The sequence below is a fragment of the Lygodium microphyllum genome, chromosome 21, assembly GCF_053477565.2.
Source record: "Lygodium microphyllum isolate KBCC chromosome 21, Lygodium_microphyllum_v1.1.10, whole genome shotgun sequence".
NCBI lineage: Eukaryota > Viridiplantae > Streptophyta > Polypodiopsida > Schizaeales > Lygodiaceae > Lygodium > Lygodium microphyllum.
In genome coordinates, this window is record NC_141155.1 from 105,368,557 (window position 1) to 105,512,735 (window position 144,179).

The 144,179-nt window shown below is 40.7% G+C and overlaps 2 protein-coding genes and 1 pseudogene across 3 annotated transcripts in view; 2 read left to right on the top strand and 1 right to left on the bottom strand.

The window, feature by feature from the left end:
* The first annotated feature begins 29,530 nt into the window (after nt 1-29,530).
* Nucleotides 29,531-101,191, top strand: LOC148018381 (dnaJ protein P58IPK homolog B-like). Its single transcript, XM_087662011.1, has 10 exons — nt 29,531-29,840; nt 57,278-57,358; nt 89,969-90,134; nt 90,726-90,924; nt 96,809-96,969; nt 97,375-97,468; nt 97,557-97,769; nt 98,554-98,634; nt 99,749-99,967; nt 100,600-101,191. Exons 1-10 carry the CDS (start codon nt 29,759-29,761, stop codon nt 100,768-100,770), a joined length of 1,467 nt encoding a protein of 488 aa, XP_087518137.1. The 5' UTR covers nt 29,531-29,758; the 3' UTR covers nt 100,771-101,191.
* A 14,856-nt stretch (nt 101,192-116,047) lies between these two features.
* The window catches only part of LOC148018382 (uncharacterized), a 65,381-nt gene continuing 37,249 nt past the window's right edge, over nt 116,048-144,179 (bottom strand). Inside the window, exons 3-6 of one of the 2 annotated variants that reach the window (XM_087662263.1) lie at nt 117,467-117,501; nt 117,278-117,358; nt 116,751-116,836; nt 116,048-116,657 (exon numbers count right to left, since the gene is read on the bottom strand). In XM_087662263.1, the coding sequence (XP_087518389.1) occupies nt 116,561-116,657; nt 116,751-116,836; nt 117,278-117,358; nt 117,467-117,501 (299 nt within the window). In that variant the 3' untranslated portion in view covers nt 116,048-116,560. The remainder of the gene's footprint in view (nt 116,658-116,750; nt 116,837-117,277; nt 117,359-117,466; nt 117,502-144,179) is intronic. The other variant, XM_087662262.1, reaches the window with a different exon arrangement.
* On the top strand, nt 130,671-132,619 carry LOC148018383 (uncharacterized; annotated as a pseudogene).

Consider the following 144,179-nt stretch of genomic DNA (forward strand, 5'->3'; position numbering starts at 1 on the left):
TTTATTGCAAAGCTAGGTCTCTCTTCTTTGAATCTTTCTTCTTCTTGAATAAGAAGAGATTTGAGGTGTTCAAGTGAAGAAAATTTTTCCCTCATAGCAATGGAAGTGACAAAGTGCTTATATTGTTTCTTCACACCATGAAGAATGACCTGCAAGATCTCTTCTTCTTTGATAGCCTTCAAATTCGCCTAGACTACAATGCATGAGGGTAAGAATGTGAGTCTACTACAAACTCTTTGTTGCTTACTTTTTGGCTTGCTTGGGATAGTAAGGAGAGAGTAGATGGCTTCAAGGATGGAATACAAGCAGACTGTCTGAGAGATACTTTAGTCCAAGAGCATTGAAGCGCTTGAAATGATAGGCTTTTTTGTCTAAGATGATGTGTGTAGCCTCATATTTTGGTTCCATTGTTGGGACATGAATGGAATCAATTACTTTAAGATGGTCACATTCCCACCATGTGGTGGAATAAGAGGCTTGACTTGTTGAGATTGGGATTGAGGGGTAAAAAATGGATTGAACAACTTTGCACAAGCCTACCCGAACTCCACATGGCTAGAGCAAAGTCAATTAGGGTGGGAGCTTGGAATTGAGAGAATTGATTTGAGATTGTGGGAGTAGATTATCGTAGATAGAAGTCAACCATTCATTAAAAACCTTATGAAAACACTCTCTAATCATTTCTAGGAGGAGAGATTCGAATTACTTTGGTTGATGATTGTTATGAAGTTTAGTTATGCCTAACATTTAATCATTGTTGAGATAATATCAATCATGTTTAGGAAGATATTAGAGCAAAATTTTGGGCTTAGGACACTAGATTAGTTCTCTAGATAAATTGTCACGTTGGTCACATTTGAATGTTACTTACTCAAATGCAACTCACTTGAGTGTTGGGAGCATTTGAATGGAAGAAGGACCATTTGTAGGAAAGTTGATAAGGAGAGAGATAAATCTTTTCCAAATACAACATTTAAGAGATTTAATGCATATTGAGAGGGAAAAAAATATTGGAATGACTCATCTATTAAATAAAGTTGATGACCCCACCATAAAAATGTTGTTAAAAGGAATAATATTGATGACCCATTAGAGATATCACCATGAGAGAGAGAGAGAGAGAGAGAGAGAGAGAGAAAGGACTTGACTACCATTAAATTCATAGTCACTTGGGGTTTGTGTGACAAAAAGATAGATTGTTCAAATTCACACTCAAATTCACTCTTGAATTCGCATTTGGATCCTTGCATTCAAATGCACGCTTGGATACATATTTAGATGCTAATACTTAGATTTACTTGGCTTCACATTTAAAAGCAATATCTGGATTCAAAATCGAGTACTACTTCAAAAGTAGCACTTGATTCATGTAAGTCAGGACTCCGATTTAGATTCTAATGGAGTATTCAGATGAATGTTCAGTTGATAATGTTTGGATGCTAATGCTTGGATGGCCATACTTAGAGCACTTGGACATCAATGTTTAGGTCTACATTGAGAATTAGACATTTGGATTGACACTAGAAATGACATTCAAATGCATATTTGGATCCACACTTGAATATAAGAACTCAAATGCATGTCTAGATTTGCATTCAAATGCTAACACTCGAATTGGCACACTTAGATGAGCACTAGAAGGCCAACATTTGGATTCATTCTCTGAGCCAAACACTCAAATCCACAGTTGAATTCAAACTGTTGGCTTCTAGCATTTAGAGGATAACATTTGAATTCACATTTGGATGTCGACACTTAGATTCACACTTGGGTTCATATTTGAAAGTAACACTTGGATCCCATTCGAAAGTAGCACTCATGTTCACATTCAAATTCAATTCTCATGCTAGCATTCAAATGAACATCTAGATGCACAATCAATTCCACATTTGGAAGTAGCACCATCTAGATTCTCAATATAACACTCAAATTCACGTTAAAAAGCTAGCAAAAAAAGTGCACTTGAAAGTGACCCAAGTTGTGTCATTGACTAGTGCATTCAAATGGCAACAACAATTGAGTGGAAAATTAACCTCCTTCCTAGTCAAGTCAAATAAAGAAGGGGGCTTCACTCTTGAGCATAGTGGAGAGAAGGGAAGGTGCACTCATAATTCTAGCCTTCAAGTGAGAGAAGGAAAGAGGTTGTTGTAGAGAGGTAGGCCTCAACAAGAGAAGAGGCAAGATGAGAGGAGAGAGGTGTCAAGTGCACCATGGCATGTGAGTGGAGTAGAGTATTCCCATCTTAGCATTCTTCTATGGCTGGATAATTGTGGTACTACCCATGGATTTGATTAAGTGGGTTCTTTAGTACTATGGTGAACAACTACCTTCTATTTAACATCTAGAGTTTTGAATGACCATACACCCTGCATAATGGAACATAGACACTTCCACGACCATGCACCTTACACCATGGGACATGGGCCCTTCCACATCATGGAACATGGACACTTCTACCAAACTGGAGCACAAGGCCCCAAGAGGCCAAAGGTTTGGTAGGAGCTATAGCACTCGTGGACACATTGACATTTGTTATGTAAGCATAAGCTCTCCTCTTGTCAAGATAGCCATGTAAGAAGGTACTCCTAGGAGGATCATCCCTCATGAGAGTACTTGATGAGCACCCGGGGGTGTAGGAGACTTGTGTGCCTTGAATGGCTTGAGCTTACTATCCTATCTGAGAGATTGGCATACCATTGCTATAATGTGGGCCTGTGGATCAAGCCAGATGTGCAAGAATCCTCAATATCTATCCCTTGATAGAGGTGAGAGTGCGGGTTGCAGCCAAGCTGGATGAATAGCGCGGCCTGCAGTTCTACGAGCCCGACGTCACGGTAATTGTGATGCTTGGTTGGCCAGCTCATGGGGGCTGTTAGTTGGCGCTGGCGGTACGTGGCAGGATGATTTCGATGACGTGTGGCAAGACGGCTGGCGGTGCTAACTGGGATCATGACAAGACCACCACATTTGAAGGCACGACGCACGTTCAAAAGCTTAGCTTTCAAATGCTTCAAGAAAACCATCCGAATGTTTTTCTTCAATACTTCATCACGACCTACTCGATCGGCTGTCAAAGGTCAGTTATTCTTCTGTCACGGCGGCAAGTTTATCACGTCAATAATTGTTATTGTCACCATCGTTCTGGCACACCAATTTTTTCACCTCGATTATATGATTGTCATAAGGTGTGAATTGACATTTCTTGTGAGTGACATATGTCATGTGTGACTCGGGTGAATATGATGATGAGAGTAAATAAACAATGAAGCACATGCCTTGTGATCGATTAACTATCACGTACACTAGGTTGATCTTTGACATGACTTTGCACAATGATTTGTGACTTAATGTCCCAAAAATGATGCAATAACCTACAGTGATACTTTAGTTTAATAGCAAGGCACAAGGCCAAAGGCAAACGGGTCACCCTCCCCTCCCCCCTAAAATCGAGCTCTCAAGCAAATGAGTGTAGCTCAGTCCTCATCTTGAATACTAGACTAACTCAACTACTACACTCATACCACCAACTCAAGCCTGAATCCCTAAATAATTACACCCTAAATAATCGCCCATGCCACCTCTTGCCCTCCGCATTCAGCCTTAAGATCCATGACACTCAACCCTTGTAGCCTAGTGTTTCCCCTTTCAAGCTATATACCTCACCCCATCCTCATTCAAGGATACTTAAACCTAAACATATACACCCATGTCTTGTGAACCTTCATTGAATGACTAGGTGTTAAGATTTAGATGTGCATACGTCACGCTTAGCCTTGCTTAAGAATTTGGAGCATTAGGCTAACAAGTACAACACCCTTGCCAAAGTCTAAAGACTAAGCTCTAGTTACTCGAGGTGACAAACATGAGTGCATTGGGACCAATATGTGAGAAATGCGGGATCTAGAGCATGGCTATGGCGGCTTGTAGGCATAGAGTGAACTCATGATGGAGAAGACAAGGACACTGTTTGTTACACAAGTGAATTAGGTTCCAAGATGGAAGCTTGGACTCATAAACACAATCTTGTGTATGACTGACAATGACAAGACACTTAACTGAAAGTACAAGGCATCATGACATTGTATTCATTCTACATGAAAAGTGGTAGTCAAGTACAATGCTTATATAGTTGTTGGATGGGTAGCAATCTTCCCTCTCTGTGCATATGGGATTACTGCAGCCTGCATGTCCTAAGCCTAGACTGCCTCATACAAAGAGGCTACATTAGGTGTGATTGCAAATATCTCAACACCCCTCCTCAATCACAACTAGAAAAGGCACAAAGTGTGTAGAGGCTGTAATGAGAACCACCTGCAAAGTGTGGGCATACCATAGACATGGCAAAACACCAGAGGCTGTCGCAAAAAAGGCTAAGTGTGGGTACCATAAACATGGTGGACATCCAGAGGCTGTAACAGGGGCCTCACAACGTGTACAGGGACTGTAATGCCAAGTTACATGAGGAGTTTACAAAGCTTATGATAAAGACATTTGGGCTAGACATTACAAGGCTAAAGAAGTCAATAAAAAATTGGGTCAAGTACCGGCAGGTCCTTGCAGTTTTCAGCATTACTTTTGACATATATATTCAATTTATTGTAGGTCTTCTTGTCGGAGTAGTTCAGCTTGCCCTTTTTGATCATGTACTTGCTGTTCACTTTGCTTGCTGCTTCAGAGTCTTCATGATTTTTCTGCTTCTTCTTCTTCTTCTTTTTCTCTTTGATCTTTCCTTCATGGTCATCATTTTCATGGACTTTGCTTGCATTAGTCATCTGGTTCTTGTCTTTAAGGTCCCCCTCAAGCAAAGGTACAATCTTTGAGATAGCGTAAATGTCTTCAAACTTTTGCACTTTCATGTCTTCAAGGTCTTCAAATGGATGCACTGATGGCATTTGGATATAGTCAGCTCCTTGTCTTCTTGTAGGGAGAGTAACATCTTCTATGTAGTGTATTTTGGCAAGGAGAATTGTATCACTTTTCATAACAAGCATCTTCATAAAGGAATTCATTTTGGTCATTCCCATAACTGAGAATGAGCTTCAAATTTTGAGTTTGCACCGCAGAAGAGTTACACTTTAATGTGTCAATAGACACAAGAAGACTAGTGTTTATCAGCACTGAATGAGTATCAAAAAGATACTATCTTGAAGCTTGGTGTTGAAACTGAGTTTGATTTCTTAATTCCCTTACTGATTTGAATTGGAAACTGAGTAGATCAGAGTGAATTAAAACTGCAGAGGGTTGGTTGAGCCCAAAGGAGTGAGAAATTGAAGAATTTTATGAGCTTGAGTTAAAAAGCTATGGAGGACTATTAGGGTTTGAGGTGTAGGCGACTGATTTTTTCGATAATTCAGCAGCTATGATGGATCATTCTGTCGCATATTTGATGGAGATGAAGCTTAGGAGTCCTTCTTCAAATGCCCTATGCCCAGAGGTGGAATCGCAGCGCACAGACAGAGATCCAACCGTACGAACTGATACATGCGCAAAATTTCCAGCGAGCTCAAATTCACGCAATGCTGGGCTCAATGATGGGTAATCTTGGACTGTGATGTACCAAGAAGCTTCGCCATGAGTAGAGGAATGTTTTTCTAGAAGGAATCGTGGGATGAAATGGCTTGTAGTGTGAGATCCAGGGGCTCAATCAGAGCTATGTGCTGTTTGGCTATGGCTGCCACAAGCTTGGCTGAAGATGAAGTTGAGAAAAGAAGTCATATACTGACACTGAGCTAGATGGAGGTTCAGAAGAATCAAGAGAGGCTGGAGAAGCAATGCCATGCCCAATTGGGCTCTGATACCATGTGAGAAATGCGGGATCTAGAGCATGGCTATGGCAGCTTGTAGGCATAGAGTGAACTCATGATGGAGAAGACAAGGACACTGTTTGTTACACAAGTGAATCAGGTTCCAAGATGGAAGCTTGGACTCATAAACACAATCTTGTGTATGACTGACAATGACAAGACACTTAACTGAAAGTACAAGGCATCATGACATTGTATTCATTCTACATGAAAAGTGGTAGTCGAGTACAATGCTTATATAGTTGTTGGATGGGTAGCAATCTTCCCTCTCTGTGCATATGGGATTACTGCAGGCTGCATGTCCTAAGCCTAGACTGCCTCATACAAAGAGGCTACATTAGGTGTGATTGCAAATATCTCAACACAATATCGGTGAGTTTAGCCAATTCTCAAAGTCAACAAAAGAATGCTAACTCAACTGGGAAGTGAGAGCAATGACTAATTTGTGCCTCTACTACAAGTCTACTACTAAGACCCTTTAGCTCTCATCTCGGACTCAATAACATTTTATTCATTGCAAGAGTGTTGCAGTAATCTAGAAGCATCCATGTGACTTACAAGGATTGCTCCATAACTAGGGATAGCATTAAGCACTCTGCCCAATGTGCTTGTCCTAAATTTGAGGGATATTGTTCATTTGTGCACTACACACTCGATTGGCAAAGCAAGATCAGGTAGAGAGCAAGAGTGTGACTAGGGCTTGAAGTGCATGTGGAGGGTTGAAATCGAGCATCCAAGTAGACCAATTAAGGACACAACCCTCGAGAACTAAAAGGAGGGACAATGCCAATGAAGCAAACCCATAATGTCAACTTGGAAGACTGCCACGAGTCTAGGAGCTCCAAGTGGGTAAATGTGAGCCTCATGTTTTCATTACACCATTTACGCCCTAGAATCTGTAAGTCCACATATGTGCAAGGCGAGAAAGGAGCCACATCTTCTGCCAATGCCCGACTAGTAACATTGCATCACCCACACCAATGTTTGTGGGAATACTCAATCAATTGCTTATACCTTCTCCCACTAGAAGATTAGCTAGGTTAGTCGAGAAAGAGCATATGCACCTATCTACTCATATAGGAGAGCACCAACTATCAAACCTTCCCAAGAAAATACCAAAGTCCCCATGTGGCTTTAAGACTTAGGGTAACTTGGGGCTCCAATGTAGGGTGTGCATACATCAGAATAAGACCGTCCTAAGCAAATTGCCAGACCTGGCCCTCTCGATCAAGTAAAAGGGAGAACAATTACAAAGGGAGATAGGGTGATTACTCACAAATCCTAGGATGGAGATAGACAACACCCAATAAGTTGTGCCTAGAAAAGAATCGGAAACCCATATTTCCAATCCACATCAACAATGGTCATTTTTGCATTCTACATTAGCTCATGTGCATCTTTGATAAGATCTTAAAGTTGCGCATTAATAATGTATATAAAATGAAAGCTCCTTCCGAATGCCAAGTGGTTACTATGGAAAAAATTAAGGAGTTATTGAATCCCATTGGTTTTCATGGAGTCAAGGTTAATATCCAAAAAGACCAAAAGGCATCATGGAAAACTCATGATGTAACCTAGATATGAGTGGATAAAGGCCATAATACCAACATTAAGAATACTTGTGCTAAGGTTTAGCATTTCTTTGACAAGCCTATGCCCATAATGTTGAAGGATTTGTTAGCACTTTACTGAATCTATTAGAAACAAAACACGAGCTTGCAATAGTGAAAGATGGTAGAGTAGTAATGCAACAAATAAACATGTTGCATGGCACAACAACACATGATACCAAGGCTCGATACTTTGACCAAGTGACAAGATAGAGACCTAGAATAAGCAAAACAAAAATTTGAGCAGATAGAGCAAACCATTGAGAACATCTATATCCTAGGAGACAAATTGGTAAAAAGAAAAAGAACTAGAGTCATAGAAAGGCTAATGCAAATTCAACAAATGAGTTTCACTCAAATCCTAATAGAAGTCACAAACCCTTATGAAGATGACATAGTTGACGAGCCTAAGACGAAGCTTCAAATTGCCAAAGAAGCTCTCATAACTAGTATTCGATCAATAATGCCTCAACCAAAGTATACGTTTGCCACTCGTATCCAACAATTGAGCGATGAGGAATACTTCGATGATGATATCAAAAGGGTGGGGTTTATTAGCTATAAAGAGCAATTGTTGTCACCTTTAGCAAGGGATGTAGATGTTAGTAGTCATGTGTATCTTGTGTGGTTATCTCCCTCTTTTTCCCTCTTTTTCACCTATATATAGGTAGCCTACCGTCGTACTTTCACTATCCATTATTATCCATCATTGATCCTTCATGATTACCTAGCCCTCCTCATTCTCTCATCCCTTGGCTACCATTTGGCGCCCACATTGATGCGTAGAGCTATATTGGGGCAGATTGTTGCAGCCTTGTACCTTCCGCCCATTGCACTCACATTGTTTCTTCTCTCTTTTGTGTTCTCTTTGTCTCATTCTTCTCTTACGTTCACTTCCATCTTTCTGTTGTTTACTCTCACATGATACCAGAGCCACACGTAGGAGCCAGAGATCTCTAAGAGGAGTGTGATGTCTACAATAAAACTTATCACTTGTCATACCCACGTGCTCCAGACCTTGTGCTTAGAGTCAAACAAGGCAAGGCAGCCTGTTTCTAGCTCCTTATTAGGCTATATTTACCAAGGCAAATTTATGTTTTGCCATTGGGCAGGGTCTACCATGCTAGGTGAACCATTACTGCATCTGAGTGGTGTCAAACATGCTAGGTACCCATTCTATTAGTTGGGTGATACCAAAACAGACCTACATTTTTTGCAGGCAACCCTTGGTACATGTGCTACAGAAGCAAGCCCTATATCACCTCTGTTTTTGTGCAGGCAGCCCTTGGCACACTTGCTATAGGAAGAGTCCCTACATTGTCTATGTTTCTTGTAGACACCCCCCCTGAATATGCATTTTGCTACTAGGCAGCCTCCTTTCTGCTAGGCGGTAGCCTTTAAGACTCGGCAATAGCTCTTCTCAGTTAGGTAGCACTATTTTCTATCGGATGGATTGTTTATAGGTGGACAACATCTTTTCTCTACTAAATTTAAACTGGCTAATCTTTTTTTACTAGGGCAACTTATTTTCAGTGCTAATGTTTTCCTCTCCATTTACTACTCCCTCTCTTTGCTCGATATTGTGTGTTCCCTTTGGCATCAGATACTCCCTATCTACCTTGCCCGATCAATTTTCTTTTATATTGTGATTCAATGGACCTCAATTATCTCGATGACACCTCTTATTGGTTGTCTTTATTCCATTAGCAACAACTTTTGTTGTTTTCTTGCAAGTACTTTATTGAAGGACATCTATGGCCAATGTGTATGCTATCGGGGATCATGTGATTTGGGATCATTCAAACAAACCACCATCTTATTACTCTTCTATGGTATATTCTTTCCAAGCTTCTAGTCCCTAAGTGGCATTGATAGCATCTTATTACTCTTTTTTGGTATATTCTTTCAAGGATTCTAGTCCCTAATTGGCATTGATAGCATCTCCTATGTAGATGCCAATCCTATCCTCTCTCTCTACATCCAACAAGTTTGATGGGACAAACTATCCTCTATGATTGTGCGGCATGGAGTACCTCCTCGATGACTATCACCTTGACCTACCATGGATCGTCATGATGATGTGACCATGGATTTAGCAACTTTATGGTATGTTGGGGGTAAAGCGCCTCTGCCTAGCCGCCCGTGTATTACTACATTGATAGTACCCACCACTGCACATTGCAGGTGGCGAGCGCCCGTCACAGTCACTTATTCTTTATTCTTTTAGTGACACTTTGAATAAAGGAAGGCACAGCCACACATTGTGGTTGTTGGAGTTCCCACTTTTGAGTCTCTCTCTCTCTTGGCTCTTGCCCTCCATCCGCCATAGCTCTCACCGCCAAGCTTCTTCTTCCAAGGTTCCACTTCCCTTTCAACCGATATCAAAGCAAAGGCATTGAAAGCCTAGATTTGAAGAGCTTCAACCCAAGCTTCAATGGCAGCCATGGCACCTTCATTTGCAGGTATGTTTTGATCTCCCGCCTCCTCCTCAAGCTTTTAGATGACCTTCATCGGCTTCTTCTCGGGCTGCATTGGAACCCCTTGGAGGTGCCAAGTTCCCCCGAGGCCTGTTGAAGACCCCCCAGCAAACAGCTAGCACAATTTTTGGCGCATTTTTAGGGAGTTGGGCTGACATGCTCCCGGCATTTCCCTGCTCTTCCTCAGCTTCCCAGCACTCTTGGCAACCTTCCCGAGCATTGTTCGACTCCCCGACATCAGTGCTTGGTTCCCGATGATTGATTCGAGTGCTTTCCCCTTTAGCCCTTTGCTATATACATAGTCCCAGGACTGTCAAAACAGGGCAACACTTGACATTTATTGTTTGATGCTTCTTGGCATTGCCCGTTTGATGCCTATTGATGCCCTGTGATGCCCAGATGTTATGGGATGCTATGTCTATGCTTTGGGACTAATTTGGAGCAAATCTGAGCACCGTTTGAGCTTCATTTAATTGTAAATTGCTTACTGTAATACAGTGGGTTGAAGCTCATTTACTTGGTGTATACATTGGTTCATGGATACAGGGTGCTTAATACTGGAGGTTTGAATGATCATACCGATGTATTTGGAGGTGGTCAATTGCTTCTTCTTGGTTCCAGAATGCTTTTGAGCTTGGAATAGGGAGCTCCGTCTTGGTTGTTATCACTAGGGTTTTATCTATTTTTTACCTATATATAGGTAGCCGGCCCTTTCATTATCCATTATCCATCATTGATCCTTGATGTGATTAGCCAACCCTCCTCATTCTCTCGTCCCCCTACTAACCATCTACATCCCACATTGACACATAGAGCTACGAATTGGGGCTGACTGTTGCAGCAAAGGCTCTAGTTTTGTAACTTAAAAGCACACACGTGCACTGCACCTAGGGGTCTTCAAGTTGGGTACATCTAGTGACCTCAATTGGTAGGCTCGATATCTAACCCTCTAGCCCCTCTCTCCCCCTCACATATAATTCAGAGTCAAGGGCAAGACGACCCCATATATTGGCAGATCTATCACCCTAAATGTCACTACATCACACTGGATAAACAATCTCACATTGGTAGGATCCTCAAGTTTGGAACATACTTAGGAAGCCTTGGAGACCCAACTCCCAATCGCATACCCACCCATCCACCCTCACAATTAGGTACTCTCTTTTATAGGTGCATAAACTTTCTTGCATGTGCACCATGCACTATTGTGATGAACTACCAAGCTCAACACATACTTCATCAAGAAAACAAACTCTTACCCTCTTCCACATTTCCACCTAGGTTCTAGGCATTCCACCAAAGTGCCCTCCATGGCCAAGCGTTCAAAAGTGAAAAAGGACTCTAAATGACCAAAAACTATAAATATCTAAAATGCACTAGAAATTGTAAGTTCACATGGGCAACTAAATTTAATGATTAGGAATATCTAGAATCTGATATTTTTCAAGCATTGGGCTCACTCCCATGGAATTTGTACTTTGAAATTGCACACACATAAAAGTAACATGAGGGAATGAGTTAATGGGATTTGATAAGACATGGCTAATCGGTTAATAATCCTAGAGTAGCATGTAAAAATATTGATTGATAGTGAGGATCCTATAGTAAAAAGGCCTAGCTATGTATAAAAGATCCTACAAATATTTAAGATGGAAATTTTAATCAAAAGATCATTTCTCTAATTGCAAACTCCAATAAGCTTATATTGCTTATCGAATCACCTATGCACTCAAAATTTACATGAATATGTCACCTACTTCTCCAGAACCATTGAGAGATAGTGGGCCATTTTTTCTCTTTGGTATGCATTTTGCTTACTTGCTTTCTTTTGTCTACCATGACCATGGACACACACACACACACACACACACACACACATCAATCTGGTAATTAAATTTAATGACTAAGAACCCCCATAATAAAATCTTTTTTGATCATCATATTGACTCTCATGAAATTTGTACTTTCAACTTTTGCACATATAAAAGTGATACGAGTGACTAAGTGAATGGGATTGGATTAGACACACTTGTAACATGTAAAAAGATTGACTAGCTGTGGGCATCCAAGAGTAAAGATGCTATGTCCATGTGTAAAAGAGTTACATGTGCACTCAAAACTTGCATGAATATGTTGCCTACTTCTCTAAAGCCATTGAGAGATAGTGATTTGCTTCTTCTCTTTATATATATATATACAGAGAGAGAGAGAGAGAGCTAATAATGGCTTGGAGGAATGAGTGTAGGTAAGTGCAAGTACATTCTTGTGCATAAAGTTAATTGCATGAGGAGCATGGAGATTGGGGGAACACCAATGACAAAATTCTTAGAGCTTGGGAGCTCATCTACCACTTCTAGACTACATAGGATGAGTTATTTTACTTTTTACTATTGATTTCTTGGGATTTCCAAAGTGGAGTTTAGACATTCTCATTACGGTACTATACAATTCCATAGCAGGGATATGTGTGGGGTGAGAGACTGTATTGTAATGGCTTGTAGAGAGTGCATTAATCAATATGCACCAATTTGGCTAGACTCTAGATCTGCCATAATGTGGGTGTAAGCCTACACAAGCCCACAAGCTTACCAAGGCTCCAATAGCACTAAGGCGATGGAAATCCCACATGTAGTAGTTGACCTCTCTCTTCTCTTTCTCTCTTTTTGTCTCTCTCTCCATTCACAAAAATACAAAGAAATAAAATTAATTAAAAAAGAAGAGTAGATCATGACATTAGATCGCATATACTCTCCCACCCATACACACAGAGGTCTCTCCTCAATGTAGGTATCTCAAATGCACGATAAATAATTTTTAGAAGGTTAATGAATCAAATAATGAGGGGCCTTACTAAATTAATTTGCTGGTATTCACCATGAACATTAGAATAATAAGAAATATACAATTGATACCCAAGCAAAAACCCACCAAATAAATATCTTAGTTAAGTGACTAATACCCACCATGCCTCCAAACGTGAGGAAAGTTAGCATAAACAATACAACTTAGCCATAATGATCAATAATCAGGAATACTCAAATACATTTTAACTAAGGAAATATGCACACTCCAAACCATGTGAACACGTATATCGACTAATCAATGTGCATTTGATGGTATCAACTAGTAGGGATAAAGACACATGTGCCTACACCACCTTGTATTTACATCACACACTGTAACTATATACCTATACACTACAGGTGGTGCATACCCATAATTGTCACTTTATTCTTCATTCTTTTAGTGGCTATTGAGCAAGGGAAGGCCAATCACACATTATGACTATTGGAGTTCCTACTCTCTCTCTCTCTCTCTCTCTCTCTCTCTCTCTCTCTCTCTCTCTCTCTCTCCATGCACCATAGCTCCTACTTTGCTCTTGCTTTTGCTTATGTGCTTCCACTTGGGCTCTACCTTTCAATTGGTATCAGAGAAGGCATTTGAGGTGCTCCTTCATTATTAACCCCAACACGAAGAAAGCAAAAGGAAATTAAAAAAAGACGCAGAGCAAAGGCAGAAAAAAGGTATCCCGATAGAAGAAAGAAGAAAAGAAAAGGCCAAAAGCATAGGGGCAACCTTAAAAAGCCCAAGGCAAATGCAAAAGGGGAAAGGTGCACTTTAAAATACAAAGGCGTACCCTGAAATCTTGTAAAGGAGTGCCAGGCGGTGGAAAATCCGGAAAGCTAAAACAGAAGATAAAGACAAAGGCCAAGGCAGAGAGAAATGGAAGACAAAGGTGCAGAAGGAAAAGCGCAAGTCAAAACTTTTGTAAAAGAGTGCAAGCGCATCATGGTTTAATTCAAGGAGCTCCGGGCTCTTACCCGTGCAATTTGTAAATGTGGATGGGCAGTGGAAAGGAAGATAGGAAGATAGAAGGACAATGGGAAAAAGGGCCTAGGCTACGGCCAGCCATGTAAAAAATGGGAAAAGGGGATGACCGCCCAAAAGGGATTTAGGGTTTAGTATATAAAGTTGAAAAGTAAATGGAAAGCTCATTCTTGTGTGTGGCCAAAAGTGGCTCTCTTCTTCTTCTTCTTCTTCTTGCTTGCTTGAGCTTGTGCTTGAGAGAGGGAGTGTGAGAGTGTGAGGGAGTGAGTGTGTGAGGGTGAGGGACTAAGAACGAGAAGCTCTCCATCTTCTCCTCTCTTCTTCTCTTCTCTTGTCTTACTCGCGGCGATGGAGCTTTAGGATGGAGCTTGCTTGAAGCTTGCACTTGGATCGTGGAGCTACTGGAGTGCGCGAGAGAGGAGGTAACTCGAATAGCATGGAGGTAAGCTCACTACACCCGTAGATATGGATGATGTGTCGGCTAGGTAAGAGGTAGCCATTAGTGCTCGGCTTGGAACGCTTGAAACAATAAGTGGTCCGTGGGTCTTGGTGGTTGAGCGAAAACTCCCACAGTTTGGTTCCTTTGCCAGAACCAACGGATTCAAGCCTTGAGTGCTTGCGCACTTCGAATCGAGCATCGAAGTAAGGGTTTTCCCCAAACCGGTACTTGAGATAGGTAGGAAGTGAGGGGGTTGAAGATGGTATTCGATCTCCTTGGCAAGTAGGTTTTTTGCTTTTTTGAGATTTATGTTGTGAGATGGAGTAGTGTAGGTATTTACTTTGCGATTTGGATGCATTAGAGTAGGAGAAAACAAAGAAAAACAAAGAAAATAAGCATTAGGGTTTACTGTTGCAAAACAGGGCAAAAACACGGCAAAAATCATACAAAAAATGGAAAAAAGCTCGCTTGTGATGCCTAGGATCGGCAAGTGAGTGATTGGGGGCATCAATACCATACCCGGGAAGGGGTATAAGGGCCAAGAGTGGCAAGAAAGGCCACATTGTGCATTGCAAGGTTTTAGGAGAGCACGGGAGAAGAGGAAAGCTTCATGAGTGGATCCTCTTCGATCTTGTCACCCGAGAGATATTTGTCTAGCCCAAGTAATTCTACACCTTTCCCTACATGAGTAATATGGATTTGGAGCTACTTGACTAGGGGGAAGGCCTCCAATGCTCGACACGGCATATTTCGTGGGTACGGTGAAAAAAAACGCGCCGTGCTCGGTGTGTCCGAGTGATGGCGATTCTGGGCCGAGTCCCAGATCGACCCTCGGACCACTCGACTCGGCCCTCCTGACCACTTGACTCGGCCCTCAGCCACTTGGTCCTCAGACCATTCGGCCACTACCACTCTGACACCCACCGGTCGGCCCGTCCGAATTGCACACTCGGACTAACTTGGAATTCGGCCCTCGGCCCTTCTGACTCGGCCTCGGCCCACTCGGCCCTCGAACATCTAGGTTCGGATTGGCCGAATTTGGCATTCGGACAGTTACATACGGCCCCTTCTATTCGGCCCTCGAACGGTCCGAATTGGGCATTCGGCCCCTGTAATTCGGATCTGTTGGGCCGAATTCAGATTTCCTCAAATTTTTACCTGAAGACGGTAAAATTGACCAAGAGACCACATAGAGTCGAAACCCTATCACAGGTCGATCACCAGGTTGAGTCTTAGAGCAAGTGGTTCAAAATTTGGCTATAAACGGTCTCTCAGATTGCGTATGGCATTTACTGTAACAGCCCTGCGGGCCAGGGGGACTGCCCCCCCCCGAACCCCTGCAAAGGGGGCTCTACCCCCTCCGCACCTCCCCCAAGTAGGTTGGAGAGAAAACGCATGCCATAACAGGTCCTCCAAATTAGACCCTAGTGTAGCAATGGCTCTACACGAACATGGATTCTCACTGACAAAAGAGCAACCAAAAGCCCATACCCGAACTGAGAGAAACATAGACCCTAGAACCTCAATGGGCCAATCTAGCCAACAAGGGCAAAAAAACCAAAGCCAAACCAATAGTATGCTATAAGTGTCACCAGCCGGGGCATCTCGCAGCAAATTGTCATTCAAAGAAGCCACCAACACATATCAACTATCTTGGAGCCATGGACGAAGATGAGCATGAGGATATGCCTGATTTCACTGAAGATGAGGATGATCCTACTACTACTTACGACACTTTACCAGGTATGCCTACTCCACATTCATTATTGACTATGAAATGTATAGTGCATGGAAAGGAAAGAATTATCTTGCATGATGACGGTAGTACTCATGACTTTATTTCAGCAAAATTGGTAAAGGAATTGAAATTACAGACTGTACCTGCGCATTATCGCATAAAAGCTGCATTTTTAGGCACTAGGTACAATGGCACACAAGAAGTACAAGATTTAGAGATTCAAATTGGTTCATATATTGAAAGAAGAAATTTCTTAGTTGTCCCATTACAGTCAAGCGACATTATTTTAGGAATGCCTTGGAGACACCAGCATAAACCAAATATAGATTATTCCACGCACACAATGAATATTAATTTTCAAGGAAAATCTATTACATTATATGGTATGCATGCATCTAATATTTTTCCACTGCTTTCGCATACTCAAGCAAAACGTGCATTACGCAAGAGTACTAAATCATATCTCATTTGGGTGAATGAATTGCACGCAAAGGAAAATCATATGCACCCTAGGCATAAGGAATTTCTTGCATATTTTAAGGACTGTTTTGCAGAAGACCTACCAGCAGGTTTACCACCTTCACGTCCAGAAGACCATAAGATTGATTTAATCCCTGGCAAACAACCACCTTGCAAAGCACCATATAGGCACAATCAAATAGAGCAAAAAGAAATCCAGAGTCAAGTTGAAGAATTACTAAATAGAGGTTTAATTCGACCTAGCAGTTCTCCATTTGGTGCACCTGTACTCTTAGTCAAGAAAAAGAATAATACTTATCGTATGTGTATTGACTACCGAGCATTAAATAAGATCACTGTAAAGAATAGGTATCCTATACCTAGAGTTGATGACCTTATGGACAAACTGCAAGGATCTTCTATATTTAGCAAAATTGACCTTAAGTCTGGATATCATTAGCTGAGGCTAGATAAATCTGACATATTTAAGACTGCATTCAAAACACAGTTTGGCCATTACGAATTCTTAGTCATGCCATTTGGATTGACTAATGCACTTGCTACTTTCAGTAGAATGATGAACCGTATCTTTCTGAAATATCAGTATTGTGTGATTGTTTTCTTTGATGATATTTTGGTGTTTAGTCAAAGTGAAAAAGAGCATTATGAGCATTTATCATTAGTTTTTCAATTACTGAAAGAAAATCAATTGTTTGCAAATCCTGAAAAGAGTGAATTCTTTAAGACAGAAATTGAGTATTTAGGTCATATTGTATCAAAAGAAGGGATTTAAGTTGATCCTAAGAAAATTGATGCAATATTGCATTGGCCTGTTCTTAAGAATGTGCATGAATTACGCTCATTCCTTGATCTTGCTAGTTTCTATAGGAAGTTTGTACGTAATTTTTCATTACTTGCTTTACCATTAACCAAACTTCTTAAGAAAGGAATTGTTTATCAATGGACTGAAACTCAGCAGAAATCCTTTGACTTACTGAAACGTGCATTAACCAATGCCCCTGTTCTACAATTGCCTGACTTTAATAGACCATTCTTTCTAGTTGTGACCGATGCTAGCGGATCAGGAATATGAGCCGTACTAATGCAAGACAATCATCCAATAGCATATTCTAGTTCTAAGCTGAAACCCTCTGAGCTGAAATATTCCACTTATGACAAAGAACTATTAGCAGTTGTACAAGCATTAAAACAGTGGAAACACTATTTAATGGGTTCAGAATTCATGATAAAGACCGACCAGCAAAGCATTAGACATCTACTTAGCCAACCCCAAATTTCTGACCGTCATATCAAATGGGCTTCCTTTATTCAAAGTTTTCATCCTATCATTCAATACCAACCTGGAAAAGAAAATGTAGTTGCTGATGCATTGAGTAGAAGACCTGCAATTCATAACATTTCTATCATATCTTTTGATTCTTTGATTGCTATCAAAGATACATATCACCAGGATATTACTTTTCATTCTGATTGGCAAAAATTAGTTCAAAATAATTTCATTCCTGTTGATTCATTGTCATATAATGATGGATTTATGTTTTTTGAAAAGAGACTGTGTGTTACTATTCCATTCCGATCTTTTGTTTTGAATGAAATTCATTGTCCCCCATATCAAGGTCATAGAGGTATCATATCTACATTACGCATGTTAACTGAAGATTTTTATTGGCCGCATATGGATGCAGATGTATCTAATTTCGTTTCTGAATGTTTGATTTGTCAAAGAATAAAGAGATATCATGGTAAACAATATGGATTACTAATGCCTTTGTCTATTCCATCTAAACCTTGGGAACATATTTCTATGGATGTCATTACTAGTTTACCAAATACTAAATCTAACCATGACATGATTTGGACAATTGTAGATAGATTTAGTAAGCAAGCATATTTTATTCCATGTAAGAAAACTTTAACAGCATCACAAGCAGCACAGTTATTTTTGAAAACTATTTTTACTAACCATGGATTGCCAAAAGTGATTATTTCAGATCGTGATTCTAGATTTTATAACAATTTTTGGATTACACTGTTTGCAAATCTAGGCACAAAGATTGATTTCACATCTGCATTTCATCCAGAAACAAATGGACAAACAGAAGCCACAAATAGCACCATTCTAGATCTTTTATGTGCATATACTATCTCTAAATCTCTGACATGGGACACTCATTTGCATTTATTACAGTTTGCATATAACAATACACCGCACACATCTACAAAGAAAACACCTTTTGAAGTCATTTATGGATATAGATTATCTACACCTGTTGCATCTTTGTCTAATAAAATTCAGAGTGCTGATGATATTGCTACTATGCATAATAGTATTTTTGATGAGGTTAAGGATATGATTGCTAAAGCCCAACAATCATATACCAAACAAGCTAACAAGAAAAGACAAGCTATGAATTTCAAAGTTGATGATTATATTTGGCTCAGAATAGAAAAGCGTAGACTGCAAAGTGTAGATAGACATCCAGTTGTCAAATTAGCTCCTAGATTCTATGGACCATTTAGAATCATTCATAAGATTAATGATAATGCATTCAAGTTAGAATTACCATCTCATTGGAAAATTCACAATACATTTCACATTAGTTTATTGAGACCATTTAGAGGCCAATTACCTATCCACCCTGTTTATGAAAACCCACCTTTACTAGAAGAAGAGACTGAAATACTTGAACCAGAAGCCATCATAGACACTGACTACATGACCACTAGAACTGGCCGAAGGTATTCTAGATATCTAGTAAAATTTAAGAACCATCCTGTAGAGGAAGCACAATGGATGCACGCTAGAGACTTAAATGCTTTCCCCACTCTGTTAGCTCCACATTGAGCTAATAGCAATTGAGGTCAATTGCTATCCCACCCCGGGGGTATGATGCCAGGAGGCATATTCCATGGTGGATTCCATGAGGTTTTACGGTGGATTCCGTAAACTTAGATGACCGGGGCTCATACACAAAGAGGATTCTTTGTGCGAGAAGTTGATGGGGACGCCTGTCCTTTTCGGGCGTTTCATTAATTTAGTGTGTACGTGGGTGATTCCATAGCGGGTGATTCCGCAAAATGCATATTAAATTAATAAACGTTTATGAGTTTAGAGTGCGCACTCGTAATAAATTAAGGTTAGGATTTATTTCTAACCAGTTGATTTATTTATGTAGCTGAAGACTGCTAGGTATTCACTTTTGTCGGTTTAATTGTATTATTTTACTAACGATTGTGAATGCTTCAGTTGATGTGTAGAGATAGCAGCAGTGGCGGAGGAAAGCATTGGAGTCTAGCGAGTATTCGACCTTTGGATTATATTTTGATAAGCGCCACGCCTATATTTTGTTATGTCTATTGAGACATCGATTATTGATTATTATTTTGTATGCGCCTATGCGCATGGATATGTTATTTCTATTTGGACATTGAGATTGGGCGTGCCAGACTCTATGGGCACCGTCCATTAGCTTTACTTTCCTATTTTTGTAGAAAGCAAACTCAAAAGCTAAAAGCTTGTCATATTTTTGTAAATTGGGCTATTATTGAGCATGAAGATGGAAATATACATAAAATACATGCTTTGTGAAGCGCTCACACAAGGCATGGGGGGAGATTGAACCCAATTGGTCTCTTGCTTCTTGTCGTTCATGCTTTTACATTGTTTTTTGTGCAAAAAGGTAGAGTTCATTGTTCTTGGGGACCTTCCGGGATTCACTACGTGAGCATACTGCGACCGATCTGTGCACCAATTTCGTATGCTTTGAACACCGGTACTTACCTATGTCAGTAGTTTTGTCAATGATGTAGATGCTTTTGGGATGTATAGATTATTGACACTTTGAGTTCGTGAAAGTCATTTGTACCGATTGTGTGTGCTTAGTCACTACCGGTTGCATTATTTATATCTCGATTGCTACTTGGATATCCTTGGTAGTGGGAGATTTTTTTCTTAGCTATTTTGTCACAATTGGATTGATATATATTGTTGTCTTTATTTCAACATTACTTTAATTACAATTTTCAACATTGTCTTAGTTAAAGAGCAAACATTATAGTTTGAGAGTCTATTGCTTGCAATTAGTGAACATCTCTATGCTTTTGTATTCCCTCCTATTTTGCCCTTGTTTGGTTGAGTTTTGGGGAGTGATGTGTAGTCATTTATAGTAGCTCATTTTCTTGGATTTTGCACTTCTACATTGTCATTATGGCTAGCCTTTTGAATGATAGTGCTATTTTCAATATTGAAAAGCTTAACGACACAAATTTCACCGATTGGAAGATGTAGATATGGCAGCTATTGTTTCAAAAGAAGCAAGTTAGGACTTTGAAAACCAAGAGTATAAAGCCCAAAGGCATGGATCAAGATGATTGGGATGAGTTGAATGAACTATATAAATCCACCCTTATATTGTCATTGTCTAAACAAGTTTATTTCAATGTTGTGGCACCCAAGGATAGTGTCTGGCAATTATGGGGAAAGATATGTAATCTTTGTGACAAGCAAAGTCATGCTTCATAGGTGTATAGGTAGAAACAACTAATGGACCTTTGTGTATGAAGGAAGGAACTAGTGTGCCTGCACATTTGAATGAATTTTATTTGATTTTCAGCCAGTTTACTTCACAGGGCATTGAGTTCAAGGATAATCTTTCTCCGTTATTCGTGTTTGTTATCTACTTCTCGAGTCATGTGACACTTTTTGTACTTCCATGTGTGCTAATATGTCTAAGGATGTCTTGAAACTAAGGGTGCTTTACTCATAGAGGAGATAATAGAAATAATGTAGATACAACCTATACTTCTCATGCATTGACTATTATTAGGGACAAACATGATGGTAAGAGTGATAATGACTAGAACAATAGAGATCCATAGAGATCTTAGTCTCACAAGCTTTCTCGTAGTAAGTCACGTGGTCATAAGTCGCAGCGCCATAAAGTGCATGATGATAAGCACAAAGAGAAAGGCAAAGGCCAAGTGTAGGAAAAGTCTGATGATCGCATCATTGTCCTTAGTAAGTCCAGTGTAAAGATTGAAGCAATAAAGTGCAACCTAAGTCAAATGATGAGTATATCTTAACAACTTCCTCTCTTCGTGCTTCTCAATTGATAAATACTTCATCTACATATTCTCAACATTGGTTGTTTGATTCTAGGGCTTCCTTCCATGTTCATGCATTGAGATTGGTTCTAATCTTATTGGAGCATGGCAAGTTCTGTGACTTGGAAAATGACTTGGCATTTGATATTATTAGCATTGGGGATGTATTGTTATAGTTTCTTTTAGGTAGCTCTTTTACTTTGCATAATGTATGTCATGTACCGACTTTGACTGAAAGCCTTTTATCTACTAGATAGTTAGATGACGCGTGCTATTGTGTATCTTTTGGTGATTTCGCATGGAATTATACCATGGGAATCTTGTTTTTGCTCAAGGTGCCAAGGCTAGTAACTTCTATCATTTATTTGTATTTGGATCCCTTGACCATGTTTTGGCTAAGACTGATATACTACATATATCTTTATGATATCGTCACCTTGGGCACATGTCCTTAAAGGGAATGAAAATTTACTAGTTTGTAATATCTTCTCCCTCTTGATTACAAATGTTTTGATTCTTGTGACCATTGTCTTTATGGAAAGAAAACACATAATTCTCATAAGATGTCTAGCATTACCTGCATGGGTGAGCCTCTAGCTCTTATGCATTCTAATGTATGTGGTCTTATACCCTGTTAATTCATTGGGTAGCACAATGTATTTTGTTATATTCATTGATGATTATTCACATATAAGGTCTAAGCACATCCTATTAAATAGAAATCAAATGTCTTATCTACCTTCCAATGTTGGCTTACTCTTGTTAAGAACTAGTCTGGGTATAGGCTAAAATGCCCAAGGTTTGACAATGGAGCTAAGTATGTTTCTAAGGATTTTGAGTAGTTTTGTGATGAGAGAGGTATTAAGCATCAGTTGACCACCTCCTACACCCCACCCTAGAATGGTATTATTAAGGGCATGAATAGGCCCATTCAGGAGAGTCCAAAGTATGCTTAGTTATGTGGGATTACCACAACATTTTTGGGTTGAGGTAGTTATTATTGTTGTACATTTTATAAATAAATCCCTATGCACCACTATTGACTACCGGGTTGTAGAGGAGGTATGGCTTGGAAAACCTCCCTCATATGTGCATCTTAGAGTCTTTGGAATTGAGGTTTTCTACCATGTACCCAAGCACAAATGCAATAAGCTTGATCCCAAGTTAGTGAATATATCTTTCTTGGCTATGGGGATGTAGGTGAGATGGGCTATCATCCATGGGATCAGTAGACTCAAAAGGTTATCCACAACCATGATGTTGTTTTCCATAAGGAAAAGATGCATAAGTAGGTAATTAAGATACGCAAGGCGACCTTTTAGGAGGAGCCTCCTGTTACCATATAGCCAGCTAGAGACGGGGGAGTTGATGCTCTAGTGCCCCATGACCATGATGTTAAATAGAATGTACATGCCCCATAATCGGTTTTGCTACTCTTTACTAGAGATAGATATCAACCTAATCAATTTATACACTCCATAGACTTTGTTATGGTGACAAATTCTGGTGAACCTCTTACTTATGAGAAGATTGTGCATAGAGGTGATAGTCACTCTTGGGAGAGGGCCACGTAGTCAAAGTTTTATTTACTATAGAAAAACCATATATGGAATTTAGTTCCAACAATGGAAGACATACATTGTTGTGTAAGTGGGTGTACAAGTTGAAGAGTACCCTTAGGTGCCCCAAGCCAAGATATAATGCCAGATTGGTTGTTAAGGGTTTTAAGTAGGAGTATGTTTTAATTTTGATGAGGTATTTTCTCTTGTAGTTAAGATGACTGCGGTTGGTGTTAGCCTTGGTTGCTCAATTAGATTTGGATTTCTATTAGATAGATGTTAAGATAGCTTTTTTTCATGGGGGTTTGCATTAGGATGTCTACATGTAGTAGCCTGAGGGCTTTATTAAAAAGGGTAAGGAACAACTGGTATGCAAGTTGAGAAAGAGTCTTTATAGTCTTAAGAAAGCACCCAGGGAATGGTACCATCAGTTTGATGCTTTCATGCATTCATATGGATACACTCGCAATGATATGGATCTGTGTCTTTATACGAAGAAGACTGTGACCATGCACTTGTACATTGCAGGTGGCGAGTGCCCATCGCTGTCACTTTATTCTTCATTCTTTTAGTGGCTATTGATAAGGGAAGATAAGCAGTGTGACTATTGAAGTTCCCACATATGGTGTCTCTATAATGCTCTCTTACTTGATCTGCCATAGCTCTTACTTCCACTCAGGCTCTACCTTTCGTCAACCGTGCTAGTTGAATTATCTACACATACACATTGATCAATACCAATGGCCAAAAAGTATAAATATCCCAATCAACATACCACTCAAGGAAACCATGCAAGGTACTCACTATTATGATGGTGACAAGAACTTGGTAAGGATAAGGATTATCGCCTCACAACTTACAAGGAATTAAGTCGAAGAAAAAGAATAAGTTGTTATTGCAAGATGAGAAATTAGAACAATATACTTCTCGATACAAGATTGATACAATGGTGTTTACAACAAGGCTACATCCTTGATACAAGACGATATCTTGATAAAAGACTAGATCAAATACAAGTCAAGACAAGACTAGATCAAATAGAAGACAAGACAAGATGTGGCTTGGACTAGAACTACAGAGGACTTACTATGCAAGAGCCTCACAACTGGCATTGGCAAGACTGAAGGGCTTGTAGCCCAAGACCCTCATTTATACTAGAGGTGAGGAGGTTAAGGAGAAGCTTCTAGATGATGACATCATTATGGCATATGCAAGCAATGGTAATGTAAGGGTTGATGCATGCATTGTTTTACCTTCCAAACAATCTTCTAGGACCTAGAATCTTATAGAACTTTCTTAAATCTTCTAGAAACTACATTTCTTGGAGTCCATCACATATCCACCCCCACTCCCCACTCCCCATCCCCTCCCCCCTTTTAGCAACAAGTTGATGAAACTCCTTTACTTTGGCATGTGCTCAGTGAAGGTGGGAGACTACGTCCCATGTTTGCTCACTAGCATCACAGCCCTTCCAATGAACAAGGTATTCATGCCTTCTAAGAGAGATTCTAGAATCAAGGATAGTCTTGACTTTATACTTTGGGTGACCTTCACTTTCAATAGGCAGTGGTGGTTGTGAGTTTCTTCCCCTTATTGAGGATGCTTGACAATGCTATAAGACTAAGCCATGGAATAATAGGTGAATTCTCATGGATTGTGGTAATTGGAGACAATAAATGACTATATTCACTTGGCCAATAATCTTGAACGGCCCAAGTTTTTGATAATCTATCTTCTAGAAAGGGCAACAAAAACATAAATCTTGCTATAAAAGCCAAACTCAATCTTTGATATTGTAAGTTGGATGTTGCATCTATTGTCAATCGGCATTGAATTTATAACTGTCCAAAACTTGTTGAATATGCGACTTTAATTCCCTATGGATATTTGACAAGTGTTCAACTAGATTCATAACTGCTAGATTCTTTATTGGGTGACTTATATAAATGTCAATTTTAGGGTATCATTCGTAGTTGGCAAAGAATGGAGTTTGTCTAGTAGAGGTATGGCTAGCATTATTGTAGGCAAATTTAGCCAAGGAAAGTAAATCCACCTAATTATCTTGATGTTAATGATTATTTCAGGGATATTGTTTTAAGACTTGATTTGCTCTCTTTATTTTCCTGTTACTTTGAGGATGGTTGGTCACGTTGGTTTGAATATATAGGAGCTTGATGAGACTTCTCCAAAAAATTGACACAAACTATGGTCCTTGATCTGAAATAATGTCATCTGGTAGCCCATAATAATGGTAGATATGTTCAAGGAAAAGTTATGTTGTGCCTTTTCCAATAACTATCTTTTGGGTGGGGATAAAGTGTACCTTCTGGTAACCCATGATAAGAGTAGACATGTTTAAGGAAAGGCTATGCCTTTGTTAGACTTCTATCTTGTGAGTGTGGAATAATGTGTGCCATCTTAGTAAATCTATCAATCACCAAAAAAGAATGGAATCAAACTCCTTTGAGGAAGGTAGATTGATGATGAAGTCCAATGATACAAATGACCAAGGGTGATTAGAAATAGGCAAGGTGTGGAGCAACCCATGAGGTCGATGGAAAGGGACTTTGGCTCTATTACATATACCACATGCGTTTACAAATTCTTTGAGTAATTTTCACAATTGAGGGCACTAATCATCTCGAGAGATGAGCTCTATTGTTTTAGTGACCTCACAATGTCTTGTTGTTGGAAGGTCACACCTTGTTTCAAGTATATGTAGCTGAAGTGAGCCATATCGTATCTACACTAACCCTTGATAATAAAGCAATCCTTTAACTTTTCAAAAGGCTTCAACACTTGTACACCCTTCTTGAATTTTTTTCTTGTGATATTTTGGGCAAAGCGGTCCTTGGAAATTTCTTTCTTGACTTGCAAGAGGAAGGTCAGATCTTATAAATATTTGCTTGTTGGTTGCCAAGTAATGTAGAGCTTCATACGTGTAGCTTCTTTCAGGATAATGTTGAACAATATGCCTAGGTCCTCCATAATACAAACACAATCCAAGAGCACATTATCATTGCTTCTCTTTGGCTGGCAATGTCTTGAATTAAGCTAAATCGATGTGCATAGGCTTGATATTGGTTTTTCATTTCCTTAGGAGGTCATTGATATCATGGTATCGAGGCAGAATAAAGCTTGGTCACACATCTCTTAAAGTTTCTCAAATGGCCGATTCGCATATTCTATTGCTTGAGAAATGAAGTCACTCAATGTGTGAACCTTTGGCATTGTCAAAAAAGATATTTCACATCATCATTCAATCTCGAACAAAATTGGCTAATACAATAATCCTCATGCCAACTCAAATCACAAGTGAGTTAGTGGATTTCAAATACACAAACTGATGTGGGTCCAGATCCTTGATGTAAACTTCTTATTTTGATCTCAACAACTCTAGCTCTATTAGTATGTTTGAAGGTAATTGAGAATTCTTTAAAAAAAGCCATTATAATTATAAAGTAGAGAAGATTTCTTCTCTTATATGGGTGCAAACCAAGAGGGGTTGCACCTGAGAGGAGTGTGCCGATAAGCCCCACTTGAGAAGTATCATTATGATAGCGGTTAAGTTGCATGTGGATGAGCAATCGCACCTACTACAAAAAACGTCTAAATTTTGATATTGTTTCATTAAACTTGGCTCCTTCCTCTAACTACAAGGGAAATAATGGCTAACCCCAAAGCTTGGGGTTTCTTTACTTGTAATCATGTATTACTCTTATAAATTTCTTCAAATTGACCTTGAATATTTTGCAAGGTGATGATAACACTTTCCATCATTGTATATACATAACTAGGCAATATCAAAATATGGAGTCCCGCCAAACTATTATGAGGGCAATAAGAACTTGGCAAGGATAAGGATTGTCACCTCATGAAATTACTTGAAGAAGAAAAATAAATTGATTCTTTATTGCAAGATAAGAAATTACAACAATATACTTTTTGATACAATGGTGTATATAACAAGGCTAGATCCCAAATAGAAACAACGTCTTAATACAATACTAGATCAAATATAAAAAAAGAGTAGAATTGTAGATACATAGCTTGATACAATGGTGTATATAACAAGGCTAGATCCCAAATAGAAACAACGTCTTAATACAAGACTAGATCAAATATAAAAAAAGAGTAGAATCGTAGATACATAGCTTGAATTGGAGCTAGAGAGGACTTACATTGCAAGAGCCTCACAACTGGCATTGGCAAGAGTGAAGGGCTTGTAGCCCAAGAGCCCCAATTATACTAGAGTTGTGGAGGCTAAAAAGAAGCTTCTAGATGATGACATCATTGATGATAGAGACAAACAATGAAATAAGCAATGCTAATGCAAGCAGTCTTCTAGAACTTTCCAAAGAATCCTTTAGAACCTTTGAAAGAATCTTATACAACCTTAGAATATTCTCGAACTACATTTCTTGGTCTCCATCACATTATCCTCTCCTTTACTGACAAGTTTTACGAGGAGCCACGAGATTTCTTGGTAAGACTATTGGCTTCAATGGATGTCGTTGATGAAACTTCTTTACTTTAGTAGGTGCTTAGTGAAAGTGGGAGGCTAGTTGCCATGTTTGCTCATTAGCATCATAGCCCTTCTAAATAGAACCATTTAATGCACTCATTCTGTTGTGTACGTGCTTCTTGTATGAAAATTGTCCCTTGAGTTGTCAAAATTGTTTACAAGTATTTTGCTGAAACAAAACATTATTAGGCTTTCTTTATTTTAAAAATATTTCAATTTCTTTTATTGGTGCACAAATCTAATACTAGACACGAGCGTAGTAAATGTCGAAAGGTCCCCAAGAACAAAGAACTCTAAAAACCTTCATAATTTCAAGTACAAAGCAAAAGGAAATTTGCACGACATGAGACCAAAGAGACAAATTGGGTGCAATCTCCCCCCATGCCTTCCATGAGCACTTCACAAGGCCTGTATTTATTGATTTATTTATCTTCAAGCTAAAAAATAGCCCACTTTACAAATAACATGCTTTTGTTAGGAGAAAAAACTAGAAAAATCTAAAGAAGTATCCAAGAGGGAAAAAGAGGAAATAAGGCTGAAATAACAAAAGGAGGAGGAGCGTCTCAAGAAATAAGAGGAAGACATAGCCTTAGCCATTAGGAGATCAGTTGGGAGAAACCCTCAAGAATCAAAGAGATGATGTGTAGAGCAAGCAGTGGTGGCGTTGGGTAGCACTGGGCGATGGCATGAATCCAAATGCCTAGAAGAATTACTATTTTTGATGGGTGCGTGCCTTGTTACTAAAGGCATGGCGCCAATATTTATTTAAGCACGCTTATTTATTAAAACACTTGACAAAACATTTATTATTTTGTATACGCATAGGCGCTCGGTTAAATATTTCATAATTTGATATTTGTATTTGGGCATTACTTGACTTTTGGTCGCCCAAACACTTTACTTTCTATTTAGGCAAACCCAAACGTGAAATATGCCTCCTGGCATCATTTCTTTTACAATAAGGATTAGCTCAATCTCTACTTGAGAACTTGAAAAATATGATTGAAGATTTGATATCAATGGCTACTTTTTATGAGCATTATGTTTACAACGTAAGGTCAAATTAATACAATGTGCATTTACACTTCAAGGCTCATGCAACTCCCTTAACACCATACTCAACAATTTGGTCTTCATAAGAATGTCCACCCTCAGTTACCAAGTTGGAAGGAACTATTATATAAGCTCTTTATATATTAATATTTGAATGTGCCTCATTATTGCCTAAGAGGTCCTTCGCAAACCCTCTTGATAATTTGAGTTGATGGAACTTGGCATTAGGGCCATTAGTGCTTTGGTTTGAAAAACAAGCTACACGAGATGATTGTTCATATTCTCAATGAGTGTTCACAAAAAGGTTGAGGTGTAAGGTCTAAGGGGCCAATACATTTGCGGCCCTTGAAAGCAATATAAACCTACTTTTATAACCTAGATGGACAATTTTTGTGAGGTTTCTTTGCATTGGATTGGAGGAAAATGTGGATGTGAGCTTGTGATTGTTGTTACTAATTTTGCCCTGCTTTGGCCTGGCATCATCATTGGGAAACTTTCTAAGAGGGCAAAAGTTTGGTGGCACCTATTGACCGCTCTACCCTAGTGCCAAGCATGGAGAAAAACATTTAAATTTTGGAGTGGAGATTTGTAGAATGGGTAAAGATAAATCAATATTAATTAAGACTTTACGAAACATTATTCAAGTCTTTGGAAAAGACCCACAAAATTCAAAGTTGAGGGTTTTTAAAAGAAAAAGAAAAAGAAAAATATGATTCCCAAAAGTGTGTTTTGTGAACATGTGCCTAGAAGTGGCGTTTCTACATAAAAATGGGATACATAGAAGTCCGATTAGTCCGTCAAAAGAATTGTCTACGTGGCGAGCAGGCCGACGGTGATTGGCTAGAGTCGGCCAGAGTGGCTTAAAGTGACGTGGTAGGCTGCCAGTGTGGACACACCATAGACAAAGGGACCACTGTCTGACAAAGCCTCACAATCGCAGCGCAGCAGAAGAAGAAGGAGAAGAAGAAGAAGAAGAAGAAGTAGTAGTAGTAGCTGCAGAGGACGACAACCACGACGACGAAAAAGAAGGCGGTAGCAGCAGAAGAAAAGGACTCTTACGGCCACAATCGCCCAGTCAAATTTTTAAAGCCATTTTGCTCCGCCATCCATCCCGGCCCTGAATCGCAACAGCAGTGGCTCACATGACGCGCTTCCTCCGCCTTCTTTTCCGCCTCTTCGTGGCCTTCCTACTACACAGCGTCCCGAGCGTGACTTCTGACGCAGGTATTTCTTCCTTTCGCTTCTCAATTTTGTCGAATTTAGCGTCAGTTTCTCCGAGGATTAGTACCATTGATCTGCATCATGCACCTTCTTAATCCCTTAATTGTGGCGCTTTAACGGCTCCGATCTTCAAGGATATACCTCATGCGGTCTTTGAGAAAGAAAGAAGAAAAAATAGAATGGCGCAGTACATGCTATCTTTTGGCGTCTCTATAATGCAAACGAGGTTCTCCTTTGCCAATCACAGAAAAGTTCCATGAACTACCATATCTTTCATTTGAAGTATCATTTTAAATGTTGGCGTCTCTATAATGCAAACGCGGTTCTCCTTTGCCAATCACAGAAAAGTTCCATAAACTACCATATCTTTCATTTTAAGTATCATTTTAAATGTGTGCGTAGCCTCACAAATATAGCCAATTTTGCATGATTAGACCTTTGTGAGATCTGGCAATTAAACGCTGTAGTTGCTTTATGAGTGCTGCCTATTTCTCTACAATGGACCTACATACTGTTATATGTCACTTCTGTAATGGTACAAGATTCCTTCTCCAGTCAATTTTGCTCTTTTTTTTTTTGAGGTTGAAGCAATTGGCTTTGTCTCAGCCAAATGAGGGATCACTCATGAGTCATTTGAGATCTTAGAGAGTTATTGCAATTAGACTCAGCACCTTGTCAGTCACAACTTCATTGAACATTCCTGGAGGCTGGAGGCTGGCAATCTAGGTGTATTTGGGGCATCATTTCCTTGACATCAAGTCAGTTGTGAGCTTTCCATTAGGCCAGCTTGGTGCTTTTCCAATGAGAGGCTTACATTCCTTTTGTTGTCCGTGGATAGATCCTTTACATTACCTTCGAAGGATGGGACCTTTAAATCAACTGCAAACATGAGCAATCGATTCAAGTCACTTCTCCACCTAAATCATCTCATCGGTTGAAGTTGTGGAATTTTTGTGCTGTGGTGGATGCAATGCCCTTGAATTTTTGAGCTTGGTGAAGGATTATCCATTTTGGAATCACATAGCTCCATTAGGCTATTCCCCTTAGCTTGACTGATTGGCCATGGTTCCTTTTACTGTATGCCATGTTCAATAGCAACCAACCTGCCCCTAAACAACCATCCTTGACCAACTCGCATACCACCTAGGTTACCACCCTTAGGTTCCTTACGCTAGTTAGGCTACCTTCCTTTGGGTTAAGTTAGGCTTGTCCTTCCTTAGTTTAGCTAGAATCTTTAGGCTACTTCAGTGAGGCCCATAGGTTATATGTTCTTCGACTAAGGCCTCTTTTAGGCTACAATATGTTAAGCTAGGCTAGTTCCTTTGTAGGCTAAGCTCTTCTTAGCCCTTTCATTCTTCTTCCACTATGTACTCTTTGTTCTTTTACTGCGCATGCTCTTTCATAGATTCATTTAGCTCAAGCTAAGTACCAAAAGCATCTTAGTACGGAGCATTGGTATGCAAAGTTCTAGTTTCTCCTTTGGTATCACATGCTGGGTTTTGTATTTCGATTATGGACAAACACTTTGGGGATCTACTGGTCTTGGTTGGGTTAGTGGCATGGATTTTCAGTCCTTGCCTTGGTCCTCTGCCTCTTTCCCTTCTCTTGAGTGCCTTGTTCTCTAGTTAGGTTCTTGTGAGGTGCAGGTTGGTTGATGAAATCTGATGGCAAGATGTGTTAAAGGGGAACTTCTATGTTGATGGCAATGATCTAGGTGATAACACTATGGTAGGTGATGATGCTGTTTCTTGATTCCATGCGGTTGAGCTTTACCCTTGGATCCTTGAGAAGGACCTTATGGGGTTTGGCTAGGGATTTAGTGATATATTCCAACCACAGGTTTATATCTTGATTAACCAAAACCCCTACCATAATATCCTCCATTAACCATTTCGGTATCCTTGTTGGAATGGTCATGGCTTTGTTGTAGGTGAACAGGTGATGGAACATGTGTTGTGACCCTAACTCTTATCATGTCAGATACCACGGCAATTGCCTTTACTCATTGGTCTTCCTGTTGGGGTGCTTTCTCCTTCTCCTTCGATTCCCTCTCCATTGGGTTCTTCTTGTCATGGTGGATTGCTCCCTTGGTGGTTGTGCCTTCGCACTTTTGACTAGCATTGGAACCTCTTTTTTGTCTTTAACATCGACATCCCTTCCTTGTCACATCTACCCTTGCATTGCATTCATTTTCATCATGATGAAGGGCACATGGGCAAGTGAACAATTCTCCTATTAGGGCATTGTCCAAATGGTGTTTTGTTGCATGAGCATGCTCCTTTATGCATTACCCCTTTGCATTTGCTTTGTGTGCATATGTTGGGAATTTGGAATAGATGTAATCCATGCATTGTGTAGCATGTTTCCCTTTTACCTTGTGTAGCAAAGGATTAGAGCTCCATAGCTACTAAGAATGAGGTGGAGATAGAGAACTTGATAAGAATGGGGATGGTTCTTTTTAGAAATGGGACATCGATAACCAGGTGAATTTAAGTATTTAGAGACACTTTGAAAGCACACTCAAAACATCGTATTGCACTGTTGAAAACAAAATGAATGGTGCATCATATATTAAGACTAGTCTATGATGCAAATTAAGTGCATATGGAACTTGTTTGTAGATTTGATCTATAGGGCAATGAACATAAACTTACAATACACACATTATTCAATTCCCCAAATAAAATAAATGACACAAAAAACTTGAGAGCTAGAGCGCTCAGACACATAGATGTCAGATTGGCCCTCAAGCTGAGTTCCTGTTACTGTATTTCTTTAATATTGAAGATGAGTCTTTACATGAATCACTTGTGATGTGCTTGTGTGATCAATGTGGTTGTCACAAAATAGAATTTTTAAAAAATGATCCCTTGCGTGCGTGGCTCTTCAATGGACCAAATTTACTCAAATTGGTATGTCCTTAGTTGCTCTTGCCAACCTTGACAAATGAGCTTTGAATCTGTCTCAGCTACATATTCAAACTTGTGTGTCTTCAAGCATGTAGAGCTGCAATCACTCTAGTGTTGACTAACATGACATTGAGAAATGCATCCATGGTTTGTTATCACTAACACATTGCAATCAATGAGGAATTCACATGAATCTCGGTCCTAGATCGATCTAATTCATCAAATGAGGCCTCAGCCCTGATTGTTCAACAATCTTAGAGCTTTGCCCTGATCAATGCACCTTCTATTCATTGTCAAATTGAAAGAATTCAGACATGTAAACCTGATGTTCATTAACCCTAATCTTTGGCATGCATTTGCCATGAGAATTGAGATTGGATGCTGAATTTAATGCTTTCATGGAAAATCAGACCAGCATGTTTGAATACATTTTCCCTAGTGTTTGCCCCGAATCTTCAATGATTTGGCGACTCAAAACCAAGGGGGAAATTGGAGGTTTTGGTTGGAATGTCCTCAACAAGCAATTCCACTCCCAAAACAACTGATTTGTGCAAACCCTAGCCATTGAGCTGCCGTAAATAGCAAACCCTCTTTTGATCTGCCACAAACAGCAAACACTAATTCAGATCTGTTGTAAAATAGTGTCAGAGGCCAGCAAATGCGGAAGCGTATGACTGGACTAAAATAAAATGAACATGGAGAGAAGAGGGGAAGAGAAAGAGACAATAAAACACAAAAATCTGCAGTGAATGGATGCTGAAATGAAGAAAGCAAATATGTACAAGGGCTGTCGAGTGTATCTCCGCTGGATGATCTCTCTCTCCACTTGAAAAACAAGTGAGAATGATTAGAGGTTGGCCGGCCTATAAAAATGCAATAAAATAATTAGGTGAGCTAATTAAAACTAGCCGACTGCTGCATACAGTAATTGCAAGAATAAAAAAAGAATAAAATGCTGCACAATAAATGCTTATGCCATGTGGCATCCTACATAGCATGCTCGGCCTGCGTGACTGCCTAGAAATGGTGGAAAACACATGATAACAACATGAAATTGATTGACCTGTATCCAGGAAATACATAATTGTGCTTGAGAGTGCTAATTGTATCTCTAACGAATAGAGCTTGCACAGTCTGAGAGAGAAAGGAGAAGAAAGAGACAATTCGTTGAATGAGGTGTCAGCCCTAAGTGTCCATGTTGCAAACCCTAACCACTAATTTGTGTCAAGAACTAGAGAGAGAATAGGGTTTGTGAGAAAAACATAGTGTGTGTATGCAAACTCTGAGAAGAGAAGAGAAACTCAGATGTATAAGATGATGAAGGATTAAAACAATGAAGTGAATTTGATACAAGGGTGTCATAGCACGAAAGATGCCCTGGAGCAAGGAGACTATCGAAGAAGCCTTTGAGTTTGCAAACGTAGGGATGATGAGGTGTTACTTGGAGCAGGGAGATTGCCAAAGAAGCCTCTAAATTTACAAATGCAGGGATGATGATTGATGCTAGTTATGCTGGGAGTCATGCCAAGTGGTGAGGATGAGTCAGAAGCTGAAAACACAAGTGTCAACAGCCTCTGATGTTGGCGCTTGGTGGAGAAGTTCGCCAACTGAAGTGGAGATCCTAGAAGTAGCAAACTCCAATGGGTGGAGCCTCTAATTGCCAAATGCAAGATGTAGGGGCTGCAAATTTGATGCCAGGATGGGTTGAAGGAGGAGAGAAGAATATGACAAACGAGTGGCACCCTTAGCATTCTGTTGCCATGATGAAGGGATGGTTGCCAACCAGAGAAGGAGTTTGAAACTAGCCTTTTTTCTTGGATAGGGTGGTAACATGATTTAAGACTAATTACAACAATTAAAAAATAAACAAATTGAAAATGCGCACTTTACCACTTTAATTTTGGACATTGGACACCCTATTAGCCCCAAAATTGGCGCCCCTTGTGGTATTTCTTTATCTTATATTGCTAATCCAAGTGCCTCTTTTTGTCAAAACTGATCAGTAAGCCTCCAAACCAAATTGCCCCTTGGTTTGCTCGGGGATTGGCCTTCACCTTGCTCCTTGAAAGGCAAATTCAGCCCCAAATCTAATATTAGCTGGCTGGCCTCTTGAATCTCCCTAAAGTTCCTCAATTTCAACTGCTGAAATTCAAGTCTTAGGCTCTCAATTTTGAGCACGTATCCTGAGGCAGTTGTCAAAACCTTAAATTTATTGTAAATTAGGTTTTATAGCAAAGATTGATTGAAATCTCTTTCTTTGATTGCTTAAACTGCTGGAAAATGCTGAGATAACTTGAGAGATGGCTGGGGGATGGAAGAGAATATTGCAGAGAGAGACATTTCAGGGTTTCATTGTGAGGCTTAGGACTACCGAAAAGATTGTTGCCCCCTCTTGTATGCTATCATTTGTACCAAAAGGATCTTGGGTTGTTGTCACCTGCTCTTGGAGAGCTCCAAACTGCTGTCACATGCTGTAGGATTGATCTTTGGTGGTTGAAAATCACATCAGTAGCCTCTCCTTGCTCACTAACAGCCTCCTCTCTCACAATGGTTGGAATAGACTTTCACCAATACCTAAAAACCTTTTTGCCACTTGCATGGGTAAGTTTTGCCAAATGGTGGCCTTCTAATCCTATTTTGTAGAATTATCTAGCTTATTTAATAATTATTCTAGTGCTTAAAAAATTATTTTCACCAGTCAATAATTAAATTGGCTAGGCCAATTTGTCTTCCAAGTATCCTTGGTAGTTATTGATACTTAGACTAGCATTAATTAATTATTTAATGCTCAGTCTCTAATGTCACCATTGACATTAGTGTCCAATAAACTAGTCTAGGCTCAAATTTGACATTGAGTATTACCTAGTACTTGTCAAGCATAACTTATTACAACTTTTACATTTAATACCCATTGCATCCTCGGGGTTCTTGGCCTATTACCATGAAATAACTGCCATGTGCATCACACGTGTTAAACAACGTTGCACATTTGATTAATAGCTTAATCAAATGTTATCAACAAGATTAAAGCATCTCAAAATTTCATGTCCCTATGACAAACCTCCCCCTTGAAAACCTTGCAATCATCCTCAATTGCACTGCATTGTGCCAAAGAAAAAGCATACTGTACTAGAAGTTCCATAAGGCATCGTAGTCACAACATTAGCCACTATTGTCCAACCATGCCACATTCCCCAAATCTTGTTGAAAATTTCCAGCCAACATAAACATAACATAAATCTGAAAATCAGTCTAGAAGTGTTGCTAGAAACCCATTTGATACATCCATAACTCATGTTTCTTGGTTGTTCTGACTTCATAACCATAGTAAAGCATATTTTCAGGATAAACCATGACTGAAACTCTCAATGGTGTTTACTCACATGTTGCTATCCATGGAGCCAACTATAAACCATTGAAAATTGAGCATAATCTGCTCATAAACTGATCACTTTGCTGATTTGAGAATTGATCACAAGATGTTGCAAATGTGACCCCAAACTGATCAGTAACTAATGCAAAAACTGATCCCAAAAGTAACCATAAACGGTTCTCAAACTGATAAAAAATTGAGCTGAAACTGACCATAATTTTGTCTCAAAACTATGGCAAAAACTCATGCTAAACTGATCATAAATTGATGCAAAAGTATAGTTCCAGTGCTCGGTTGAAACTCATACTCAATTTTTATACATCTCTTAGTGACTAGTACACTAGTACACTAAGTAGTGACCTCGTGGTAGACATATTGTCAGCACAATACCTTGGATGCATGCTGAATATATCCAAGATCCACTACATACGAGAGTTGTCCACAACTGGAGAAGTGGAAGTGTTATCTTCCCCTTTGAGTACTAGGCATTACTATGGACCTTTGCTCTATTGAACGTGATTGAGCCTGAACTGAATTTAGCTCTAACTGAATGGCATCTAGGTAATGTTGCAACAACTAAGGATGGTCCGCCAAGTTATCCTCTTCGATCCATTTTGCATCTATTGGTGAAACAACGCTGAAGCTTCGCCAAGAAGCATATGGAAACTTATCTCTAACTTTACTTGCATCAAACCTCCACAAGATTGTAGGCCCTTCTTCCCCTTAAGCATTGTGATGCTTTATACTTTCACATTGCTACAATTCCAACTTGACTAATATCCAATTTACTAGCCCCTAATGTGTACTTGATATGTGAGGAGCACCAGATACATAGGGAAACATTTGTGTTTGCATACTTTGGACCATTGTAATGTGATTGTGCATGGGAATTCACATGCTACTAGCCACACCAAGATACATTTTCCTATACATTGCATGCATTACTAGCAACATTTTCCCTCATGACCAAAACTGTATAGAGCATTTACATGACCATCATTAATACCGGGAGTCCCAAACATAGTGGGTTGCATATATGTGTTGTCAAACTTGCCACTTTGTGCCCGAGCATGCCAACATTGTTATATATGGGGTTATGTATATTACCAGCCATACCCAAATACATTGGGCCTTGCACACCATGCATTGGTTGCTACAGACCATAAGTAGTGTCATACATCCCGTATGTGGTCCCTAACCTACAATAGCATAGAAGCTAGTGCCACCACCAAAGTACCCTGGCTGCCCCATCATTGCATGCATGCCTTGTTGCCCAAAAAACATTGGATTGACACTTCCAAGTTGGCCTTCCATGTGCATCAATTGTCCCATTGGCATCATTTGCTTATGCTCACTATCCACATTTAGAACATCATGCTATTGTATTGGCTTTTCCTTAAGTGCATCTTGTTGTCTTGAAGCTCTCAAAGACGATTTTCTCTTCTTGCCTTTGCTGCCCTCTCTTAAGGGGTACAAAAAGCACATGAATTGAGGATCATTTACCAATTGCATAAACATTTCAGCTGTTGTCCTCAGTTGATGTTTAATTGGTGATAAAATTTCTCTTCCTCTTTTGCTGATCATCAGCTTCTAAAGGCCTAGAAGGACCTGCATTTTGGTCTAAACCAACATTATTAGCTTGCTGTCCATGTTCTGTGCCTTGTCCAAGATTAGACATTGCATTTTTCCCAACACTTGTGTGAATTATCAGAATGAGAAGCATCATCCTTGCATGATCCCATCTCACCATCTGAAAACATTCTTGTTGTAGTGCTTAGCTAAATACAATTTCAGCACTAGAACAAAGCTTTTGATATTCAATCAGGTGTCTCGGGACACCACACAAAACTGCTTGTGAATGCATATGATTGCATGTCCAGGGGATGACGATCTCTAAACCCTTCTCTTAGATCTTGGATAGGGCATAAGGTTAGGGAATCTGGAATGCTGTCAAAGTAAAGCTTGAGGAAGCACCTTCGTAAATAAGTCTACAAGATTGTTCTCTACCTTGTAGTATACCATATCAATAGTCTCATCTAGAAACTTCTCCCAAATGAAATGGTATTGGATCTTGATGTGCTTCGTTCTAGCATGAAATATAGGGTTCTGGGCCAAGATGCAACTCTCATTGTTGCATTGAAGAATGTTGAGAAATCCTTCACATGCAGTTTGAGTTCTGCGTTTTGCGTTTAGGATTTGCAGCCCCAAATTGGGGCGCCACCCTAGACCGACTGTGCCTATTTATAGGCCACTCTCATTCATTCCTTATGGCTGATTCATTCAGTCCTTCACCTACCTCTTCTCTCCAGCCTCTCCACTACCCTCACACCCCTTCAGGAGGACATTGCGATTCGTGGTTCGTGGCTTGTGCTACGACACCCTTGTTCCCTTCTATCACAGTCACTCCATGATTCAGATCTTCATCAATCCATACAACAGAGTTTCTTCTCTCTTCTATTCTCTTCTTAGTGTTTTCCGAGTTCACTTCGTGTTTCTCCGCGCAAACCCTACTGTCTTATTGGTACATCGTCTTTTGACATGGTATCAGAGCTAGATCTGCTCAAATAGTGGCAAAGATCATCCACTCCAGTGAAGGGAAAGACCGGTGGCGGGTGTTGAGAAACCCTTCACCCTTCACCCACAGTTTGTGTTTTTTGCGTTTTTGCATTTTGCGTTTAGGGTTTGCAGCCCCAAAAAGGGGCTTCATCTTAGACTGACTATGCCTATTTATAGGCCACTCTCTCATTCATTCCTTACGGCTGATTCATTTAGTTCATCACCTCTTCTCTCCAGCCTCTCCACTACCCTCATGTTGGGAATAAAGGCCTCGTGCCTTTTAAATGTGCTTGGGTGTGAACACACCCTTAGCACTTGTACTTATACATATATATCTATCTAAAAACCTAAAAATACGGACTCCTCATTGTACCTGAAAACGTGCTCACTCTCTACTTTGCTCTCTCGCACTCTCTGTCTCTCATTGCGCGTAACGGCTGTCTGCCTTGATCTCTGTGCGTAATTGGTTCCTACAAATTGGTATCCGAGTGTAAGGTGTTGTAGACGATCGTCAGGCTGAGGTAGAAGACCAGTGTGGTGATGAGACAGCTCAAAGGAGAGCTCTCGGTGGGCAGCAAACTGATTGTCGACGGACGGGTTGATTGTCAGATGTAGTACTAGCTGGCGTGCGACAGGGTACACTTCCTGTAGGCGACCATTGTTGGTGCTCGACGGACAGGACCAGCTGGACGTGCCAAGGACAGGACAGGGCAACCACTGTGTAGATGCGACCTGAATGCGACGGGGCTGCAGCTGGTCGGGGGTCCAGCGTGGACCACGGCGACAGCAAGCATAACGCGACGGCGACTACAATGACTTCTGCTGACAGCGACTACGACGACTTCTGTTGATGGCGACTGCAGTGGGCGGTCAATCATGCGACACTTGGCGGGTCAACAGACTCGTCAGAATTTTCTGAAAAATTCAATCTTGTTTTGAAATTTCTTTTGCCCACTGATGGGGTTTCGCGCGCGCAAGCACAAAATCTCAGATCTGTGCAAAATTGGCCAAGAAATTTGGGGATCTCAACACGGAATTGGACAATTTGACTCAGAAATTGCAAAGTCGATGCACATTTGCCCGGGAATTTTGGGGCTTTTCACATTTTAGTGAAATACTTTTAATTTCACTGAAATTAGTGCACGCAAGACTTGGAAAATTTGGGGATTTGTCCAGATTTGGTGCGAGCAAGATGCAACAATGATCTCTCTCTTAAAAATTGCAGGAATTTGTGACATTTTGTCCCCGCCATTTGGGGCTTTTAATGTACATGCACAAATTGGGCTGAAATTAATCCAATCTCTTGACATTGAGGCACATTGGACCCCGTGCAATTTTGGGCTTTTGCAGTTTGGGCAAAATCTGTGCTGCATTTGGGCATTTTATGTACATGCAGGTTGAATTCCGCGCAATTTGGACATCAACACTTGGTAAAATTTGGGGGTTTTGCTGAAATTGCCCTATTTTGGCAAAACTGGCCTGTCCTATGCATAAGAGAGGAAATGAGATGTGTATTTGATGCTTTCAGCACAAAATTTTGGAGCTTTTGACCGTTCGTGTCAAATTTTATGCCCGTGGGTACATGTACAACAGAAATTGCAGCTGAAATTTTGGGATTTCTCATGCAATGTGATGCATATGCCCTTGGAACAGCTGTAATCAGTTGGATAATGCTGTAGCACATGGTTTGGTGCTTCTGAAAATTTAATTACAGATCTGAAATCTGTGCTTCTGCGTGGTCATTTATTGCTGATTGGTACTTCTTTGTACCTTGGTCACTTGGGTGACAGTTTGGGCCTGCATTTGCTGGTTTTTTGGTCACATTTGGGCTGAAAATCATGGCTGGCAGCAATGACAGCAGTAATCTGATGCACATAAAGAATCTTGAAGGCACACATAATTTTGCAGTTTGACAAAAACAGTGCTACAATATCCTGTTACAAAAGAAGCAGGCAAAGCCGATCAAAACCAAAGGGACAAAGCCCGCGGACATGGATTAGAATGATTGGGATGAGTTAAATGAGCTTGCACACTCAACCATAGAGCTATCGATTTTTGATGCCTTGCTCTTCAACATTGAAGGTTTGGATTCTGCATATGCTATATGGACTAGACTGGAAGAACTGTATGCACAAAAGAGTGTTGCAAGCAAAGTGTATTGGCTGAAAAAGCTTATGGATTTGCGTATGAAAGAGGGTATAGCAATGTCTACTCACTTGAGTGAGTTTAACTCCATTTTCAGTCAGCTGGTTGCCTTGAAGTTCATGATTGATGAGGATTTTAAGGCTACTTTCTTGCTTTGCACTCTATTAGAGAGTTGGGATACATTTAGGACTACTATGAGCAATTCCAATGTAATCCTTTTGTATGCTTATATAGAGAGTGCTCCACTTATGGAAGAGATGAATCGGCAGAACAATGCATCCAGTAAGTCTTCTAGTGCTCCGTATACTAGGGACAGATCACAGCAAAAGGGCAAATATGATTTCTAGGGACGCAGTAAATCACGTGGCAAAGATGTTGAATGCCATCATCGTGGAAAGAAGGGTCACTTTAAACGTGACTGCTACAAATGGAAGAAAGAGAAAGGAAAAGGCAAGAAGATGGATGATAGCAAGGAAGAGAAGAATGACAGTCAGCCTAAGAAGAGCAGTTTAAAAATTGAAGAGGTGAATGTAGTCACTCATGACAGTGACAATGGGAGTGATGCACTTTTTGTCTCTTCACACTTTGGTGCACATGCTTTACTTGCAGATACAGATGATGACATGCATACCTGGATTCTTGATTCAGGTGCTTCCTTTCATGTCACCCCTCATTGTGTGTGGTTTGTTGCCTATACAAGGGGTTGACATGGTGCTGTCCATCTTGGGGACAACTATGCATGTGAGATTGCAGGTATTGGCAGTGTGCAGTTACAGTTTTGGCATGGCTCTGTCTTTACACTCATGTACGGCATGTACCTCAGCTCAAGAAAAGCTTGATTAGTATAGGGCAGCTAGATGATGATGGTTTTCATATCACCTTTGGTGATGGAAAATGGAAGATTTGTAAGGGATCTAGGGTTATTGCCAAAGGTTGCAAGAGTGATACTTTGTATCCACTTCATGTATCTAGTGTGCGTGACCATGTTGTTGCCGTAACCGAGCAGCCAAGCGTTTCTTTGTGGCATGGCCGGTTGGGACACATGAGTCAAACAGGAATGAAAGTGCTTTCTCGTTTGGGTTACTTGCCTTGTCTTCATTATGCTGATTTCGAGCATTGTGATCATTGCATTTATGGCAAACATGCATAGACGTCTCATAAAAAGTCTCTTTCTTTGAAATATTCTCCTCTAGAGTTAGTACATTCAGATATATGTCAAATGCCAGGATCATCTTTAGGGGAAAAGAAATATTTTGTCACCTTTATTGATGATTCTACACGGAAAGTATGGGTTTACCCTATTCGTAGCAAGGATGAAGTGCTTAATAAGTTTAAAAAATTCTTGGCATTGGCTGAAAATCAGACAAATAAAACACTTAAGTGTCTTCGCTCTGACAATGGTGGGAAATATGTGTCCAAGGCCTTTCAGGCATTTTGTGACAGCAAAGGGATAAAGAGGGAGCTCATTGCCCCTCATAATCCGCCCCAAAATGGAGTTGCAGAGCGTATGAATCAGACCATACAGGATAAGGTCCGTACATTGTTGTCTCATGCTGCATTACCCCATGGTTTTTGGGCAGAGGCTGTTATGACAGCCGTTCACTTGATTAATCGGTCACCAAATAGGTCTTTTGGGGGGGGGAGGGGGAGTTCCCCAAGAAGCGTGGTCGGGCAAGCCACCTTCATATGCTCATCTGAAAATGTTTGGGTGTGAGGCCTTTGTGCACATTCATAAAGAAAAACACAGTAAACTTGAGCCAAAGTCTTGTAAATGCATTTTCCTAGGATATGGTGACGAGGGTGAAATGGGATATAGATTGTGGGATCTTGAGAAAAGGAAAGTAGTATGCAACAATGCGTTATCTTCCGGGAAGATCGCATGTACAAATAGCCCGAAAAGACTGAGGAGGTCCGTAGGGTTGTATTCCGGGAAGAAATACCTTTTGTACAGCAAAATGTGCCCGCTGTACAGCAGCAAATACTTGTTGTAAATGAACCTGTAAATGCAGAAAATGATGCTGGACATGATCAGCCAGCTATTGCCTATGATAATGAGCCATTACATGTGCAGGAACAGCGAGGACAGCAAGCTGTTAATGCTGATTTGCAGGCTGAAATGGCAGGACAGCATGCTGAAAATGGAAATTTGCAGGAACAGCCAGCAAACAATGACCACTGGGTTAGGAGATCGTCTAGGGCTACTAGACAACCTGACAGGTTTGTTCATGGTGCAATTAATGTGGCTGAATATGTTATGTTGACAGACTGTGGTGAACTGTCTTGCTTCAAGGAAGCAATGAACAAACATGATAGCAAGAAATTGTATAAAGCCATGCTGTCAGAGATGGAATCTCTTGAAAAAAATGGCACTTGGAACTTGGTGCAGTTGCCTAAAGGGCAGAAAACCCTTCCATGCAAATGGGTTAACAAGATGGTCACTTCTGGTTCCTCACCAAAGTACAAAGCAAGATTGGTTGCAAAGGGATACAAGCAGGAGCATGGAATTGACTTTGATGAGATTTTCTCTCTTGTAGTCAAGATGACTACATTGAGAACCATTTTGGGCTTGGTTGCAGTTGAGGATATGAAGCTCATACAGATGGATGTAAAGACCGTGTTTTTACATGTGATCTGCATGAAGACATATATATGTAGTAGCTTGAAGGGTTTGTTGAACAAGGGGAACAAAAAATGGTATGTAAACTCAAAAGGAGTTTGTATGGGCTGAAACAAGCACCAAGAGAATGGTATCATAAGTTTGATACATTCATGCAGTCCCAAGGCTTCCATGGAAGTCAAGTGGATCACTGCTTGTACACCAAGAAGGCAACAGATGGCAGCCTGATTATCTTGGTTTTGTATGTTGATGACATGCTGATTGCTGGCAGGAATACTCATGCCTTGGATTCATTGAAGCAAAGTCTTCATGGCAGCTTTGACATAAAGGATCTTGGTGATGCAAATCACATTCTTCGCATGCGAATATCAGAGATAGATCAAAAGGCTTACTCTATCTCAGCAGAAGTATGTCTCCAAAGTTTTGCAACGTTTTAATACGGAGGGGGGGAAAACAATTGGGGTTCCATTGCCTCCATATGTGAAACTTAGTGCAGAGGACAACCCTACGTCTGATGATGAGAAGGTTGAAATGGCCAAGATACCATATGCTTCAGCTATTGGCAGTTTGATGTATGCTATGGTTGCTACACGTCCTGACATTGCCTTTGGAGTGGGAGTGGTTAGCAGATACATGACAACCCCTGGCAAGAAGCATTGGGAAGCAGTGAAAGGTATTATGAGATACCTCAAAGGCACAAAGGAGTTGTGCATCTGTTTTGGAAAGCAGAAGGCATCTGTTGTTGGCTTTACAGATGCAGATTATGTTGGTCATGCGGACCGTAGGAAGTCTACTTCTGGGTATGTGTTTACTTTCACAGGAGGAGCAGTCTGTTGGATCTCCAGGCTACAAAAGTGTGTTGCATTGTCTACTACAAAGGTAGAGTATGTGGCTGCGACTGAGGCATGCAAGGAGGCTTTATGGCTTTCACGTCTGGTGAGAGAGCTTGGCATCACAGAGTTACATGTTCTCCATTGTGATAGTCAGAGTGCATCATGCTAGTATGAAATCCTGTCTTTCATGTAAAGACAAAGCACATACAGGTGAAGTACCACTTCATTAGAGATGTACTTGACAGCAAAAGCATTGAGCTTGTTAAAGTGCATACCGATGATAACCTTGCAGACCTTCTCACGAAGGGTCTTCCAACAAAGTGGTTTGCTCATTGCTGACAGATGATGGGAGTTGAATAGATATATGTATTTCAGCTTTGTACATACCTAGACTTAGCTGATTCTTTTCTCCTCTTAAGGCACATTGCCTTTAGGTGGAAGGTTGTTGGGAATAAAGGCCTCGTGCCTTTTAAATGTGCTTGGGTGTGAACATACCCTTAGCACTTGTACTTACACATATGTATCTATCTAAAAACCTAAAGGTATGGACTCGTCATTGTCATTGTACTTGAAAACGTGCTCACTCTCTACTCTGCTCTCTCGCACTCTCTCTGTCTCTCACTGCGCATAACAACTGTCTGCCTCGATTTCCATGCCTAATTGGTCCCTACACCTCACACCCCTTCAGGAGGACATTGCGGTTCGTGGTTTGTGGCTGTCTTTATCATCTTCCTTGTGCTACGGCACCCTTGGTCCCTTGTATCACATTCACTCCATGATTTAGAACTTCATCATTCCATTCATCAGAGTTTCTTCTCTCTTCTCTTCTCTTCTCCATGTTTGCTGAGTTTACTCCGTGTTTCTCCCCGCAAACCCTACTGTCTTGCTGGTACGTCATCTTTTGACAGCGGGTTCGGCATCCACTTCTCTTTTTCTTCCGCTGCATTAACACCTTACCTGGCGGCTATTCTCTGCTGCTGGTGGCTGTTTTTTGTTGCTGGCAGCTCCTCCATGCCGTTGGCGGCTGTTTTCTACTACTAGCAGCTTAGCGAGACTGCTGGCGCTTTTCTTTGCAACTTGGCGGCTCATCCAGGCTCCTGGCGGCTGTTCTCTGCAACTTGTGGCTTCAACCAGATTGCTTGGCGGTTGTTCTCTACAACTTGGCAGCTCATCCAGTTTGTTGGCGGCTGTTCTCTACAACCCGACAGCTCCACCATATTGTTGTACCCTGCGTTTTTCTACTGGTTGCAACCTCTTACTGCTGGTAGCATCCTCATTCCACTGCAGTTTACTTCCAACCCTTGCACTGCCCTCATATCCCTTGAGGCGGACATTGCAGTTCATGGTTTGTGGCTAACCTCTTCCTTTTTCAGCAAGGGATACTGGTACCCATGGCTTCTTTACTAACAAATGACTAGATCACTGGGTGCTCCTAATGTGGCATCACTGGATACACCACCGATGCTTGCCGACTTCGATCTTTGCTCCCCACCCCCCGGAGTATATGCATCTCCCACCCGGCACTACCTTTGCCACCTCTCCTTTTTGGGCCACAGAGATCGTTTTGCATTGGCTATCAGAGTACTATACTCAAGGCAATAAGACGTATCCGATTCGCACTAAGTGCTTTCGAGCACATGGAGGATTGATTGGCGCTATGACCTCTTGGAGATCGTCGCAATGCCAGCTACAGTCTTCTCCCACCTATTTTCAGATACAGTGGCTACTATGGCCTGCGGTTTTGCAGGCCGCTCTATTGAGAGATAGTGATTGTTTGATACTGTCTCCTCGTTAGTTGGCTCCTTTGAGAGACAGTGGTTGCTCGACTCCTTCCTCTTCTTCGGCTTCTTAGTCGGCTCCATTGAGAAGCAGCGCGACTGTTTCCCACTCATTGCTCAGTCTGAGCCCTACTCTTCACCCTCGCCTACTTAGGTTTCGAGAGGCCACCTCTGGGAGCTCATCACCACCCGAAATATCTTCTTCGGCACGATCGGCGACACTTCCTTCATCCTCATACATTTTAGAGTCCGCGATCCACGAGTTTTTGGATTCCCTATCTACCTCAGAGGGGGATGATCTTTCTTTGCCCTCTGAGAGGACATCTATATCTACTGCGACTTTAGAGAGGGACTCCTATTCCTCCAGTTTTAAAGGAGGTCCCCACCCACCACTCAATCCTTCACACACCCTGGCGGAGGCCTTTTACCTTCTTCTTCTACCCTTGGATGGAGTGGCTTCCTTCCAGCGGTCATCTCACCTATTGATACCCAGGATCTTGAGGATCTACCTAGATCAGAGCCTTGGAGATTCAGCCACAACTTGGTGACGAGGCCTTCGTATTCCTTCTTGCATGGATGCATGGAGCTAGTGGCTTCTCTCCTGAGGTTGAGTTTTGGGTTCTCTAGTTCACTCTGTCTACTGTTCTTTATTGCAGGTTACCTTTCAGGTGGAAATCTTGGATCTTAGGGGTCCTCTACATCTTCCTCCTCCTCTTCTTTTTGCCTTGGTCACTTGGTCAGCATGGAGCCGACTCTCGAGATCAAGTACGGGCATATCGTTATGATTCTCGATACCACACAAAGTCCGACATTCCTCCTATGCATTGCATGATTTCATCATCTTTGTATACTAGGATGCTTGGGCAAGTGAATAATTTCCTCACGAGGGACATTGTCCAAGTGGCACATGCTCCAGGAGCATTCTTCAACCTATAGCATTCCATCTCCACCTCACTCTTCTCTTGTTCCCCATTTTGGGCCTGAGAGGGGGTGTTGAGAAACGCTTCACATGCAGTTTGCGTTCTGCGTTTTGTATTTAGGGTTTGCGTTTAGGGTTTGCAGCCCCAAAAAGGGGCGCCACCCTAGATTTATTGTGCCTATTTATAGGCCACTCTCTCATTCATTCCTTACGGTTGATTCATTCAGTCCATCACCTCATAGTTAGGGTTAGGGTAACTCAGTACAATGAACACAGTGAATAAATGAAATGATATAACTACTAATAATACGATACTCATGCAGCAAACATACTATGCAGTGAATGAATACTGAACCTCGAACTCCTGTATCTCAAGGATCAGGGCAAGGGTAATGAGCTGGAGAGTGTGTTGTACTCCAAACAGATCCCGAATCGCAGGAAGGCAGCCTCCGGATATCGAACACCAGCAAACGCAGCAATGAGAGCTGGATCTGATGCAGACTGCAGTCAAGAGAGAGAGAGTGTGCTGAAAACACAGGCTGTAGAGGGAGGTAGACAACAAACACAGATAGTGTGGAGGTTGGCGGCAGCTGAGGAGAGAGAAAAACTGTCAAGCGCAGCTAGAGAGAGAAAACTGCCATACGCAGTTGAGGAGAGAGAACTGCAGACGACAGTTGACAGGTGAGAGAAACTGCAGCGACTGCAGCAAGAGAGAGAAAACTGTCAGGGCAGCAACTGGGGCTTGCAAACGCAGCAGTTTGCTGAGGTAGCAGGCTGTATGACAGCAGTGCAAATGACTAGTAGTCAGTTGCCAAGCAGAAACAGCAGCAATCAGCCTGTGGAGGGCTGGAAACAGGCAGCTGACTTTAGGGAATAGTGATGGACAGCAAGGGCTGAGATGTCCTCTGCGAATGGGGTGTGGGCAGCAAGCTGATAACACCTGAAACCTACAAAAACGAGATTAAGGAAAGAGTGGAGGGTTGGCTGCCAATTTATAGAAAATTAGGGTTCTAGATCCTCTCCCACTTAACTCTTTCGATCCGCTCCCCATTTTAGGGTTTTGGCTAAAATAAGCCTAAAATAAGCATGTTTTGGGGCTGTTTAAGTGGCTAAGTGCATTTCTTAGCACAACATCCACTACCCTTACACCCCTTCAGGAGGACATTGCGGTTCGTGGTTCGTGGCTGTCTTTATCATCTTTCTTGTGCTATGGCACCCTTGTTCGCTTGTATCATAATTGCTCCATGATTTAGATCTTTGTCATTCCATACATTAGAGTTTTTTTTCTTTTCTCTTCTCTTCTCAGTGTTTGCCGAGTACACTTCGTGTTTCTCCTCGCAAACCCTACTGTCTCGCTAGTGCGTCGTCTTTTAATAAAGAACAGTAGGACCTGGTTGCGGGCAGCCAAGCTCCTCCAATAACGTGCAAAGCCACACAGTCTCACGTGGTAGAAGATGCCGCCCGATACTCCGCCTTAGTCAAAGATAGGGCAACCGTGGATTGCTTCTTGTTGCTCCATGAAATAGGATCGACACTCAAGGTAAAGCAAAAACTTGTTGTGGACCTCTGGTGATCCACATTGCCAGTCCAATTCGAATCACTCCATCCTATAAGTACCAAGCCTGCATCACTTGTACCTACTGGATAATAGATCCTGAGATCAAGGGTTCCCCAAAGGAACCGCAAAATTCTTTAAGTAGCCTGTTAATGCACCATCTTGGGTTCACTCATGAACCCGGCCAGCACACCTATAGTATAACATAAGTCAACACAAGTATTAAGAAGTCAGATCAAGGGGCCAACCAATGGCTTGTAACGGGTAGCATCCGCCAAAGAAAAATCGGAATGGGCTATGGCCTTCCATTTCGGATCCATAGGGGTCATAATAGACTTCCATCCCTCCATCTTATGCGTAGTCAAGAGCTCTTGCACATACCGCCGTTGGGAGATAAAGATCCCCCTTAGAGTTTGATAGATCTCATGACCTAGAAAGAAGTGAAGAAGTCCCATATTTGTCATCTCAAACTTCTCATGAAGTGCTGCCTTTGTTTGCTCAACCATCTGGGCATGGTCACTTGTCACAATCAGGTCGTCCACATAAAGGATAAACAACACACGACCTCCACCTGAGGTGTGGACATAAAATTGTGGGTTGGCCTTGAATGCTGATATTCCAATCTCTCTTGGAGGAACAAGTCAATCTTCTCATTCCAAGCACGAGGAGCTTGCTTAAGGCCATAGAGGGCCTTCCTCAACCTATACATCTTACCATCAAAAGAACCGAAGCTTGGAGGTTGCTCAATATAGATCTCCTCCTTCAACTCCCCATTCAAGAAGGCAGACTTTACATCCAATCGATAGATTGGCAATCTCCTATGGCTAGCCAAGGTAAGAATTGCACGAATAGTAGCCATCTAAGCTGTAGGGGCAAAAGTATCATGGAAATCAACGCTCGAGCGTTGTGCAAAACCTTTAGTAACAAGGCGGGCCTTGTGCTTGTCCAATGTGCCATCACTGTGGTACTTGGTCTTGAAGACCCATTTGACTCTAATTACCTTTTTATGAGAAGGCTTAGGCACAAGGTACCAAGTGATGTTCCTCTTAATCGACTCTAGCTCTTTCTCCATGGCTCACCGCCAATGTTCATGCTGTAAAGTCTCCTTCACGGAGGTGGGCTCTTGATCCTACATGGCACGAGTCGTCAAACAGTAATTAGTGTACACAAGGTCGATGTAAAGTGCATGATTCCTCCAGGAATGCCACGGGCCATCTTGCGACTGCCACTCCTTAGGGAAACCCTCAATCCTTGTGTCACGAAGAGTGTCATGTGCCCAACAAGGAGGATGTCGGATCTCTTCTCGTTGCTGTCCATTTGTTGAAGTCTTTGGAATGTCCATCGAGTGTTGGGGCTCAATCGAAGAGTCTGGTGTTGGAGAACGAAGCTCCTCATCCAAAGAAGAATCCTCAAGAGGCACGGGCTCCAAAGGGACAGTCTGTTGGTGCCCAACTATCTCTTGGATCTCGGTGCTCCTCATCCCCCTCTGAGGTTGGAGTTCCACGAATCGAACATCACGGCTCGTACAGACATCTTGCTTAATGCGATCATACAATCTGCAACCCTGAGACTGTGAGCTATAGCCCACAAAGACCTGCCTTTTGGAAGCCGCTTTAAATTTATCATGTTGTGTTTTCAGGATGTGAACATAGGCGTCACACCCAAAAACCTTGAAATAAGAAACATCTGACTTAGATCCAAAATACCCCTCATAAGGTGTCATACCAACAATTGTGGAAGTAGGAGATTGATTAAGAATGTGGATTGTAGTAGCCACAGTCTCAGCCCAGACACTGAGGTGTCTGTCTATGCTCCATCATGGTACAAGCCATCTTGATCACGTTGCGATTCTTCCGCTCCAATATGCCATTCTATTGAGGGATGTTTTGTGTCGGCAAACTCTTGGTGGATACCATGATTTGCACAAAAACGAGCAAGCTCATTAGAAACAAATTCTCCACTCTTATCCGATCATAGGGTCTTTAGTTTTCGGCCCAATCGGTGCTCCTCAAAGAGTAACCAATCTATGAAGTTGGAGAAAGTCTCTAACTTCAGCTTCGAAAAATAAGCCCATGTAATCCTGCTGTAATAATCCACAATTAGCATGAAATACAAGCTCCCTTTAAGGGACTCCATCCTCATAGATCCACAAAGGTTGGTAGAAATAAGCTCCAAGGGTGTTGAAGACCGTCTCGAAGCCTTTCTGGGTATAGCATCACGAGTTTGCTTCCCATGGATGTGGGATACACACGGTTGCTGGCTCACCACAATATGTGGCAAATCTTGAACAAGTTGTCCCTTAGATGCCTTCCAAAGGTAATCATAGTTGAGATGGCTAAACCAAGTATGCCAAAGCTCGGACTATGTTTGAGAGGTAAGGAGAAGAGAAGTCAAGGCAGAAAAAGACCATAACTTGTAGACTCCATTTGCCTCATAACTTGAAGCAAGGACTTGTCCCTATCCATGCTTAAGAATGTGAAAGACATCCACATCAAACTCGACCAAGAGGCCGAGGGCACAAATCTTGTGCATCGAAAGTAGATGGTATCCCAAGGTTAGCACATAAAGCACCTCGGATGTATGGGTACCACCTTGCCCATTTGGAATAAGATGCATGTTATCCCATCCCTAAATAGGGATAGAAGAATTATCACCAATGAGAATCTGCCCATGCGAAGGCTGCAAATGTGCAACACATGCTGTAGAAGGAGTCGTGTGCTGAGATGCACCACTATCAATAATCTACTCTCGAGTGTGGGGGGCTGTCAACGAAGCATTAGAGGCCTTTAGGGTCGATGCCTCAACCATATCCAAGTGGAGAAAAGCAGCCGATGAGGGAGCAGCCATCGCTTCAGAATCCTTTGAAGATTTCTTCTTCTTCTCCTTGTTAGGGTGTTCCTTCTTCCATTGACTGGTCTTGCCATAGATGTGACAAGTGGAATCCTTTTCCTTGTCCTTCTGTGATTCATCCTTCTCATTTTTCTTTTGTTTCTTTCCCTTTTCTGAGAGCACTAACCTATCAATGCCTCTGATTTAGAAGCATTGGTTCCTTTCAACTGCTCCTCTTGCTCCAAGACCATAGGAACCAACTCCTTCCAACGAAGAGTCTCTAACCACCTTGAGGCAATCAAGGCAAAATAAAAACCATTGAAACGAGGCGGTAACTGTGACAGAAGAGTTATCGCCATGTCTTCAGAAGTGATCACCTTCGCTACGTTCTTCACTTGCATTTGACGCTGCCTTAGCTTGTTGATATACTCCCACATAGAATATGACTTGTCGACACTCATGGTCCTCATCTGCACTTCCACAGAAACTCGTTTCATAATGGTCATGCGATTATACATTTGATCAAGCTCCAGCCATATCTCACGAGCCACCGTCAAATGCTCTATATGGGAGATCATAGCTGTAGTACATGAGATAAATAAAAACGAGTGGATGGGAGCATTTAGTTTGTCCCAATGCGCTTGAGCCTTTGCCAATTCCAACTTATCACTTGTAGAGAGTTTGGACTCATATCTCGAAGAAGGACAGTGGATAGCCTTCGTAACAAGCTTTGCCAAATCATAGGACTTCAAAATGGCAAGCATCATAACCTGCCAGATGTGGTAGTTCTCGTCATCAAGTTTTTGATTTGATGGAAGAGCTAGTAACACGGGTACCTTCCAATCCATGATCGCTTGAAACTCTGTCTCGGTCGTCTCGGAAGACATCTTTACCTAAATTTCTTGCACAAAACACAAAAAGTAGCCCCCTTTCATTTGACTGTGTTAATGCAGCTTGCTAGGGCTCTTCTCTGCTCATCCCGCTCCTTCTTTACCCACTGGAGGTGATGAAAGGGTAAAATCTGCACTTGAAGGCCCAAAATGCAGCCTTCTTCCTTCTCAAACAGCAAAAATCATTAGTAGCTTCAGCAATTGTACTCCTTTCTCGCATGCCCATACTCGCCTCAGCCTTGTTCTGATGTGCAGCCCTCCTGATTGCTCTTGAACGCTGAAAACGCAGCCTTATGTTACACTGAAATCTCCTCTTCAGGTAGGTAGTCAGTCCTTCAATACTTTGATACCATGTCAGAGTAAAGCGGTGTGGAAGCGTATGACCAAGATTGAGAGTGAATAGAAAGAGGAAGAGATAGTGGAACACATAGAACTTGCAATGAAGAATGCTATAAAAGAAGCATATATGTACATGGGTGTAGAGTGTATGTTTGCGTTGTCTCCACCTGGAAGATCTCATGGGTTGTGAACCTCCAAGTATGTGCAGCAGTCTCTATGATTAGTAATCTGGAAACTTTTGATTGAAAATATGTGTAAATGTGTGGAGGTTGGGCAAAATAAATAGCCCAAAAGAAATGCTAAAAATAATGCAAGTTGGCTGTATTAAATGCAGTTGAGTGCAGAGAAACTGACCGATTGCTCGTGCTGTGCCACGTGGCACCTGCGATGATTGTTGCTTGCTGTACGATTGGACTGCCACATGTCTTGCCTATTGCGATTGCACAAATTTTTGCCACGTGGATATTCTGCCTACTCTACCACACAAAATTGCTTGTGAATGCATATGACTGTTTGTCCAAGGGATGACAATCTTTAACATGTGACTATCTAAGTGTAAAGGTCTTGACTATCTGAGCTTTCTGGTCAATCTAACCGCTCGACTAAATTTTCCATTTCTCTTGGGTATCTTATCAATGATGACCCAAGTATAGTTATAGGATGTTCTAGCCATTGGCGATCCTTAAATAGAAAGATGTACATTTAATCATGTTTTGAAACACTTAAATAATACAAATTGTCTTTCAAAGTATACGAGCATCAAATTGATTTGGAATCATTGAGCCAATATGTCTTGGTAACAATTGATTTACAAAAGGTTTATTATATCCGTTATTCTTGAAATTCGTCTTATCCTCACAAGATGTTGAAGTATTTCTGATCCTATAGCTTCTTCATAAGCTGGAAATATTTTTGGATAGTCTTTAAAATACTCTTATGGTATCCATTTAAAATCTAAATGAGAGTAATTTTTAAATTTCAAAAGAAAATTTTTAAAAATGTTTCTTCGTTGTTTCTTGATTATATGAAAGACTATTTGCTTTGGTTGAAGTATCTCCTCCTGTTCATCTACTTTAGGTGGATCCTCTTTCGCATGTTTCAATGGTAGAGGCCCTTTATAAGACTTTAGAAGATGGATATGAAAAGCATTGTGAATTCTCTAATGCTCTGGAAGTTGTAACTTGTAACAAACATTATTAATCTTTTCGGTGAATTGAAATGGCCCATAAGTTCTTGCTATGAGCTTAGTGACTTGGAATGAAGGCTTGTTAGAGTTTCTTAGACGAGCTTTGTCAAATTTCAGCCACATCCAATTTTCTTTTTGTAAAATCGTTTGTCTTTGAGGCTTATCTGTTGCTTTCTTTTGTTTTTCTTGAGATCTTTGGATAGCTCGTCTAACTTGGGCGAAAGCTATATCCATATCATGCATGAACTCATCGGCATGAAATATCTCCTCCTTGGTTTTGAGAATAGGTAATAAGAGTGGTTTTCCATATATGATTTCAAATGGTGCTTTACCTGTAGAAGTACTGTGTTGTTATAGGCATATTCTACTAAAGGCAAATACTTTTTCCATTGTTGGTTGACTTCATGGCAATAGTACTTAACATATTTGATGTTGTGAGATTGGCTATCTCACTTTGACGATCTGTTTGATAATGATAAGAAGAAGAAAAGGTAAGCTTTGTACCTAAATTTTCAAAAAGAGCTCGTCAAAAGAGAGATTAATTAAAAAAACTAATTTAATAATTATTCTAGTGCTAAAAAACTTAATTTCACCAGCCAATAATTAAATTGGCTAGGCCAATTTGTCTTTCTTAGACTAGGCCAAAATCTGACACTGGATACCACCTAGTACCTGTCAAGCATAATTTATTACAACTTTTGCCTTTGATATTTACTGCATCCTCGGGGTCCTTGGCCTATTACATTGAAATAATTACCATGTGCATCACATGTGCTAAACAACCTTGCACATTTGATTAATACCTTAATCAAATGTTATGCGCAAGATTAGGGTATCTCAAAATTCCACGTCTTCGTGACAAATACCACTACGTTCTTTGGTTCGACCATCTCAATGTTATCTATCTACTCATGGGCAAGTATATTGGTACTCTTGCCTATGCTCAAAGCTTCATGCAATGAAACAAAATACATCTCATCATGAGATTATGCCACAACTCCACAAATGGATCTCTTATGATTGTTGCTTCATCATCTACAATTAAGGTTGCTCCATTGCATATCCATAGCATCTTCGTGATCTCTACAACGTGCTCGACCTTGCTTCTCCTCCTCCAATAGAGAAGTATGTAAGGTTCCTAATAATGGTAGTGTATGTAGGGCCATATTCCCCAATCTCCTTTACCATTGCTTGACCTAATTGTACACACGGTCACACATGCACACAATAAATTATAAAATAAACATCCAAGTATTGCATAGAAAGTTAAACCATCATCAAAATTAAATTCATGGATTAGATGAACTTTTTTTTTCAAGTTTATTTCATTGACCAATACCTAGGTGGGTTTCACCTAGATGTGCCTTGGGAATAAGTCATGATTTTGAGCTATGAGAGAGAGAGAGAGAGAGAGAGAGAGAGAGAGAGAGAGAGAGAGAGAGAGAGAGAGAGAGCCCATTTAAGAGACTTTCTCCGTTGGTAGCTTGACATCATTGAGCTAGCAGATATTCTTCCTTAACACGACTTGCTTTCTTGGCACACTATAGTTTCTTCGGTCTCCTTATTGGTTGTATAGACCTTTTGAGCTTCTTGTCATATTATACTTCTGAATTTTTTAATTTTCCGGTAATTGATATAATTACTCTTCACACACACACACACACACACACACATACACACTCTTGGGAGGCTGAAATTGACCTATAGGACAAATCAAATAATTCATTACATTCCACTTTGGGGCATTAGTGCCATGTGGGCACATAAAAGCAACAAGGAAATACGAAAAAAGACTAAACTCTAAGCTCTCACGACTCATGAGAGCTTTGATTACGAACATTGGGTTTCATTACAATTGTTAAGGATAGCTGAATTACATCATAAGAAAGTTTCCTTTTGGGGAGGTGGAGTGCGGAAATCTCTGATAACTGCTTTTCCTCCTCTATATGCTACCCATTTTCCATTCCTTCTTGCCTCTCTAGAGGGGTTTCAGGTCATCTACAATCCACACTCGTCCCTTGTAAGCACTTTGTTGTATCACTACTACCTTATTTGTCATGTCCATGTACGTAACCTTGGCTTGTGTACCTTTGGGGTAATGTGGATAGGGTCCCCAAAGTCTTTGAATGGGACAACCTTGTTTAACTATGCTTTTAGTACATCTGTTTCCAAGATGATATCTTGCTCAAACTTTGGAGTGAGCTTCTCCTTGTCCCATCCTACAACGAGGCCACCAATCCTTATCTTATTCTTAATACTTTCAATCCTCTTATTTTCCTTGATTACTGACACGACCTCTTTATTAAAACGTGTTGAACCTGATGGGTTCACTCTTTGTATCTGGCTGGTCACTTCAGCATGTAATGATTCTGTCATAGGTTCTTCCTTGGCCTTTTGTTGCTGCTCCTTCATACTTTGCAACTGTTTATGCAACTCCTTGATGTACTCCTCCTTGATCATTTCTTGTTTCATTGGTGCGAGCTCGCCTTGAACTTTTTTTAATTCTTGTAGCAAGCACGATTCCCATGACAAATGTTTTGCTGCTGGTGGCGGGATTGAGACTAACTGCTTCAGCAAAGGTCTTCTTCTTCTCCATTTGTGCTGCTGAAAATAGAGGGGGGAAGTTAACCCAGTGTATCCCCAAGGGGTTCCCCCTCAACCCTGGAGGCTCTAAAGTGTGAGCTGGTGGTCTGGTTGGGATGGCCTGGGGTGGGGTGGGTTGAATCTAGAAGATGGGATGAATCAGGCCAGGAGAGGGGAGATGGAGGGGCGGGTCTGCAGAAGGTGGGGACAGAGGGTGCAGAGGGCAGGGCCAGGCGGGGCTGCTGGGGTGGGAGTGCTGGGGCAGGGGGCTGGAGGAGGGCAGGAGTGCAGAGGGGGAGGGCAGGAGTGCTAGGAGCAGAGGTACAGGGCAGAGGGTGGGGTGGGGTGCTGGGGTAGGGCAGGTCTGCTCGCGCGCGCGCGCACACACAGAGCAAGCAAACGGGTGTTTGAAAAACAAGGGTAGTTTGCTAAGGTCGTGTAAACTAGCACTAATGATGACTGATGTATATAGTGGTGATTTACAGGAGGTGGAGTGAATAATAGTGCATCCTCATTCATAGGGAGGTGGAGTTGATTTAGGGATGGCCCTTGTGCGCCATATGAGTTGTATCCATGCCCATTGAATGGCACCTTGATTAGTCATGTTCCACAATTTGGTGTAATCACATACTAGTTCCCCATGGTCCAACGTTAGGGTCACACACATCCCCTTTTAATCCAAATACATCTTGTAATGATGGAGTTTGTTTGCTCTTTCCAAATGCTGAGATAGTATCAATCATTCAACCCATAGAAAGTATTGTTGTCATGCATTGGAATTTACCAAAATATTGTTTAAAATGCTTGTTGCAGCATGTAGTGAGTTTGATGTGCATTATTATGTTTTTCAACACCTATAGTCATTGCTGTACTATGAAAAACTATATTTTAAGTTAATATCCTGATGTAGGTCTGTTTTCATCTTCAGCTTCAGATCTGCAGGCAGGAGATTTACATGTATCGAACAGAGAGCTGTCTTCTGCTCTCAAATATTATAGCAGTTTTATTGGTAAGTTCACTCTCATTGACACTGTACATAGACAACTGCACACACAGTTGCTCTCAGATTGTATGGATTACTGCTGAAATTATTTTAACTTGATTGTATTCGATGAAGTGTACACAAAACAATATATATGGGGGGAAAGAGAGAGACTCATGCAAGTACACAAAACTAGTACTGAATAAAGGTCATAGATTGAGCGAGGAAAGTACAAAGCTTAGGGCCTTAATATATAGGCATAGATATACACCCAAAACTTCAACTCTTATTAAATACTGGGTGGTGTAGATGTTCCCACCTAAACATATACTAAATACACTAAAGTGTGTTCACACAAGGAGAAGGATGAATAACTAACAAACCCCCCTTCACGTCATCATGGGTGACTAAACTTGTGACATGAAATATAAAAAGGAAATGGGAAGGTGTTACCTCAAAAGAGGCAATGTCTAATCCCCCCACAAAAATTTGATAGGAGGCATACTTGTAACCAGAGCTAAAACATGGCATGCCTCAGAGGTTGATCAAAGGTTACCATGGCTTAGAGGCACAATGCCCATGGGTATGGCTCTCAAAGGCCATGGAAGTTGGTTAGAAAACTTTCCTTGAAAGGTATAACTCCTTGAGGATCTTAAAGATAGAAAATATTGGAAAGAAGTACAAATCTTTTCAGATTAAAATCCAAGAAGAGTATCCCAATACTTGTATTTAATATACATGGCCAGTGTCTAGTTTCCATCACATTTCTATTTTTGAAATTTTAAATGAAAAATACTGTGATGATTTTTGAGAATTTTATTGGGATTAAAAAATCTCCCTCGATGTGATATTATTTGATTGCAATGGTGCTGTGGAGCTTTGGATGCTTGGTGGGCCATTATATCTAGTGGCCATGGTCAAGGGCGGGAGAAACTCTAAATGTGTTGTTGGCACGTTGAGGTTTAAACCCCTCAATTTGAGGACCATATGAACTACCTTAAAGAAAAGAGATTTAACTTAGATTAAGGTTTTAATTTAAAAGCTTAACGCAAGGTTATCAGATTGGGACAGGTCATGGTGGATGACGATGAGGTGTTGATGAAGGTCAATGTGGGTAGGTGATGAGCATGCTGACATTGTGGAGAAATGCTCTAACACAAACTTAAATACAATCGTACAACAAATGACAAATTGATAATGAAACACAGTTAGGTTTAGGGTAACTAAGAGACAATGAACAAAGAGAATAATAAATTGAATGAATATGAATAGAATACAATGCTTATGCAACAAACACACTATGCAGTGAAGGAATGCTGATCCCCAAACTCTTGTGTCTAGAGGACCAGGGTAGAGAGTATGAGTTGGAGAGTGTGTCATTCTCTTGATGGATCCTGAAATGTAGCAATGTAAAGGTGTCTGGCAGCAACAAATGCAATTTTGGGTAGTTGGATAAGATAGATGGGCAGAGGGGAGAGAGAATCTGCAAACATAGCTACAAAAAGAGTTTGGTAGAAGACAAGGGCAGGAGTTAAAACACAGCCTGCAAGTGGTCAAACTATGTTAGGCAGCAGCTCAACAGTCAAAATGCAGCTTGGGGAAGAGTTGCTAGCAGCAAATGATGACTCCAATCCAGCAAAGACAGCCTCCAGTAAGATGCCGAGCAGTAAATGCAGCCTTAGAGGAATGGTGGATAGGGACAGACTATGTTAGGCAGCAGCTCAACAGTCAAAATGCAGCTTGGGGAAGAGTTGCTAGCAGCAAACGATGACTCCAATCCAGCAAACACAGCCTTCAGTAAGATGCCGAGCAGTAAATGCAGCCTTAGAGGAATGGTGGACAGCTAGGGACAGCTGGAAGAGGAGAAATCAGAAAGGAGACAGTTGTAAACAAGCACTAGATAATGGTAGACAATGTGGGGTAGATTTGGCTGAGATGTCCTCTATGAATGGGGTGTGGGTAGCAAAGCTCTTGTACCTATGTATAAACGAGATTAGACTGAATGGGAGGGTAGCTTGTCTATTTATAAAAAGTTTGGGGCTCCCAAATTAGGGTTTGCATGTGGGACATAAACTCTCTAGGACCTTGTCATATAAAATGTTAAAATTCATTAATTAATTTGAGTTTTGGGGATGTTTAATTAAAGCTAAAGTATTTTTAGTTGAATACCCTTGCTCAGGCCAAAGATTGGAATCAGTAAGAAATTGCAAATTAGTCCAAGTCCAATTTCTTTCTTTTTCCCAAGGCATCTCACCCCAAAGTAACTAGGGCATCGGGGCAAAGGGTGCATGTCAGCTGCCTAGTTACCTACCAAGGCTAAAGAGGTGATGGTAATCTTACCAAGGGAGCCCAAAGTGTTCACCCCAAAGAGGCCAGAGCATCAGATAAAGGGTGCATGCCAGTGACCCAATGGCCTACTAAATCCTGCAAGGGTAGATGGAAACACAATGGACTTTTTTTAAAAAGAAGGGCTTTTATTTTGGTTTTCAAAAGATTTATTATTAAGCGAGAGTTTTCAATGAGTTTTTGCCCTATTGAGTAATTGTGTCCCAAAGGAAGAATGACAAGGGATGGCTAGCCTCAAGACCTTCATAAAACAAACAAGGCTACCCCTACCACTATTGGATGTCGATGACGAAGAATAGTGGAATGTGGGGAGTATGTGGTAGAGACAAAAAAGAGAGGTGAAGGCAAGCTAAGCAAGCTTAGCAAGCAATGGATATTGCCCTTGGAGACTGCCACGTGCAATGCCGTGAATATGGTGGATCTAGAGTTGATCTCTCCAAAGATTGAAAAGGGATAAATGCGCATAGACGTATGTTTACAAGAACAAAATGTTGATTAACTAGAGTTATGCAAGAGACAATGCAAATGATTATGCTCATGAAATGCTGTGAAATAGTGCCACTTAGACAATGCCCTTGTAGGGGAGTTGTTTACTTGCCCTAGCGCCCTTTTACAATCATGGTCATCTTGATGATGTGGATGAAGATACAAAGTACAAAATAAATACATACTGTCTAAATCAATGTGTAAGAAGTACCTTGTCACCATCTTTAACCTGTCTCCTCTTTGACTAGAAAAGCTGGAGGGAGCTACTCTCTTCCTGTCAGTTTGAAGCAATAGATGAGGGTGTATCCAAGCCAGTTGTGGGAAGTAGATACTATAGAACTTGTTGATGACTACCTTGGTCGATATGTCTATAAAATTATTACTAGAACGCATAAACTCTAGGTGAATAGTGTCTAGCACGACTTGCTCTTTGGTCAAGTGAAAGTGTAAAATTATTACTAGAACGCATAAACTCAAGGCTAATAGTGTTTAGCACGACTTGCTCTCTGGTCAAGTGAAAGTGTACTTTGATGTGCCTCGTCTGCGGGGCGATGATGGGGTTATGAGCTAGTGCAATTGCACTTTGGTTGTTACAATAGATGATAGTCAAAGCAACACATGGGAATTGAAGCATTGCTAGTAAGCTCCTCAGGTAGATGGCCTCGGTGGTACCATGTAGAGAGCCCTATACTCAGGCTTGGCCATAGAAGTTGCCACCATCTCATGCTTATGGCTTCACCAAGAGATGGGAGCGGTGCCCAAGGAAAATGGGTAGCCGCTATGGGAATGTCGGGTGTTGGGATCTCCAACCCAATTAGAATCAATATAGGCCTGCAAGCACAAATGATGACCAAAAGTCAAGCCATAAGAATAGGTATGTCGAAGCTATCTCAAAACACGCAAACAAGTGGTTCAATGTGACATCCTAGGTACAGTGAAATACTGACTAAGCAAACTAACTAGTAAGCTAAATCTAGTCTAGTGTGAATCAACCAAAGAAGCTTCCCTACAACAGACCTATGGGCATACTTATTGAAGGGTAGACCGAGAGTATCTTGGTTCTTATAAAGAAGACCGCTTGCCTCAATCGACAAAGCTACTGAATAGATAACAAGTTCACATCAAGTTGGGGGACATGATAGACATCGTCTAGTGTAGTGAGATTGGGACCCTGGTCAGTAGCAAAAGTGATGCGACTTTGAGTCCAAATCTTGATCAAGGAGTTATTTGTTACCTAGACATGCCTGGCTGCAGGGACTTGGGCGAGGAAAATATCTTGGATGGGGTCATGTGATGTGTAGCTCCATTGTCCACAATCCAAATAGAGGAAGAAGTGCTCGACTGTGAAGAATGGACCTTTATAGTGATCTCGTTGGGAGATAACTCGTAGACATAAACAAGACTCGAATTCTCGGATGTCTGTAAAGAGACTAGGTGAGCCTCAGGAGACTAGTTAGATAAGCTCTCTAATGTTGAGAACGAAGTGGATTGCAATGGTTGATGAGTGGTAGTGTATGTTTGACCATGCCACTACCCCTGATTGCTCTCTACATTGAGAACAAAGTTGATTGTGATGATTGACTGGTGGTAGGGTAGGTTTGACAATGCCAGTGCCCTTGATTTTGGTTGCCACCACCTTATCTTCCATATTGGGAGTTGCCTAACTGAGGGATAGGGGTCTGAGTCTTTGATTTGGGTTGTGTGGCTCTTGCCTTTGATTGACACTTTTAGATCAAAATGGCTAGCCTTTTGACAATATTGACAATACTTGTCTTTTTTAGGCACATTCTGCCACCCGGGTTTAAGAGATGAGTGGGAGGTTCCTTGTGACTCATTAGCTTGGTTTTGATTTTGATTTTGATTTGAATTTTGGTTTTGGTTTTGGTTTTGTTTGCACTTCCCTTGCTGCCTCTTCTAAGGAGATGCGATGAGAGCCCTCTCTAAAGATAGACTGTGAAATTGATTGAATAGTCGAGCATAACATAGTAACTGTCACTTAAAATTCATAGAAAGTGGGTGTGGTAGGTTGTGAGATCACAAGCTGCGCAAAATGGAAACATTTCCTTGGCAACTTGTTTAGAAGCAGTGTGACGTGGTCATCAGAGGACTTAGAAGCCCTTGTGATAGAGAACTCAGTGAGGAGTTGCCACTACTCGACCAACTTGATCTTAAGGTCATTGCGGTCATTGACTGTGAAATTTTGGAGTTCATGGTCAAGTGTGATACAACGGGTCCTATCCAAAGCTGCATAGCGGTCAATCAAGTGTGCCCATCACTCAAATGCTAGTTCAAAGTAATTTGATTGTGAGTGAAACTCAGGGAGAAGACCTTGCATCAACTTGACTATGGCAGAGGGATTCCTAGCCTTCCATGAGTTGTACCCCTGCACAAGATCCCACAGGTTTTGAGAGTCAAGTGCATGCCTCATTAGATTTGACCAAGTGGTGTAATTAGATCTGTTGGAACGAGTCTCGTTAGAGAAGGCGTGCTTGGTCGATAAGGAAGATGAACCATGAGGTGTTAGAGAAGAAGGGTAAGAAGGATGATATTAGTTGGTGCCAAAGGCCAAAGTTTTAATAAGTTATGCCTGATAGACACTAGGTGGTATTGGGTGTCAAAAGTTAGCCTAGGACATTTAATTAGCCATTAATGTTAGTGGTGACACTAGGGAAATGACATTAATTAATTAATTAATTAATGCTAGTTCTAGGCTAATGAGTGCTTAAGAACACTTGGGTGATAAATTGGCCAAGCCAATTTTTTGTTGGTTCGTCATATTATATTTTTGGGCACAATAAATAATTATTTAACTAATTTTCAGAATTTATATTCTGAAAATTAATTTGATCCGAAATTTAGTTTAAAGGCTGCCACTTGGCAAAACTTGCCCATGCAAGTTTGGAAAAGTTGAATTGGAGTTGAAGGAAGAAAGAAATCTCGCATTTGCATTTTGGACCTGTTGGGAAGAGAGGTTTGGCTGTTGCTGCTTGCTTTTTGGGGACATTTCTCAGCCATTGGAGACCATTTTGGTGAATGCAGTTGCATATCCCCACGACATGGCACGCCCCCTCAAAAAACCCCGCTTCCTCAAAAACAAACACCCCCCCCACGGAAAACAATTCAGCCATTGAGGATGGAGATTTTGGGTGAATCTTTGCTTCCTAATTTATAATAGAAATTAGGGCTTGATGGCCACCTTGGGAAGCTTGCCTAGATAAGGCTTTAGACTTGAATTTTTAGAGCTGAAACTAGTGTATATTAGGAGGATTCAAGAGGCCAGCCAGCCAACTTGAATTTGGGGCTAATTTATTTCCCAAGGAGCATGGGTGAAGGTCAATCCCCTATATCTTGAAAGATGTAAGAAAGTCATATAACTCATGGCTGTCTAACTTCAAAAGATGCAATAACGCAGGCATAAGTTTCACAAATCTTAGTGCAACATCACCTCATCAGAGCCAATGAATATCATGCAGTCTCAAAACCTCTTGCACTGGCAACTCAAAGGCATTGGCAAGCTCTTTTAGCTCCTTATGGCTTTTATAAGAGATTTTGACCCACTTATATGCTTTCTTAATAATCTTTTCCAAAAGTTTAAAAATAGGAAATGGCTTCAATGCATCCTTGGTAGCTAGTGCCTCTCTATGTGCAATCCAATACACACCCACCAAATGGGGAACTTCCCTTGCAAACTGAGTCACAAGGCCGTTTTGAGAACCAATCATTACAGTACATCCATTGCTTGCAAAGCCAACAAGTTTTGCCTCTGGTAACTCAAGTTCTAAGAGATATGTTGTAAGACTTGCATATAATGCATGTGTAGAGCCATCTACTATCCCCAACAATCTCATAAATTGACTTCAAATGGGGCCCATTTCCTTTTTCAGTAGGATTTGTGATGCATCATTCTATGATCACATGATATGTTTGTGCTTTCATAAACCATTATTGAAGTATAGACTTTCTTTTATTTCAACACTGATCTTATCATAATACACATCATGACAAGTTGTGAGGAAAAGCTTTGCAGCATCTTCATGTGTATGCACCATAAGAGTTATTGTAGATGCATTTGGCACATTATTAAAAACCAATTCCTCACATCGGCCTCAAAGTCCGAAATAGGTTTTTCCCTCAATGCAATCGCGTGCATCTTTTGAAGAAATAATTTGATACCTTCTTATGTTCTTTTGATTGTTGATGACCTTCTAGACCAGGTCTTTGCATATTCTTGCTACCAATTGTGCCAAAAGGATTTTGCAACTTAAAGCGTGTACACCAAAGACCGTGTACCCTATGTTGATCTTCACTATCATAAGATGAATAACTCCATTCATAGTAGACCTTTCAATGCTCCTTATAAGTACGGATACCCTTTGGCTTTTTGGGAGGCGTCTCATTAGTCCTTTGCCCATGGGTAGCATATTGAGCATGGATCTCATGAAGATTCTTTAATGCATCCTCAAGAGGAGAAGAAGCCAAACCCATATGACTCCGAGGTAATCCATTACCACCATCATCAGTCACACTTTGCAATGGCATATATAAATCCACAATTGCTGACATATTAGCATTAGAGGCATCATTGCATGTCGTACCATCACTGCAAGCATTTTGTAAAGAGGTTGCATTCCATATGTCACTAGTTTGTCACAACTCTATAGAAACAGAATTTGTATAATTTTTCATTAATTTGTCTATATAATGATTTATTAAATTTATTTCCTTTGCACTAATTAGATATAAAGAAAAGTGCATTGGAGCTGGCCACTGATGAGTGGTCACAGGTTATGGTGGACCCACGCAGTGGGTTAGAGAAAAGATAGTTCACACTTCCACCTATATGGCTCGATTGGGCGCCTGTGACTAGAACTCACGCATATCAGGGTTAGACTCGCACACAGAAATGATTGATGCCTTGAAGTGTGGGCTAGATCCACCAGAACAGACAGTTACAATCAACAAGATGGCATGATCATGAAATGCTTGTATAATGTGCATGTGTGGGCTGAAAGCTTGAAATGCACATTTCTTTGCATAGGAAAGTCACATGAAGATTCGGATACCATTTTTGCGATGTACACGGAAAAAGCTTTCATATGACACCCATATTGGGGGGGTCCCTAAATTTTAGGAGATCCCTAAATTTTAGGAGGTCCCTAAATTTTAGGAGCCTCGAATTAGCCTAAAAATGCTAGTCCTAAAAAATAGGGATGTCATTCTAAAAATAGTAAGTTCTGTACTCTGACTGTGCTTACTAAATTTGGTTGTTTCTATTTTTGACAGTATTCAACCCAAAAAGGAAGGCCATAGATAAGAGACAAGTGTCAAGACACTTGTCACACAAGTTTCCAAGTGTCCCACCACTTGTCACATCTCATGACATGTGGCTGGACACTTGTCTTGTGCTACTCCACTTTCCCCTTTTGTACTAGCTCTTCTCTCTCCTATAAATAAGAGCTCGTTTTTCTTCATTCAACATCATTTTTCTTTGCTGTAAACTCATGTACAACACCCACAGATAGCCAGAAACTGGCCCCATCCATCCCCATCATCATCCCCCACTTCTCCATTATCAAATTCCTCCATATTCCCTCTTCTATTACTGCTGTTTTACAGGACAGCAAGCCTGTAAATTCATTACAGCATCTCCTTTTCAAGCTCTTTCTTCCATTTTAGCAACAAGAAGCAAGCCCTATCCATGTACTACTGTTCAACGATGGAGAAGGCTGATTATCCCTTTTTCTTCTCTCATACTGTAAAGAAATCAGTTCTTATCATTGCATAATAGATAATGCGTGTGTGTTTGTACATCTTTGCATGACCTTGTGAGAGTGAGAATTACTTCTTTTCACTCTCAAGTTGATTGTAACTGAGCTCTTCCCTAAGGGACTTGGGTTGAGCAGAAATACATTCCTTCGGGGGGGGGGGGGGGGGTTTGCCCATCTTCAACCCTCAATCTTGTCTCCATTACTTTTACATTTTCATGGCTGTAATTTTGTGAGTAATTTTCATTTTCAGCTTTAAGTGTTCATTCTCTTTTATATTAAATCTCGAAAACAAGCGAATATCATAATTGTTAAGCATACTACGTTGTTCGGGGCGTTTAGATAGTTCCTGCATCATTTAGAATAACCTAACACATAGCATTGTGTGGCATTTCCAAGTACATATTTGTATCTATAGCATAGTTGCATTCACCATGTATAGCATCTCTTAAGCTAGTGGCATTTGTATTGTATGTTTCAGTATGCATTACCGCTGTTGAAGTATATGTATCAACATCGGAAGCTTCGCCATGTATACCTATATCATGAGAAGCATGAGGAGCCATACGACTTGATGATGATTCTACCACATCATTTTGACTAGCAAGAGAAGTAATTGGATTCGATGATGATCCTACTATATCCCTTTGTGCATTTCTCTTTCGAGAGAATGCACTAGAAATACTCAATTGCAAAGTATGTCTCTTTGGGTGATCGGCTCTCTTCCCCTCTCTCAAGTCTCTCACACCCTCTTTTTATCTCAAGCCTTTCCAAGGACCAGCTCATTTGTATGATCCTTCATGTATGATATATCCACTCCCATCTATGCACCGCACCGTACGTATTTGTATGATTTAGTACGAAAGAATTGGCCCTTTTTGGCCACTCTCCCCCAAGCCTACATATTTCTTTCTTTCTTTCTCCTTACGTTTTTCTTTTCTTCTTTCTTTCTTTTTTCTCCTTCCTTAAAGCCTCTGCTACTAGGGCATTCCAAGTAATGCATCACATTATTCCAATGGTGCTATAAAGAACTCTTCATTGTCCAGATGACTGTGAATGTGTAAGTGAAGCTTTCCAAGGATAGGAGTGATGGGCTTTGCATGCCCTTTATATGCCATACCTGTTAAAGGTGCGGGATCTAGAGCATGGCAGTGAGTTATGGTGGATGGAAGGAGAAGTGTGGATTCATGATGGAGAAGACAAAGACATTGTTTGTTACACAAGTGAATTAGGTTCCAAGATTGAGACTTGGACTCATAAACACAATCTTGTGTATGTGGTCAATGATACTGACACTTCACTGAAAAGAAAAGAGTACTATCATTGCATTAAGAAAAGGAAGCAAGTACAATGCTTTATAGGAAAGTAGGAAACTGCAGTAGGCACCATTGTGCATATGGGATAGGTAAGCCTGCATGTCCTTGGCCCTGAAGCTCCATACAAAGAGGCTGTTTTGTGAGTGTGATTGCTGAATCTCAACAATATCAATCTTCCCCATGGGACCCATCTCATCCTCTCTAATGCCTAAACGGGCAACCATGTCGGTAGAGATAAAATTTGAATGTGCACGAGGATGAAAGAAGATCAATGCATGTTGACATCTCACGCCCTGCATTGGCAGAGCTGGTTAAGAGAATGCAAGGTGAAAAGAGTAACTTTTATACCATTGTTGAAAATTGGAGCCCAAAAGTGAGGACCACCAAGTAAGGTGGATGGAACTCCACGAGAGAGAGAGAGAGAGAGAGAGAGAGAGAGAGAGAGAGAGAGAGAGAGAAAGAGAGAGAGAGAGAGAGCTATTGCAAGCAAGTACACAAGACTAATGCTGAATACTAGATTGAGTGAGATGAAAGTATAAAGCTTAGGGCCTCAATATATAGGCCTAGGTACATACCCAAACCATTGACCCTTATTAAATTCTGGGTGGTGTAGAAGGTGTCTACACTTAAACACACATTAACATATTGTTCACACAAGGAGGATGATAAATAAGGAGAGAGAGAGAGAGAGAGATTCTTTACCAAAAAAAAAGAATGAGTTATATTAATGCCTACAAAAGACATAAAGACCTATGAGACCTAAGCGTGTTATACAATTACAGATGACATCTTATCATAATATGCTGAAAAGATGAGACACATCAAATGAAAAGTACACACATCAAACGAGAAGTGAAACAAAATGAAAAACTTCATCTAATTTGGATTGTAATAAGATTTAATAAGTAAATTAAATGTCTTAATTAGATTAAAAAAATCTAGATATGAAGCTAATTAAAGAGACTTATCGTTGGCTTGTCATCCATGAGCATCTATATGTCATATTTGCTCTCAAGCCCTCTCTATGGTTCAGGGTATATCCATCATAGGATGCTGTTGCCGCTATTCTATCTAGTCTATGGTGAAGTATTTGAGTGGGCATCTTTGGTGTTGAGAAAAAATAGACTTGTTTTGGTGATAAAATGGGTGGGAGCTTGTCTCCTTGGGGGTTGTGGACACATGGTCTTTGCACGATGCAAGACAATGGCTCATTGGATGGTAACTCCTCATGGGGGCGGTCTATTAGAATTGGCAATGTGGAGTAGGAGGGTGTGGTAGTCAGTAGGGGTCGAGTGGGTTCTCCAATAGTGGCTATGTTTAAGGAACATGTGATGGTTCTGTTAGACAAATATGGAGCAAAGAAAGTAAAAGCATTGAACCTGCAATATATATAGTGAACTGAACAAAAGAACAAGAAAAATGAATCAAGAAATGATGAACTTGGGAAATGGAATGGATATACCAAAGCGCAGGAGTGGGTAACCAGCTATTGCTTCCAGATTCCCTCGCTCTAGTAAGATGCTACATGTCAAAATGATTCAAAGTACATAAAGGAGATGCAGCCTATAAGTATGCTGGAATCAAGGCACAAAATGAATAGGTTGGCCAGCAACTAAAAGCATAGCAATTAAGAAACACGCTTCTTTCAATTTCAAACTTACAAAACGTTTCTTAAAGTATGAAATGTTTCTAAGAGTAAAAAACGTGGGTGTTTTTTTTCTTGTTGAGTTGGAACCCAAAACATGGTTTTTTTGAACTATTGGGCAATGTTAAATATGATGATGAGAATGCGTAATGACTCGTGAGGGCTCAAGATTTTGGATGAGAGATTGATTTTTTTGTGATTCTGTTTTAGTTATTGGACTTCGTCAATCTATTATCTATTCTTGTCTTAAGAGTTGATTATTTACGACTTTTGTCTCATTTATGAGTTATTTATAATATATTTTGTCAATTTGTTTTGAAATGAGAATCATGATGTTGCAACTTGACTCAATCCATATTGTAGATAGACTATTTACATATTTATTTCAATTTTCTTTGTATGATTATTATGAATCATAATGTTTTAGTTCTAAACCATAGTATAGCTTATCCAAAGGCTAACTTTGACGTAACTAACTTGTCAATAATGGATCATGAATATGTAACATATTATTCTCAATTGATTCTATTTTCACTCAAGCTCAATTGGCCATTCTTTGTTTAAGAGAGAGTTCCATAGAGGTATAGAACATCTTTCCTTAGTTAAAACTATTAAATATCCCTATATAAAGAAACGTGTGTTTCTTATTTTACCCCCTCTTGGAAGAAACTTACGAAACACGTTTCTGACGTTTCGTATCTAAATGTTTTTGATGTTTTTGGCTGCTATGACTAGAAGGGCCATAGATACAAGGTGGCCAGGTTGAAAATGATGTGCCCATATAATAATAAATGCACCCAATGCTAGACCAAAGAAATGCTCACACAACCCATGATATTGCTAGCAATCATTTGTCTCCTGCACGGCTATCTCTTGCCGGTGAGCCTCAATCTGAGCTAGACGAGTACATTAGGAGCTTTGACATTTTGTCTATTTGTCTGTCATTTCATGTGTTTTGATGGAGGAGGCAGCTCCATTTCTTTCTCAATGGCTGTAGGTGATTATGAGGTGATTAGTCTATACATTTGGCGACAACACTATTCCATGATTTTATTGCAGTTGGCCAGCTTTAGGACATGCCTACATAACAATTGGCAAAATTTGGCATATTTTGGCTATTTATAGCCATCTTCTACTAGCTAGCTATCATTCTTTCTTGTAGATTCAGCACGTTCTAACTTTTGAGACTTTCCTTCATCTTCTAGTGCTGCCTTTTGTCATCAGCTTGATCTGGTGCCCTCGTTAATGCTTTGGGCTGTGTGCAGGACTGATCAATTTACACTATGTTCAGCATCCTTTTGGAGTTTAGTGCAGATTTATCACTTCCATTCTCTTCTTTTATTGTAGTTTTTCTCCTCTCATGTCTCTTCTTTTTCATGTTCTTCTTCACCAAAAGAGAGGATTCGAAAGTTCTAAGAAGATAATATCATAGTTAATCGGGCAGATTTGTCACGAAGATTGCATATTTTCTGCATTGTTTGGGCCTTCTACAAAGTGCGTGGGACATATGCCACTTCATTTGCAAGGTGTAGCTGATTTCTCTTCCATTCACGCAGGCTGACACCAAAACACAAGAGATTTTTGTGTGTTTGCAGGTTCATTTGAAGAGTTATGGAGTACTAGTTTGATGCTTTAGATGACCTAGATGAGTAGACCTTCCGGTCCTCCTTAGATAGGCAGTCCCATTAGTCAGACTATTGTGAAGAGCGACATTTAAAGCCATGATCATCAAAAGATTGTTACTCTGATAGATCGATAATCGGAGAAAGCTTTTTTCCCCTACTTCTCTGCATGTGGCTTAGAGGGCCTGTTCTGAAGGTCCTTGCATAGCCACTATGGCACCATCTGTTCAAGTGCCTGTGCTTCCTTCTTTGCCTTAATGACTTGATGGTTCTGTGAAGAAATGCTCTAAACGCAAAAAGCATGAAACCAATCGTACGACAAAGCACATATTGATAAACTTAGAACGCAGTAAGGGTTAGGGTTAGGGTAACTCAGAGACAGTGAACACAATGAATAATAAAGTGAATGACTAATAAATATATAGTGCTCATGCAACAAACACACTATGCATAATGCAGTGAATATTGAACCTCAACCTCTCGTATCTTTGGGATCAAGGTAGAGGTTATGAGCTGTAGAGTATGTCGTACTCTAAACGGATCTTGAATTATAGCAAAGGTGGCCTTTGAGTGTCGAACACTAGCAAACGCAGCTAAGGAAGGTTGGATTGTTTTTCTAAAAAAAAAAAAAGAGATTTTATTAATTAGTTAAGCATGCTTTCGAGCTGTTTAAGTCAGGCTAATGCATTTTTAGCTCAACACCCCCTCTTAGGCCCTAAATCGAGCCATGAGAAATAAGCCCTTGATATATATTTCTTCTATCCCAAGGCGTTCCACCCCAAAGGAGCCATGGCATTGGGCAAGGGTGCACGTTGGTTGCCCAATGACCTACCAAGACTACAGAGGTGATGGTTATCTTACCAAGGGAGCCGAAGTGATCTCCCCAAAGAGGCTAGGGCATTGGACCAAAGGTGCTCGTCTGCTGTCCAGGGGCCTACCAAGTCCAGCAAAGGCCTATTAAATAAGCAATGAACTTTGTGATTTTACTTTTAATTTTTATGGTTTTTTTAAAAGGGCTTTTGGTGTGATTTGTTAAAAAAGATTTAGCATTAAGTGAGGTTTCAAAGCAATGTTCGTTCTATTGAGTCCATTGTGTCTCGAAGTACGAGAAAAATATGAATGGATTGTCCCATGATCTTCATATAGCAAGCAAAACAATACCACATACTACTAGGGTAAGTGCCTAGGTCATTGCGTTCCGAAGTACGGGAAAAATAAGGATGGAATCCCCCATGACCTTCATACAAGCAAAACAATCCCACACACTACTAGGATAAGTGCCTAGGGATACCTAAGTGTGTGTGTGTGTGCCAATCTTATGGTGAATATGTGGTGAGAAAGACAAAGTGAGAGAGCAAGCAAGACAAGCATGCAAGCATAAGAAAAGAAGTGCTTTCGTCCTTCGGAGAGTATCATGTGTAATGCCATGATTATGGTGGATCCGGAGTTGACCACTCCAATAGTGTTCGAAAATGGATAAATGCACATAAATGCATGCATACATGAACATAATGCCGATGCATGGGTCAATACAAAGGGGAATGCAAATATTCATGCTAATGCAAAATGCGGTGCAATGGTATCTCTTGGACAGTGTCCTCACAGGGGAATTATTCACTTGTCCAAGTGTCCTTCTACAATCATGTTATCCTGACAATGCGGATAAAGTTACAAATATTGAGAATACATAATATATAATAAATAAATGTCAAAGAGTAAAGGGGTGTAAATATCATTAGTGTTACTATCAAGAGAAGGAAACTGCCCCCTCTCAAACTGGAAGGAGAAGTAAGAGGGAAACACCCTCTCCGTCAATTGGAAAAAGTAAAGAGGGGTATACCCAAGTTGATCTGCAGTAGAAGATACTGTAGAACCAAACTGGTTGATCGCCTTGGTCAAAATATTTGCAAAATTGTCACTTTTGATGGCACAAACTGTAAGCAAATGGTGTCTAGCTCAATGCACTATTTGGTGAAACGGTAATGAACCACCACGTGCCATGTTTGAGGGAAGATGATAGGATTGCCTGCGAGGACAATGGCACTTTGGTTGTCCCAGTAGACAACCGCAGGTGACTCGCAAGGGAATTGAAGTGTAGCCAGTAATTTTCTTAGATAGATGGTCTCCATAATGTCATCGAAGAGAGAGCTCGATACTCTGCCTTGGCCGTAGAAGCCGCTACCACCGTCTCCTACCTATGCCTGGCCCAAGAGATGGATGTAGAGGTAGCCGCCACGAGAACACCAAATCAGAATTAGTGTAGCCTTGCAAGCATAAACCATGTCCGCAAGTTAGTCCAAAATTATAGGTACACCTTAAATATCTTAACACACGAAGATAAGCAATCCAATGAGACATACTAGGTGTATTAAAATACTGACTAAGCAAACTATATGAGAATGCAAGATCTGGCCTAGTATGAACCAACCAAAGTAATTTCCCTACAACAGAATGATAGATGTGAGTATCAAAAGGTTGACTCCATGTATCCTTGTGTAGATGGAGAAGGGGATCTAGAGGCGTGGCCTCTAGTTGTGTTTGATCAGTGCAATATCATTCCACTAGTTGGAGGGCGTACTTCTACTGTGATAGAAAGATACTCCCCTCGGATCTAACAATCTCCATCCCCAAGAAATAAGACCAATTCTAAGTCTGTCATTTCGAAGGTAGCACAAAGCTATGCCTTAATTTCTTCTAGAGCAGCAGAATCTGAACTAGTGAGTAGTATATTATCAACATATAGCAGGATATAGCTAACCCCTGTGCTAGTGGTGCGCACGTAGAGATTTGGATCATAGGGGATAGAATGGTATCCATGAGTCCGTAAGAACTCATCCATCCTTTGGTACCAAGGCCTCGGCGCTTGGTTCAGTTCATAATGAGCTTTTTGCAAGTGAAATATCTTGTCAATTCAATTAGCATAAGAAAAGTTGGGAGGCTGATCCACATAGACTTCCTCCTCCAAAAAACCATTTAGAAAGGCACTTGTGACGTCCATTTGATAGATCGGCCAACTATGGTGAGTGGTGAGCACAACCAATATGATGTCAACCGAGGAGTAGGTGTGAAGGTTTCTTCATAGTCAATGCTGTGCTTTTGCTTGAAACCTTGCATTTAAGGTGAGCCTGTATTTGTCTAAATTACCATAAACCTTTAGCTTGGTCCTAAAAATCCACTTCGTCCTGATAGCCGGCTTGTGACGAGGACGATCCACCAATGTCCAAGTACCATTTCGATCTATACTAAGTTCCTTTTTCCATGGCCTCATGCCACAAAGGGTCCTGGAGAGTCTCCTACCAATTGTTTGGCTCAGAATGTGCAATGTGATTAGTTGCAAACAATGATGTATATGAAGCATGAGGGATGAGTTGAGCAAACCTTCTAGGGCCCTCCAGAGTGAGATCCGATGGAAGGATCCTCGAATCCTGCATGGTTTGCTAGGGCCTGCAAGGTAACGGGTCTCGTGGAGGAGGTCGGGGAGTTGAAATATCTGCAAGAAAGTCAGGACCGGGTAGGTTGGTGAGAGATGAGGGAGAGTTGGACTTGACTCCTCTACCCACGAGGCAAAATCTCATCTGGAAAAGGGTAACCTAATTGTCAAAGGACTTAGGAGCCCCAGTGGTTGAGAACTCGGCAAGGAGATGCCAATACTCAGTCAACTTGACTTTCAATGCTAGGAATAAAGGCCCTCGTGCCTTTTAAATGTGCTCGGGTGTGAACACACTCTTAGCACTTGTACTTTCATATATATATCTATCTAAAAAATCTAAAGTGGTACACTCGTCATTGTACCCAAGAAAGATCGTGCTCACTCTCACTCTCTGTCTCTCTCTCTCTCTCTGCTGCTAACAGCCACTGATTGTCTTGATCCTCGCGCTCCCAGCCACTACAAACTGGTATCAGAGCTTCAACTAAGGTGTTCGTGCTCCTCAGAGTCCGTTCGAGACATCTCCAGTGTTTCGCTCATGCGAAATCATCAGGTCGTCACACTGATCTCAAGCACGTGTGTGTGCTGCACTGTCAGTGGACAGCCCAGAAACCCTGACAGGTCGTTTCTTAACCAAGCAATAGCAGGCGTGAAGTAGAAGAGTGCTGCGTGACAAAAATGACCTGCGTGACGGGGCTGCACGAAGGACATTGCGGATGGGAGACCGGAGACAGCGTCAGACGGCGACCAGCAGGCAACTTCAGCCAGGAGCACAACGGACGGGACCAGCAGGGCTCACGGGCGCCAACTAACGGGTCAACGGACCTGTCATTCATTTTTTTTTCTCTTCAAAACTTTTTTGAAATTCCTCTTCCCCTATCGAGGGTTCATGTGTGGAGACACAACTTCCAATTTTCGTGCAATCTAAGCCCAGACTGAGTATTGTTCATGCAAATTTGAGGCATCCGTGCTAGAAATTGCAGACATTGTGTGCATTTCAATTGGGGATTTTGCCAAAACTATTGAAATTTTACTCATTTGAGTGAAATTTCTCAACATTGGATCCATAAAATTTGGGGCTTTTACTGTATTGGTGAAATTCTGTTCAGCCGAGTCAGATTGGTTGACATTAGTGCACATCTGGATCCGAGAAATTTAGGGCTTTTGCAAAATTTTGCAAAATTTTCGCGTTTTAAATGTGATGCATTTGCCCTTGGAACAACTGTAATCAGTTGTGGAATGCTGTAGCACATGTTTTGGTGCTTCTGAGAATTTACTTATAGATCTGAAATTTTTGCTTCTACATGGTCATTTATTGCTGGTTGATACTTGTTTGTACCTTGGCCACTTGTGTGACAGTTTGGACTTGTATTTGCTGAAATTTTTGGTCACATTTGGGCTGAAAATCATGGCTGGTAGTAGTGACAGAAGTAATCTCATGCACATAAAGAAGCTTGAAGAAGCACATAACTTTGCAGTTTGGCTAAAACAATGTTACCGTATCCTGTTGCAAAAGAAGCAGGCAAAGCCAATTAAGACCAAAGGGGCAAAGCCCGCAGACATGGAACATGAAGATTGGGATGAGTTAAATGAGCTTGCACACTCAACCATCGAGCTATCAATTTTTGATGCCTTGCTGTTTAACATTGAAGGTTTGGATTTTGCATATGCTATTTGGACTCGACTAGAAGAACTGTATGCACAGAAGAGTGCCGCAAGCAAAGTGTATTGGCTGAAAAAGCTTATGGGTTTGCGTATGGAAGAGGATACAACAATGTCTACTCACTTGAGTGAGTTTATGTCATGCAGGCATGTATTTTTGAAACCTCACTTAACATGTGGATTGATTTCTAATCACATGATTAAGTAAATGTTGCACATGTGAGGTGTAACTGGGGTTAGAGTAAATTTACAAGCTCGGAACTTGAAGAAATCACAGGATGTCAAAGGCAAAAGTTGCTATAAGTTATGCCGCACAGGTACTTGGTGGTATCTGGTGCTAGTTGTTGGCCTAGGTCATCCATTTGGCCATAAGTGTCAGTTGGTGACACTAGAGAAATGGTGTTTAATGGTACCTAACGCCAATCTGATGGTCAGAGATGACGCAGAGACACTCGGGAATGGAAGTTGCCTAGCCAATTTAATTATTGACCAATCAAATTATTTTTCAGGGAATCGAAATAATTATTAGATTAATTTTCAGTATTTAAAGATTGAAAATTAATATTTAATCGTGAAAAATGTTGGAAAAACCATTTGGGAAGGTTGTCACTTGTCAAAAATGCCCATGCAAGACTGAAAAACGTCTTTAGAGGCTGGAGAGAAGCATTTTTATAAATTCAGCCTGCAAGAGAGAGAGAGAGAGGAGAGGTTGCTGGTCAGATTTGCAGCCATTGGAGGACCTTCTGAGGTTGCCAAGGGCAGGAGAAGACCAATCAACAGCAGGAGGCAGCATCTACAGGCTGTTGAGACAGGGCAGCAGCTGTAAATGACTGATTTTCTTCAGTTCTTTGCATCTACAAGCTGGTGTGGCAGGCAGCAGCTGCATTTGACTGATTTTCAGTCATTCTTCATGACAAAACTCTGAATTTTCTCTCTCTATAGCTTTCCCTCTCATCTCCCAGCCATTTCACAGCTTTGCTCCGAAGATCTTAGCATTTGGATCCTTGGAGGTTGAGAAAATTCAGATTTCTCCAGATTTCTTTGCAGTAAACCCTAATCTACAGCAAAAATTAGGGTTTAGCAGCAGCCTCAAGAAACGTGCCAGAAATTGGAAGCTCCAAGACTTGGATTGAACAAGGCTAAAGTTGTTTTTAGCCTATTCAAGTAGAGGGACCAGCAAATAATTGAATTTGGGGCATTTTCCATCTCCATGAATGCGGGTAAAGGCCAATTGAGTGTCCGAATCAAGGGGCAAAATAGATTGAAGACTTGCAGGTCACTTTGGACAGCAAGGGGAGTTGAAATACTGAAAGGGGTTGGGAGAATCCCATTGGAAATCAACTTTTCCTTCAATAAAGCTAAAGAAATACAGGAAGGGGCGCCAATTTTGGGGCCAATCGGGTGTGCATTGTCGAAGATGAGTAGGTAAATTTGTATTTTCAGATTTGCATTTATTGTTTGCTGTTGTAATTAAGTTGTAATCAGGGACTTACCACCCATCCACGGAAGGAAGGCTGGTTTCATGGTTCCATCGCCAGGATACCATCAAATCCTTTGAATTGGTGGGCCGGTGGTACTTGATTGCAACTTGGGACTATTGCATTATCGCTGAAATTGTTCTCAGCAGTGAATTACAGCAAGCATGTCTTCACATGGTGATACGGGATCAAGTGGAGAGGATACATCACTCCTTGGTCAATCACATGGTGAAGGAGAAAATGCAATGACTGATGTTGGGTATGGTTCTTAGCATGGACAGCATGCTGAAAATTTGGGAAATTGCCCAAACGTTGGCACTTCAATGCATTAAGAGGCTGATGACCAGCAAAGGGATGAAGAATTTGATGATAGCTTGCGTACAATAACAAATCTTTTTGCTGAATTGCCAAAGGATCCCCAACTGCTCGATTCTTGAATGCCCCAAAGAAGGACAGCAAAGGCAAAGAGAAGAAGACACCTTCTACAGCTTCGGGACAGCGACAAGAACGGAAGGAAATGCCTAAGCCTTCTTTAGAAGAGCCCAAAATGCGTGATGAGCACAAATAGTTGGTATCTGTGGGGCAGCAAATGCAAATGCATGGCCAACTTGGTAGTGTCAGTACATGGAAACATGGGCAGTAAGGCAATTATGCAAGCATGGGACAGCAAGGATACTTTGGTGGTGGTACCATTTTTCATGCTATGGTTGAACGGGCACCATGTACGGGAATGTATGGCACAAATCCCTGTGGTATGCAGCAGCCAATGCATGGCTCACAACACCCAATGTATCCGGGTAATGCAAGTGGAATGTCTAATCCCATGTATGGCAGCGACAAATGTGGCACTTTGTATCCCCTTTATCATCTACAAAAAATTATGTAATTACAAGCTACCAAATGTATCTTTGTGGCATTGCTAGTTGGGACATATGTCCAAGAAAAGAATGTAAATGCTATCTTATTTGGGTTACATACCTTCTCTTGACTTTTTGGATATTTCGATTTGTGAGCATTGTATATATAAAAGCATGCATATTTATCCCATGAGAGAAAAACAGAAAAAGGACTAGTTCACTTAACTTAATGTATAGCAATATATGTGGGTCTATGCCTATAAAGTCTAAGGGAGGATTATCATGTTCGTTGATGATGCAACTAGGGAAGTGTGGGCTTTCACTATTTTGGGTAGAAATGATGAGGCTTTGTCTTGCTTTCAAAAAATATTGGCATTCATTGTAGAAAATCAGTCTAACAACAAACTTAAGTGCCTCAAAACTAATAATGGTGGAGAACATGTTTCTTATGAATTTAGGAATTTAGGAATTTAGGAATGCTTTTCTTATGAATTTAGAAATTTTTGTTAAGCAAGTGGGATATAAAGAAAACAAGTGCTCTCTTTTTAGATACTTGGTGCACTCCAATAAATCTCTTATAATGGTGGGATATTGACACTTGTTGTAGAAAAGTAGTCCGATAATAAACTTAAGTGTCTCAAAATTAATAATGGTGGAGAATATGTCTCTTATGAATTTAGGAATTTTTGTGAAGCATGTGGGATATAAAGAAAACAAGTGCTCTCTTTTTAGATACTTGGTGCACCCCAATAAATCTCACTCCAATTTATTGAGCAATATAATGAGAGCCCTATGATACCTTAGGAAGAAAGAGTGGAGGCTAAAATTTCCACTCCAAGGTAGCATGTTGTGATATGCAAATCTACTTAATATCTCTTGTTTCCCTGAGAGATTTTAGCCTAAAGTTGACTATGTGATGTTGATAGATTATGGGGAGCCATCTTATTATAAAGAGGCCATGACTCATGATGATAAGCGTAAGTGGGAGCTAGCTATGCATTCTAAAATAGATTTCATTATGAAGAATCAAACTTGGAGTTGGTTTCTTTCCAAAGGGAAAAAATGCTTTACCATCCAAGTGGATCTATAAGTTTATGGTTAAAGGTAATGCTAAACCAAAGTACAAGGCAAGGTTAATGGCTAAAGGTTTTAACTTTAAAAAAGGGTGTGGAGTTTGATGAGATCTTTCACCTATATGGTAAAATCAACTACTTTTCACACTTATACTTGCCTTGGTGGCTAAGGATGACATGGATCATGTATAATTGGATGCTATGGTGATCTTCATGATGAGATCTAAATGCAACAACCATAGGGATTTGTGGAACATAGAAAAAAAATGCTTTGTTTGCAAGCTAAAAAAGTCTTTATGGATTAAATCAAACCCCATGGGAATGGTACAATAAGTTTAATGCCTTTATGCAATCTTATGGCTTCAAAAGAAGTGAGACAGACCACTACTTATACATTAGAAAGGCTAAAGATGGCAACTTGATATTGTTGATCCTTTAGGTGGATGATATATTGATAGAGTTGGGGAAAATGAGTATGAGATTGATGAATTGAAGAAAAGGTTAATGGAAACCTTTGAAACGAAGGATTTGGGACATGCAAATCACATTCTTGGCATGCACATAGTTAGGAATAGAACAAATAGATTGCTCTATCTATCTCAAAAGGATTTTGTTAGTAAGGTGTTGCAACATTTCAATATGGAGAGAAGAAGGAAATTAGTACTCCATTACCTCCATATGTGAAACTTGGGGCTAATTATTGTCCAAAATCTAATGAGGAGAGGGTTGGGATGGCCAAGGTTTCGTATTCATCATGTGTGGAAAGTCACATGTATGCTATGGTCACCACTCGCTTGGACATTGCTTTTGCAATGGGAGTAGTAAGTAGCTATATGTCAAATCCTAGCAAGAAGCATTGGGAAGTAGTTTAATGTATCTTGAGGTACTTGAGTGATACCATAGATATGTACATATGCTTTGGGAGGAGTGGTAGTGGTGTAATTGTATACATAGATATAGATTATGGAAGGAATATTGATCATAAAAAGTTAACCACATGATATGTTATTACCTTGTATGGCGATGCAATCTCATGGATGCCTCATTTGCAAAAATACATGGCATTATCTACCACTAAAGCTTAGTATATTATAGACACAAAGGCATGCAAATAAGCCATATAATTTACTCATCTAGTGGAAGGCTTGGGCCTTAGTGAAGACATACCATTGTTCTATAGTGATAATCAGAGTGCCATCATGTTGGCAAAGAATCCTATGTTTCATGCAAAAACCAAGTACATAGAAGTGAGTTATCACTTCATTCGTCAAGTGCTTGAGACACAAGTGAGTTGGGTTTGGTAGAAGCCTAATGTTACTATAAGATGCTATGTACTTTCAAATGTAGTGCAAATTCTAAATTGTTTAGGACATATATTATCAATATGAACTTTGTCTACTACTAAAAGGCTATGAACCTTAGTGAAAAAGATACTTTGTATTTTTCCTTCAATACAAATAATAAAAGAAAAAGGCTTAAAAAGTCATGTGAGGGAGGTAGTACAAGGTGGTTGCAATCGGGCATCTACGACTATTCTTCCTTGCATGATTTCAAATGTAGTGCAAATTCTAAATTGTTTAGGACATGTATTATCAATATGAACTTGGTCTACCACTAAAAGGCTATGAACCTTAACGAAAAAGAGACATTGTATTTTTCCTTCAATATGAAGAATAAAAGAAAAAGGCTTGAAAAGTCGTGTGAGGGAGGTAGTTTCAAGGCAGTTGCAATTGGATACCTATAACTATTCTTCCTTGCATGATTATTTCTCTCTCTCACTTCTACACAACTTTTTCTCTCTTCTATGCTTGAAGATTAATCTTACGCGAGGAGAGAGAGAGAGAGAGAGAGAGAGAGAGAGAGAGAGAGAGAGATGCATGCTTAAATCTTATGTGTGCAGACTGAGTATACAAAGGCTGTCATGAGTAGAACCTTGCTAAGTGTAGACATGGAAAAAAAAACAACCATATAAAGCTAGAGGCTGTCACAAGGCTTCACTAAGTATGTAGAGGCTGTAGTGTACAAAGGTTACATGAGAAGTACAAGATCTTATGGTAAGAACATTAGGCAAGTACACATTTGAAACCTAAAAAGGCTCAGAAAATGAGCTACAAAGGAGGGATTGGTGAGTTCTATCCTTTTGTTCTTGGGTGTCTTCTTCTTCTTCTTCTTCTCCATTGTCGTCTTCATCTTCTTTGACAGTTGCAAGATATGCTCTTTGAAATCTTTTCCTAGCATGACAAAACTTCTCAATATGTCCAGTTCTTTTACAAAAATCACAAACTATGTTCTTCTTCCCTTTGTCTTTCACATAGAGGAGTTGTTGGTCTCCTCTTGGGTTGCTTGCTTCTTCTTTGCCCTTGATCTTATTTCCTTTTCAAGAAGAGAAGCCTTGATATCCACAAGCTTCTGTTTTGGCATGTTCATTAATGTGGTAGATACATTATCATACTTAGGTGGAAAACTTTTGAGAAGTACTCCAATGCAAATGTCTTCATCCATCTTTAAGTTGATTCTTGCAAGTTGTGTCAACAAGCTTTCCATATAATTCAAATGAGTTGCAAGTGAGGTACTAGTTTTCATGTCAAGCCTAAAAATTCAATTTACAAGCCATACTTCAGGATTTTGAGTGAGCTCCAAACAAGGTTTCTAATCGGTCCCATGTTGCTTTAGAGGTTGTTGGCCTAGGTCATCCATTTGGCCATAAGTGTCAGTTGGTGACACTAGAAAAGTAGTGTTTAATGGTACCTAACGCTAATCTGATGGTCAAAGATGGTGCAGACACTCGGGAATGGAAGGTTGCTAGCCAATTTAATTATTGGCCAATTAGATTATTTTTCAGGGCACCGAAATAATTATTAGATTAATTTTCAGCATTTAAAGACTAAAAAATAATATTTAATAACGAAAAATACTGGAAAAACCATTTGGAAAGACTGTCACTTGTCAAAAATGCCCATGCAAGATTGAAAAACGTCTTTAGAGACTGGAGAGAAGCATTTTATTCAGCCTGCAAGAGAGAGAGAGGAGAGGCTGCTGGTCTGATTTGCAGCCATTGGAGGACCTTCTGAGGCTGCCAAGGGCAAGAGAAGACCAATCAACAGCAGGAGGCAGCATCTATAGGCTGTTGAGACAGGGCAGTAGCTGTAAATAATTGATTTTCTTCAGTTCTTGGCATTTACAAGTTGGTGTGATAGGGCAGCAGTTGCATTTGACTGATTTTCAGTCATTCTTCGCTCTCTCTCTATTAGCTTCCCTCTCATCTCCCAGCCATTTCATAGCTTTGCTCTGAAGATCTTAGCATTTGAACCCTTGAAGGTTGAGAAATTTCAGATTTCTCTGCTGTAAATCCTAATCTACAACAAAAATTAGGGTTTAGCTGCAACCTCGGGAAGCGTGCCAGAAATTGGAAGCTCCAAGACTTGGATTGAACAGGGCTGAAGCTGTTTTTAGCCTATTCAAGTGGAGGGACTAGCAAATAATTGAATTTGGGGCATTTTCCATCTCCATCAAAGCGGGTAAAGGCCAATTGAGTACCCGAATCAAGGGCAAAATAGATTGAAGACTTGTAGGTCACTTTGGAGAGCAAGGGGAGTTGAAATACCAAAAGGGATTGGGAGAATCCCATTGTAAATTAAAATTTTCTTCAATAAAGTTAAAGAAATTCTGGAAGAGGCGCCAAATTTGGGGCCAATCGGGTGTGCATTGTCGAAGATCAGTAGGTAAATTTGTATTTTCAAATTTGCATTTATTGTTTGCTTTTGTAATTAAGTTGTAATTAGGGATTTAGCACCCATCCACGGAAGGAAGGTTGGTTTCAATTTAACTCCATTTTCAGCCAACTGGTTGCCTTGAAGTTATTGATTGATGAAGAATTTAAGGCTACGTTCTTACTTTGCACTCTTCTAGAGAGTTGGGATACATTCAGGACTGCTATGAGCAATTCTAATGCGGTTCTTTTGTATGCTGATGTAGAGAGTGCTCTACTCATGGAAGAAATGAATTGATAGAACAATGCATCCAGTAAGTCTTCGAGTGCTTTACATACTAGGGACATATCACAACAAAAAGGTAAATCTGATAGCAAGGGACGCAGTAAATCACGTGGCAAAGATATTGAATGCCATCATTGTGGCAAGAAGGGTCACTTTAAACATGACTGCTACAAATGGAAGAAAAAGAAAGGAAAGGACAAGAAGACAGATGATAGCAAGGAAGAGAAGAAAGAGGATCAATCTAATAAGAGCAGTGTCAAAATTGAAGAGGTGAATGTAGTCACTCATGACAGTGACAGTGGGAATGACGTACTCTTTGTCTCTTCACACTTTGGTGCATATGCTTTACTTGCAAATACAGATGATATGCATACCTGGATTCTCAATTCAGGTGCTTCCTTTCATGTCACCTCTCATTGTGAGTGGTTCTCTACCTATATAGGGGGTCGATATGGTGTTGTCCATCTTGGGAACAACTATGCATGTGACATTGCAGGTATTGACAGTGTGCAGTTGCAGTTTCAACATGGCTCTGTCTTCACAGTTCAGCATGTATGGCATGTACCATAGCTCAAGAAGAGCTTGATTAGCACAGGGCAACTAGATGATGATGGATTTCATACCACCTTTGGTGATGCAAAATAGAAGATTTGTAAGGAATCTAGAGTAATTGCTAGATGTTGTAAAAGTAATACCTTGTATCCTCTCCATGTATCTAGTGTGAGTGACCATGTTGTTGCCGTGATTGAGCAGCCAAGTGTTTCTTTGTAGCTTGGCCGGTTGGGACACATGAGTCAAACTGGAATGAAAGTGCTCTCTCGTTTGGGTTACTTACCTTGTCTTTGTTATGCTGATTTTGAGCATTGTGATCATTGTGTTTACGGTAAACATGCATAGACATCTCATAAAAAGTCTCTTTTGCTGAAATCTTCTCCTTTAGAGTTAGTACATTCCGATGTATGTCAGATGCCAGGATTATCTTTAGGGGAAAATAAATATAGTCACCTTTGTCGATGATGCTACACGGAAGGTATGGGTTTATCCTATTTGTAACAAGGATGAAGTGCTTGATAAGTTTAAAAAATTCTTGGCTTCGGTTGAAAATCAAACTGATAAGACACTTAAGTGTCTTTGCTCTGACAATGGTGGGGAATATGTGTCCGAGGTCTTTCAGGCATTTTGTGACAGCAAAGGGATAAAGAGGGAGCTCATTGCTCCTCATAATCTACCCCAAAATGGAGTTGCAGAGCGTATGAATCAGACCATACAGGATAAGGTACATACGATGCTGTCTCATGTTGCATTACCCCATGGTTTTTGGGTAGAGGCTGTTATGACAGCAGTACACTTGATTAATCGGTCACCAAACAGGTCTTTGGGGGTGGGGAGTTCTCCAAGAAGCGTGGTCGGGCAAGCCACCTTTATATGCTCACCTGAAAGTGTTTTGCTACGAGGCTTTTGTGCACATTCGTAAAGAAAAACGCAACAAAGTTGAGCCAAAGTCTTGTAAATGCATTTTCCTAGGATATGGTGACGAGGGTGAAATGGAGTATGATTATGGGATCTTGAGAAAAGGAAAGTAGTACACAGCAATGATGTTATCTTCCGGGAAGATCGCATGTATAAACAGCCCGAAAAGATTGAGAAGGTCCGTAGGGTTGTATTCCGTGAAGAAATACCTTTTGGAAAGTAAAATGTGCCCGCTGTATAGCAGCGATGATGTTATCTTCCGGGAAGATCGCATGCATAAACAGCCCGAAAAGATTGAGAAGGTCCGTAGGGTTGTATTCCGCGAAGAAATACCTTTTGGAAAGTAAAATGTGCCCACTGTACAGCAGCAAATACCTGCGGTAAATGAACCTATAAATGTAGAAAATAATGCTGGAAATGATCAGCCAGCTATTGCCCATGATAATGAGTCACTACATGTGCAGGAACACTCAGGACAACAAGCTATTAATGTTGATTTGCAGGATGGAATGCTAGGATAGCAAGCTGAAAATGCTCAACAGCCAACAAACAATGATCATTGGGTTAGGAGATCTTCTAGGGCTACTAGACAACCTGATAGATTCATTCCTGGTGCAAACAATGTGGCTGATTATGTCATGTATTTAGATTGTGGTGAACCGTCTTGCTTCAAGGAAGCAATGGACAAAAAGGACAGTAAGAAATTGTATAAAGCCATGTTGTCAGAAATGGAATCTCTTGAGAAAAATGACACTTGAGACTTGGTGCAGTTGCCTAAAGGGCAGAAAACACTTCCATGCATATGGGTTTATAAGATAAAGGTCACTTCTGGTTCCTCACCAAAGTACAAAGCAAGATTGGTTGTGAAGGGGTATAAGCAGGAACATGGAATTGACTTTGATGAGATCTTCTCTCTTGTAGTCAATATGATTGCATTGAGAGCCATTTTGGGCTTGGTTGTAGGTGAAGATATGGAGCTCATACAGATGGATGTAAAGACTGCATTCTTACATGGTGATCTGCATGAAGATATATATATGCAGCAGTCTGAAGGGTTTGTTGAAAAAGGGAAAGAGAAGATGATATGTAAACTCAAAAGGAGTTTGTATGGATTGAAACAAGCACCAAGAGAATGGTATTTTAAGTTTGATACATTATGCAGTCTCAAGGTTTCCATAGAAGTAAAGTGAATCACTGCTTGTACACCAAGAAGGCAGTAGATGGCAACCTGATTATCTTGGTTTTGTATATTGATGACATGCTGATTGCTGGCAGGGATACTCATGCCTTGGACTCACTGAAGCAAAGTCTTCATGGCAGCTTTGACATGAGGGTCTTGGTGATGCAAATCACATTCTTGGCATGAGAATACTCAGAGATAGGTCGAAAGGATTGCTCTATCTATCTCAGCAGGAGTATATCTCCAAGGTTTTGCAGTGTTTGAATATGGAGAGGGGGAAACAATTGGAGTTCCATTGTCTCCATATGTGAAACTCAGTGCAGAGGACAACCCCACATCTGATGATGAGAAGGTTGAAATGGCCAAGATACCATATGCTTCAGCTGTTGGTAGTTTGATGTATGCTATGGTTGCTACATGTCGTGACATTGCCTTTGCAGTGGAAGTGGTTAGCAGATACATGGCAAACCCTGGTAAAAAGCATTGGGAAGCAGTGAAAGGTATTATGAGATACCTCAAAGGCACAAAGGAGTTGTGCATCTGCTTTGGAAAGCAGAACGCATTTGTTGTTGGCTTTACGGATGTAGACTATGATGGTCATGCAGATTGCAGAAAGTCCACTTTAGGGTATGTGTTTACTTTCATAGGAGGAGCAGCTTCTTGGATCTCCAGGCTACAAAAGTGTGTTGCATTGTCTACTACAGAGACAGAGTATGTGGCTTCCACTGAGGCATGCAAGGAGGCTTTATGGCTTTCACGTCTGGTGGGAGAGCTTGGCATCACACAGTTACCTGTTCTCCATTGTGATAGTCAGAGTGCTATCATGCTAGCATGGAATCCCGTCTTTCATGCAAAGACGAAGCACATACAAGTGAAATGCCACTTCATTAGAGATGTACTTGACAGCAAGAGCATTGAACTTGTCAAAGTGCATACATATGATAATCTTGCAGAACTTCTCACGAAGGGTCTTGCGGCAGAGCGGTTTGCTCATTGTCGATAGATGATTGGATTTTGATAGATATATGTATTTCAGCTTTGTACATACCTAGACTTCACTGATTCTTTTTTCCTCTTAAGGCACATTGCCTTTAGGTGGAAGGTTGTACACTCGTCATTGTACCCAAAAAAAGATCGTGCTCACTCTCACTCTCTATCTCTCTCTCTGCTGCTAATAGCCATTGATTGTCTCGATCCTCGCGCTCCCAGCCACTACATTCAAGTCATCCTTCTCTGTGATTTTGAAATTCTGGAGCTCATGATCAAAATTGATGCGACGGCAGATCCTATCCTGAGCTACATAGCGGTCAGTTTAGTATGCCCAACGCTTGGATGCTAAGTCGAAATGTTGAAGTTGAGAGTGAAACTCACGCAACAAGCCTTGCATAAGCTCCACAATAGCGGAGGTGTTATGAGCCTTCCATGACTAGACTACCTCATATGGAACAAGAGCGGGATCAGGTTGAGGCTCCAACCCCTCACTAAATCCCATAGGTTCGGAGAGTTTGAGACATATCTCATCAAATTTGACCAAGGGGTGTAGTTTGACCCGTTGAAATGAGTCTTGTCATTAAATGCATGCTTGGTGGATGAGAAACTAGAACCATGAGGTGTTTGGGAAGATGGATAGATGGGATAAGATGGAGGATCAGATGGTGGTGGATAAGAAGTAGGAGGGGGTAAAAATGGATAGGTAGAAATAGGCTGTTGATATCCAATGAGTGCCGATTGTTGCGGAGGTAGTGAAAAGAACATAGGTCCATATGATATTGTAGGTGTAGGTGTAGGTGGAGGCAGTGGGACACGATAGCCTGGTCCAATGTCAGTTGGGGGATTATAGGATGATCGGATGGTTTGCTGGGTAATGCCATAGAGGTAAACTGCGATACCAAATGATCCACACTTGAGTAGATCTGGGATGCACTCCCAAAGGGATAGCTCGAAAGTGTGTGTGTGGGAGGTCGAGCCTTTGTCATAGATACACCACTTAGAAATAGGTATGTAGAGGTCCTAAAGGCTATGCCTAAATATGCGGAACCCCCTGGTGTGGTGTCTGTTAAATAATGTGGTGTACTTAATGGAAGTGAAAAGGAAGGTGCAACAGAAGATGAGGGAGGGATGGATGGAAGTCCAAATGGATTTGTGATGGATGTTGTTGTGGGAAACATCATAGGTTTCTTTTGTCCATTAAATGCACTAGATGAAGATGCACCTGCTCCATATTGACCGTGAGAAATAAAATCATTTGAAGGAAACAGAAAGGGTAGAAATACTTACATAAGTTCTTCTTTTAGCTTCTTATCTAGTTTTTAGTTCATGAAGAAATACCTGTCTTCCTCATTGCTTACAAACCAAAGCTTGTTTTGAAGAGTTCCTTCTTGATGAGTATCTCCCGATCTAATAGAAAATACGTAATTAGTTGCCATTGAATCTGAAATAATTGGGTTCGTACTTGGCATTGGAGAAAAGTACTGTGGAAGTGAGGTGTAATTTGAGCCAGGTTTCACTTGTGGATAGCCGGTCTGCAGTGGAGATTCCGAAGGTCCTGCAAGATCATTAGTTTTGTACACTGAATCTAAAGGAGAAAACTTAGGCTTACCTTCAATCTCCTGCTTGGTCTGTGGATTTCATGATAGTCCGATGGCTCTCTACCCGTGTCAGATTGGGTAGTAGCAAGCTAAGAGGCCCAGTCTTGATCGTTTTTGTCCATGTTTAGATGTGGAGATTGGAGCAGTGTTGTAAATGTGTTCGAAGTCATCTGACCGTTTTGTTGTTCTTGCTTTTGCGAATGAGCCAAGGTTTCTTAGAAAGTAGCTAGCTTTGATGCCATGTGAAAAAATGCTCTAAATGCAAAAAGCATGAAACCAATCGTATGACAAAGCATAAACCGATAAACTCAGAACACAGTTAGGGTAACTTAGAGATAGTGAACACAATGAATAATAAAGTGAATGACTAATGAATACATAGTGCTCATGCAACAAGCACACTATGCAGTGAATAATGGACCTCAAACTATTGTATTTTTGGGATCAAGGCAGAGGTTATGAGTTGCAGAGTGTGTCGTACTGTGAACGGATCCCAAATTGCAGCAAATGCAACCTCCAAGTCTCAAACATCAGCAAACGAGCCAAGGAAGGTTGGATCTGATGTAGATGGTAGTGTAGGAGAGAGAAAGGCGAAAAACGCAGGTACCTGAGGAGAGAGAAAATCTGCACAATAGTTGTTAGGTGCAAACGCAACAGACATCGGTGAGACAAAAAATCAAAATGTAGCATTCAAAGGAGAGAGAACTTGATGGCGATAGCTGCCAGTTGATGGTGATATCAACCAACTATAGGCGACAACACCCAAGTGTAGTAGGCGACGATTGCGAACACGTGAAGAAGATTGGAATCAGGTGCCAGATGGTAGCAAGTGGATGCTGGAAGCTTTGATTGCGATGTCCTCTGCGAATGGGGTGCGGGTAGTAGAGTTATGGCTCTTGAAACCTACAAAAACGAGATTGAGGGAGAATGGGGCTGTTTAAGTTAGGCTAATGCATTTTTAGCTCAACAGGTTTGAATGACTTCCTAGTCATCACCATCTTAGTGAGGGTGGCAGAGTGCCAAGGGTAGGAGAGGGAATCTTATTGAGGAGAGAGGAGAGAGAAGATGAAAATGGTGGCTGGAAGATGATCACAACAGCAGTGAGAAGAGGTTAAGTTGAATGCAATGATGAGCATAGTGGCCCTATAAATAGGGAGCACAAGCCTGATCTGTGCAGCCAGCATTTAAATGCTGGTTGGAATGCTGTAAAACAACCAACCTGAAATCCATAATGATGATTGCATAGAAAAATGTGCCACCTGCATGAAATGCTGCCGACCTGGCCTGTACATGATTTTGCTCTGACTGGGAAATGTCTGCTTGCTGTCAATGGTGAGAAATGGAAGTGAAAGGGACATGTGATGTGCTGCACAAGGAGTGGGCAGGTCTGGATGACCACGGGCAGAGCCTAGGGTGGACACTGCTGTCACATGAGAAGGGCTGATGGATAGAGTGTCAAAAGCCCGAGATATCCTTGCCGGACTCTGACAAAGGCTCAGAACCAGGAGATGAAAGCAGAAGAAGACAGAAAAACATGTCTGTTAACAACATCCATATGCATCATTGGGCTATCAGTACAGTTGTGCTCTACTAGCCAAGAAGAAACGTTGCCTGAAAGGCTGCATTACTGAAAGCACATGTTGCTTTATGAAGTGGAGCAAAACTTTTTTATTGTTAAATGTTTTCTTGCCAAATGTTAATCTGAAAGTCAAATTTTCTTTTTACAGATGGGAATCCTACAGCTGCAATAGGTTACTCAAAAAGAGCAGCTGTTTATTCACAGCAAAGAAAATATAAGGAGGCAGAGTTGGACCTACAAAAGGCTTTGGAGGTTGATTCTACATTTATACAAGGCTACTTGCAGCGCGGCTTATTATTACGTCAAATTTGCAGGTATAAGTATCCCTTAGACTTTTGAAAAAGTAGGTTCAAGTCTATCTACTGTTTTGTTCTTCCTTATTCAGTTCCAAATTACAACAGAACGATCTAGCTAATCATGTGCGTAAGCACAAAAAGCTCAGGACCAACAAACAGTCTTCAAGCTGTTCTAATGTGGCCCCTGCATGTCCAATGGTTTCCTTTTGCCAGCAGAAGTTGTTTTACTCTGGCAGATGGTTAGAATGTGTGTTAAGAGTTTTAGGATAATTTCTGGCTGATGAAAGTGCAAGTTTTTGGTTGTGAACTTTCCATAGGCTGTAGGGCTTTCAATCTCTAACAAGACCTTTTGACAATGCTATTTTTGTTTATGAATCTATGTTTTTCACTCGACATTGCAGATTACCCATGCTTAGCTTAGGGCTGAATGAGCGCACACATTGACTGTGATTGCTTTCTTCAGCAGAATTCAAGAATGAAAAAAGAAAGTTCAGTGATAGATCTAACCTTACAAATGCTTTGCTTGAGATCCATGAATGATCATCTACTATATTTGCTCCAATGTGCCTCCTGCATTTTGTATGACCTGGTAGAGGTTGTTCTGTACAGGTATGATGATGCTGAGAAAGATTATAAAAAAGTCTTGGAGCTAAAAAATGCAACCACAGCAGAGAAAGAACTTTCTCAGCTGCGTCAAGCAAAGAATGGTCTTGATCAGGCCCTGAATTCTTTTGAAAATGGGGACATATCAAAAGCGCAAGAGTATCTTGACAAAGTAGTTCTTGTTCTCTCTCCTGACTGTGTGAAGGTAAACCTTTCAATCATGTTTCCATGAGCTAAATTATCTCATTGAAGTCATTGTAAGTTATATCAGGCTGCTTAATTAATAAGTGATTCTGTCTATGGACTAAAGTGGCTAATATTTAGTTCGTACTTGTTAGTAGGATTGTCAGCTCATGTGTGTGTTTGTGCATGCTTGTCAAGGCTGGGCATTGTCTTTTCTTTAGGCATTATTTTAGTGATTTATTTGTGGCATTTGTGGCATTTTATGCCAGTCGGTGCTGGCCGACAAGCTGCTATTTTAGGTATATTTATTGCTATTAATTGTGGGGCTCCTTCTCCTCCTCCTCCTTAGTCATCATTGTTCTTTAGGTGGACTTCCTGTTGGAGAGAGGAGTTGGTGCCAGTGCCCACGCAGCCAGTGACTCGTTGTTGTATGCAAGTGTCTCATGTTTGGTATATGGATTCCATTTCTCAAGCACATCTTTGAGTTCTCTTCTTTTGCAGTGTTCTTTTGTTTTCTTTCTCTTTTGTCTTGTGTTCAGCAGTTTATTTCAGCACTTGTTTATGCTTCCATTGCTGCAACCACTTTTGACATGGTATCAGATTGCATGATCTAGGTTCCTGCTGCTGGTTTCTTTGCTGATTACAGGCCATCTACTCCCTTGCTGATCTAGCACCTGCTCCCTACTCCCTGCTGCCAATCAACTTGTTGCTGCTTGCGTTTTCACATTTAATGCCTGTATGGCAGCCTGCATTGGCATTTATTGCCTGTTCAGCCTGTGTTTTGATCCCTGCAGTCATTTTTCTTTCAATTTTTGAATGTTCTATTGCTTCATTTTCAGCATATACTGCTCTCTAAGGCTGGGTAACAATATTTGTTGATATTTGACTTTGTTTGCTGGCTGTTTTCAATATTTTGTAGTCGAATTCTTGTGACCCGCGTGTGAATATTGCATCCGAACTGTGCAGTACTTGCTGTTTGGTTGGCCGTCTTCTCTCTCTGTATACTTTCTATCTTCCCTTCCTATCATCTCGAGATGGCTCCTTTGTGCGCTTCTACTGATGATAAGCTACATGGACCTAACTGTCTTACATGGACTGCTGTGATGAAAGCCCGGTTTGTGCAGAAGCGGATTTGGTATATTGTTTGTGGAGCTATTCTCCATCCTCAATGTTCTTTTTCTCTTCTCGAAGATTTTGATGAGGACAACCATGAAGAAGTTGTGCTTACATGGGATTCAGATGATGCACATGTATATTTTGCTCTTCTTCGATGTATTTCTAAAGAAGTTCCATCTCCGAAAATATGATCGAAGCTTTAGATGTTGTACAAGGCACCTTCCACCATGCGTGCAATGATCTTGTACGGATAGCTTTAGAAGTTCGAGTCTAAGGACACCATTCAGTCATTTTTGCTCCATGTTACACATGTATAGGACTAGCTTCAATACATGTAGTGTGCCTCTTTTAGAGGCACATCTCATGGGACCGGTATTCTATAAGCTCCCTCCAAAGTTTGATGGAGTGGCGAATGCTTTGAGGTCACAGATCTACACATGTGAGCTTCATATATATGTTTTGGATATTGCTTGAGCATGAGGCATCTTTGCATTTACAAGGGAGGCTTCCATCTCATTATGGAGATTTTAGTGAGGCCTTTACAACTTCAGAGAAGGGCAACGAGAAGAAGAAGTCGAAGGCCTGGTGTTATCATTGTGGTAAGAAGGGCCATTTATGGAAGGATTGCAAGGAGTCACAAAAGAAGGAGAAGAAGCAGCGAGATGTGGACTTCTTCGACAAGTCATTCTCTTCCTTGACTCCGATTCCGATCATGTGGCCAAGGAGAAATCCAAGATGCGGAAGGGATCCGATTCTTCAGATTGAGGGGAAGGGCTTGGTAGCCCCTTCCTCCACTGTTTTCTAGTCATGGTGATGGAGTCATCTCTCACGATTCTCAGACGCCTCATCTCACAACATTGGATTCTATCTCTCTCTCTCTCTCTCTCTCTATATATATATATATATATATATATATATATATATATATATATATATATATATATATATATATATATATATTTCGTAATGAGTAGTTATATTATATCAAATCACACAAGAGTACAAAAAGTCAAGATCACAGGTGGGATACAAAAAGTCACGGCAAAGAATTAGAAGAGATTACCATATGCCAAGTAGCTAAATCCTTCCTAGAAAGAAGATCAGCCTGCTAAATGAGATCTGATTGCTAATGTAGAAGACACCCTTGATCTTGGTAATGTCCTTGGATGCCCACAATAAAATTGAAGACAAAAGCATTCTGGGTAACCTAGTTATGCCCACAGCCCCAAAATTTGAAAAAATGAAACAAAATCTTCATATGTGGTTTAGGTAGGTGGGTTATTTTGCCTTAGCAAAAACTTAGTCAGAGGGACATAGTGACAAGCCAACCGCAGTTCTCCAAATGTTTGATAGGAGGGTGGTTTGGATTTTTGTGGTTAAAGGGCAAGAAATAAATTTGTGGTGCAAGTATTCCACATTGAGAGTGCAAAAAAAGCAATTGCCATTCGAGATTCTATGCTTTGAAAAAGCCAAGGCAAGGGGAAGTCCACCAATGAGCACTCTCCAAAGAAAGACCTTCGTTTGAATGGGGTCTTGTTCAGCTAGCCTTCCACAATAGTCATTTGTCACCACGTCTTAGATTTATGCATGCCCTAAGCAAAATTGGCTTTGATAACTAGCCAATGGTGATCCTTAATCATGGGATGAAACACGTGTTTAGTTGAAACCTCTTCAAGGTTGAGTCAGCTCGTGAGATCCCAATCCTACCAAGGACAATCAGAATCAAGTGCAGAATCTCTTTCTTTCTTTCTTTCTTTCTTTTTATGTGTGTGTGTGTGTGTGTGTGTGTGTGTGTGTGTGTGTGGTGAAGGTTGTTGAGTTAGTCAATAGAAATATGTAGAAAGGATTGCCCTACCAACCAACTATAGACAAAGACAACTAGAAAACGATCCTAAGGAGTGCCAAGGCTGCTAGTAGAAAAAAGAACGATCCTAAAGGAGGCAGAACTCTCTCTCTCTCTCTCTCTCTCGTTCTCTCTCTCTCTCTCTTTGTGACTCGCTCACTCGCTTGCACTTGTGTCCTTATTGCACTTTACTCATGGCAAGCCATGGCATATTTGATGTATCCTTGAGAGACTTCTGATGCTGTTGACACAACTTTTGACACCTTGAAGAGTTGGTGGCACAATTGCAGCACTTGGATTGGCTCAAATTGGCCGTCCCCTAGATTCGATGTGGGAGAGATTGTCCTCATGTTGCACATGTATGGATTAGCATATGCATATAGGGCATAATGGCTTGCTGAAAGTTATCGGCTTGGCTTTGCACTTGTGAGGATCTACCTCTTCTCCCCTTGTTTGAGTTATTCTACTCATTGTATTGACAAGATGTAGGCATTCCATACCATAGATACCATCAATACCTAGGGTCTCTGAGTAGTTGAGTAAAACTCTTTGAATGAAGTTTTTGGTTTACATGAAAAATTTCAACATGAGGACTTTAGCTAAACCCAATGTGGGTGGTCGATATTTAGGTGAAACGCTTTCAGGGTGGTAGTGAAATGAATTGTCATGTCTAAAATCCAATGAGGGATAGACATTTGGGCAATAGGCAAAAAGTTTTTTTCCTAACTCCAACTATGGGCGGCACGCGTTAATGGGAAATGTGGGTAAATTGAAGGTGTTCTTGTAAGTCTGTTGAACCTATTGCACGACTCCTATAAGGGTGTTGAAAAATAGGGCTTTGAAAATAGGGAGGGCTAGCTATCATAAAGAGCACAATCAAAATTAGTAATGAGTGCTTCATGTAGTTTTAATGTGACATGAAATGCTTCCTTTCTCAAAGCTAAAGGAAAAAGAAACATGTACTTTTTGTGGGAAAAGCAAGATCTGGCCATCGTGAAAAATGTGTGGGAGAGAATGATATCTGTTGGGCATGTTTTGAAGGGTTCTCACTAATAAAAAGGGCATAACTGTGCTCCACATTGAGTATGCAAGGTCTCCAATAAAAGATGAGAACTAATAATATGAGGGAAGAATAAAGTAGAAGTGTCGGTACTGTAACAACTATAAAAGGATCTACTTCTGCTGGGTATCATCATCGGTCCTCACTTGTGGACATGTATTGTGTTTTCTCTCTTTTCATGTGTTGGGAGCTTATGTTGTGTTGTTTCTTGTGCACGCTTGTGAAGAAACATTGCATGATGAATGGCAATGCCTATTTAGTGTGAGCCGTTTGGAAGCTCTCTTGACTCTCCATGCACAAGTCATTTCAAATTGAACTAGAACAAATCTTGGTTTGATATTGTTCTACCACCTTTTGCCACAAAATTCAGCAAATAGGATACTAGGATACTGAGAGTGTAGCATCCTTGAAATGTGTGTTGCTATATTTACCCTGATGTTTAGAAGTGCTGGTTGTTTGCGATCAGCAGAGTATTAGACACTGAATCTTATTTGTGCATGTTTCCTATTTTTGGATTTATCATCTTATATTTGGAGATCCATTGATCAAAGACCATGTGGATCTTAGAGGTGAAAAGGCTGGTCAAAAATTTCCAATAATTTGCAGCATCATTCTTCCATAACATTAATACCCTCAAGGGGTTGCTGGGCTGGTGGGACTCCATGGCCAAATGCTCCCGTGTCTTGATGTTTTTGTAGGAGAGGACGTTTTGTTATCCCTTTTTGTGTATTCCATATTTTTGACAGTGAAAATGACACTATGAAGAATGATAATTTTGTGACGCATTTAGTTGATTGAGCATTCAATCAATGGCTGGCAGAACATGTTGTGCTTTTGCTTGTGATAGTTTCACACTTTTTTGCTTGTTGAGAAGATCTTATTGCCATAGCTTAAAACATTTGGACAATCCAAATGTTTAAGATATGGCTAATTGACTATGCACATCACTAGCTCTTAAGGAGGCTGGTGAAAAATGTGCTTTCTGGCATGTTGAGTTAATGCTCCATATTTGCCTAACTTCAGGATATGAGCAAGGATAAAAAGGTGAATGAAAAAACTAAGCAAAGATGTTATGCATTAGTAGCTCTTGTATTTAGTATGTTGTATCATTTTGAGAATATCTCCTTTGTCTTTTGTATATTTCATAGTGAGAGTCTCCTTTCCGCTTTACATAGGTATCCCCAGCATTCACTGAGTCACTCATACTCCATCATTATCTAGTCAACTTATGCTCACTGAATGAACATATTGTACAAGGTCATTCACGTGGTTGAGTGGGGTTGTGTGTGTGAAACAAGATATTTCACAAAAAAATGTGTATGTAGATGCACTTAAACCACACTCACACATGCTTGGCTAATGCAGACACTACAAGGAGTTGTGTTAATTCTCAAGAATGAGTAGCTCATGTGTGCATGTGTGTATTTGCATCTTTAAAACAAAAAATGCTTATACTACTAAATAGTCATTCAAAACACACATCTTTTGTTTTATACTGATACTGAATATGCTTGAATGCAAGTTAAAACTTGGACAAATTTTTGGAAATGCTCCATCTCCAGGCCCTTGGGCATGCCAGGTGGCCATCACTTTTGTTTTGTATTTCAGATTGAAGAGTTGTAAAAAACAAATCTTCCTTAAAGTTGTCCATGTTCCAGATTGGTAGGCAGTGTCCTAAGCTTCATTCAGACACTTGATTTAATTAGAGAAGGGGCATCCAAATCCACAAAAATGATTGAAAAGTCCTGGAGAAGTTTAAGTGGATTTAATGTGATTAAAGCTATTTCTTTTCTGGGTGGTGCCATTGTGCTTATGGTTACAGATGAGGGCATGTAGTGGAAGATCTTCATAGAAATTGTTGCTAATAGAACTGACCTGTGTCTTCAGGGACATCTACTCAAGACGAGAGTGCTCCTTAAAAGCAAAGACTTCTCTGGTGCTATAGCAGAGGCTGCTCGTGTTCTGAAGAATGATGAAAATGATCTTGAAGCACTTCTGCTTCGAGGGATTGGCTATTACTACCTTGCTGATCATGATGTTGCTCTCAGGTTCAAACATTTTCAAATTTATTTAATTAGTGAAACCTCCTATCATTTAATATGTTCTCCTATGAATATTAGCCACCTAAAGTTACAGAGTCCTTGGAGAGCATGATGAGGGAGAGGGGTGAAGGGGAGTGTTACAACCTCTATGAATGTTAGCCACAAAGACTTTGAAGTCCTTGGAGAGCATGATGGGGGACAGGGGTGAAGGGGAATATGACAACCTCTTGTTTAGGTACTCCATATTTCTGCGAGGGTAGTGGTAGCGGCATTTAGAAACTGATAACTTTGTCATGCATGCATACATCTTTGAGAAATGATGAACTCAGTTATCGCGCTCTCAAATATTTACTTGAAGTTATTCAATAGCAAAAAGTAATTCTCAGTTACTGTATTTATGTTAATATGTAGGCATTATCAGAAGGGCTTGCGGCTTGATCCAGAACACCATGAATTGAAGAAAGAGTATTTCAAGCTGAAAAATTTATTAAAAAAGAGCAAGAATGTAAGCTCAAAAAGTAAAAGATTTAAGGTTTGTTGTGGTCCAAACTATCATGAAATTGAAACATCCTGATGCATTTATTTCATTACAGGCAGATGATTTATTTGAGAAAGGTAAGCTACGTATGGCAGTTGAAGAATATAAGTCAGCGCTGGCTGTAGATCCAGAAAATACTGTGTACAATGTCAATCTTCATTTAGGCCTGTGCAAGGCTCTTGTAAAGCTGGGACGGGCAAAAGATGGCTTAAGTAGCTGCTCATCTGCTTTAGACATCAATGGGGAGCTTGTAGAGGCACTGATCCAGGTTGGTACCTCAGTGTTAGCATTGCACTCTGCTTATTTTTCCTGTAACATCATTCTAGGCATTCAACTCTCTTTGTTTCTCTCCATTTAATAGCCATGATCAAATTGTGCATGTAATTGCACATTTTTGTGAAATTGCTTTCAAGATGTGAAGGTATGATAGCAGCCCCCCATATTGTTAGTGTGTCTCAGCTTACTGCACATGCATTGTTGAACGTACAGTATGATACCTCTTTTAGGAATGAATGGCTTAGTGCTATGTGTAGAAAGAAAAAGAGACTGTTATTGGATCAAAAGAATCTATATTTTGTTCATGAAGTTGGGGAAGGATGGAGGCATCCGAAAATGTTTCACAAGTCTAAGTATAAAATAGACATTGTGAGGATAATATCAGTCAAAAACAGTTGGCAAGGTGGGCATTATATTCCTCAAATAAAGAGTATCTGTTTATGTCCCTGCTAAATGTTTGTTGTATTTCAAGGATCTTTTACGTCCAAACACATTGAAAAACGTTGCTAAAGGTCTTGGCACAGGCTATCTTAATTCCATATTTTTGAGCTCTTGGTCCATTTAGGGATGGGAGAGGGGTTTTAATTATTGACTGGATGAGTTTCTATGCACACAATTTTGTAGAAGAGAGTCCAAAGTAGCAGCAATGTAAAGAGTTTATGATTATGGATAGGCTTCTCCTCTTTTCTTTTTTTTGTCCATTAGACTCAACACGCTCGAATGCCCACAAGGGGAGCAACATTCTCTTTCTCTGATTAGGGAACTTTAATTTGTAGAGAGGAGAGGCAAAAATGCTGCTGGAGGATTGGGAGGGTGCTGTGGAAGACCTCAAAGTTGTGCTCAATAAGGACCGCCAGGTATGATTTACTATGCAGATTTTAATACAATAAAGAGAAGCCTTGACATTTGCTAGCCTTTTTTTAAAATACAAAATTTAGTACTGAATTTACAAATTTGAAATATGATCTTCGGATAGTTCAAATGTTTATACTGGGTTATAATAAACAAGCCTTTTTTAAAAAATCTATCGAGATTCCATTTCACTGAATGTTGATTATCTAAAAGTTAATGAAAAATGTTTAACAATATGCCTAGTAATGCAGCAGGATAATCCAGGTATGGCATGACCTTGTGTGGGAGGGATGGTGTTTTTTCATATAAGGTGGGCTTTAACAATGCCAGCTGAACTAGCAGACTAGCTAAGGCCAAATGTTTGCAGCTAGGTTGTTAAGGAAAAGCTTTGAGTGAGTGAACACTAGCTTGAGGTTTATAAAAAATGGACCTAATCTCACTCTTCCTTTTCCTTCCCTTTTGTGATGCTGCTGATGTAGCTTGAGACCATATGCGTAATGGAGCTGTTAGCTTTTTCCTTTTTATTTAAGGTCCTTGCTGACTCTGTAGTTTCTGTTAAGTTACTTGAACATTTTGATCTCTGCAAACTCTTTCTAGTCATTGCTTTGGTATATCCTATAGCAGACTACTTTAACCTTATCTCACAACTTGAATCCTCTCTGTCATTATAAACAATTGAGAGTGCATAGATGTGTGGACGGAGTGCCCTTTGTTTTATTTGGATTGTATTCTATCAACTCTAGCAAGTCCATTGAAATCGAGGGATAATTTTGTTAGGAACCTGTAAACAAGATATAGAAATCCTGGATGTCTGTGCCATTGTGTATGTCAGTGATATCTATGTGTATGTATACTAGTTTGGAAATAGTGCATGTGGAAAGGACACATAAGCCTGCCTGACATGACGAGTGGTAATGTGGAGAGCGTGTTTGGAAATAGTGCACGTGGAAAGGACACATAAGCCTGACATGACGAGTGGTAATGTGGAGAGCATGTGCATGTGTAGAGCCAGTTAAAACCAGAATTTGAACTTACTGAGTTTTCAAGTGCTCAAATTAAAACACATCATGCTTTTGTTATTGCAGTCTTAAAGCTTCTGAATAATCTTTAATGTTTCAGAATAGAGAAGCAAGAGAAGCACTGATGAGAGCTGAACGGGGCCTGAAGCTGAGTAAACGGAAAGACTGGTACAAGGTCCTAGGTATATCCAGAACTGCTTCTGCTTCAGAGATAAAAAGGGCCTATAAAAAGCTTGCACTTCAATGGCATCCTGATAAAAATGTGGACAATCAAGAAGAAGCAGAGGCCAAATTTCGGGAGGTTGCAGAAGCCTACGAGGTTTGTCCTTGTTGAACTTACAAATTTCACTTGCTAATGTGCATATGCAGCAAATTCTACTGTGATGCTTAGTTATGTCGTCTGTGCACTGCATACATCTTTTCTCCTCTGATTGATAACCTTCATCATGGTCTTTTATCCTTGGGAAAGGTTGTGATTTTGGTTGGTTCATGCATGGATTCAAGGATTCACCTGGTAAGGCGTAAATGCAGTCTTGACTTTCAACTCCCTACTTCTGAGGGATAACACTCTACAGTTCGATAATGACAAACTTGCAAACTTGATCTCCTCAAATTCTCTAATTCTTGACATTGATTTTCATACAGTGACTTCCTTTTGTGGCATTGATCAAGTAGAATTGTTGTCTGGTTTCTTTTAAATTGCCACATATTTGGGATTGTTGCCCTTACATTATTTTACCCTTGCCACTTCTCGTCTATCTGTTTATCTTCTTTTTCTTGTTACTTTTCTGGTTCCTCTCTCTTTCAGTTGTATGTCCATCAGCAATTGCAACCTTTCAACTCTACATTCTCGTGGTTGCCCTTGAATGGTTGGCTATTATTACATCATGCAAGAGAGTTTTTCAGGAGTTGGTAAGCTTCCGAGTCTTGATTTTTAAAGTGTGTTTTCAGGTGCTGGGAGATGAAGACAAAAGAGCAAGATATGACAGGGGTGAAGATTTGGAAGAGCAAAGAATGGGGCCTGGAGGCTCTGGTTTTGAAGGGGGGTTTCCATTTGGAGGCGGGCAAACATTCACCTTTCATTTTGAAGGGGGTTTTCCAGGAGGCTTCGGGTTTCAATGACAAAGAAAGAAAACTCGTTGATATAGTTTCTGGACTACTGTCATTCACAGAGGGAGTCACCCATTAAAGCTTCTTTGATGCATTCAGATGTAATCCTTTCTGGAAAGCAAAATGACAGAGAAAGAGAGCTCCTAGCTCAAAGCAGTGCTGGTGATTCTTTGAATTGTATGTCAATATATTCAGTTTTCCTACCAACAACTTTGGTAGGGATGAGAAATTGGATGGTGGTGGTGGTTCGAACATACCGATCACTTTCTCCAGATTTGCATTGGGTTAGCTGCAGCACAGCTTGCAGAAACCCATAGAATTATTCGTGCAGAGAACAGCATGGGAGATTTTTTTCAATTCAACCCATGTAATTGAGCACACTTGGGAGAAAGATATTTTATATTGAGCTATCATCACCTGTGTTATTCTTTGATTTTGTGTGCATACTTATCTACTTCTGGGACTAGGTCACTCTGTCTTCAAAGCTTGGATATAGCTGCCTGAGAGAGGGATAAAAAGACACAGCGAGATTATGTAATGACAAGGGCGTGTCGGGAACGTTGGGAGAAGTAGTGATAGTGTTTCTGCCAGGGAGGAAGAAAACAAAGGAATACCTTAATATTGAGTTTAAGAGAGGAGCCACGTGTAATTTCAAAAGTATGTAACCTAGAAGTAAAGCTAATCAAATAGGAATGATTTGTAAATGGATGGTTTAGCCACTTTAGATCCAAAAGCATGCACACACCCACATAGAATGCGGGAGGATAGATGCAATATTTTAGAGGAGGTAGATTTTTGAAATTAACCTACTTGCCTAAGCAATGACATACCATTTGTGTTTGGGGTTGGTTATTTTTTCTTTAGTAGATCGAAAATGATGTTTCAAACAAGTTTGAATGAAAACATTTAATTGAGAATAATGATCTTTTGCACATGTTATTTGCACAATTTCTTGAATACGATTCACTTGCCTAAAAAAGGCTATAACATTTGTTCTTAGGATAATTTATTCTTCTTGTAATTGTTGCGAATGATTGAAACAAGGGGAATGAGAATATTCTTAAATGTGTCACCAATTAGTTTATTTATTGAGTAATGATCACCTCATTTTCCATGTTTATGATTCTTTCATTATACATTCATTTATCTTTTTAGATCTCATCGTTACATCTCTTTATTTAGATGATTCTTTGTGTGCGTGTGTGTTTTCATAGTTAGCACATGTATCATAGGTCCATCATCACAACTTGTAGCTCTTAAGTGGCAATCCCCTCCTCCCTTTAACACTTTGTCCCTCATCCCCTTTTACATGGTCTATTTGTACACATGGGCTTAGAGCCTTTTCTAATCTTCCTCGTTGCCTTCCCTTGGGGTGCAAGGGTAGTATCTAGAGGTGAGAGTTAGATGCGAGCTCATCTTGATAGTGAGATGTAAAAGCAAAAACTCTTTTTGATCTTAGCATCATTGTCCAAGCCAATTTAACGGCCAAGCCCATGAAGGAGTACTTGTGTCAATGAGTTTTCAACTTGGGAAGTGGAGAATGTGGTTCTTAAAGACTTGCCAAAGTCCTCACACACTTGGCAAATCTAGAGGGAAAGCTTGGAATAGAGATGGGTGTAGATAATAAGAACATTGTGAGCAAACTTCTCGATCCTAGGTGGAGGGAACATGGCTACTGGACTTATGAGCTCAGAGATGGGGTCTCAGGCATGATAATTTCTATTGCAATGGATGTTTGGTGCAATTATCGTTGCATTTGTGCAAGTATTAGACTTGGGGTCTTACCACTCTCCATAGTCCATTGCTCATGTCCATATCTCACTTGTCTTTGTCTTTTTCTCCTCTGACTAGTGACTCATCTCTTCTGATTGTTGCTCTCTCTAGCTCCCATGCAAACCCATTACCTCATGAGATTAAGCTAACCTCAAAAAATTTGCCTTAATTTGGTTGCAACTTGCCTGCATGAAGTCAAAATTTGTGAATAAGCTAGGATTAACTTGTAAGGCTAAATACTCCTAAGTGACTTATAGTGAAGTAGTACCATGAGGGAAAGGCAAAAAGAACTCCCATTGAGGAGTGAAATAGAACATGAAATCATGAGCTTCCAAGTAGTGGTAGGAGAATTGGATCTTTGGTTGCATGCTTGTTGAAGAATAATGCGACGACTTATAGGTAGTGGCTTGGTTAAGGGAGGATTTTAGAAAGCATATGCATTGAGTTGCTTTAGGGTCATGAGGTATTTAGGAACTTCTACAACTTTAATAGTTGGTTTTGGTTGCAGTCGGTTTTGGTTGTATGCCAATGGCAGCTTGAAGTGGTCACGAAAATTTTGACATCTCTTTGTCCATTACACCGTTGAGGTGTCTAAGAGCATTAAAATTTTCGCCCCTTCTCTTCTCTATTTGTATGTGTTTCTCTCTCTCTCTCTCTCTTTCGCTTTTCGTGTCCAATTTTCTTTTGTGTTATCATAGATGATCAATCTTCTTGATAACATCTATTTTTTTATAGACTCATGCCTCTTTGTTAATTCATCTATAAATTGAAACATACTTTATCAAACCTTTTCTTAACATTGATCAAAACAATAAGCCTTTGCATGAACAATGTACATATGATGAAGGTACACATATAAGTTTGAATACTTTACATATGCTCATTTAAATGGCTATATTATAGTCTATCCTAGACAAAAACACGTTGTGCAACCTCAACACCTTACACATGTATATAACACTTGATCAATGTAATGTGTTGTCCTAAACACACAAATATTTTTCAACAGCTTGTTGGAGTCTTCTACTTTTGAACTTACAACATGAAGAGAAAATGACAAAAATGATTTATAACTAGAGACAATGTACATTTTGAATGTACAAGTTTGAAAACTTGCAAGTATATCTTATGCATACTCATTGACATGACTACATGATAGTTGGTCCAAATCCAAGAAGACCTAAAAGCCCTTGCAATGGTAAGAGAAGGAAGAGCCAACATAACATGAAAATATGAAAAAAAAGAGGAACCCACTTCAATAACTCAAAACTTCAAAATTAAGATGAATATTCAACATATAAATGCATATCAAGTACCAATTACCTTCAAAGAGGAAGAGATAACTATGTGGGAGCAAAGGGAAAGGGATATTTATCAAGAAGCCAAGGATGATGCAACTATTATGGGTATGAAGCCCATTGGGAAAGAAAGAGTGGAAAGAAAATGGCCGATCAACAAGGAAGGAGCTTCAAACTTTAAAATGGACCAAATACTAATTACATGCCATCAACCTCAAATAAACTCAACAACAGTGGTAAGCAAGTCTTGATACCCAATTGTATGCCATACAAATAAGCAACATCCTAGAGATGAATGGTACATGGACTTTCAAAGCCTCCAATCACATTACTTATCACTTAGAATGAGTCGCATTGTGCTAACTCAAGATCTTGCACTTGTATATGGTACCGAATCCATGTTATATATGGTCTTCATTGCACAAACATGATCCAACAACTAGTTTAGAGTCTTATAAATTTGATAAGTAGCCAAAGATAATCCTTAATATGATGATTAGCCATTCAACAAGTACCACAACCTCAATGGCTACCCTAGTCTCACGTTAATCTTCGTGAGCTTGTTATTCATGGAGATTCACTTACTCACTCTTCCTCAAATAATAAGGCATGGATGATGTTTCGATTCACTTATGTTAGCAATCTTATTTGGATTGAGAAAAGATGACTCTTTGTGATTGTTATTTCTACTAAAGCATAGCTCTATGAGATAAGCTAAGATGACAATAGAATCCTTGCTCTCAAACTACAATAAGAAGACCTCATCTCTCCATAAATCACTAATATGTGCATCCAAGACTTTGAATATGTAAAGACCAATGAGCACAATTGAAACAATACTGGCTACAAGAAAGAGAAATGTACCCATACTTTCCAGCCACCTAAAATCCAATAGAAGAAGAGTGAGCACTATGATCATGTTAGGATATGTCTTATGTTGCTTTTAAAAAAAAACCTCAATTCTCCACACTTTTAGCATAGTCTTTGAAATGATCTCCATTGCTTGTACTCCCAACTCCCTTTTGACCCTCAACTATTCATTGTTTTTGTTTTGTGTGTAGACTCTCTAGTCATCTCCTCCCCAAGAGATACATTCCTTCCATTAGAAATGGAGCAATGAGGGTTGAACATGCAACACAAGGTTTGAAACTCTCAAAACTCCAAACACACAAGTGGCCATTATTTTGCTATACAAATACATATCTTGTACCAAATTGTGTAACATAGACAATCCCTTTTTAAAGGGGATCACTCACACCTTCAAAAGCATGTAAAATGAGCCTTACTCATTGTTGTAAAGTAGCATAAAGATTCACAATTACTAACATTTATATACAAATAATTACCAAACATCTATATCCAAGATTAAAGATTAAGAGTTGACATAAGAGAGAACACAAACAAAATCGAGACTAGGAAACATACCATGTTGGATCAATAATCTACATCAACTCTGACTTTTAAAATCTCGCTCACTTTTGCAATGAAATGAATATAGTTATTGATATGAGCTAGTAAATTCAAATATGCTTTAGAACAATGTATCTCCTCATGTGAGTTGTGGAATACAACCGCATGTAAATTATCCACAAAGTATGTGCAACTCATCACAATGAGGAGCTTTTTAAGATGCCATGTTGGATTGGGTTTAAGCTACAAGTAGTGCATACACAAACATTCCTTCTTTCAAGGAAGAAATGTGATTATGCAAAAATATTCATCCTTCTAGGCCATGCTGCAAAAGTGGTTACATTTAATTTAGTACATGTATTATTCAATTGATTATACAAAGACAACAAAGTGCATGAATGGACATGAGCATGGAAAGACTTAGGCTTATCTATGTCCATGATATTTTCTTGAAAATTACATATTAGATTCTTACTTAGCAAGTACGATCAAGCAACATCTTTGCCATTAGAGAAAGTTTTCATTATCTGTGGCAAACTTGCTTTACAAATGGAAAGGAAAACTACTAATATGTATACCACTCTAAATTAGTATGTCTCTATCTTGCTCTTCATAGATTAGCATCTTGCATAACATTGGAGGTCTTAGCAAAATTGCATGGGTGTAAATGAAGTACAACTTATGGCATAATCATTGACTTTTGTAAGGTCATCCCCACATTTGGCTTAAGGGATGCATACATTTAGCGACCTTAAGTTCTATTTAAGAAGTTAGCTAAAGACTTTGAGCCTTTGAGAAATATCCCCTATATTATATCAATTGATGACCCATTTATTACTATCATTACCTGAAAGGAGAACCACGAAGATTACTTCAATCTCAAAAGGGTTCCCTTCAATCACCTTGCAATTAATAATTCCAACAAATTATTCAATATGAAACTATGATATAGGATTAGTTGGGTTAATCCAAACTCTTTGAACAACTAGAAGTGCACTAGGCCAAAGATGTGCCAGGGGTGAGTTGGTTAACTAATATTTGATAGGACAATGTCCTTATCCAACCCAATCATGCATGCTAGTGTCCTTTAAAGGATGCAAAGAAGGCAAGCTAAGGAAACTTTGGAGAGGTTTTGAGGTAGAAATGATAAGGGTTGTTGGGACTCACGACATCAAGGTGAATTACGAGAATGAGGTATATTTAAGCAACATTTCTTGAAAAAAATTGTTTACTTGGAATCACAAAAGATGCTTGCTAGAGGTACCAACAAGGGGGAAGTTCCACCTAGAACTATTAACTATAAATAGCTATTAGTGATCGATCTTTTAAGGAATATTGTAATTAGTTCAACATTAATGCATTATGAGAATTCCAAGAATACTTCTATGGAAAAGCTATTGTCCAAAGTTTTATACAACATAGTATTTATAAACTTACTCTCCTTGATGCAATCATTGTGTGAACCTCCAACATTAGAGTTTGAAAGAGAGGAGTTAACCACGTTTATTCGTATACACTGCTATATTTTAGAGCCCTCAATAACCTTTAGAATCTAACTTTGAGCCAAAACCAAATGAAAGGCAAACTAAACACTTTGATCAAAGATGTGATTATGCTCACTTTAACAAAAAAGAAGAAGGTATGACATCTATTCTATAGAGCATTCATTAAGCTCATTTACCTAATATAAAACATCTATGAGAAAATAGAGAAGCGATTCTGCATTCTATACCTTAGAGAGAATACAAATCATATCTTTAAAAAATCCAAAATAAACTTAAACATCACTACTACTAACATTTCCATAGGAAGTATTTGGATAACCAATGAATATAATTAATCCTTATGTTTTCTAAAGGAGATGTGCCTTTATTAAGCTTACATCCTCTTAATATGTTTTTTGAATATGCAATTAGTAAAAGAAAGATTGCTTAAATATTTCATGTAAAACAAAAGTATGCAAAGAGAGATCCACACCTAAGAATACCTCCATTGTAGCATCAATCCAACTTTAAAACTTAAGAGAATTACAAAATTGCATACAACAAACCCTTTGTCACCTTTTTCTTAGATAGTAATGTACAATCAATGTTATCATATGATGGAGAAGAAATAACTTTCAGTGCTTTACATATACAATTATCTACCCTACGCAACATTAGCCCTATCAATGTTTATCATTTGAAAATAGAGTCCTTTGAATGTCAATGTTTGAACAAGTAAGCATCGTACATTAGAGGGAATATGGAATCAAAAAGGGCTCTTTAGCTTAAGAGTTAGTGACTCTCCTAATGATAAGAGATTTGAGGTGGACCAATAGGAGAGGGGGTGGTGTTCACATTTCATCTAGTCCCTTATTCTCCTTGTCCCTACCTCCTAGGACTACTTAATGAGTTTTCCCCTCTAATTGTAAGTTATTGCTTTTATGTTCTTAGCTTATATGTTTTTGAGGTTTTTACTTCTCTTCTATCAGACATTTTCCCTTCAAATCTTGTTGAGGACTAGCCTTTGTGAAGCTTTTTTGGGACATACAAAGCTCTACATGTGGATGTGAGTGAGACAATGATGATTGAAAAGTCATCTTTTACAGCACAATATTTTTTTCTATAAGTTTATATATATAGTGCCTACATCGGTTAATTCGTATGGTTCTCTTGAACACTTGTCCATCTCTCAATTCTTGGGATGGCCCATTTCAGATGAGTGGACACTTCAGACATTAAAAATGAAGATCGTACATGACATTCATGCTCATTGAGATCCCAGAGTGCTTCAAGGTTAGTGGATCTTTCATGGTTTGTACCAATTCATGTTTTTGCATATATATTCAAAAGCACTAATGTGCATCAATGTTCCTCCATGTTCATTTGTAAGAACGTAATAGAGGACTTTCTTAATTTCACTTTTGTGAAGAAGGATGGAAAGAGATGGATGGGATACACAAAGGTGATATCTTTTCGTGTAGAGTGGTGGCCTCTAGTGTTACATTTAGTTACTTGATTACATGTCCATCATTATACATGTGTTTCTATTATCGATTTTGGATGAAGAAAGCAGGCCAATGGACTCCCTTGGAGTCCATTGAAGACATGGGACAAGTATTTGATATTCAAACTCATATGTGAGGTGAAATGATCGAGTTAATCACACTAAATGATTGTTGGAGTCAGTAGTCTTGATAGATTAAAAAAAACTAAAAGTCTAGGTCTATGGCCTATGAAAACCAGTCACTTGGTCTCATTTTCATTTTCCAACTCTCCAACCACTTCTCCTCTCCCAAGCACCCTAGCTTTTGCCTCCACCCCTTCTTCCACGATTGATCACACTCTTAATAGCTTCATGCAATTTCTTCAAGGCATAGAATCCACTAGGAGATCAAATCTTTACAATACTTTTTATCTTGATATCAAGTACGATGATACAGTATTGTGCCATGGTCCAAGCGTGCAATACCCTATCAAGTACATGAATACATACTTACAAGGATATACCATTGGGTTCTAGGATTCTGACGAAGAATGGGTGCCATGAAATCTCTTGAAGTACATCAATGACACAGAGGCGTTTTGAAAATGATTGGTTCATTTTTGTGCAAATCTAACCTTTGCCTACTTCAAGCACCTCACTCCTCGACAAGCAAGGGTACGACCTTGATTAACATGACACTGACTACCTCTCATGGATTGCCACTTTCATTTTGTTAATGAAGGTGAAGACTCACTTGCAGTCATAGTATAGTGGCTGGTGAAGAGCATGTGGGAGGCTTACTGAAGGATGCCCCTAATCCAAAGCCTTCACCAATAGACAATGCTAGAGAGGAAGCAAAGGTTGCAAAAGAGGCAAAAGCTCTAGACCTTATGGTTGATAGAGCTATAATAAATGTGGATAACACCTTAGGAGGTGGCTCAAGTGGGTAGGAGGTTGCCCCCTCTACCGTTGATGTAGATTGTCACATAGATAGCATGAGTGAAGTTTGACGACAAAGAATTCATATTTCTCCATGATGTGGAGAAATTTTTTGGAGTGAGAGGATGAGGTGTTGTTGATGCTGGCAATCGCCAACCAATGACTTTGCCCTTGTGTCTGATGATCTGCTTACAAAGTACAATAGCCTAAAGCTAGAAGACATAGATGGCGCACTCATAGCTCTTGGAGATGTTGTGGACTTAGCAAAGCACGTGACAGTTTAGCACCCAAGAGTTTGAGGTAATGTAGGCTAGCTTGATGGCAGGATAAGTGCCTTTGGAAGAGCAACAAGCCCCCAATCAATGGGTCTAAGTTAATTGTGGACTTGATTAAACCCTTGGAGGTTGCTGTTGATGCTGAGCAAGCAGGAAGTAAGTGTATCAATAATCCCTCTAGATGCTTCATTTTACAATGTATACTATTTTGAGCTAATTCAATGTAGGCCGCGCACGATATCGATTATTTTGCAAGTTGCCACCAAAAGGGTCGAGGAGTGTTTGAGAAGGATGCCTTCATAGGGCACTACATTGACAAGATCCCCATTGTTGACATAGCGATTTTCCATGCCACCTTCACACTAGACAGATGGACTTAGCTCGCTATGCTGAAGGCCTTATCAAAAGTGCTGTGTGCAACCAACATCACCTCGAATGCACACAATATCATTCTTGTTTAAAAGAAGTTGGTGAAGCACGTATTTGGTACATGCCTACGCAAAATAATACTGTAGGCCGTGGGGATCGACAAAGCCATTGGAGCCAATTAGGCCGCCATGTAGGAGAGTGTCAAGGTAGGGTTGTTATTAGAGGAGGCCAAGAAGAGATGGAAGCAAGTCCACAAGAAAATCAAGCACTTGAAGATGGCCTCAGTTGTATTGAGCTCGAGTATTCTAAGCATAGTCTTGTAAAGCAAAAGGCCTTTGTACTTTACACTATAATACAAATATATTTTTATAGCAATCTATCTCTCAAGCATATTGTCTATTTTTTAACGTTTAACTGTGATAAGATTGAAGGATTTTACGAATCGACTTTATGTGATACCAGTGTGTATATTTTCAAGCCGTTTGACAGATGCACAAAATTCGGATTAAGAATTTATCGATAAAAATTTGTGGTTCAACAAGCCAATCGGCTTCTTGACCAATAAATTTATAAAAATTTCCATGTACTTCATCACTTGTTTGATGCATGCTAACTTATCATTTGACAACACAGAAAGGTCACCTGCTTGGCACGAATTGTGCAGAGATACGCGTCCTCAAGAAGGGCGACAAGATATGCTTTTGCAACTTCATGGATAGCCTCCATTGTAATCCGTTGCATGCGAAATTGATATCCATATGAGTGAAGGATTTTCTTCACTAAGTATGCAAAGGGCACTTTCCTAATCAGTAGGTCCGTGCTCTTCTGGCACCTCTAGATCTCCCTAAGAGCTACTAGGTGATAGTTCTTCCTCTGCTTTAGCCTTTGCCTTGGGACTTGTCTCATTGGGCCTCACCGTGGTTGTCATTCTTGTGCTTGTTCAGCTTCGGGTTGGGACTCAAGTGGGGGTTGGTCTTGGAGTGAGGAGGACGGCTGTAAGAGGAAAAGGAGGAAGTTGTTTGGCTTGCTTTGTTTTTAGCTTGGGGCGTCATATGGGGCTCTTACCACTTGCTGTTGAGTGTCCCTCGGTTGTATCTCCACTAGCCTTTGGCCATTCTAAGCTCTCCTAGGCCTATTGATGTTGTCATCAATGTTGTCCTCATCATCATTGTTTCCACCTTCCTCATCGGTAGAGGCATCTCCCTCATTATTATTCTCTGGCTTGTTGTTAGCTTCCACATCCTTGCTTCCTTCTTCCTGTTCAGAAGAAACTTCTTGCTCTTGTGAGCTCATTTCAAAGACTCCAAGGCTAATTGAGGCAACATAAAGCCTTCGAATGGATCCGGGGGGGGAAGGATATAAGAATGGTGAGGTTGCAATCCTATTAGAGTCATCTCATTGAGTGAAATTGGGGATCTCTTTGCCTTTCCATGGTGGAGAAGTGAAAACTTGGCCTTGTTTGGTAGTGGATGCTGTCATGTAGTTTAGTTGGTGCAAGCCATGTGGTGGTTTAGAAGAGAATAAGAGAAGACAACAATAGAAGTATGAAATAGGAATTGGACTGAAAGAGATCTATTTATATGAAACCTAGCCTTTAGGGTTTAAGGGGGGTTCACATGTGGATTTATATACATGCCCATTTTGACCCTTCCCTTTGCCTTGTCATATGCCATGGTGCATGTGTATTCATTGTAGATGTGTTTTGCCATTTTTTAAAATTATGTGCATGGATTTGTTACCTAAGAGATTTAGCCAATATGGCAGCCTTACATTCTCTAATGTGATGGAGTGATCGAAGGTGCATCTATGAAACCAATTGAACATTTATACAAGATAGCTTTTCTTTGCATGACCACCTCCATGACAAGTGTTCTTGAAATATGCACCACGAGACCGATATTGAGACTTTTTCATACCTTGGGTGCTCTATATTTCCAAAGACCCATATTTCTCCAAAAAATATGATCCATGAGCATATAAAATGCGTTGCAAAGGTATGGAGCATTGATATTATATTTGGAGCATCAATGTATCCAAATATTAAGAAACATGCAAGTAGTAGAGTTGAAGGTGTACCATGTAGTGGGTGATGTTAGTTTCTCCTCATGCATTGACAACTAGCTTTGTAAAATCATTGACCGATGTATGAAATTCAACTTAAGTGGAAGGATCTACTGGCAATTTTAGCATTATGCACACTAGCTTATCAAAAGAATGTCAAACTTTTGCCCGAGTAGGCTTGATGTTTTCTGGTCCTTTTTAATCTTTATCTTGTCTCCATATACACCTAATGAATTCAATAGCTCCTCAACTTTCTCAATAGGCTGCTTCACATTTGGAGGGAGGCTTCATTGTGTATACATAAATGATATGCAACTTTAATAACTTGTCAAATGTGCACATGAGACAATGCAAAGTGTAAAAATGGGCATTCTCAATGTTAATTGGAAATATGGCTTTCTAATTCTAATCAAGACATGACCTATTTGGTGGTGCATTTCTATTGTAGGCCAATGATCCTCCCTTTCACACAACATTATCTACGACCTCAGGAGAATTATTTGTTTTCATGCAAAATGGACAAGGCAACAATGTTGATGCCTTAGTGTCACAATTGAACATACACTTTAGAGTCTTGAGATCACTGCCCAAGTGCCAATCAACGTTGAATTCTCTGACTCCTTCCACAGAGCTTCTCCCCACCTGTTTGCTTGGAAATTGAGAGAACATTGTGGGTCTCCTTGGGCACTTCGACTATTGCTAGCCACCAAATTTCCTTTTTTGACTACACACTAAATAGTTGGACAAGCGCACTATCTTTTGCATAGGCCATGGTGCAATTCATCAATGTAAGGCCCACCCTCTTCAACTTGCATCCCTTTATGATTTGACATTCATCAAGCTTGATAACAAACTCCAAGGTGGAAACAAAACCTGGCATCATAGTTGGTACAAACTTAAGAGAAACAAGTTTACTATATTGAATCCATAATGTTAGATTAGGACAAGTCAATACCTTCAGAGCATTGCACCTTGTAGAATCGAGCAATAGCACATTGCAACTTAACTAGGTTAACAAAAATATTGTTGAAGTTATCATAGTCAAAAGGAATCTTTCCAGTTTTAGCTCCCTCCACTTTCATTTTACTGGTGATTTAAAAAAATTCATATTGAATCAATAATGGATATATTTCATGCTCATCTTACAACTCTTAGCTGAAATAAATGAGATAAAATTATGTGCTTTATTTTGCTACGAGCAAATGCAATTGCTATGGTGCCATATATAGCCTCATAGCCTTATTGACTAACCCCAGTTGTATCATATGCTATTTGAACTTCTTCTATGGATAAACTATTAAGAACATCTATAAGAATCTCATTCAAAGTAGCAAGCTAGAGGGCTTGATGTCAAGGGTCTCTTAAAATTCCAATCAGATGCTTGCATTTTAAGAATGCATTTTGAAGCTCCATTTACTAACTCTCACCTTGGTCTCCAACATCATCGAAAAAGTTTCTAACAAAAAATAAACATTTTTAGGAAATAAAGTAGATTCAAATTATCCTTTAATAGAAAATGATGAACCTTAATGCTTACACACATCTTTTCTACCCTCCATCATTCAAGGAGAGTGATAGCATTGAGAGTAATCAATGTTTTCTTTTCTTATAACCCATGGGAGTTTGCTTGCACCTTTGTAACTTTGCTTTTGCAATATCCTTATCATTCTTGCTCCAAAAGCGATTTCAATGAAGCATTCTCCTCCTCCAAGGTTGAATTTCTTTGTCCTTTGCCATATCTTGTTCCTTGTCTTTATATTGCTTCAATTCTTCTTCAAGCTTCTACACTTTGATTTCTTGATCTTGTAAGGCTTTTTGCAACACATTTAAAGAACCTTGGGATAAAAATAAAGATTGACGATTGATATATAACATTTATTGATAATATTGATACACATGAATATTTTCATCTAAGCATTTGCAATAACCTAGTACACTATTTTCACCATCCCCAAATGTAAGCAAAGAAGAAGTGAAATTGAAAGATGGATTTAGTCCAGTGCTAGGATCATTAGGATACAAGGAACCATTCACCCAAAGATCAATATTTTTCTCTTTAAACAATATTGGAAAGTAATTTTTGTATCTAGCCCATGCTTGTTATAAGGGGACTTTGCAATATCATACTCTTCAACTGTACGAGCATACAAATCCACCTTTCTCTTACGATTGCTCATGTCTCTAAGTGGTTCTATTAAAGTAGAAGAGAAAATGGAGTAGATTAAGTTTTCATGGGATAATACTGATTTGGAATGGCTAGAGGATAAAAGAGAACATGAAAAATACTCTCATGCATGTATAATATGATTAGGCACCACTAGAGATGGAAAAGACCATATTTTTAGAAGGGAGAAAAAAAATCACCTTTTGGGATTGAAATTAGTTTGACCTTGCTGATGTTGCAACTATGTATGTCATATGGCACTCAAGTTTAAAGCTTTGCATCATTTTGACGTTTTTATCGAGTGGACTTGGTTATAAATGAAGGGTTCATAAAATAGTTGCAATCAAAGGTCAAGAGTGACATGTAAGAATGCATCATTTTTAAGTTTTACAAAAATTCAAAATATTAGAAATATTCACACAACTCAAATATTTGACTCACATTGAGCTTTTATGATGCCCCTTCACCTAAGAAGAAGAGAAACCACAATTGCAAGCTGCCAATTCACCTCCTAATCTTGTTATATTCCAATTATTGATTAAGTTTCTAATCCCTTAGTTTAATGCTTGCTTGACATATCATCTACTTGGCTTTGGCCCTTATTGACCACATTTGATCCCTTAGTTTAATGCATGCTTGCCATATCATCTACTTGCTTGGCTTTGAACCTTATTCACTACATTAAATGGCTTGAGTCCATTCATGACTTGACCTTAGATGTGGTGATATGTGTGGATCATGGTGTTACACCCACCATCTTACTTTTGGTTGTTTTGGTATGAACAATCTCTTACAAGGGGAAACATTCAAAGAGACACATATATGGGACACACACACATGGAGAGAGAGAGAGAGAGAGAGTCACACACACAGGTTTGTGAACATCCCAACGGTGGAGAGAACATCCTTAACGGGAAACCTATGGGTGGACGGGGCTGCAGATAAACCTAGAAATACGCTCGTCGCTAACCCATGACACAAGCCTAGGACCAGATATACAGAGTGGAGGGAAGCCAATCCCGAGGTTGAGCGCAGGGCTCCGGAGGAGGAGTGTCCGTCTTCCAAACAGATCGAAGGTACTCCTCACTCACATGGGACGTCTTGTTACTCATTGCGTGAATGACGAGATGCATAGAACGCCCTGTCGTTGACCTCAAAGGCTACGGAAAACATTCTCATACACAAAACCTTGACCCAGCCGACTGTAGCGCCACCTGGCAGCACTGCTCCACCATCCATCTTCCCTCTTGCTAGCCTCATGCTCCCTCCTCATCTCCCTTCTTGCTAGTTTCAACTTTCGCCCTTGACAATACCATCTCCTACTCGCAAGGCAACACCTCCTGCTAGTTTCACCCTCGCCCGCGTTGCATCCTACTTCTAAGACAATGCGCTGTCTATCTCGCTGGCAAGTTCCTGGCACTGGGATGTCTGCTTTGCCGCCTGTCTTGCCGGTAAATTGCTAGCACGAGAATGCCTCTGAAGCACATGCAATCGAAGACTCTCGTCAACACCAACGCAACACCAGGTTGCATCTAAGTCGTCAACCTTGCATGTGAACAAGATTGATAATGATGAAGATCGCATAACAGTTATCCTGAAGCGTGCCACCAAGTACACACACAAGTTGGAGCCAAGATCAAAGCACCAACCAAGAGCAAATGAATCATGAGTGCAACATTTAAGCATAGGGTACCAAATAGGGTCGGGTGCCTTCATACAGACTACAAGTGGTATCAGACTGAGAGTCCACGAGTACCTTCCTAGAGAAACCCCAAAAGCACTTTATAGAGTAGCTCCATAACATTGGCAAGCATTTTCCCACCTTAGCCATGGCTCCATGTAAAGTCATGTTTGACATGGAAAGAATAGAAGTCATCACGTTGGGTCAAGAAAATAGAAGAGTGAATGCATGGCTGGACACTCCCTCTCAGAATGGACCTTCCATTCAGATATCCTAAGCTCATGTGCAGTCAGCCTTGCTTGTGCTACATGATCAAGCAAATCACAGCATGCAGAGTCATTACTAGTCTAAAAGCCAGATAAATCATCATTAAAGGATCATAACATAGAAGAGTGAATGCCCACTTTGATGCCCCCTCTCATGTCCACAAGAATATGCTTCAATTGCGAACTCGACTATTCATGGCTTCTCAAATATTTCATTTGGGAAACCTCACTCCTAAAACTTTCAGAAAGAAATGATGAAGCATGTGTCTAATACCCAAGTCCATGTTCAGAGTCACCATGGTGCTGTCCCCACCTTGTATAACTGAATCACATATACGGCTTTATCCCTCAAAGATTTGAGTGTCCGCTAGAACCATCAAGGCTGTTCTGTTTCAAAGACTTCTACTGTACACAGTGAATATACATTTAAAAACTCCCAGAACCTGATGTACACGAGAGACTGGATCAGGATGGTATTTAATAAGTTGCACTAGCAACCCGCTAGAACCATGAAGGCTGTTCTGTTTCAAAGACTTCTACTGTACACAGTGAATATACATTTAAAAACTCTCAGAACCTGAAATACACGAGAGACTGGATCAGAATGGTAACCCACCACCACCACCACCACTTGTCATTAGTGCTTCATCAATCAATCTTCCTCGATATCTCATAAATCTGAACTGCTTGTCAGGTCTGTACAGTTCCAAAGTAGCTCTAATTAAGAGGAGCGACATACAGACAAGGTAAAAGAAACCATGAGTGACAAAATACAACCCACATACTAACCGAAAGCCTATTGTCCAAAAGAACAGACGTGCCCTAGGAGGAGGGAAAACAGCGAAGCCAGTCGGACCATCTCTCCTCTTCATAGTCTGTAAACCATGATTGTAAGTATATAAGTTTAATAAATCAAAAAGAATATAGAATCAAAGCTTTTGTACTTGGAAAATTTTGAGCTTTCAAATGCCCACCAAGAGATTAATAAACCCTCCCATATGCATGTCAGGAACAACCAAAATCCACAAATGAATTCTATGGTATATCGAAAGTTGCACAAAAGAAAAGTGGACTGACATAGGATGACCATGATCCTATAAGGCATAAACTCTGGCATGTAATGGCGCACACAGATAACTAGACATAACCTTTATTGTCTATAAGAAGGTAAACTTCATCCTTAAAAAGTTAAACTTCAGACATCAGCAAGTGGGACTTACATTCCATGAAATCCAGCTGGCAGAATGTTTAGTTATAATAGAGAAGATTCTTGACCCTTTGAGCAAGAAATGCAACTTAATGAAACAGAGACTGACCTTTACAAGATCCTTCACTATTTTTAGTCCAATCCCTCTCCTTTGATAGCTGGGATCTACTGCTACATCACATATGGTTGCCTGCAGAGAGCACATCACTTCATTTAGATAAATGTCATTAGTCCATGGATATCATGCTGTTTCATGTTGAATAATATGACATGGATAAGGGCAGGAAAATGTTCTTACAATAAAAGCACCATCAGATACTGCACGCCCAAAACCTGATTAAAATAGATAAATACCCTCAGAACAAAAGTAACTTCGCACTGCACAAAATTGCTTCTGATAGAAAAACATGCTAGAACTCAATGGGAGTGGTTTTCTGTTTAATCAAGACATGGTTGTGCACCGTGTGCTACAATAAATACAAAATCCTTGTACATTTTTACATAGTTTTATTCCAAAGGGGCAAAGGGCTGAGATGATATTTATTTAAGCTTTTCATTTACTTGAGATATTAGGTACATCTATTAAAAGAGAGATATTCTCTATGCCTCTCCTCCCTTCTTTTTGGTGAAAGAACTGTAACAGACTGTGGGCATAGCTTCTGCCAAACACATTGGAAAAGGAGACAACTGATCTGGATCAATATCATGGAATCTAATGTATTTATACAGAAAATGCTCCAAAGAATCAACAGAAAAGTCCCAATTTTGTGAAAAAGGTGTGGTTAATTCTATTAATCAGGAGAGAAATACAATGAAGTTCAAATGCTCAGCAGTCAAACTGGAGCTGTCTGTAGATCAACCACCACCATAGTTGTCAGGTATGATACGGTATGGTACAATAAAATACAGAACTAAATGGTACGATACGATATTAGTATGAAAAAAAATTTAACTTGAAAATTTTTAAAACTACAAAATAGCATGGTTTAGAGCCTTCGTCTTTACTATTTCCTGTATGAACTAGACTTAAAATGCCTCATGAAGTTATAGTTTAGGCAATTTTCAACCTGGCTTGAAGAGGTATTTGTGGTGTCATTCACATTTTGATCATTCTTGATATTCACGACCTATTGTATGATGGATTTCTATGATGATATTCAAGATTTGACAGTTGGCGCCATGATTCACTATGTTTTTGTCTATTTTCACGTTCTCTGTTTCCGATTCGCTGAGTATTAGTGCTGAAGTATGTATTCTCATATTTCTATGTCATTATATTTGTGTTTCCTATGAGTTGCTTGATACAGGATTATGTATTCTCTACACTGCCTATAGCAGTGACACGTATTTCCATATGAGGCATTGCAATCCTATTATGCATTTTGCATAGATTAGGGGCTGCAAAGAATCCACCAATGGAAACAACTTAGGATCTGTCCAGGGATACTCTGCACAATGGGATGCATAGTATACTACATGTTGAAGAATGCTCATGCAGTAGGTGCCACTTGGACACTGTCCCTCATGGAAAAATTGTTCACTTGTCCAAGCGCCCTAGTACAAAGATGATGAAATCATGCAATGAATAGAGGAAGGTACAATAGAGGGAAAAGGCTGATGTCATGAAAGGCAAGTGCCGAAGCCTATAGAATACCAAGAAGGGTAGGAACCCCCTCTCAACCTAGATGCCAATGCTGAAGAAGGAAGAGGAGCTTGAGGATGTCTACCTTCATGTGGTGCCAAGAACCATGTGGATGAAAATGATGAAGCATCCCTACTAGAAGAGCAAGGATACAAGACACTACCACGATAGCATCAAGAGAGATGCTGCACAATCCACCGCGGGAGGAGAAGCTTCCATACTCGTAGAAGAGCAAAACTCCAAGTAGATGAAACCAAAAAAGGAACAGTGCACACCTCCTATCTCCAACTCAGGAAGGACTGGTGCAAGCCTACATCTTAGCCCTACCCTAAAATACAAAATCCTATAAAAGAGATGAAAATTTGCAAGCACAAAGGTGAGTAATGAGAAACTCCAAATAAACAAAGCTGAAATAAAAGAAAGCAAAGCTAAGTATAATGCAATAAGTATGTAAGTATGCAACAGAAGTCTAAAACAAGGAAAAGACTAAGTGTGTGGCCACCATTACATGCGCGATGCAGGGAAGTCCTCCTAGAAGCTGAAATCGATACCCTAGGAATGGATGAGTAAAGTGCAATACATGAGCCACTCGCAGACCAATTAGCCAATCCTTCAGGAGTAGTGAAGGATATATGCTACTAAGACTATCCATGTGCCACATATCTCTTAGCTGTTGGGGCAGATGGAGCAAATGGTGAAGCAATGAGAGGCGTAGCCTTGCTGGACTGGTCAGCTGGAGTGGAGGCAGTCACAACAGTTTACGATGGTTTTCTAGGAGAAAGACCATGGGCCTTGGTATCACACTCCTCATCCACATGGCCCACGACCTCTAACAATGTGTGCAAAACCTAACTTTCTTCGGAATTTGATGCCAATAGAATTGTGTTTCTTTGGTTCCGTCGGTGGAAGGGGTGTAACCCTTGTAGTGGCTTGCCTTCGCATCTGTCACCAGGTGGTGATAATTTTTACAGTTGCTTTCCTTGTTTACTTGTATGAATATTTTATTTTTCTTTTCTTTAGATGTTGTTTCTTTTTAGCCCGACAGTTCTCTTGGATTAAGCCAAGATCTTTGCATGGCCAGAAGAGGCAACCATTAGGACAAATTGGACTAATGATTTGTCTGAGCCTTGGGAGCGGATTGAATGGGCACCGAAGAATAGAATGCCAGTGGTTTAGGACTATGTGCTTAGCCACTGGAGATGGTGCAGCACAATGAGTCTGGCCAAGAAAGAAGATGCACATATGAGAATGCCCACGGAATAAATGTTATTGCAACTGAGCCACATTACACTTTTTGATATGGTTGCAATGATAAAAGTTGCTCAGAACAACTTGAGGAATGCACGGGTCACCATCCCTAAAATTTAGGGAGTGACTATTTTTGGACCCCAGAATCTGTTCGCATCATTATTTTTGTTGTTGCACGAGGATTAATTTTCTAGTCTGTGTCCAAGTCAAATTTTGCACCGATAATGGAGAATTTTAGAATGGAAGGTTTAAACGGAAAAATTGTTACATGTATGTCATCTGTCACAATTTGGGCACAAATTCCCAAAAGAGAGTGAGACCATTTTTAAAAAAATGTAATAGGCAGGAGGGGCAGATCTAAGCATGAAGTTTTCAAGGGCTGAGGGCAGATTGCTGCAAGTACATCAGCTAGGGAGAGTACTTCTTTGTCTCTGACTCATGTACGGAGGTAGAGCTTGCTCCCTCTAGTCAACCCTCTCTCAATTCTCAAAGGAAATGCTTTGCATGATGGATTGATTCAATCCAATGTACAATTCTGTGTTTTCTTTGCTCTTCTGTTCACGCAAAAGCCTCACTATTCAGGTTCAAGAGCAGCTAAATGCTCCTCCCATGCAAGAACTAAAGAAAGTGTAGACCACGCCACACAAGAACAAGGTTTTCAGCTCTGATTTAGTGCTGTTTGTGGGACTGTTTTATTGCTGGAATGATGAGAGGGTTAAAGGGTTTGTAGTCCAACTGGTATGGAACAGAACTAGAATGGAATAAGGCTAAGAATAGGTCAAGAAACAGGTGAAAAACAGTAAATACAGAGTTCTGCAGATTGCAATTCTGCACTTGAATTATTGAGTTGTGCTCACAGAAAGTGTTTTCCTACTTGGGATGTTTTTCTGGATATGTTGTACTATCCTTATGCAGCTGAAATTCACTTAGAAAGGGATGTTATTTTGGATATGTTGTACTGTCCTTATGCAGCTGAAATTTACTTAGAAAATATGAAAGCCAACTATTCACAGGCTTTGTACTTTCAAACATTTCATTTTTTTTATAACCTTCCATCTTCTAATTGATAAAGAAATACCGAGAGCGGCGCCGGTCTTCGGGGCCAATCTCGTGTTGGGCAAGGGAGTGAGGTCTCTATTTGTGTATGTATGTGAAAAGACCAGGTATTAATTGAAGGGACTACTGCTTTATGTGAGTCATAGACCGGTTTCATGGTTCAATCCTCGAGATTTGAATTCTTTTCTATAAGAATTTAAGCTCGGACAGTTTGGGTGAAAAGGCCATACACACAGATTTTACAGAGATTACACGTGAGAAAGACTACGAAATTTTTCTTGGATACAGTATTTGCTGGATACAGGACTAGAGAGATGGCAGACATAGACAAAGGCAAAGGAAAACTCCCTCATGAAGAGAGAGTTCTTCTTCTGCTCATAGACACCGAAGAGAGTATTGGTACATAGGTGTCCGCACCTTCTAGAACCAAGATTGAACCACAGGATGAGGAGCAAGAACAGGAGGACTTGTTTATGGCACAACTCCTTAGTATGGTTGGCTCTTTCGAACGCCTTGTAAAGAATCCTCAGATGCAAAAATTTATGAGGTCACATAACGAGGATTCTCAGGCTGAGTCATCACATCATACCATGGAGCGCTCAAATAGGCAAACCTTTAATATGCATGAGCATGTTAAAAAGACACCAAACATGGAGAAGGGTCCAGTGCAACAAGAAGCACAAGCACAAGACCAAGGAGTGAATGGTCAAGGCAATAATGGACAAGTGGCACAGCAGACTATTCCTCAGTTTGCTACCTATCTTGGTTATTTTCGTGGTTGGTCAATTTTTCAAGAAATGGTTGGATTACCCACTGGTTATCAAGGATACTTGCCTAGAGGGCCACCAAGAATGATGCCTACTAAGGCAGTGAACCCACTTTATGCTAATGTTGGTCTACAGCCCGGTTATCAGACTTTGCAGAGTCCTTATTTGATGCCTGGAGTACAAAATGCAATGGCTGGTTTATCTCAACCAAGTGGGCATATGGCAGCTAAGACAGGTGAAATTAATGCTGATAATGCGCCTAAGGGACTCCCCTTTTTACAGCCATGTATCTATGACAACCTGACACCAAAAAGTGCAAAGCCTAAAGACTATAAAGAGGGTGGTCAGGCATTAAAGTTTGAAACCTTCAATGGTATGCAAGATAAGCTGAAAGCTTTGACATTTATACAGCAGTTTGTGCTTACACTGGAGGGAATTTTACTGAGACTTCTAAGGTGCGGACGGCTGCAACTTTTTTGGAAAGGTAATGCTTTGCAGTGGTGGAACATATTGTTGATGCAAGGACATGCACCTGCCACTTGGGTCCATTTTAAACAGTTGTTTGCAGCTTCATGGTTAACTAGCATGTTTGAAATAGATGTCCTGACTGCATGCATAAATTTGACGAGACAAATTGTGCAGATTTAGAAGAGTACAATAAGAAATTTTGGGAAGCACTTTTGCCGGTGAGTTCTTACAGGATAGTGCCCCTGTCAAAACAAATTGAAAAGTATTGTTGCGGTTTGCTCGAAGCCATCAAGGATTATAGTACTAAGACCACTATTACAAATATGGTACAGTTAATTGAAAATGTTGGTGTGGCAAATGCATTGTTAAAAGGAAAAGTTGAGAGCTTTAAAGGCACTGAAAAGAAGGATTCTCAGTTTAAGCAGGATCCTAGCAAGAAGAAGAAGCAATTTCTTGAGCTTGGGGAAATATCAGAGATTCCACAATGCTTATTTTCTTTGATCCTGGAGCTTGTGCAAACTTTATATCACCAGCATTGGCAGCTAAGCTGGATATACATCCCGAGGAAATGGGACCAGATGGACAGGCTGATTTGGCATGCCTAGGAGATACTAAACTTGTCACCCCCATTCTTGGCAAACTCTGTATGCACATCCAGAGCTATGTGGTCACAGAGGAGTTCCATATTATGCCTTTAGAGGGCTCTAATGTTCTGTTTGGGTATTCCATGGTGCCATTGGATACTTACAACAGAATGATTACTCTTGTACATAGAAGCAAGACTCATGTTTTAGATGTGAAGCTTAAAGGAGAGTCTATCCCAATTGTTTCTGCTTCTACAATTCCTTCTGTAATGAAAAATCATGTTTCTACGTACTTGGTTTTTGCAAAGCAAGTTAATGAAGTTGGCAGTAATGTGTTTGTACTAAATGAAAGTAGAAGGGCTTTCTTGGATAAATTCAATGACTGTTTCTCAGATTCGTTACCAGAAGAGTTACCCCCTAAGAGGCCTGAAGATCATACCATAGATCTTATTCCGAGGACTAGTCCGCCCAATAGGCCACCGTACAGGGTCAGTGCAGCGCAACGGAAAGAGATTATGACATAGGTTAATGAGCTTTTAGAGCCCAGTAGTTCTCCGTTTTGTTAATCTCTGTTGCTAGTTCAAAAAAAAGACGGCTCTTGGAGAATGTGTATTGACTACAGAGCCTTGAATAAGAACACGAACAAGAAAAGGTTTCCAATTCCGAGAATAGATGACATTATTGATTGATTAGAGGAAGCAAGAATGTTTAGCAGGATAGATTTGAAAAGTGGGTACCGTCAGATCAGAATCAGGCTAGAGGATATCCATAAGGCTGCTTTTAGAACAACATTTGGTCTCTATAAATTTTTAGTCATGCCTTTTGGATTGACCAATGCTTTTGCCACGTTTAATAAGATGATAGATAGAATTTTCCGCCCTTATCGAAGTTTCGTCGGCACATTCTTTGATGATATGATTATCTTTTCAAAGAATGAAGAGGAGTATAGAAAACACTTAGTTACAGTCTTTAATGAGCTTAAGCGTAATAGATTGCTCATTAATGGTAAGAAGAGTGAATTCTTTTTAGAAGAGATTCACTTCCTTAGGCTCATAGTTTCTAAAGATGGTGTAAAGATGGATCCTGCAAAGATAGAAGCAATTGTCTCTTGGCCAGACTTGAAAACCGTTCATGATGTCCGCAATTTCCTTGGCCTAAGCTTTTACTACAGAAGATTTGTAAGACACTTTGCAAGGATTGCTTCTCCTTTACATGCACTTGAAAAGAAGGATGTCAAATGGCAATGGACTAACAAAGAGAAATCAACATTTAGATATTTGAAGGGGAAAATGACTACAGATCCAATACTTATTTTGCCAGATCCGTCTAAGCCATTTGTAGTGCACTGTGATGCATGTGGATATAGCATTGGTGCTATATTAATGCAGAATGGCCAAGTTGTAGCATATGAGAGTAGAACTTACCAAATTTATGAAAAAGAGTTATTGGCTGTGATCCATGCACTTTCTAGTTGGAAGATCAAAGAAACACATGCGTTGCGCAAATTTCCTATCTATGTTTTATTTTCAGATAGTGCATGTGGAAGGCAAGAAGAATGTAGTTGCAGATGCTTTATCTCGCAAACCACATGTGTCAACTATTTCAATTTCTTATCACCATGAATTGGATGATATGAAAGAGCAATATGTTGATGATGAAATTTTCTCTAAAATCTAAGAACAGTTGATCAATGACCAACATCATGATCATTACGTGTTCAAAGAAGGCTTTATCATGTTGCATGGAAGACTATGGGTTACAAAACAGCTAAGGCCAAAAGTTTTATTAGAATGGCATGCTCCACCGTATACAGGGCATCCTGGTATAAATGCTACAGTCAAAGCGGTAGAGACTTTCTTCTATTGGTCAGCCTTGAGATCTAATGTAGATGCATATGTCAAATCTTGCCTTATATGTCAAAGGTCAAATTTGATAGACAGAAGGCACCACGGTTATTGCAACCACTGCCTATTCCAGAAAGGCCATGGAAAAGTATTGCCATGGATTTCATTTTTAATCTTCCAAGAACTTCTTCAAGGAATGATGGAATCTGGACTATCATTTGCAGATTCAACAAACAAGCACATTTCATTCCAGTAAGGAAAAAGGTTAGGTCAGAACACAAGCTAAAGATATTTATGCATGATATCCTCAAGTACCATGGAATGCCACGGTCCATTGTCAGTGATAGAGACCCAAGTATGACTAGCTTGTTTTGGAAAGCATTGTTTGAAAACATGGGCACTATGCTGAAATTTTCATCTTCTTTCAATCTAGAAACGGATGGACAGTCTGAAGAAGCAAATTCGACTATTTTAGATATACTGAAGTATTATGTTTCAGACCATAAGACTTCTTGGGAACACTACTTGCCATTGGTTGAGTATGCATACAATAATACAGTGCACTCATCTACACGCAAAGCACCTTTTGAGATTGTGGAAGGTGAAAAGAAGCTGCCTCCCATTTTGCAGACAAAAGATAACATTTTTGAAGCAGATTGTTATGTAAAAGATTGGGAAGAAGCATATAAAAAGGTCAAGTATGCCTTAGAAAAGTCACAAGCCAGGAAAGAGCTGCTGATAGTCTTGATCAAGAACCCTTGTTCAAAAAGGATGATTGGGTCTTCTTGCATTTTGAAAAGGCACGTTTGAGAAAACAAAAGGGCAAGGAACGTTTGTTTCCCAAGCTGAGTATGCGTTACTATGGCCCTTTTCAAGTCTCAGAGAAGATCAATGATGTGGCATATAGGCTGAAATTGCCAGAGAATTGGAAAATTCATAATGCATTCCATGTGAGCCTATTGAGGCCTTTTATTGGTGAAGTGCCAGAAGATATGGTTCAAGAGGAACAGCCTGAAGTAGAAAAATTAGATGAGATTCTAGTTCCTAAGCGAATCCTGTCACATAAGGATAGGAAAGTGAAAGGTAGATTTACAAGAAGATTTTTAGTGAAGTTCAAGAATTATTCACCAATGGATGCCAAATGGATGAAAGAGGCTGAATTGGCAGATTCGCCTCAATTATTGCAACTTTACCAAGAAGCTTTCTTGCTGGAATCTACAGTGACATAGAACGCTTTTTGAAGCAATGAACATTTTCTATTGTACAGTTAAATATTGTATCTCATTGAATAATGCACAATGTATGGGTTACACAATTCTCAGAGGAAATGCTCTACATGATGGGCTGATTCAATCGAATGTACATTCCTGTGTTTTCTTTGCTCTTCTGCTGAGGCAAGAGCCTCACTGTTCAAGTTCAAGAGTAGCTGAATGATTCTCCGATGCAAGAACTAAAGAAAGCATTGACCACATCACACAAGAACAGGGTTTTCAGCTCTGATTTAGTGTTATTTGTGGGACTATTTTACTGCTGGAAGGATGCCAAGGTTAAAGGGTTTGTAGTCCAACTGGTATGAAACAAAACTTGAATGGACTAAGGCTAAGAACAAGTCTAGGAACAAGTGAAAAACAATAAATACAGAGTTCCGCAAATTGCAATTCTGCACTTGAATTATTGAGTTATGCTCATAGAAAGTGTTTTTCTACTTGGGATGTTGTTTTGGATATGTTGTATTGTCCTTATGCAGCTGAAATTTACTCAGAAAGGGATGTTGTTCTGGATATGTTGTACTATCCTTATGCAGCTGAAATTTACTCAAAAAATATGAAAGCCAATAGTTCACATGTTTTGTACTTTGGAACATTTCATTTTTTTAGTAACCTTCCATCTTTTAACTGATGAAAAAATACCAAGAGGAGCGCCGGTCTTCGGGGCCAATCTAGTGTTGAGCGAGGGAGTGAGGTCTCTATTTGTGTGTGTATGTCAAAAGACCAGGTATTAATTGAAGGGACTACTGCTTTATGTGAGTTATAGCCCAGTTTCACTTGCCATTGTTGGTTTCCCTCCTGAAGAAAAGGCGGCCAACACTCACATCTCTGAATGGATTTGTATGGAGGACTTCTTGTGGACTTGATCGTGCGACCTCGCATAGTGCAAGAATTGGCACTCAAACTCGTAGGAGGTCGGCAAAATCTATGGAGTGAGATAATGTGTTGGATAAAATGAAAGTATTTGTCAGGCAACTTGTTCAAGAAGAATGTGACATGATCGTTGTATGACTTTGGGGAGCCAATAGTGGCAAACTTGGCCAGTAACTATCGATATTTGGCTAACTTGACTTTCAAATCATCCCCTTCCTTAATGGAAAACTCCTGAAGCTCAAAATCAAGATTGATATGTCGAGTGCGATCTTGAGCCACATAGCTGTCAATCACATGAATGCTCAAATGCGAGGGGAAAATGCTGTAATTGAGAGTTGAACTCAAGAAGAAACCCCTGTATTAACTCAACATTGGTTGTGGCATTGTGGGCTCTCCATTGACGGATTGATCAAGGTGAGCTAGTTTGGCAAGGTACCAATGACGAGGTCTAAAAGTTCCAGAGATTCAAGCATTTGTTGCATGAAGTTTGACCAAGTAGTGAACTTCGACATGTTAGAACATGTGTTATCCATAAAGGCATTCTTGGCCATTGCAACAAGAGTAATAGTTCTAGGAGATGGAGAAGGTGTGTAGTGGGGGTAGGGTGAATAGGGGGGATAGAGTGGAGAAGTGAAGTATAGTTGGAAAGGAATCCCAAAGTGCCCACCACACATACGAGAAGTGTGCATAGCGGATCCAAATGTGAAATAGGATGGACTAGGTAAGGACCGGGTAACTACATGTGGAGACCAAAGTAGAGAGATAGGGACACGTAGAGCAAAGGATAGAAGTTCCTACATAGGAGTGGCCCAAGGGATGTGTGACGACAATCCATTAGTAAAGGATGGATATCCCTGTGTCTGAAAGCTTGTGTAGGGGCTTGTGAGTGTCCGAGGCCAGTGAGGGGGATGCCCATCACAACCGTCCCACAGTGAAAGGATGGGGTAAAGTGGAGTAGGTGGAAGATACAATGTTAAATGTTGACATTCCCCCTACCGATACACCAAGAGGTGGAGTGCATGGCGGATAGGTAGATGGTAGAATTGAGAAATAAAAAGTACCAAGAGTGGAGATGGAAGATCCAACCCCTAGTGTGCTTTGAGCGGAAGTGGAGTGTAATGTGAGATTTTGGAATGAAGATGTGAGTAGATCAGAATGTGGAGAAGTTAGTGGTAGGATGGGAGGGAGTTGAGAAGTGTGGTTTACTTACTTAAATGAAATAGATAGTAGAGAAATACCTAATAAAGAGAATCTACTTCGAGAGCCTCATCTATTGAAGTTAACATGCTGAAAATCATCCAAATCTTGCTCAACAAAAGAAAAAACAAGAGAGGATATTGACTCATACGACTCAAAAGGGTTATGCAAACCTTACATAAGGCCTGGTTGAGATGAAGGAGATGGATTGACAGACATGCCGAATGTCGTGGTCCCTCCAAGATAATGAAGATGGCCAGTCTCACCAATCGGTCCAAACGGAGTAGTAGCACCCATTGGAGGTGTAAACCGAACTGTACATGATGTACAAGTACTCCTCAAACTCTTCATCTATAAGATGAACAAAAGGAGAAGAAAAAGGTGGTAAAGCCGAAGATGTGCCTACCTCCTCCTTGAGACCATAATGCCTTCTCAGAGCCTCCAATTATGGAGAACCTTGACAAGGCATCATAGGATCCCTAGAAAAATGTGTCTAAGACATTATGAGTCAGAATCAAGTCACATGTGAGTCTCACACAAGGACTAGCCTACACAATCACCACAAGATACTCTTTAGAAAAGCACTAGCTCTAATACAATGTGAAGATATGCTAGGGCTTGCATTCAGGAAACACAGCATGTATAACCAAGATTGAAACACAAAGACTCAAATAGAGATGAGCAAAACTCAAAACTCAAACACAAAGAGAAGAAACTCTGAAGTGAATGAATGTTGTAAGAGAATGTAAGAGTGTACAGAATGCCCAAGGGCAAAGCAATGCAGTGTCGGAGAGTGATGATGTCCATCAAAGACGGATCCCAAGTGTTGTGACCACCGATTGGAGATGAAAGAGTGCTGAATAATCTCAATGGTGGGCAGCCCGTCTATTTATAGATGTTAAAGGGTGCCCCAAGAAATTAGGGTTTTGGGGACCACTTAAACTCTCAAACCGTGCACCAAATTTGTGTTTTTCATTAATTAAGCTTATTTTGGAGCTGTTTAAAAAAATGCTAATCAGCTATAAAGCATGCTTTAGCTCAATAGCTTCCTTCAATCACTTGATATGCAATGTGCAAACAATTGCTAAGCAATATGGAATACATCATGCCACCCTACGTACGCAATGGTTGCAATTTGCCAAGCAACTCTTGGTTCTAAACACACTGTTTTAATGGATTTGCCACAAGATCCCCTTTTTCTTTTCATCTCCATGAGATCATACTGACATGCCAAACTTATTGCACTATCAAAGGGTTTGCAAGATAATAACTGTTAGTCACATAAGTTTTCTCGCAACCTTCATGCCTCTTTTGCTAGGAAGAATGTGCTCTGCCTAGGCACCTCCGATGGTAAAATGATCACAAATCTACGAGGAATCATGCAAATGTGTAGAACCTATTTCATGGACTTGCTTGGATCGTAGTCCTCTGTTTCTCATGCAATCAATACAGCCTGTTCATTATTTTGTGATCTGGTTGAAGATTGAGTTACATCAAAAGTTGCCAATAGTTTGGATATGGACATTACACAAGATGAGGTCATGGATGTCCTCTTGCATTTGCTTAAAGACAAGAGTCTAGGGTGGGATGGTATCACCAATGAGTCTTTTGTGACCTATGCCACTAACTTGGTTGCACCTTTGACAACTTTATACCAGCTGATTTAGACAACTGGACACATGCCGCCCTCTTGGAAGGAGGGTCTCATTAAATTGATCCCTAAAGTACCGTCCAAATGTATAGAAAAGGGATCAAGAAAAAGGAAATTTTCTTTATCAATGGTTATTGTCATCCTAATCCACCCTTTCCACGAAAGGATGATGATAATGGGCCACATTGGCCTTATATAGACATTAATATCTCTCTCTCTCTCTCTCTCTCTCTCTCTCTCTCTCTCTCTCTCTCTCTCTCTCGCACAGGTGGCACACCGTAAAGAATGCATGCCACAGATCCTGGAGGCTCGCAAAGCGGGAAAATGGGCAGTATACAGAGATGGTCGGGTCATCATCACAGATAAGCGCCAATGACGTGGTGCGGCCTATGAGACCCACCTGAGTTTTGCAGTGTGGAACTGCAACAGAGCTATGAAGACAGATGCAGGATTATTCCAGGAGACCTTCACCGGCAAGGACATTGTCCTCTACACAGAAACCCACCAAAGCCCAGGCACCTACTTACCAGAAGTGAGGGGATATAGATGGGAGACGGCATGCCGCCCTAGAGCCCGAACAAAAGGAGGGACCCGAGGGTCCGGAGGGGTGGCTGTGTTGTACAGGGAGGAGCTACAACCCATGGTGCAAGTCATGCGGAAAGATGAGGAAGCCCGGTTCATGTGGATCCGGATACACACAGATCGCCCCCGAGACATATACATGGCGGTGTGCTATTTCCCACCAGCACACTCCCCATACGCACCACAGCAAGGCGAGTCACCATACCTACCACTGTACGAAGATATCATGCACTACTCCAGCTTGGGGGATGTCATGTTGGCTGGAGACTTCAACGCATGCACAGCACAAAGGTAGACCCCCTTCTTCGAGAGCGAAGACCACATGTACAAAGAGATTGCACTGGAGGAGATAGGACTCAACCGGGCGTCACAGGACACAGCTGAGTGCACCGAATATGGCGAACACCTACTGGCGTTAGAGGGGGCACACATACTGGCCATCCTCAACAGCCTCGACAGATGGCCCGGGTCGGATGCCCTCACATGCTTCCCACACAAGCATGCGGCCAAGTGCATCGGACGGGAGGCGCATGGAGCACCCACACATAATCTGGGAGCAAGCACAGTGGACTATATCCTTGGCCCTCTATCACTTATCCCCGACGTCCAGTCCTTTAAAATATCACCTCGCCCACTCGCAGTGGCTGCCGACCATGCATACCTACAATTTGACATAACCTGCAGGTATGACCTAACCCCCCCAGCAAGCAACCCCCCAAGATTCCCCAAGTACCACTTTACCAGGCTAACTGTGAGCGCATACTCCGACCACCTCTATTGGAGCCTGCAAGAAATGAACCCCCACGCACCCCTCGAGGAGGTCACAGCACAGTTGGCGGGCACACTTACACACCTCAGCTGCCGAATACTTCCCCCACACATCCCCCTCCCCCCACCCCACCCCTCCGAACAAGAATGTCCCGCAGAATAGCTGGTACGACACAGAGTGCAGGGAAACCCGGCTCCGTCTTCAACAGGACGAAGCACGGAGAGTACACACGCACTAAACAGGCACGCTTGATCTTCCGTCGCCTAGTGCGACGGAAGAAACGAGCCTACCTCTCCAAAGTGGAACACGAATTCTACCAGCTATTCTTAGGACAGGACAGCAAAGAGGCATGGAAGGCGTTTCAGGAACCCCGAGCCCAAACGCCCATCACCTCCCCGGACACTTGGCACGCATATGCAACCTCACTACACCAAGTACCCAAGCAGCCCCAGCTACCCCGGCCCCCAGGAAGCAGACCCGGATCATCCACATTCTTCAGCACGGGGCAGGTTCGGGACGCCATTGACAGACTCCAAAATGGCCGTGCCCAAGACCACGAAGGCTTGGTAGCAGAGCATTTGACCCATGCTAGAGACACACTGGCACCTCTCCTAGCACACATGTTCAACAGAGCCCTATGCGAAGGCTTCCCAGCCAATTGGTCAGCGAACACCATAATACCTATCCTGAAGGCCGGAGACCCCATGGTTCCCACGAACTATCGAACAATCATGGTTGGCCATGTACTAGCCAAGCTCTATGGATCCATACTGGACCACGAGCTGAGCAAATGGGCAGAGCAACACCAACACGGAGCAGCAGGACAAGCAGGGTTTAGGAGGGGGTTCTGCACCCTTGACCATATCCTCACACTGAGAGCCATCATAGAGGAGGGCAGAGCACATGGAAGACGGGTGTACTGCTGCTTTGTGGACTTCCGCAAGGCCTTTGACACAGTCCCACGAGCGAGGCTCACGCAGAGACTACAGGAACTGGAGGTACCAACCGAAATACGATGGGGGATACTGGCACTATACGAATCGGTAACGGGCCGAGTTCGGGCATCGAGAGGGCTGTCAAAGGAAATCACTAGCACCATCGGAGTCAAGCAGGGATGCCCACTCTCGCCCACCCTATTTGGCCTCTACATTGATGAGATCTTAGAGTACATAGATAGATTGGGCGAGGAGGGATCGAGCCTGGGAGGGACACTGATACCTATCTTACTATATGCGGACGACATAGTCCTCATCTCCAGCACACACGAAGGGCTGCAGCGCCAACTGGACGCACTACAGGCCTTCTGCCAAGACAAAGACCTAACTGTGAACCTGGGGAAAACCAAGGTCATGGTGTTCAACATGTCAACCCAATGGCTCCGACGGTCGGTACCTCCCCTTCACATACGGTGGAGAAACCGTGGACGTGGTCCAAAGATACGCCTATCTGGGGATTACATTCTCTGGACCGAGATTTACCCTGAGAAAACCCACGGAAGATAGACTAACCCGAGGCTATGCAGCCCTCGGGTCAATGGAGAACCAATGTGCCCGCATACAGTTCCAGGAACCCCGGACAAAGCTCTGGCTTTTTGACACCTTGGTCACACCAGCCCTCCTGTACGGGGCTCCCATATGGGGGTCCAATCTCTACCACATGCGGAGGGCCCCACAGGATCAGCCACTGCCTAAGGAGGAGGCCACCTATGAGGGATGGGACCAGATGGAGAGACCCCTAATACTTATGATCTCACGGATGATCTGAAGCAAGCCCTCCGTACCACACGAGATCATCCGTGCAGAGCTGGGGGCACCGCCCCTCGTGGCTGAGGCCCTCTTCCAGAGCGTGACCTTCTTGCGCCAAATATGGGACCTGCCCCGGCACCGGTACCCCAGACTCGCCCTGAAGTCATCCAAACAGCTAGCAACACAAGGGGGCACTGAGTGCTGGTATGCTCGAACAGAGACCTGGCTACGGCTCCATGGCCTGCACATGGACCACCTCCCCCCACTACAATACAGCCTAGACTGCCCACACCTGGAGCTCAACCGAGAGGAGGTAAATCGCATCACCAGAATGGATATCATCCAGACAGACACCGCCAGGACATGGGTGACCCCCACATCGGAACCAGGAACCAAGAAGGCTTTCTACCGAGAACACTTCCTGCATATCTCCCCTGACGGCTTCATCACCCGCCCAAGCTACATGGACACACACCTATCTCATGGGGTCAGAAGTGCCGTCGGACAGATCCGCACGTCCTCACACCAACTACAGGTCGAAACGGGCAGATACGGGGCCAACCCCCTCCCCCCAGAAGACCGAATCTGACAGCTCTGCCATCTCGAGCCAGAGACCGAGGAACACTATATCCGTAAATGCCCAGTGTACTACGAAATCCGGGGGACGCTTCCACTGCCTATTCAGCGAAGGATTTGGACCACTCTCCAAGGTGATGGAATTCAAAGACCAGAGATGCCTGGGGCTCTTTCTACTGGAAATACGACGCCATAGAGACCACCTCCTACGAACCACGGAGCAAAGACAAGGAGCCACCAACCAACGCACACTCAACGACTTCTACCAAATACCAGCTACCCTCCCCACCACCGAGGCCCCACCAGCCCAACCGGCCTCCCGGCCCCCGGGGACCACCTTAGAAATAGCCACAGCGAGAGGTAAAGCCCGGCAACCACGCCCCGCCGCCCCCCACCCCCGCAGAAGACATTGGTCGAAGATACAAGGGATACTACACCGCCATCGGAGGGCGCTGCCCCGCCGCTTTAGCCTCTCCATGCTAGACCGACCCATGCGGGACATCTTAGGATGAACACCCCAGGAGCAGTTCCACACCGCACTGGGAGTACCTCTAGATTGTATCTAGTCCAGATATCATTTTGTACCTACTCAATTTAGTTCAACACAGCATAAATCTTAGCTTCACTGGGACTTTTGAAATCTCCCAGACATTTGTATTCAAGATTTTGGTCTCATAGGCCAACTTGGCCTGTTGTAGACATTAATATAACTTTCTTTCTTTCTTTCTTTCTTTCTCTGTGTGTGTGTGTGTGTGTGTGTGTGTGTGTGTGTGTTTACATTCTGTTACATCAGACCATCAGGTCCTTAAAGAAAGTGACGAAAGACTATTAGGACTATGACACAAAGAGAAAATAACATTGCTGGTGTAGAGCGAGTGGGCAGCAATGTCAGGAAGAACCAGGTCAGCTGATATCATAGAAGAAATCTGCCATAGCACTAAACCTCGAATACGGGCCACATGACCATGGATGCCCGAGACCGAATCAAAAAGAACCCAATTCCAAGTTTGCCAAATATGCCACAAAGCAGTACGGAGGGCAGCTTTTCCATAATCCATGATCGGGCTTTGATCCGGAGCTGAGTCGCCGAGAGCCAGACTCGAGAAATAAAACACGAGATCTGTCGCGCTACTGGACAAGAGGCAAAAAGAAGAAGCAATGTTTCATCACGTGTAGTGCAAAATACATAACGACCACCAGACATCTTTCGAGCACGCAACAGCTCTCCAGCTGAAAGACCACCAATCAGCAGTCTCCACAAGAAGACTTTTCTCTGATACGGAACCTTAGACTTCCAAAGTGGAAAGAATCTTTCCTGCCACTTCTTTTTGTCGTCCCTAATGTGCCATAATTTATTCACCTTTGTAGTGACCCATCTCTTGGCCTCCACCATCTGATGGTATATCTAGTTAGCAGACCTCTTCTCAAAATCATCTAGAATCACAAACTTCCAGTCACGCCATGGATACAATGGTTGTAGCACTGGTAATGGAGAGAATCTCTGAAGTCTGACCTATATGGATGATCAGATATCACAATATCCACGGGTTACCCGAAAGTGTTGACGAATATGCCGAAAAGAGTAAAGAGGGGACTGCCCAAGAATAACACCATTAAAAATTGTCTGCAACCCCAAACCAACCATCCGATTAAACTTGAGTCTATGCATATCTTTGTCTGGCCAATCCAACAACCTGGAGGAGGCTAAGACCTCTCCCTGCAGTGAATTTGCCTCCTTGCGAATCTCAGGAGGGCACCAAACTGAAAAACGTAAGATCTCCTGCCAGGATGCAATCAAATGAGAAAGGAGAAAAGACTGGGTGGTCTTAATTGGACTCGAGGAGTTAAGCACATGCCACCAGGAGGCACAAATAACCATATTACCATGAGAGATACCAGTCTTTTCAATGAAAAATTTTGCAATGTCCGACCAAGGATGAATTTGTAGACATAACGCCTACAAAAGGGCCAACCTCAAGGCTTTCATATGCAAATTAACATCCAACAAGGCTGCTCCCCCCATTTGTTTAGGCATAGTCACATGCTGCCACAAAATCCAAACCTGACCCAACCGATTCCCCTTTTTTTTTCCACAATATAAACCTAATAGGCTGAACAAGTTCCAAAAGGAACTTCTTAGTCTAGGGAAGGAGTGGCAAAAAGTACGATATCATACTAATCATAATACTTTGAGCAACTTTCAGTCTGCCATGTAAAGGCCAGCCTTGAGATTTCCAATACATGAACCCATAGTTGCACTTGTACGTAGTTCGAACTGGTTCATACTATACACAGTTCGTACAGTACAAATTCGTACCAAAAAACAAGCTCTTTTTTTTTCTTAACACGTGGTTGTTGTTGTTGGTGGTGGTGGTTTGGGTTGTTGTTGTGGTGGTGGTGGTGATTTTGTAGCCTTGATCGATCAACCAAGAAAGGGGATGGAAGCTTGATTAGACTCCTCATACATGTTTTGTTATGATTTATCCTAGAGCCAAAGGCCATACATAAGGTATTCAAGTAGTTCCAAACGTTTCTAATTGATGTCCCATTATTTTTCAGAATATGTTAGTGTCATCAATAAATAAATTCAGCACCGTTTGAGAATCATCAAGTAGCTTAATCCTATTCATTTTACCTTTGTTCACAGCTCATTTTGCACCACCCAACCCAAAGCATTAGTACACATTGCTAATAAAACTAGGCCAGAGGATACTTGGCCTAATGTACCTTCTGAGAGTACACGAATTAGTGAATGTACCATTGGCAACTACTTTAGCCTTAGCAATGCCAAACAAAACCATAACAAAATTCATAAATCTTTTACTAAAACCTTTGGTGGTTTGTTTGGTAACTGTTGGTCTCACAGGTCATTTTGGCCTCTTGTAGACGTTAATAAAGCATCTCATGTAATTTCATCTCTCTCTCTCTCTCAACCTTCTCTCTCTAAAGCATACATGCCTCTTATTTGTATGATCATTCATGTATGATGTATCCACTCCTATGTATGTACTTGTAAGTTATAGCGCATGTTGCGCATGCGGCATATGCCATAGAGGTTTTGGCGTGTTACCCTCAAGTATTCATCTTATATACTCCAATAGCATTGCTATTTAGACTTTAAACATCTATTCTATCATCTATATTTCAAAATAATGAAGTTAATTTTTTTTCGTACTAATATCGTACCGTACCTTATAAAATCTTAAAGTACCATTTAGTACCATATTTTATCGTACCACACCGTACCGTACTTTTTGTACCTGACAACTATGGTGTGATTGGCCTTCCCTTATTCAATAGTTACTAAAAGAATAAAGAATAAAGTGATAGTGATAGGTGCCTACCATCTGCAATGTATATGTGTGTGATCATGGTGTGCGTAGTAAATGCAAGGCAGCGTAGGCACAACCCTCAGCCTTGAAGCATTGGTGACCGATCTCCTTGATGGGCTCTGCGTATAAGATCTTTACCAAAGTCCTAGCTAACAGACTGCGTGAATATCTTTTGAACATTATTCACCCTGCCCAGTATGGATTTATCAAAGGGCATAACATTCTACATAGCATCTTGAATGTCCAAATGGGAATAGATTATGCTCAATACACGAAGCAAGAAAAGGTGTTGGTTCAATTGGACTTGAATAAAGCCTCTGATCATTTGACATGGTCTTTCCTTGATCAATTGATGCAAGGCATGGGTTTTGGTCGAGAGTGTCAGCACTTATCAATACTATCAACATAGATTCCTCGTCAAGCGTTCTACTCAATGGTGGTGTCATGACACTCTTCCCACTTCATCGATCAATTAGACAAGGTTGTCCGCTGAGTCCTTTGTTCTTTGCCTAGGCTACTCATCCCATTCTTACGATGATGTCTCATCTAGTGGCCCATGGTGAGGTGGTCGGACTCTCTCTCCCTTTGTAGAAACAGTTGGTGGGTCAGGCCTTGGTGGACAACACCTTCAAGTTTCTTAAGGCTAATATGGATAACATACAAACAATGATGGCCACATCAGACTTATAAGTTGGCCCTTATCCGTTGCACTTAGAGTGATCTCCAAGACTTGGGTTAGCAAGGCAAGGTGGTACTTAGGCTTTGTTTCCAAGCACTTCGGGCTATTCTTTTGGAGTGTAGGTATCGCCCAAAATGCCAATAGATTGGGTCTCCTCATGCATTATGGATAAATTTATGTCTTGGAAATCACAAGCTTGGCCTTTCCACATAAGATTAAAAAAAGCGCAGCGAATCATGATACCGATGATTTCATATTACCTTCCCTTGTTCCCTAGGCCAAAGTTTCATTTACAGCAAATCACTCAACCCATTTGGTTTTTGCTTAGGAAAAAAGATTCTACTCGAACGGATATCTCCTAGCACCATGTTTGCCCTCCCAAAAGAATGGGTGGTGGGGTTGTTCAAGATTTGGAGATACATATGATTGCTCTTCATTGGATACTATTCCAAACCTTGTGTGAGTGTAGGCAAGCCTAGTCCTTGATTGTCAGATTTTTTCCTTGAGACTTAGGGTATCAAGCATGGGAACACCAAGGTTTATCCCTTAGTGTGGCATGTGCTTAATGTCGAACAACGTATCCATCTAAAGTCTTCCATGTTGAATCATTGGAGATCGGTCCTTGATGAATCTTCTTGGTAACCATCTCCAAATCGGGAGGCAGCTAACTCCCTGAGAGCAGAAGTACTCGCAGTTTCGAAGTTGCTCTCCTAGCAAGGCAAAGAGGAACAACGGCTGAAGTTGAATAGGATGACACGCCTCGGGCTTGTCATTATTACTGATGCTCTTCTACCTATCAACGGGGTTGTTATGTCCTTCACATCAGCCCGACGCTACATTCATGTCCCCCAAGGCTACCGCAATTTGTGAAATGCCATCTCCACCTCTTTATTGGCCATGCAACCTCTTCCCTCTTTGGGCCACGACGTCCCTTAGCAAGATTGGTTGATTAGTGGTAGGCTCCTCTTGGGTCATGCTTATGTCAATCAAATATATCATTTGCTTATTCATGATAAAGACTAGCTTGTCCAGAAAGGCAATACCACTTGGGGTCTCAAAAAAGGCCAAGCAATGTGGTAATCTATAGTGATGACAAGCTCGCTTAACAAAATGCATTTTCGATCCAAGGTTTTCATTTGGCGAATGGTGATTGGTGCGCTTCCCCTTGCCTTGGCACTCTCCAAGCAAAGGATTTCCAATGGTTGCTGCATTGTTTGTAAAACATCAATCGAAACCCCCTGCTGAAACCAGCCTTTGAAAGCCCAAAGGACAGTAAACCACATTTTAACAAACAGTTAATTTAGCTTAAAAGTAAATTCAGCAAGAAAACTCCACACACAACTAGAGCTAGAGTGCTCCTCCACAACACATTACACTTGTTGGCCTCAAACCTTAGTGCCCCTTAACGGTATTTCTTTAGATTACTGAAATATCCTTGAAATTGGTTAAAAATGGCTATATTTTAGCGATTTCTCACGACATAACCGATCCCAGGTGCATAATGGCCTTGACAGCTAAACTGCTAATCTCCAACTAGTTAGAGAGTATTCAAAACTGCAAATGGACACTTCAACCTGCCAAACCCTAAAAATGACAACATTTGAACCCAATTTCGTAGAGCATTTGCTGAGATAACCTCTCCCTCTCTCTCTCAAGCCTCTTACACTCTTTTTCTCTCAAGCCTCTCCAACGCACACACACACACACACACTCTCTCTCTCTCTACCAGAGATGCCTGGGGCTCTTTCTACTGGAAATACGACGCCACAGAGACCACCTCCTACGAACCACGGAGCAAAGACAAGGAGCCACCAACCAACGCACACTCAACGACTTCTACCAAATACCAGCTACCCTCCCCACCACCGAGGCCCCACCAGCCCAACTGGCCTCCCGGCCCCCGGGGACCACCTTAGAAATAGCCACAGCCCTTCGATTTAGCCTCGCCGTGCTAGACCGACCCATGCGGGGCAGGGCCCTCCGATAGCCCACCTTAGAAATAGCCACAGCCCTGCCCCGCCGCTTTAGCCTCTCCATGCTAGACCGACCCATGCGGGACATCTTAGGATGAACACCCCAAGAGCAGTTCCACACCGCACTGGGAGTACCTCTAGATTGTATCTAGTCCAGATATCATTTTGTACCTACTCAATTTAGTTCAACATAGCATAAATGTTAGCTTCATTGGGACTTTTGAAATCTCCCAGACATTTGTATGCAACATTTTGGTCTCATAGGCCAACTTTGCCTGTTGTAGACGTTAATATAACTTTCTTTCTCTCTCTCTCTCTCTCTCTCTCTCTCTCTCAAGCCTACTCTTATTTGTATGATCCTTCATGTATGATATATACTCTCCTATCTCTGTATCATATCATACGTATTCGTATGATTTAGTACAAAAAATGGGTCCTTTTTTGCCACTCCCCGAACCCCACATATTTGTTTCTTTCTTTCTCCTTTCTTTTTTTTTCTTTTTTCTTTCTTCTTTCTCTCTCCTTAAAGCCTCTTTCTCTCTCTCTCTCAAGTCTACTCTTATTTGTATCATCCTTCGTGTATGAGGTATCCACTTCCATCTATGTACTTGTAACTTGTAGGTAACAATAGTACATTTTTGCGCATGCAACATGAAGTTTTGGCATGTTATCCTGAAATATTTTACTTATATACTCTAATAGCATTGCTATTTAGACTTTAAATATCTATTCTATTATCTTTAGTCCAAAATAATCAAGTTTGAAAAGATTTTCCGTACTAATGTCGCACCGCACCTTATAAAATCTTAAGGTACCATTTATTACTGTATTTTATAGTACCGTACCGTATCGTACCATTCGTACATGACAGCTATGCTTGTATATGAAGTTATGAGGTTGCCCAATGGAGTCTCCATGCCAAGAGGAGAAAAATTGACTGTTGCCCATTGTAAGCTCATTCCATGGCTGAAATTTGCAATTTTCTCCAAAACGAGAAAGAGAAGAGGCTGTCTCCAGGCTTGGGCTACTAAATGAGACAAAGCCTCAAATAGCCAAGATAAGCTTTCCAAATGAGGAACCAGATGCTCCTTAATCATATCACGTTTTTTATTAAAGGATAATTAATGACTTAGTAATTAATCATCAGTGAGCTACTCATTAGGCGAAACTTTAGCTCAAGGCCTACTTAATAACTTAGGTGCTCTAAGTGAGTTGCTTACTAGGTGAAACTTTTAATGTACCTTAATTCTAAGGTATAAACTTTCAATTTAATGAAAGTTTCATGCTACAGCTTATTCATTTAGCCCTAGCCATGTACCACATGGCCCACACACTTGTCCACCGCCTGCTCTAGTGTCAAATCCTTGTCTGCTGGTGCAATGGTCACCATGCCAAGAGCTAAGGGTACCAATTAAAATTCATTATAATTAAAAATATTTCATGAAGTTTAATTAAATGATTAAGTTCATTTCTCATTCTGGTGGCATACCACCCTCTTGAAACATCGCAATACTACCATTATTGCATGTATTGTCACCATACAGTTCTTCATACATGTTTCCAAGTAACCAACCACGTTGTTGTTACTCCATCTACTACCAATGTACAATTATCCATACATGTTTCAATGTAACGAAGCACGCTACTATTACACCATTTTCTGGAAATGTACTTTTTTTTTTTGAAAAAGATGGTAGTTGTTGCACTAGTAAATAACCAAACATAATTGTAAAAACAAAAGTGTCTAGTAGGTTGATCATAGAAGTACCTGTATGGAATCTAAAAGATCTCCAAACAACCTCTAGTTACGTGAGCGTATCTGTACTAAACAAAAGCATCACCCCCCTCTTAAGCATCATGCAATGCTCCTAAACTACGCTTTGTTGAGCCTAACTCAACCAAGACTGAAGTCTGCTCCAGCTAACTAAGCCCAAGTCAGCTCCAATTGAAAAGCATCGAGGTAAAGTTATAACAAATGAGGTGATTCTATGAAATCATCTTCCTCCATCCATTTGCATCAAGAGGTGCATAGTTCTGAAACTTCGCCAAATAGTGACAAGAGACTTTACCCTTGACCTTCCTTTTCTTATATGCCAATATTTACTTAGGAATCAAGATTTCATCAAGTTCCCGAACCTTTGGCTTTATCTCATCATTAATATCATCAGGCGCATCACCATGGAAAGGCCTAAGAAAACTCACATGAAAAGCATTTTGAATCCTCCAATAATCAGGTAGCTTCAACCTCTAACCTTTGCAACACTTGGAAAGGCCCATAATACCTCATACTAAGTTTAGGGAAAAGATGCTCTTTACCCTTTATTTTCTTTAACTGGGCCTTTTCAAAGCGTAACAAGACCCAATCACCCTCTACAAATGCCAAAGCTCTGTGGTGGCCATCAACTGCTTGCTTTTGTTTTGTTTGAGTCTTTTGGAGGACTATCTTTACTTTAGCATAACCTTCATCCAAACTCTCAACATACTTACCAGCCTCAAAGATCTTATCTTTTGTATGCAAAATGGATGGGACTTTCTTTTCCCCTTCCACAATCTCAAACACTACCTTCCTAGTGAAACTATGCACTGTGTTGTTATAAGCATATTCCACAAGAGGCAAAAACAATCCCCATTTTGTTTTATGCTCAGACACATAGCATTTCAAAATATCTAAAACAGTAGCATTTTCTTCTTTAGACCCATCTATCTATGGGCGAAAAGAAGATGAGAACTTTAGGGTGGTACCCATATTCTCAAAAGTGCCTCTTCAAAAGAGACTCGTCATGCAAGGATCCTTGTTACTCACAATAGTTGTGGCATGCCATGATATATAAAGATGTTCTACATGAACAATCTTGCTATGTGATCTGTAGTTATCTTTTTCCTCACTAGAATGAAATGAGTCTATTTGCTAAACTTGCAAATAATGGTCCACGTGCCATCAATCCCTATAGGTGATCTAGGAAGATCAAGGACAAAATCCATGGCTATGGTATTCCATGATCTATCAAGAATAGCCAAGGGTTGCAACAAACCCCAGTGCCTTCTATCGGTCAAGCTTGACCTTTTGGCATACAATGCATGTGCGCACAAAGTGATCTACATCACGCCTCAAAGATAGCCAATAAAAGAAAGTCTCAACTTCTTTCACTGTAGGCTCAATGCAATGATACCCTCCATACGGAAGTGCATGACTTTCAACCATCATCTTAACCCTTAACCGCTTTGCAACACATAATCAACCATGCATCATAAGAAAGCCCTCTCTAAGAGTATAGTGCTCATGGTGTTGACCATCTGATAATAAATCGCAGACTCTAGCAAATGTTAGATTTATTTATCCCCGTGTGTGAATACACATTATTGTGTGTAAAAAGTGTGTGTTTAGGTGTGAACACCTTTTACTCCACATAGCATTAAATAAGGGTCAAAGGATTAGCTACACATGCTAACCTATATTTTCAAGCCCTATCACTTGTACTTTCCTTCTACGCATTACACTTATAATTATCAATCTATCTTTCATTTTGTGTATACTTGCAAGAGTTCTCTCTCTCTCTCTTCTTCTTTTTTTCGTAATAGGTAATTGTATTAATTACGGAAAAAAAAGTACAAGTTTACTTGATTACAAGGTACATGATGACACTAAGACATCATGTAAGAAGATTCCAGTACTAAGAGTTACAAAGTCATAGCAAAGATGTAGATGAAATTGCCATATGCCAGGGACGCAAGTCCTCCCGAGAGAGTAAGTCAGAATGCTGAAGAAGATCTATCTGCCAATACAAGAGACCCTTAAGCCTGGCAATATGCCGCTGAACATTACAGGCGGAATAAAAAAGAAACGCATTCCGAATGGTCCAGTTATGCCAACAGCCCCAATATCGAAGAAAGTGAAACACGAGCTTCATATGTGGCTGTGCCGGTGTTGGGTATTTGGGCTGCACAAAGATCCAATCAAAGGGCCTTAGCGAGAAACCAACCACCGCTCTCCAAACGGCTGATAAGAACGACCATATTTTCTTAGCAATAGGGCAAGAAATAAATCGGTGGCGGGTGGATTCGACACTGGTGATGCAAAAGAAACAGTTGTCGTTGGATATTCTTCGCTTGGAAAGAGCCGAAGCAAGCGGAAGACCCCCAATCATCACCCTCCACAGAAAGACCTTATATTTGAAGGGTGTCTTGTTCAACCACCCTTCCATCACAATTGCCCTCCACCATGACCGGGATTTACGCAATCCCCATAGAGCATTAGCTTTAGTAACCAGTCATTGATGATCTTTAATCATAAGATGATAGACCTGGTTAGCAGAAGCCTTGCCGAAACTCAGCCAGCCTTCAAAGTCCCAATCCTGGCAAGGACGATCTGAAGCAAGGGCAGGAAAGGGTTGTCTGCTCTGGAGCACCATCAAAAGTTGTTCCCATAAATGCCTGTATCCACGAGGGATCCTAAAAATCCTCCTGGCTATACGAAATGATATTAACACATTGCGACTGGCAAGGGTGGCATCCGTAACTGAAGTTAAGCCCAAACGTGCCATACGGTTGAATTGTGGTCGAAGCTCTTGTTTACCTTCCCATGAAAGTACCCGCGAGATTGCCAGCAACTCCAGTTGAAAAGAATTAGCAGCTGAGCGATACTCCGCCGGATGCCACTGAGCCTTTCAGAGGACCAGTTTCCAGGAACATACCAAATGAGCAAGCAGTGATGAAGAGGAACCAAAGAACCGAGAATCAGCATTAAGAACATGCCACCA

Coding starts and splice junctions, on each gene's coding strand:
- LOC148018381 (XM_087662011.1), top strand. CDS start 29,759: ATGACGCGCTTCCTCCGCCTTCTTTTCCGCCTCTTCGTGGCCTTCCTA. Junction 57,359..89,968: donor ATATTATAGCAGTTTTATTG/GTAAGTTCACTC, acceptor TTCTTTTTACAG/ATGGGAATCCTACAGCTGCA. Junction 97,770..98,553: donor TTGTAGAGGCACTGATCCAG/GTTGGTACCTCA, acceptor TTTAATTTGTAG/AGAGGAGAGGCAAAAATGCT.